This window comes from Thamnophis elegans, chromosome 4 (assembly GCF_009769535.1).
Source record: "Thamnophis elegans isolate rThaEle1 chromosome 4, rThaEle1.pri, whole genome shotgun sequence".
NCBI lineage: Eukaryota > Metazoa > Chordata > Lepidosauria > Squamata > Colubridae > Thamnophis > Thamnophis elegans.
The window spans coordinates 91,878,012-91,979,496 of NC_045544.1; the positions used below are offsets into that span (position 1 = coordinate 91,878,012).

Genomic DNA, 101,485 nt, shown 5'->3' on the forward strand with positions numbered 1-101,485 from the left:
TTTACCTGATTACCTTATAGGTACAATAGAGTACCAATGTTAATCAATGTTTAATCTAAAATACATAAGCAATTTAATTGAATAATACTCCTGCAGTAATACGAGAGGAGAAATGGAAAACAAATATAACAAAACTTGTGCAGAAATGCAATTAACACAGGGATTGTATAGCCTAACCCTAGTATACTCTTGTTAAGCGAAAAATTCAGCAGAGGTAGAGGAACTTGTCTCATTTTCTTAATGTTTTTTATTAGGAGTATAAGAAACTTTGTTTCATGTGCAAAAGAAATATCAGCATTTGGGACAGATTGTATCTTCTTTCTATGTAGATAGTTACTGACCTAAACCTTTATAGAAATCAAATGAATCAGAGAATCAAATGAATAGAATAGCAGTTGGAAAGGACCTTGGAGGTCTTTTAGCCCAACCCCTGCTCAGGCAGGAAACCCTTACAAAGTCAATCATGCCACGTGATGTATCATTAGCTCTTGCCTTTGCAGAGCTGGGGTGGCCATGGCTTGTGTGTGGCACATTTGGCCCGCAGGCCACCAGTTTGACACTCCTGCCCTATACCATTTCAGACAAATGGTTGTCTAATCTTTCCTTAAAAGCTTCCAGTGTTGGAGCATTTACAATTTCTGGAGGCAAGCTATTCCACTAATTGTTTTCTATCCATTGCTTCTTGTCCTGCATTCAGGTGCTTTGAAGAATAGCTTGACTCCCTCTTCTTTGTGGCAACCCCTGGGATATTGGAACCCTTAGTCCTTCTTTTCATTAAACTAGACATACACAGTTCCTGCAACCGTTCTTCATATATTTTATGCTCCAGTTCCCTAATCATCTTTAGGAACAGCCTGCAGAGCTCTAAGTTGAAAAATGCTTCTTGCAGCAACACAGATATAAATTTCAGAGGGATAACTTGTGTTAAGACCACTTGTAACAAATACAAGGTCCTCTAATATCTGCAAATCTAATAGACTGCGGCTCAAGTGAATCTAAAGAAAGCACATGTAGTACATTCATTAGCTTAAGTAGACAAATATACATACCAAATACTTAGAAGGAAAAATTATTGAAAACATCAAAATATGCTAATCAGAAATAATTGTAGCAATTATGTAAGAGCAGAGCATGAATGAATACATACTCTCAGCACATCCTTGCAGATGGTTAATATGGATATGATCCAAATTAGCAGTCACTAGTCAGTACATATAGGAAGATATTTAAAACAATGTGTTAAAAGATAAAATTACTTTCTGTAGTGAGCCAATGACTGAGTGACCTTGGGAATTGCTGATTTATTTATTTATTTACTTTATTTATTTGCCACCCATCTCACCTTTGTAAGTGACTCTAGCAGGCTTACAGAGTAGAAAAAGATCCCCCTTTTTCACTAGGACTAGACATTTATTTAGCTATAACATACCTGATTACTTCATATGTCAAGAAAATATTGACGAGAAATACATTATCACTTGATATGAAATTACACTATTTTTTTGTAGATAGTTTTAATAACCTATATATTCCTAATGTGATGAACATGGCAACATATGTCAATTTTAGGAACTTGACTGTGCTATGAAAAGGTAAATGCTCAATACAAAACAATCATCGAGCCAAAAGTTTAGCTTTCACCACTTCTTTGAATTGCTTCCGAATTCAAGTGTCAGATTTCCTCCAGGAGTGCGCAGTAGGTTTTTTGTCCCTCCTGCTTATTATCTGCTTCATTGCAAAAGAAGAAAAAGAGCTGCAATGTTAAGAAAAATGTACTTTATAAGAAAATATTTTTACACCAATACAATGGGAAACTGGGATGTATAAAATAAAGGCATTTCCTTTAGTATAAGGTAGATCAAGTAAAACATTCTTGAATGGATTCCTTTTCTGTTTTGCCTTATGTACTAATTTAGCAATTAAAAGTACATTCAAATAGGTAAAAGTATTTTCAAAAAAGGTTTGAAAAAATATTTTCTGCAATTTACCATAAAAGAAATAAATGCAAATCTTAAATCAAAGGGATTGGCTGTTTCATTCATTGAGCCTGTTTCTCCATTTAATTAGTGCCCTAACTAATTAAATGCAAGACAGTAAATAGAAAAAAATTAGAAACAGGAAGTATTCGTTTTAATTAAAATGCATGGGTATCTTTTTTGTGGATAAAACTAAATCCATCTGGATTAATAAAATACATGTTTCAGCATTAAGGTACACTCAAAACATAGTTCTTTAGTTTTTTTGTGACTTTCGCTCGAAGTATGTACAAATCTTCCTCATTGTTATTGTAGTCATAATCTGTAAGATTAAAAACAAAAAAATCTAGTCAAATATAATTATCAGCATAAAAGTTTCATCTTTACAGTTTTGTCCTTTCCAGGGTCATTCTAATCAATTTCTCTACATTAGCAGCTAACTAATTATCATACATGAATTCTTATGTAGCCAGAAAGTTAATAAGCAGTTGTAGTCCAGTAGGGTACTCTAAATCAGTCTAAGAAGGTTTACACAATAGATTTCACAATTGAAGACAACTTCCTATTTAGTGCAGAAATTAAAGCAATACACTGATGGCTGTTTGTACATATCTAGTAACAAGATGTGAAAGTGGTAAACAGTATCACTATCAGATCTATCCATTATCAAAAAGAGACAGACAGAAACCAATCATCTTGGCCAAAAGAAATAATCATCTAGCAAACATAAAACCACACTAGCATATTTTTTTGCTTGGAGTGGGGGGGCGCAGGATTTAAAAAATGAACAGTACATTTATTAAATCTTTAGTAGCCTTACATCTTGAAAAAGAAAAACATCATCTCTATACCATTATAGATTTATGCTATACAGTCTTACCATTAGTTTTAGAACATAGAACAAAAGACAGCAAGTATAAAATTCATCCAAACTCTGTAGTTAAAGATTACAAACTCCATATTTATACATGTACAAACATGTGCTGTATAAAAACTTGCCTGCAGACCAAATTGGGCTATGTAAGGGGCAGAAGTTCTATTCATACTTTAGTTTCAGTTTTGGAAATTAAGAAAGTCAATTTCTGACAATTGAGTATCCATAGTTCATAGTCAGTATTAGAGATTCTTCAAACTATTTGTGTGCTCCCAAGCATGGGACACTTCCCCATCTTTGCCTATTATGCACAAGAGTGATGATTTTTGGCTAAACAATACTGACTTAATTTGATATTAGTTTAGCCCTCCATTTTTATAGCAAAGAGACTATTTTGCTACTTATTAGCATGGATGTTGCTTCTACTATAATATGTAATACTTGTAAAAAGAATTTTGACCAAATTAACAAAGCTGGTTTAGCAATCATGTGTAATTTACTTACAGGGCCTGGTGATGTAGCTCCTGTTCTAGCTTCCACTCGTTTTGTGCTTGGATTCCGTAATGATGAGGATGACCCACTAGAGTTATTCATCTTGTTAGTTCGGAGTTTATTTCCCAAATCAGACAGCCAGGTTCTTCTATCAGTAGAACCATTCTCCTTGTCAACCATCTTCTCACAAGATGTTTCGATAAGATGTGGATAATTTAGACAAGTGGCAGAAGAACAAGGACTACTAGGAGAAAAGGGCTCTTTCAAGTTTTGAATATTCTGTACTTCTCCATTAAGAGTAAGGCAGTCTCCTCTCCAAGGCTTTGAACTTGCTGCCAAAGTGAACTGTTCTTGTCTGGATTTCTTAGACTCTGGGTGATGTTCAGTCATACAGTTACAGCTTTTGAGACACATATTTTCTTCCCTACTTGATTCTAACCTTCTCTTGGCACGTGTTTCTGACCTCAGATGTGGTGAGGTGGAAGCAAAGGCAGTGTCAGGAATATCTGCTGCAGCTATTTGTGGAGAAGCTATCTTTGTTTCCCTTACAGGTGGAGATGAATTTGGAGTCTTTGTAACCCAGTGTTGAATGGACGTAGTTGAAGGAAGTACTAGTTTTGATAAGGTGCTTGAAGTAACTTTTTGCTTTGCAGGAGTGAAGGTGCAAATTGAGATGCTTGGTGTCGTGGCAGAAGATGATGTTGGTGTGTTGGTAGGAAGCGGAAGATCTCCCGTATAAGTTGGAGCACAAGCAGCTGGTTGTGGTGAAGAAATAAGAGGGCTGCCTGTTGGAAGAACTTTAGGTGGAGTACCATGCCTGCTGCTAAGAACTTCTAAAAGGAAAACAAAGCAGCTTTAGTGAAGATAAAGTAACACGAGGGAAAAATACAGCAATGTTGCACAGCTAACATATTTAAATATTTAGAATCTGAATGACTCAGATTTGAAGCGTTTTTTTCTGTGTTTTCTTAGTAAGCAACCTGAGAATTGCTACTTAGGAAAATGTGTATAAAGTCATTTGGAAATACATTACTTCTAGGAAAATTCAATGCATCTTGGGAGAGGGTTTTTGTGGTAAAAGACAAGATACAAAATGATAAAGTCTGAAGAGATCAGGCAGTTCCATAAAGAACAAAGGCCCTGCTCAAGGAATTCTTTTTGCTTGCAGAATTTGCCTCTACATTCTCAAACATAAAAATAAATGGTAAACATCTGTGTATCTTTTTCAAATATTATATTAAATCTTGGAAAGCCTGTCAGCAAAGTCTGTGCATACATAATTCATAGGTAGCCACAGTACTACTGTCTTTGCCAGTGAATGGGAGGGGGGAGTACGTACAAACAGCTTGCATGCTTTTATCTAGGCAGCCCTGAAATAGAACTGGGGTTAAGACAATATGAATCAGTGCAAATAACTATTTAGCATTTGCTTTGTATTCAACAAGCCAAGGTCTCAAAAGGAAGCCTGCTTATGTTTGCTGAGTTCATGGACTTCCTTTCCCATTTCTAAGCTGTTTCAGGAGAAAGTGAAGGAGAATAAGGAGATGAGACATTTTATATAACACTACTGCCAACTTTATAAAGATGCAGCATGCACATCACTTGCAGTTTTCAAACCAAAGGATTAAACAGCACTCTTCTTCATCTATGGGAATAGGAAGTGATTCTTTTAAATTTTCCTAAGAGAACAATGATGTATATGTGCACGTGAGATTCTCACAGCATGAAAGAGAACTGGCACATACCCTCCTATTGTTCGGCAAGTTTCCTGCATAGGAATTTTATGTTTACAGAACAATTTACAGCCATTCCTACAGCTAGAAATATGCCATTTGCAACGCTCACTCAAAGATACCACCATAATTCATTTTTTGGGAACTTCCTTGTAAATGAGAGATAAGAGAGATCTATCACATATGATTGTGCTGTGAGTTGCAGTCAATAAATATAAGTGAAGCACTCTTGTAACACTAAGTTTAAAGACTAATGTCTAACAACGCACTCTTTACTCTGTAAGTTTACCCCTCTTTGTACGTTAGAGTTAAGAATGAATTCTTATGCAATGCACGTAAGGTCAAAAGAAATATCCCTGCCACAACTGTTCAATGCTATTCATGCACCAATTGCAATATTGTTATTATATTATTATTACTAATAAGAATATAATAACAGGAATTCAGCTTATCTATTTCTGTCCTTTGTGGGAGTAGAGGGTGATGCAAATGGTAAAGAAGTCTAGTTTAAGACCATCAATGCAATGCCCTATAATTATAATGCAACATTTGGACAAACTCTAAATAATTAAAATAATTTTATTATTATAAGAATGTGGTCTGAACCAGGAAACCATATTTGACAGCTAAATTTTTATATTGTCCTTGATATGCAATACATAAATAAATATTTCTCACCAAATATAACATGATTAGTTAAGAATTAATTAACAATAACCATGTACAGAATACAGATTTTGCTATTATGACATCATAGGTACCTGGAATTCTATGATATAAAATATATGAAACTCTGGGAGCTCTTTGAAATAAATAAGAATTCCACAAACTTAAACAGGGACTATATTTTCTACAAGGCATATATCTAATTTATCACTGTATTTCTCCCTTGTCATTTAAATATAAGAGAATACTTAATTCTTGGAGAAATAGTACCTTCCTTCAACATAGAGGGGTGTTGATATCCCCAAAATCTTTGGGGGTAGGGTGTATTTTAAAAAAAATCACACTCTAAGTATGATTATTTAGTAAAAAAAAATACTGGAGAAATATCATCTTATTTGTTGCATGACAGATATTGAAGAAATTAATGCATTTGCTTAGATAGAACCATGTGTTAACTTTTATATTTAGGCTATTGGAAACAACCTATAACTGGGATGGCGAACCTATGGCACCTTTGTCAGGGCACGCGAGGCCTTTTTTGAAGCCATTTTTCACCCTGCCCAGGCTCCAGAGGCTTTATAGGAGTCTGGGGAAGGCGAAAACAGCCTCTCCCCGTCCCACCGGAGGCCCTCTGAAGGTTCAGGCGCTTCCCTGAAGCCTCCGGAGCGCAAAAAAACTGGCCCTACGGGCAAACCAGAAGTTCAGGAACTGACTTCTGGTTTCCTCGTAGGGCCGGTTTAAGCCCTCCGGAGCCTTCAGGGGCCTTCCGGAGGCTTCCCTGAAGGCTCCGGAAGACAAAAAAGGACCCTACGAGCAAACCGGAAGTCACTTCTGGTTTGCTCGTAGGGCCGGTTTAAGTCCTCCGGATCCTTCAGGGAAGCTTCCTGAAGGTCCCTAAACGCTACAGAGAACTTAACCTGACCCTACGAGCAAACCAGAAGTGACTTCTGGTTTGCTCGTAGGGTCCTTTTTCATCCTCCGGAGCCTTTAGGGAAGACTCCTGAAGGTCCCTGAAGGCTCCGGAGGACTAAAACTAGCCCTATGAGCAAACCGGAAGTCTGTTCCTGAACTTCTGATTTGCCTGTAGGACTGGTTTTTGATCTCCCGAGGCTTCAGGGAAGCTCCTGAAGCTTCTGGAGGACCTCTGGTGGGGGGATGCTGTTTTCGCCCTCCCCAGGCTCCTATAAAGCCTCTGGAGCCTGGGGAGGGCGAAAAAAGCATGCAAAAAATGGGGGGAGTGCCTGTCATGCGTGCATGCGCGCTGGGGGTGTGGCACATTGCATAATGGGTTTGGCACACCTGCGCATGACCCCCTGCTCTTCCCCTGCTTTTGGCATGAGAGCCAAAAAAGGTTTGCCATCACTGACCTATAACATGTTCAGCAACAAATAGATTTAGAATTTGAAATATTGTATTGAACTTTAAACTAACCTTTTTTTAATAGAGTTGGAAGGGACCTTGGAGGTCTTTTAGTCCAACCCCCTACTTAGGCAGGAAAACCTACAAAACTTCAGACAAATGGTTATCCAATATTGTCTTAAAAACTTCCAGTGTTGGAACATTCACAACTTTTGGAGGCAAGCTGTTCCACTGATTAATTTTTAGCAAAACTACTTCAGAAATCTCTTTGATTGATATTGGTTTTATTTCCTGGAATATTTTACTTTAAAACCCAATTTTGTATATTTTTTTGATTTCTACTGCCATCTTTTCGGTTTTGTGTATTTTTAATTTTGGCAAATGCATGCAATAAATTTGTTATGTATGAGAATTGCAGTAGGGCTTATGCTCTTCCCATTATTAGTATACACTGCACCATAAAAGTGATGTTCTTTATGATTCATACAGATTATTGTATGATTCATACATGCTAAATTTAGAGAAAATTAGGAATAAATTATGTTTTGTAATTTATTTTGTAAATAACATATTAGAGAAAAGCATTCATTAATTCAGAAGGCCTTACCTATTTTGTTTTGTTCTACTACTGTCTTTTGATCAGTCCAACCAACCAAGCTGGTTTTGTCTGTCCAGGTCTTTTCTTTGGTGCTTTGCCTTAAGCGCCAAATCTTGATAGTGTTGTCATCTGAACAGGTGGAAATCTGCAAAATGGCATGACAAATATTGCAGATTGAAATACGGAATATAGAAGATTAGAGTGGGCAAATTATTGGCTGTATATGGCTCTTATTATCCAATTTACAGTACCCACACTGGATGAAACTGGTATCACTTCTAAGGAACACTCCCTAGTCATCAGTATCACCCATTAATGAAATTAATAGAATCAATATTGCTAAATAATTTTTTTCTTAGGTTTGTCCATATTTGCAGGATGCCTCATGTATCTTATATACAGAGGGAATGCAGGCCTCAGCCTAGGAAAAAAGTAATCAGCCATGCTGCATTTACTTAGGAAGCCCTATCAAACTCAGTGGTCTTACTTCTGATCAGAAAACCATTTTATTACATTATATTTTACAATACAGCAAGAACTGATTTCTATATACGTTTAACCCGCATGATAAAAAGGAGTAGGAGAAGTCATTTGAGAACCAAAGATTTCTAGGGAAAACATGAAGATATGTGTAAAGAAATAGAAAGAAAAAATGTTTGGAATAAAGAACCTTTAAAAATAGCCATCCATGTTTTAAAAACAAGAGAAAATAGTCACCTTTACTTTTGCAAAAAGGGAAAAATGGAATAGAACTAAAAGAAATGACAAAACAGCAGGAACAAACCTTAGTGAAATCAGATGGGCACCAGGCAACCGAAGTGACCTCTTGCAGGTGGCCATGAAGTACCATTGGAGGAAATTGTGATTCAGATACCTACATAGAAACAAGAATTTAAAAAAAAATATCAGGAAAGATTATTGCTTATTTATGACTAGCATAAGGGACACAATTCAAAGGTAGGACACTAGAGCTTCTAGACATCTAGCCATCAATTTCACCCAGTGGAGAATTCTCATTACTCTCTGGCTTTTCACTACAGAAACCATCCCTAGCAGATACCCAAATTGGCTGGATCCCTCCAGTCATTCTTAGCTGTAAACTATAGTGCAATATATCTAGACAATTCAGGTTAGAGAGCAGATGCAAGTTATCAAAGCAGAGCTTCTATCATGTATTGTTTGTTAAAGGACAAAAGGAAATAGAGAAACCAAACACATCCTGAAGAAATGTATAAACATTGTAGCTACATCTGTAAGCTAAATTCTATATTTAAAATATGCAAAAGCTAAGCCTAGATTATGGGTAAAAGTAAGATTAATGCTCTAAAGTCCACATTTTGAACATTTTTTTCATCCAGTGTTAATAATTTTCCCTATTCTTCATTGTAAGGTAAGTTGATGAAGTATGCAGCTGAACCTCTACTTCCAGTCATTAGTATTAGGGTTCAAATATTCTGATTCGTAAATTTGTGATTCATTTTTTCAAATTCTCAGCATAATTTGGTAGAACAAATGAGTTCTATACCGGGCTCAACAGTATTGCTTATGAGAGGGATCTAGATGTCATCCTGGACCGCTGCTTAAGTATGGTCAGCAGTGTGCTGTAACTGCCAAGAGGTCAATACAGTCCTAAGCAGCATCAACACAGGGATAGCATCAAGATCATGGGAACTGATAGTATTACTCTTTACTGCAGTAGTGAGGCTGCACTTCGAATACTGCTTTCTTCCGCCAAGATCTGACAGCCTCTACCGTTCTATCCTTCCACTTAAAATCTAGCTCCCCCTCCACCTGGGATAGGGTGAAGTCAGGACTGGACAAGAATGTGAAAGCACCAGAGGTATGGCCATGATTTTCCTGTTTTTAGTTTTATTGCTGTTAGTTTTACAATATATATTTTTATTGGTTGCAAGTTATCCAGAGCTGTTTTTTAAAATAGGCAGATATATAAATGTTTTAAGTAAACAAATTGCATAACTCAAAAATTATGTAGATGTTAGCATGAAACAGTTCATGCTTCATATTTTGCCCTGAATGTTTATACTTTTGAGAATTCTACCCTTTTCAGGAAAATGTTTTAAAGAGGCAACTTTGTGGTAAGAAGGAATATGCAAACATTGGTAACTAGGTGGTAATGAAACAATCCTAGAGCCATTTAAATTTTAATATTTGATGTTAATAATGATCTTAATATTCAAGATGCCTACGAATCAGAAATGTTGAGAGAGCAATTTGTCAGGTTATTACAAAATGTTTAAGGAACAGTCAGCTAGGCTTCCTGACTACTAAGTCAACAGAATCAAATGCAAAACAAAAGGAGGTTGCTCTAAAATTAAAGAACATACCCACTCCTTGTTTAAATGAGTTTTGTCATATTGGATTATTTAACAATCTAATTTTATATAAACCATTTAATTTTGGTTATTTTATACTAGATGGGTTAACCTGAAATACCCTAATGTGTGTCACTGATGAGGAAATTACACTGAAACATATGCATCTCTCCGCAGAAAGTTTGGCATGGAAACTAAGTTTCTGAGCTGCCAGCTGATACTGGCAAATGTTACTAAAAATTCCGACTATCATAATAAAATCTTAACTTCTGAAAATCAAGGATCATGGTGATAGGGGATGTGAAAGTAACCTAATTGTGACACACTTTATAAACCTTGGGAAATTATTAGCTTAAAAAAATTAAAACAATTATGACTATTAAACTTTGGTTAATGTATAGACTCTTGTTAAATATAAAGCAAGAACTTTCAGTTTGTTGTAGTTGCTGAAAAACAGATCTGAAAAGAGATTTTAAAAAGCTTATTAAAACCAGATTAAGATCAGCAACTAGAAATACAGAGAAGGTAGAGGCAGGAACCTAGCTCTGCTTTATATCTGGACTTGTATTCAGGTTTGACAGCTGTGTACTTTAGTATACTGGAAACATGGCTCAATGAATCTAATTATCTTCCCTCTGTGCCTACATATTCATCTTTCTTGCATAAAGTGGACATAGAAATAACATAGCAATGTTGTAGTCAGAGTCAACACTGCTTACCTTCCAGATATAGGCACATTGGTCACTTGAACCACTGATTAAGAACTGGTTATCTGGGCTAATGCTGGATTTGACATAGAAACTGGAATTTTGATGTCCACTGAAAACTGACACTGCAATTGAACAAAAAAACAAAGAAAAACAATCATATACAACTGAGAGCTGAATTTGTGGATAAATCCTTTACATCACATAATATTTTATATAGAGAAGGCTCTAAACCATTTAGTACCATTTCTCTCACAAGCAGAATAATCAAGGTTTCATTGCCAATAACTATTTGTATACATTGCATAATTACCAAAAAGATAATAATTAAGAGACTTTTTCAACTCAGGCAATTTTCTTAAACTGCTAGGATCAGAAGCTAAGATATTTGCAAGAACAAACATTGAATACTTACCATCAAAGGAAAAGGAGCAGGGAAGGCAAATTTTACTTAGTGCAGCAAAATAAAACCTGCCACTAGAGATGTGCAAAATGTTTCAAGTATCAATTGTATGAAACTATTTTAAGTTTGAATTTAGTGTTCAATCTTGAAATGACCACTTTTGTGCTAGAACACATCTGTAAACAGTATCACTGTACCCTTGCTCCTGAATATAACAAATATTCAATGAGTTCCTGTGTGGAATCCTGTGCTAACTTCTAAAATGTTGCCAAAAAAGGACCCATTAGGCATTAAAGATTTTCAGAGCACTTAAAAAAAACATTCTCACTTATTTCTTTCTTCAGGGAATATAAGTTTTGAACTGTTTATCTCTAAAGTTAATGGGAATGGTGGATTGTTTACAACTTTTACATTTGGCGTTTTTGAGGTAGACACTAAAGTTTTGGTATCCAGTGGGGAAATTGCTGCTTTTCTCATTTCCTGAAACCGGCATCTTATTTCTTAAGAAGGATGTGCAGTGACATAGAGATATGGGTTACTTGGCTATTTTTAAACAACTTTAAACAGCTTTAAAACTAAAGCCCCAAAGAACACTGAGTTGTCACTAGCAAAGGGAGTTGTGTGCAATGGACACTCTGTAATGGAGAGTGGGATGTCAGATTCCTACACTCGTATTGAAAAGAAAATCTGTTATGGTATTCAGATGTAGATGGATGGATGGATAGATGCTTATGGATGTAAATATTCTTCAACATTGTGCTGTCTAAACATGGCTTCAAACCATGTTATTTCAAGTCTGCATCAGAATTGCTACCAGTAATGAAAACTAAGAATTGATACAATAGCTCTGGAGATTAATTGACCACTAATTCTACCATTTTCTCAGCACACAAATTCAGCAGAATATTTTCCTATTGTTTTATAGCACCGAGAATTGCCCATTTGTCTTTTCTAAAGGAACCATAAGAAATATGTTTGATCTGCCTTCTTGTTGTCATCTGTCAGAGCAATTAGCATGTTGCTTTGTTCTGTTTCAGGTTGAGCACACAGAGTAGGATAAGGAAGTATTTTCAAGTTTGCAAACATTTTCAGGCTTTAGCAGGCAGAGTGTTGGCATGTGCAATTGCTCACACACCTTAGCAGTGCTAAACAGGAAATCAAAGCCTTGCCTGTAAGAGTCCAAAGTCAAATCAGAGCATGGGTAAAGTATAAGTCCAGAAGCAGTTGAAAGGTCTAGGCATCAGCCAATTCTGGAACCAAAAAATTGAGATTTGGGTGGCACAGGGGATTTAAAGTCATGAAAATATAGAACATTTTAAGCAGTTGCTTCCTCTGGAAAAACCAACTGCTGACAGTTGTAGTAATATAGGCTCAATTAAGGCTATTGCTAGTTTGTTTCTCAATGAGTTGATCAGAATTCTTCTGAGAGCATGCCATTCTTAGTTCTCTAGAGTTTGTAACATGTGCTCAGGGATAGCACTGCTTGGAATTGGCACCTCTGTCAATTGAGTCATACTGATTCTCCCAAATGATTATTGGCAAGGTTGTCCGCAGGTAGTTAATTGCTCTCCAATTCTTCAGGCTGACATTTATCAAGTCAAGGCTCTTCTGTGTTTAATCCCCTGACTTGAAAGAGATCATGACAGTCAGGATAGGTAGATCCAAGTTAATTTTTGTCTCTCTTGTGTCTGGGTCTTGTAATCCAAAACAATCTTCTTCTAGTAGGAGCAGAACCAAGAAATGAACTTGACCATTTAGAGCAGCTTTCTTTATTCTGGTATCTGCTAGGTGTATCAAGGCTAAATTACAACATAAGCATTAGAAATCTTTATAGATGCTAGCAAAAATTAAAACCAGTTTTTCAATACTGCATGAATTTATTTTCTTTCTGTTTGGTAGCCTTCCATTACAAACACTCAAATAAATAAAAACGGATATAAATATCTTCCTTATGTGATTTTTCCCATTTTCTCAAAATCTAAGTCCTTATCAGTGATACTTCCATAGCAGAAAAAAGAAAAAAAATCCTACATTTTCAAAATATTTTAATTGTGGAAATGCAGCAATTAAAATTTTGTAGATTTTATTGATCTATCCTTCAAAAAAACCAATTTATCAAAATTGACTGAACCTTCCAACTCTTGCAGAATTACAGAATATAGCATAAAGGTAGATGGTTGGAACATAGACAATTTTTCATGGACAGTTCATTTTAGTTCCATTTCTTCCCAAAAAGGAGGAAAGAGCAACGAACACTTAATAACACCCACTATTCCAAACATATTTAAGTCAGTCTTTCAATATTTGCTGTTTTCTTGTGGCCTGAGAGGTAAGTTTGCAGACTCTGAAGATGATAAATAAATAATGCTTGCTTGAGATAAGCACAATTAACATAGGAATTCACTGACATATGATATAATGGTTCCACTCTGGATTAATGTAAAAGGCCACTAATGATAATAAGAATACAGAGAAAAGATATACAGGTAGTCCTCAGACAACTGAGCTTGTTTGTCTAAAGGAAAAGAGAGAATGGAAACATCTGTAAGGGTTATAAACTTTCATACTGCAATTAATTGAAGCTGTCCTGATAGATATGTATATAAAGTATAATTCACTACATACTGCAATTCTATGGACACTCAGCTGGCAATAGCCATATCAAATATATGGGACTACCTTTCCTAGAAATGCCAGAGATATAGTAAGTGCATCAGCCATAGTTTTCTAAACCTATTAAGATAACCTGTATCACAAAATATTAGTTCTTACCCGGATTATTCTTCAGACCTGGCATACAGAACATGTATATATTATCATCAGTGCAATTAGCAAATAGGTTGGTACCAGTGGAATCCAAAATAAGACTGGAATATCCTAGAATACAAAAGATTCTGTTGTCAGACTTCCCTCCTTAAAGGCTGGATAAGAAACAGCTAATCCCAGCAGCAGAAATCTGATTATTAGTATTTTTTGGAAGATTAAACATAAAAATTCCAGCAAGTGCTTTCAAATGACATTAAGGTACAAACAGTGTATGGTGGTGAAACTCATCTACGTTTTAAGTTCTTTCAATACAAAGAGGAGGCTTGTCTTTTTTGTTAAGGTGGAATAGCATGAATTTTTTCATTATTTTGATAAAGATGAGTCTTTTTATAACTAGGGAAACTGACCTCTTATGCTTATTTAGTTAGTCTGTGGGTTTTGATAAAAGGAATAAAGATATTTTTAAAAATATTTTAGCACATCCCATATTGCAGCGTAAAAACATTTCTATAATGTGGAAATCAAATTCTATTTTTCTTCCATTCAATTGAGATTGTTTTTCAGAGACTGCCTGAGCAAATCCCTGTAATTTTCTTGGCAAAGTTTTTTAGAAGTAGTTTGCCATTGCCTACTTCCTAGGGCTGAGAGAGTGACTAGCTTAAGGTCATCCAGCTGGCTGTGTCTAAGATGGACTAGAACTATCAATCTCCCAGTTTCTAGTCTGCCGCCTTAAACCACTACACCACACTGGCTCCATGTAAATAAGATAGAAAATATAAAAAAAATAGGAAGAAGTATCTAAAAAGTGCTTCAAACCACTTCTTAAAAATTAAAACCCCAGGGAAATGGAAAACTTTGCTTCGCATCAGGGGGAAAAGCTATCTGAAAAGCATTCCCTAAGAGAAAATTGCAAAATCCTCTCCTCAGTTCTGCCTACATCACGTCAGAGGAAGAAGCAGAGCACCGAGAAGACCTACACATACAGGCAGGCTCTTATTATTCAGTCCTGATTAACATCATAGCAAGTCATATTTACAATATTTTATATAATGGTTTTGACTATGACATTAGGTCACTCACCAACAGAATTTCTGCTTTTTTTTGTTTGAAATTCAGTCCAGCTGCATTCATCTAGTTCCTTAGTAATGCTGACACTAATCTAGCATGGCAACTGCTACCATTAAATTAGCTGTAAAAGAGCTGGGGACTTTCCCCCCGCATTAAAGGCGGCGGTGGTGAGAACCCTCCTGAAGAAACCATCTTTGGATCCAGCCGTCCTAAACAACTATCGTCCAGTCTCCAAGCTCACCTTTGTGGGGAAGGTTGTTGAGAAGGTGGTGGCCTTTCAGCTCCAGCGGTCCTTGGAGGAAACCAATTATCTAGATCCCTTCCAGTCGGGCTTCAGGCCTGGCTACAGCACGGAAACCGCTTTGGTTGCATTGATCGATGATCTCTGGAGAGCCAGGGATGGAGGTCATGCCTCCATCCTAGTACTCCTTGACCTCTCTGCGGCTTTCGATACCATCGACCATGGTATCCTTCTGCGACGACTGCGGGAGGTGGGGGTGGGAGGCACTGTCTTACAGTGGTTCTCCTCTTACCTCTCGGACAGGTTGCAGTCGGTGTTAGTCGGAGGGCAGAGATCGACCCCTAGGCCCCTAACGTATGGGGTGCCGCAGGGTTCGGTCCTGTCCCCCCTCCTCTTTAATATCTACATGAAACCGCTGGATGAGATCATTCGACGGCACGGGATAAAATACCACCAGTATCTGTCCGCCCCGTGCCAACTCAATGAAGCGATGGACGTGATGAGCCAGGGCCTCGAGGCTGTTAGGGACTGGATGGGGGTTAACAAGCTTGTACTCAATCCAGATAAGACCGAGTGGCTGCTGTGCTTCCCTCCTACTAATTGGCCAAGTGTTCCATCTCTCAGGCTGGGGGGTCAAATAGTACGCCCCTCAGATAGGGTCCGCAACTTGGGAGTCCTCCTGGACCCACAGCTGACTTTTGAACACCATTTGTCAGCTGTGACCAGGGGGGCATTTGCCCAGGTTCGCCTGGTGCACCAGTTGCGTCCCTACCTGAACCGGGAGGCTCTCACAACAGTCACTCGTGCCCTTGTGACCTCTAGGCTGGAGTACTGCAATGTGCTCTACATGGGGCTGCCCTTGAAGAGTATTCGGCGACTTCAGCTTGTCCAGAATGCAGCCGCGCAAGCGATCGTGAGTGCGCCTCAATTCACCCACGTAACACCTATCCTCCGCGAGCTGCACTGGCTGCCTGTTGATCTCCGGGTACGCTTCAAGGTGCTAGTCGTTACCTACAAAGCCCTTCATGGTATTGGATCTGGGTACTTGAGAGACCGCCTACTACCAATTACCTCCACTAGACCAATAAGATCCCACAGACTAGGCCTCCTCCGAATTTCATCAGCCGGCCAGTGTCGACTGGCGACTACCTGGAGGAGGGCCTTCTCTGTGGCTGCTCCGACCCTCTGGAACGAACTCCCCGTGGAGATTCGTACCCTCACCACCCTCCAGGCCTTCCGCATAGCCCTTAAAACCTGGCTGTTCCGACAGACCTGGGGCTAAAGACTTGCAGCCCCACTTCGAATGGTATGATTGTTGTGCTTTTTAATTGTGTATGGTTTTTATGTTTTGTAACTTGTCTGTTTTTCCCCTCCCTTGAGTTGTGAGCCGCCCTGAGTCCCTTTCAGGGAAAAGGGCGGCATACAAATAAAGCAAAATGAAATGAATGAAATGAAATGAATGTCAGTGTGTCGTTTAACTCCTAATAACCTGCCTGAGAGACATCATGGAACATTGAAACTCACAAGGGGCAGAAAATAAAGTGTACGGTCTCTTATAGCATAAGTGACCAACACAGTATTCTCTCCAAAAACAAAAATACCTTTTTAAAATCATCTTCCAGGATCACGGAAACAGTCTTAAGCTCCAGTTTACACAGACCATCCCAAAGAGTAATGTGGCAGCACTGAAGACTATTAACACCTAGAGAATTACCCTGCCCATCCTCTCAAAACAGGTAACCAAATAGGGCCATTAATTCCCTTATTTTATTAAAGCTAGTCCTGAAATCAGGCTAAGCTAGATCTTGGTAACTGACCTCAGCACAAAGTGTAATTCTAATGTATGAATACAAAACACAGCAAAAGCAAAGAAAAAATCTGCTTTGTTTTGGAATGACCCTGATTGCCTTCCTTCTTGAATATTCAGTTATGCCATACCAAGTTTACGGGTACTGTTCCCAGGGTAGCTGAAAACTCTGGAGGGCACTGGTTCCTGCCGGTATGCAGTATAGTTCTTGCGCAGATCCCATATCTTGATCACACTAAAATTAAGAAAACAAAATTCTTCAGAATTCCATACCATGATCAAGCCTTCCTCATTTTGATCTCCAAATATATCTGACATGAATTCAGTGAATCATAGTCCCAAAACATGGGAAGGAAGCTTGCTATACTCAGAGCAAGAATAAAACACTAATTGACGGATAGGAGATACCTTTATCTACACATTTGTTCAGATAGCAGGGGAACAACATAAATTGAAAAAGATAATAGTAGCAAACATACTATGAATATCTACTTATTTAATTTATTTAAGTTATAGTTAGCCCAAATCAAAAGATTATGGATGGGTTACAAGATATTTTAAAAAAATAAGCCAACCTTCTCCAAAGACAAACATCACTAACACTTTGCTAGGTTCAACAACTCAGTGAAATAAATTTTTAATAATAAAATATTGAATTATTTTCAGTAATTTTCTAAATGCCATGAAGGAGAGAAATATGTGAACCAAGGGGAATAGGTCAAGTGCGGGGGCTGCCCACAGAGGCCTGTTGACTTTTTCATGCTCCCCTAACTTCAAAAGTAGAATTCTTAACCGTACTTCCCAAGATGTTCTTCTCAAATGGGCAGCTTCAAGTCTGATTAGGCAGTGTCTGATGCAACCCTGTACTACATTACATATTGCTGTTATAGGCAGTATTTTGCATTGAGCCCAGAGGTTTAGTGATAGTCAGTGCCGCAACAGGAGAGTTGTTACCTTGCAAGAAACTGATCTATCAATAACTGTGGTTCTATCTCAACAATTAATATAACAATTGTGTATAAAGAATGCTTATACATTGTAGACAAATTGTAGCTTCTGGGTCATTTACAACCCCCCCCCTTCCTATTGAGTGCAATACAGTACTCCTGGCAGGTAATCAGCAAAGTATCAATTATCAAGGCCAGTGTATCCTCATCTAAGGAGGGCTACAACTTGTGCATCAGATAAAGCTAGGCAAAGGTGCCACAATAATGGCCTTCACTTGCTATTTATAAACAGCTGTAAATCGAAGAATATCCCCAAGGCACATGTCACATTTTATGGGGCAATGTGACCCTGTCTAATGGCCTATGTTACTACAATGACATCTGCTGATATACAGCAACGCAACCTTGGAGGGATTTAATCAATTATAAATATAATACAAATATATTAAATATTATGTTACTACTATCCGGATATCAGTACCCAAAGATTGAGAAATTATCTTCTTAATTTATTTAATTTCTAAGAGAGACAGCAGCTACATCATGCCTTTAAAGCCTAGACAATGCGTGTGTGTGTTTCACCATGTTCTGCTATAATTCAGCTATAGGATGGATACTTATTTGACAAATGGCTTGCTTATAACAACATAGCTAAATAAGAAAATATGCTGTGGTCCTCCCCCCCAAGAGAGTCCTTGTTCCTTAGGTAAGAGGCATTCTATGCAATTTCAATGAAATTTCATTACATGTTCACATGAGCATACAATCCAAAATGAGAAATCCATAATGCTTCTCAAAAGAATTTTTAAAAATTGTTGGAAATAGAAATATTGACTATTACCCATCAACAGCCCCAGCTGAGATTAAGGTATGTTCATCTTGAAGTAGTACCACTGTTACACTCTGCTGGAAATCCTAAGAAGAGAAATGGGAAAAGAGGTCATTTCTCAACAAGCTAATACTATAACAAAGTTAATTTCAACTGATTTGTACATTTCCTATAAACAGCTTCCCATTTGACCCAGTTGGTAATTATTTATTGATGTTTCAAAAACTGTGGCTCTATCTCAATAGCTGACTCCCTAGATATTAGTAGAGGGTCACATAAAACAGGGGTGTCAAACTCGCGTTGTCACAGCAGCATCACGTGACGTATTGGGATTTCTCCCCCTTCATGAAACTGGGTGTGGGCAGTGCCTGACTTATCCAGCCTGCGGGCCATGAGTTTGACAGCCCTGACATAAATCAATATAATTAATTCAGTTGTTTTCCTTAATTGCTACCATCCCCCTAATAATTTCAAGCTAGTACAGCTGCCAAGACAGAACATGACAAAATCCAGCCTTAAAATTCCAGATTCTTACCACTGAGGGTGCAAGTCCTTTCACATTCTGTTTTTTCTTCCTCAGTTTGGATGGTGTTTTATCTATGATGTTGTGGGCACCACTTATTTGTTTGACTTGCCTGTAAAATCCATCTGTAAAACAGGTTCAGGAAACATTTTTTAAAAGACCTTCCCTTCTGGCTTTTCATATATGGTAAATGACCCACAATCATACTGTAAATTCATTCAACTTTATGAAAATTGAATATTTTACCTAGTATTAATATGTATTATGTAATGGAAAGCACTGGAATGAAGATAAGGAAAGCCAAGTCCATATCCACAAAACTCAGGGGTAAATCTAGTGGTCACTGCCATCTCATAATACCATTGCAATGAGTCAAGAGAATAAACAGACACATCATACCTTTCTTACTGCATCGAGTGTCCCAGATCATGATATTTCCATCCCTTCCTCCAGTACAGAACACAGCTATAAAATACAAAATTAGAGCACGTCACTAAAAAAATATAGATCATGTTGATTAGACCTAAATCAGTAATTCCTCAAATGCATTCCTTGGCCTAATAATAGTCCATAGACATTAACTTCAGCCTTTGTATGCTCACAGGCCAGAACCCCTTTGCCACCTTAACCTTACTTCGTGGAAGGCACTCACACTCCAGTCATAGTCTATCTATTCAGCCCTTGACTTCTTGCATCCCCTGATAACTGTGTCCTCATTTTACTGACCTCAGAAGGATGGAAGGCTGAGTCAACCTTGAGCAAGTGAGGATCAAGCCTCTGGCAGTGAGCGGAGTCAGCCTGAAATACTGCATTGTAACCACTGTGCCACCAAGGCTCTTAATTTTTCTTTAAAAGTAGGGGAGGGGTAATTGTTAGGTGGTTGCCTCTTTTTCTTAATAGTTCTTTGTTGACCACAGTTGAAAAACGTAGATAAACCATGTTCTAACTTTATCTCTTTTCTGAAATACTATTTCCAGCACTAAACCTATTTTATATTTATAAACACAGATGTTCTGTTGTATACTTCACAGTAGTTTAAACTTTGCAGTTTTTGAGGGATTTTTCAATTTTATCTTGAGCTTTTCAAAAGATCATTCTTGAAAAATAATTGCTTTTGTAAACGTAAAGATGGAGTATTAGACTGGGATTTCTACCTTAATTATCCTAGCTAGTTCATCTAAGAACATATGATAGCAGCATAGCTTTTTCACAATTTATGATCTATGAACATTGGCATATCCATGGCCACTGTAATTGTATTATTTTGCATATAATAAGTCCAGTTGTGAGTTCTAGCAGCCGCTACTGCTGGTTTGCTCAGGGATGTGCTGCGCGCTTGCACAAAACAATGAAAATTGCTCTGCGCATGTGCAGAAGCCAAAAACTACGCCGCCGCCAGGAGAACCAGTTCAGGGATGTGGCAGGCCTGGGTCACTGCTGGTTCCAGTAGTCCATGCCGCCAAGCTACTATGGGTTCGGCCGAACCGGTCCAGACCAGTAGGAACCCACCACTGAAGAAGCCCCAAATTCCTATGCTCCATAGTTTCTACGGTAATTCCCCCCAATTCATTAAAGAACAGAATATTAAAGTTTACCTTTTTCAAATTTAGAAAAAGCAACTGATTTGAGACTGCACTGATGTCCTTTGCATACTCCCAAGAGTTCACCAGTTTTAATATCCCACACTTTTGCAGTTTGATCCCCTGAAGCAGTAACCTTAGAGAAAACAAATGCAACAGTTTACCACTGGAAGCAAAAAAATTATTGTACCTTTAACATAAGCTTATGAAACAAAAGCATTTTTTCAATAGATATATGAAATGACATGTTAGTTCAATATTATGTATATTTTCTCAAAAATAAACTCCAGCAAGTTCAGGGGAACTTAGTCCCTACATAAAGTACATACAATTCCTGTTTTGGAAGGTATCAGGTACATAGATGGTTAAAGACATCTAAGTATAAGACATGTACATTTACTAAGTATAAGACATGTAAGAGATGTACAAGTGGTCCTCAATTTACGACCACAATTGAGCCCAAAATTTCTATTGCTAAATGAGGCATGTTAACTAAGATTTGCCCCACCTTTCTTGCTAGTTAAATGAATCACTGCAGTTCTTAAGTTAATATCACAGTTGTTAAGTGAATGTGGCTTCCCCATTGACTTTGCTTTGTCAAAAGTTTGCAAAAGGTGACCATATGACCCTGGGGCACAGCAACCATCATAAATGAGTCAGTTGCCAAGCATCCGAATTTTGATCACATTACCATGGGGATGCTACAATAGTTGTAAGTGTGGAAAACAGTCATAGGTCACTGAAAAACAGTGCTATGGAAGTTTGAATGGTCACTAAATGAACTGTTAAGTCGAGGACTACCTGTAGATTAAAATATAAATAATGCTTCCTAACAACAGATGTGCCAAACACAAATAGATTAAAAAATCAAATTCAGAAGGATCATATTGCTGAATCCCATTTCTAAAACAGATGCTAGAATGCAAGGTCCAACTGCAACACTGCAGATTATAAGGCAGTTCATAGCCATAGCTTCTCTTGTTAAAGTGAGAGAAAATTGATAAACTCTCAATGAAGTCTAATTCACTGCTATACTGAATGAATTGCTAGTTTTAATTCTACTTTTTGCATCAAAACCAATAAACATCTAGTTTAAATTCACACTGTAATATTGTATGAAGCCAGGGAGGCAGTGGTGAATGGATACCTCGGCAGAAACTCCAAATTTAAAAGTTGTTTTAAAAAATTGTCTTAACTTTTTTCAGCATGGAACATCCATTTACCTACTTTTATGAACCTCCGTAACAAGTAAGCAAACTAGCAGCTAGTTTGAAGTTTGCAGTGGTTTCCTATTAGGTTTTGCTGTGTCGAACTAAGAAAACACAAGCTATTTCATGTTTTGTTCCACTGGAACCAGAGAACATAGATATTTCAATATAAAGTTTGTCCTGAGCTAAAACTAAACCCTTCTGTATTTCATGATACATGATCTAGACCCGTGGTGGCACGTGGAGGCCTCTTGGCCGGCACGCAAACCGCCACCCAGCTGAGCTCCACCAAGCATGCCCACGGACCTCCCACCAGCCAGCTAATTTTCAGGTCTCTGCAAAATACTATACATGCCATCAAAAATATAACTATATACATCCAACAGGAACAGGAAGTGCCTCACAGGAGCAGATAGAGGTAAATCCTAGACAGGCAGGAAATGCATCACTGAACAATGGAGATGAATGTTAGAGCCAAGGTGGCGCAGTGGTTAAATGCAGCACTGCAGGCTACTGCTAGATCAGCAGGTCAGCGGTTCAAATCTCACCGGCTCAGGGTTGACTCAGCCTTCCATCCTTCCGAGGTGGGTAAAATGAGGACCCAGATTGTTGGGGGCAATATGCTGACTCTCTGTAAACCGCTTAGAGAGGCCTGAAAGGCCTATGAAGCGGTATATAAGTCTACTGCTATTGCTATTGCTATATAGAGAGGAATAAAGCTACATACAAGGTCAACGTAACATCTGTAACAGTGTAGGCATGCGGGGTATGTGTGCATGCTCCCCACGCTCCTTTTTTGGTGCCGGGTTGCTTTAGGGAGGTCCACTAGGCCCAAAACAGTGTATGGTGGGGGATGTCGTGCATGCATTGTATTATTGGTGTGGGCATGCATATGTGTACTGTTATGTGTGCATGCGCTTTTGCCACATGAGGACAAAAAGGTTAGCAATCACTGGCCTAGACTCTGGTCATATCATTTATCTTCTAAGCTGTACTATATTACTAAGCCCACTAATGATCTTGCTAGAATATTAAGAGCCAGAAAAAGCATAATAATGAATTGCAAATAACAGAAATAAGTAGAGGGAATAGCATAACCCAAGATTGAGTGGTATCCATAGTAATAAAACAAACAGTGATGATTTACAGTACTCACAATTTTGTGTTCATAGGGCATCCATGCAAGATCAAACACAGCATTTAAATGAGCTTGCCATTCTGAAGTGAAAGTAAAATATATTAGATCTAAATAAACCAAATTCTTTGCAATAAAACATCCACATATGAAAAATGAAGACTATTATTTTCATCAAATTTACAAAGAACAGTACCACAAATACAGTATTAAAAAAACTACAGGCTACTGCTTTTATCAAATAATCCAATTCATGTGGTCCAAATATAAGGCTTTCTTTTTACCTTTAACAATTTTCTTGTTGTTCAGTTGTGTGTGGGTATCATACAGCCTAACAAATCCCTCTTCATTGGCAACACCAAGAACATGTTGCACATCTGAAGCTGAAAAATAATGTAGTAAATATTTGTATTTTAAAACTTTTAAAAGCTGTATGCTTATTAGTAGTACATAACTTTTTCTGCATCAGAAAATTACTGTCATATATTCTAAGTGTTAACCATATAAAACACAAAATACATTCTTGTAAATATCAACTTTTCCCATTCTTATTATCATAAGAATAGACAAACATCACCTATTTTAAAAGATTAACTTAATAACAAGTTACTTTGAAAGACTGGCAGATACTGTAATTAGGCAAGGGGAATTCATGTAACGAACATAAACAAGTTCTCTTTCCCTATATCCTTTTGATAGCTGTTTTCAAAAGAGGAATGGATAATCAATTTCTTTAGGCATTAATTTTCCAACCTTTGCTGAATTTGGAAAATGGCTACCAAGCAAAAACAAATTTGATGGCGGATAGTGTGTGTTTTCTTCATTTTGTCATGGAAATACTTATATATGGATGGCTGTAGCCTAACTGAAAAATAAAAAGCATCCCAGAAAAATGTAATGGCAAACCACTGGAAAGAAAAGTATAGGATGTTTTCCACCCAAAAAGTAATTGACTCTACATGATTTACTACTCATCCTAAACTCCCTAATGCATGACAGTAACTAGCCTTCACATTGATTAGGCCCAATGATCTGAATGTTACTAAAAGTTGCCCAGCATGTTGTTTCATCCTTATGGCTAAGAAACCTTTCACAATCTAGTATATGCCAGTTTGTTTGGACTACAAATCAGATTTTTACTTTTCCATTGACAATGATGACTTTGTATTATAGTACAAAAAAAAAAATTAAAAATCACCACATCAGAAAAGTCTACCTTTAAAGCAACATAATGACAACTCTTACAGATGAGGCACCACTTTACCTGTTGAAAAGCTACAGCCAAAAGGAGGAACTGGAATTCCCATGTCTCCATAGGAAGGATGGTCATCTTCCTTAATACACTGATACTGCCCTAATAAATGGAGTAGGGAAAATCTTGGTGCCAAACCTACCACAAAAAAAGACAGGTACGTTTATTTTATTTTTAATTTTTTTTACTGACAGTAATAAAACAATGAAACACCAACAAAGAACTTCCCCAAACACAACACACCCACATGTAGAAATAAATGCAGAGCTTTCCTGAACTTCAACTTCATATAACCCCAAGACTTGCAGGAATAGCCAGGTATTTACATATTTACATCTTTGGGAAGGTTGGGATAGTAGGGCCTGTCAGATGCCTTGAAGTGTATTCCAAAGGGCATTTTTAAAGCGATATGTGAAAAACTGACAAGAATTCTGCAAGCAGATTTAAAAGATTTCTTCATGTATCACCATTAAACACTGCTTGACATTATATTCTCCCTCAATATGTCTCCTAAACCAGTGTTTTTCAACCTTTTTTGTGCAAAGGCACACTTTTTTCATGAAAAAAATCATGAGGCACACCACCATTAGAAAATGTTTAAAAAAATTAACTCTGTGCCTATATTGACTATATATAAAGTAATTCTCCCACGGCACACCTTACACTATGTCACGGCACACTAGTGTGCCGCGGCACAGTGGTTGAAAAACACTGTCCTAAACCACCTATGCCTTCAAAGTATATTGGCTACCTAGTTTCCTCATCCTCAGTCTCCACTGATCATATCCTATGGGAATGCTGTCAAACATGGGTTTGCTGAATAGCATGTTTCTCTGATCCACCTCCCCCCCCCTCCAAGTACTGTATTTTTTAAAAATGCTTTACAAGGTCTACAATATACCGCACCTGGATTGAGACATCAACATAAGTCTGGCTACTATTTATCTTTATTTCAATGGGGCAGGTTGGGGCTTGTGAGCTGGGCCATTTAGTTGTGTTGTCCTGACTACCCAGAGTCAGTTTTGGTGAAAAGAGCAGCTATACAAATTTAATTGACAATTTAATTGACAATTAGAATTATTTGTCAGTGCGCAACATATGTACAATGAGATTGGTTGAGCTCCCTCAAGCACCCCAAAACAATACAACTCACAGTGAAGGCAGAAAATCCCTAACCCAATAAATCATATTAACAAACACTCAGTCCTATTGCACCAGTGTGAACATGTTACACGTTCATCAGATTTATCTGATTCATTTATCCTTTAGCAGATAAAGGGTTTTCTGTTTAAGCCAGAATGACCACAAAGGGAAAGGGAGAACAGAGAAGAGCAGGGATGCCTTCCTCACTCCCTCAAGGACACATGGTCTTAAAAGGAGAGGAGAGCTGGTCTTAAAAGACCAGTGGAGGAGCAATGGGGATTGTTATTATATTTTGACCCCGGTCTTCTTCTAACTCGAGGCAGAGAGCATACCCTGATATCCCTTCCTATTTTCTCCCCAACAATCCTATGAGGTGGGTTGGGCTGAGTCAGTGCCCGAGCCAAATTTATCCAGCCGGTTTCCAGCCTAAGGGAGGCTTGGAGTTCAGAGTCTCCTGGTTTACAAACCGCTTATATCAAACAGGCTCTTTTCAGGAACCAGGGGCTTCCTAACACTTACCCTGCGGTCCATCCTGGCAGCGGCGGACTAACGAACGACACAACATCACAACAACGGCAGCAGCTGGAAGCTCTATTATCACCGCGCGCCAAGCCCGCGGGAAAAAGAATAGCTTATTTCACTAGATCTCCCGCCAACCCGAAGTCCGCGCCAAAGACACTTTTCTACAGCTATTGGCTGCCCTGGCGGCAAGAAGCCACGCCTCCTTCTTTCCATTGGCTTTTCCTATCCCACCGCAAGATGATGCCACGCCCTTATACCGAGGCATTAGTTGATAAACCAACCGGTCTTTTTTAAAATTGCGCATGCGTAACAACTTCCCCGCCTCCTACTCATGCGATCTTCCGGAAAGAGTAATAATCCGCGTGCTGGCAGGAGCGCGACTGCGCAGGTGCCTAAACCTGGGGGTTCTGCACAAGCGCAGATAATTACTGTTTGAAACGGAAAAGAGATACCCTTACTTAAGGCTTTCCTTTCCTGTCTGTGTAAAACAAAAGTAATAAAGCGTCATTCTACGATTCCTTTCAGAAACTCCTTATATAACGGGGAATGGCTTCCGTTTCCAAATCCTTCCTCGCTGATGCCGGCTATGGGGAGCAGGAATTGGATGCCAATTCCGCACTCATGGAACTGGATAAAGGTAAGGGGGGGGAAACGACCCGTGGCAACATGTGCGCATGCGTGGATAACGTACTAACCTAGCACTCAAAAAGGAAGTCCCTCCTAGTGTTCCTTTGAGTGTAATCGACGTGTTGGGGCAGCTTTGCAGAAGGATGAAGTTGGTTTAGATTGGAGTGAAAGCCTTGTGGTTTCTTAATATTGCTGGTTTTATTGTGTATTTTAAGATGCCACGGGCTTCTCTGTCAACTCCCATACCTTAGCGTTCTCCATCGCTGCAATTCCCATCATTCCAAGGCAATTCCCAGTTTTTCCAAACTGATTGATCGTCCCCAGTTATCTAATTATCTCAGCCAACGGCTATCCTGTGTGGTGCAAATGACATTAAGTCACGTGTTTTACTAAAGAGCAGCCTGAGCCTATTGAGTCAAGGCCCCCCCCCCCCCTGCAGTGAAAAAAATTAGATTACCGGTAAATGCCAGACAGTTGTGCATTGGGCCTCTGCTTGAATACATAACTTGAAATACATAATCTACCGTATTTTTCGGAGTATAAGATGCACTAAGGTTTTGAAGAGGCATTTTTTTAAAAAAAGTAAGTAGGTAGATAGAGGGATAGAGAGGGGGAGAGAGAGAAATACAGTAGGTAGGTAGGTAGGTAGATAGAGGGAGGGAGAGAGAGCAATACAGCAGGTAGGGAGAGAGAGAGTAGGGAGGGAGTGATACAGGGTAGGTAGCAATATTCCCTCTTTTTTTTTCAGTGTGAGCAGAAAAGTATAGTATTTGAAGCGGCATATTTTCATGCCTGAGCACCTGAATTTTTTTCACAGATGTCACCTAAGACAACGACGAAATCAGTATTATTTGAAACTCAAAGTTATGTTTATTCAAGGTACCCGCTTAATTAAAAGTGTTATATAATATCAGTATCACTTAACAACGGTCCTGCTTAGCAACCAAAATGTTGGCTCAGAAACTCTGGCATTGAAGCATGCAAGTCTTAAAGCTGTCAAGTTACAAGACCTTTGCACCCCTAACCCTTTAGGAAAAAAAAACCCAGGGGTCTTCAAACCTGACAGCTTTAAGCCTTGTGGACTTCAACTCCCAGAATTCCTCCTCCAGTCATGTTGGCTCAGGAACTCTGGCATTGAAGCATGCAAGTCTTAAAGCTGTCAAGTTACAAGACCTTTGCACACCCTTTAGGAAAAAAAAACGCAGGGGTCTTCAAACCTGACAGCTTTAAGCCTTGTGGACTTCAACTCCCAGAATTCCTCCTCCAGTCATGTTGCAGCAACGTCATCTGCGTGGATCTGCTCCATCTTCGTTTTTTTTCACAGGGGGCAGGGCTGCCGCTGAAGATGCCAACGAGCCCCCACCACCACTAGAATAGCTGCTGCCGCCTCCTCCTCCAACAGCACCAACATATTTGCTGCCCAGCGCTGCAGCCGAGGTGAAGCCTCCAAAGCTCCCGCAGGCGCCCCTGCCCATGGCAGTGGCGGCGGTGCCTCCCCCTCCGCTCGGAGCACCTCAGCTGGGCTCTGGGTTACCCCTGCTGCCGCTTCCACCTCCGCCGTGCTTTTGAGAAGCCATGAGGCCTTTTTTCCTGCTCCCGCCCCCTCCGCCGCCTTCCTACTAGCTCCCGCGGCCAAATGGCTCCTCAAAAGCACGGCGGAGGAGGAAGGGGAAGGGATAACGCGGGGACGCCTGCGGGAGCTTTGGAGGCTTCACCTCAGCTGCAGCATTGGCGGCAAATCCGGCAGTGCTGTTGGAGGAGGAGGAGGCGGCAGCAGATATTCCCCTCAGCTTCTGGAGCCTGTGACAGAAATCACTGCGCGCAGTTAGAAACGGCTGCATGGTGTTTTCTTGCCACGTGCGCGGCCGCGCGGCCGCGCACCTTAGAGGGAACAGTGGTAGGTAGGTAGGGAGATAGGGAGAGAGAAATACAGTAAGTAGGTAGGGGGAGAGAGTAGGTAGGTAGGTAGATGGAGAGAGAGAGAGAGAAATACAGTAGGTAGGGAGAGAGGGTAGGTAGATGGATAGGGAGAGAGAAAGAAATACAGTAAGTAGGTAGGGAGAGAGAGTAGGTAGATGTTTCCAGGTGTATTTATCCATGTGCTGGAGAAGGAAATCACTGACAACCTGCAGCACATAAGACTTGTTTCTGCTGGCACAGCACTTGATCAATGTAATTCTCATCAATCACTCTAATTATAGAGCTTTCCAAAAGGGGGGGAAAAGTTTTTGCACTCTGCAAACCTCCCCAAAACGGCCAGTTTTTCCCAAAAATGGGCCCATTTTTTTTCAAATAAAAAGCATGAATAGCCTTGGGGGGGCTTGCAGAGAGCTCGTGGGGGTGGGCAAAAACAAGCAAAAAACAGCCTGTTTTTGCAAAAATGGGCCTGCTTTTTGTTTAAAAAATTGCATGCATAGCCTTATGAAAGCTTATAGAGTGCTGCTGCGAGCTGGGGGGGCAAAAACGGCCCATTTTTTTGCTCATTTCTGCCCTCCCCAGCCCCCCCGGAGCTCTCTGAAAGCCTCCATAAGGGTATGCACAGCCATTTTTGTGAAGGGGGTGGGGCTACGGGAGGCAAAAAAATGCTGCATTTGATGTATAAGATGCACCCAGATTTTCAGCCTCTTTTTTGAGGAAAAAAGGTGTGTCTTATACTTCGAAAAATATGGTATGCTTGGATAAAATTAAGCAAGAAGGGAGGACTTTACAAATGTTTTACAGAAAATAAATTTGGATGCAATGGTTAATTTATCATACCATTTCTTGCCAGCTTTACTTTGGTTACATGAATAACAAAGATTTAATATATTTTTGACTTTTGAGCTAAAGGCCAGAAATTTGAATGTAGCATTATACAAAGAGTTAAGGATTTTTTGAGCATGGAGAGTAAAAGATCACTGCTCAATGATTATTTGAATCACTTCAAATTTATATAACCAAATTATGGATTCATATTCTTTTTTCTGTTTATGAGCTGCTTCTTTAAAAGTATAACATCACTCTTAAAATTCTTAAGCCCCAAGCTTTAAAATAAACCAGAATATAAACAGGATAGTTTGCTTTTTAAAATAATAATTTTATTAAACATTACATTAAAAAATTAATACAAATTAGGGAAAAGAAAAATAGGAAGTGCAGAAAAAAAGGAAAGAAAAAATAATATAGGAAAGAAAAAATGTATAAGTAAATGATTTCCCCCATCATCACAAGTATAAACAATAAAAAGGACAGTTTTCGGATATCTAGCCCAGGTTTCCATGTGTGGTCAGTGCTTATAAGTATAAGTATAATCTTTATTGTCATTGTACTTAAATACAACAAAATTGGTTTTAACCTCACTGTGCAAAATTATAACAGAAACGAAAAAAGAAAGAAAAAGAAAAAACCTAGCGTGTGCATGGAGTAATTGTGGTTGTATTTAAAAGTCTCACAGCCCAAGAATAGAAACTATCTTTAAGCCTGTTTGTTCGGCTGGCTATATTTTGATGTCTTCTGCCTGATGGTAGAAGTGCAAAGAGACACTGACTAGGGTGTGTGAATCATCTCTGAGTATCTTCCTTACTCTGCTAAAGCAGTGAGATCTGGCGATGTCATCCAGTGGTGTCAGAGGGCAACCAATGGTTTCTTGTGCCGAATTGATCACTCTCTGTAGTGCCTTCCTGTCCACAGCTGTTAAACCAGCATATCATACTGTAATACAATATGTGAGGACACTTTCTATGGTGGATCAATAGAAAGAGGTCATCAGCTGTTGTTCCACTTCATTTTTTTGCAGGACTCTAAGGAAATGAAGTCTCTGTTGGGCCTTTCCAATCACCAGAGACGTGTTGTTTTTCCAGGTTTTTCCAACTACTATCAGAAATCATTTTATTAGGAACATTTAATTCTAATTTTCTCTTTCTTGTTTCTTTCTCTCTTTCTTTTTCTCTCCCTCTCTCTCTCATTCTCATTCCCAGAATGTAATGGAGCAACAACATAAGCTGAGGGAAGGACTGTGTGTCAGAAAGGTGCCAGGCATGGCATTGTGATTGTTCCATCCCTTTTGATATGCAGTGATTAGTATTTATGTAGGTCTTGACCTTCAGATCTTCATTCTACCTGTAGATGCTCTTGTGCTGTACTAAAATCCAGAGCCAATATTAATACACTGGCACTATTAGTAAATATTAATACACTAGCAAGATAAAGAGTAAACCAAACAACTATATACATGTGCACCAACTAGAATAAAGTGATCACAACGATACAGCTACACAGTGGTTTAAGAGGCAACTGTTGTTTGAATTCTTTCTGCATCATGACAGTAATCCAGTTGGCAACAGTTGGAGAAACATCAGATTTCTATTTCTAGTCCTCTCTAGGAGGCGTGGTGGAAGGGTCTTTCTGATATATTATCATATTTTTCGGACTATAAGACGCACCAGAGTATAAGACGCACCAAGATTTTGAAGAGGTACATTTAAAAAAAAAGTTTTTGCCCTTCCCAGCTCCCAGGAGCATTCTGCAGGCCTCCCAAACTCTCTATAAAATGAGGCATGCAGAGAGTTTGGGAGGTTTGCAAAGTGCTTCTGGGGGCTGAGGAAGGCAAAAACATGAGGTGTGGGTGCTTGATCTTCCTAAAGGGTAAGGTTTTTATCAATCTCAAATCTGCTTTTCTTTACCCTTCCCTACGGCAGGGCAGGACTAAACATACCTCTCCACACTTTATTTTTTTCTCTCTGACCAGCGACCACGCAGTGCCACTTGGCCCAAGGAGTGGCCCAAAGAGTGGCAGTCAGCTCGCTTCTTCTTTTCAGCAAGGACAGAAAGACATGTGGGGGCTGCTGAATGGCCGCCACTGTGCTCAACCGGGAACGGCCCATTGGGCGAGGAGGGGTGGGGATCCCTGCCATTTGGATTAAAGGTTCCTCGTGGTGGTACCTGAGCAACAAAAGGGAAGCCCAAAGAAGACGACCCGGCAAGACTGCCTCCTTGAAAAACCGGGCTTGTCACAGCCCTCTTCCCAACCCCACTATGCTTTTCGGGCGGCGGTTTTCGGCAGGTTCCAAGCGTGGCTTTCTTTCCCAGTTACTCAGAGGCTTTTGCATATGCCGCCCTCCTCCTGCTGCTGCAAATGAGAGGTGCCTCAAAGACACTAGATTTCTCAGGACACTAGATTGGGGAGTTAAAAACCTGGAATGGGGTACAATCAGGCTTGATTCAAAGGCTTTGGCTCGCTGTGCTGCCACCCAAAAATGCTTTTACAGCGATCTCTGCAGATCCCACTTCACCTGCCCCTTCTCGGGCAGTTCCAGGCAGCAGAGGTCACAGTAACAGCGTTTTTGGGTGGCAGGCGGCAAAGCGATCTCAGAAGCTTGATTGTATCCCATTCCAGGTTTTTAACTTCCCAATGTAGTGTCCTGAGAAAAGCCATTTTTGCAATCAGAAAGGAAAAAAAAGCATTTCAGGTGACAGGCATTTCCAAGCTGCAGGGATCGCAGAGCAGCCTGGAACCGCCCGCCACCTGAAACGCTCTTTTTCCTCCCCGATTGCAAAAATGGGCATGCATTCCTCCTACCTAGATCCATCTCGTGGGCCAGGAGCTGAGCTGGCAAGCCCACAGTCAGCCAGCTGCCTCTGATCTGCCTGCCCTGTGTCCGCATCCGGCTCCTGCGCCCTCGCACAACCCTGCTGCCCTCTCCCTTTTCTCCCTGCCTCCCCTGGCAGACAGTGCTGGCCAGGAGAAAAGAAAAGGCAAGTCTGCAGAGGAGGAGGGTGCACAGCTCTACAGTTGCACTGGGGAACTGGGAAGGAAAGCATTTTGATGTGGCAGCACGTGCTGGAACCACCTGCCACCTAAAACGTGATACACTTTTTTGGCTTCCGCATGCACATTTTTGAAATCGGGTAGGGGATTATGGTGCTGCCACCAAAAAATGTTTTCATTGAAAAGGCTTTGAATGCAATTCCCTGGGAATTCTTTGGGAACCAGGTTCCATGTGGAAGTGAGGATTCTCCCCCCCCCCCCCCGCAGCTGTAGGGCTTCTACAGTGGAGATAGGGCTGAAAATTGTGCCCTTTGCAGGTTTCTTCAGTGAATGAACTGAATTGTGTGGAGTTTGTAAATTAAATGAACTGAATGTATTGCTTTATAAATGTAGTTCATGCTCAAGTGATATATGTTGATCCCTTAGACCAGTGGTTCCCAAGGTGGGTGGTACCACCCCCTGAGGGGCGGTGGGATGACTTAGGGGGGGGGCGCTAAGAGGTAAGGGGACGGCAGGGGACCGCTAAGAGGCAAGGGGGCAGCAGGGGGATGCTAAGAGGCAAGGGAGGTGGCAGAAAGTGCTGGAGGTGGCCCCCTCATAGGGCACAATTCTGCCTGGGGTTCTGTTGGCCACCAGTCAGCTGAGCACTTCCGGCAGGGGTGAAATTCAGTCTAACGTCCCAAAGACTGGAAGGATTTTTTGCTCACTCGCTCGCTCATTCAGGAGGCATACAAGCATGTTCAGACCGAGGAGGCAAAGGGGGGGACAGAGAAAGAAGAGAAGAGCCTTTTGCCTACATTTCTCCTCTGATACAACACTGCATGTGCTGTGCATGGAGAAGAGATGCGGGACTGAAAGGGGCTGTCCTTGGGCCTGCATTTCAGGGATTGGGAATTGGCACTGCATTATGCAGTGAGTGCGATGTCACTGCACAAGATTGTGCCTCTCACGCTTTTATAAATGGCTTTACTTCTGACTCCCTTTCCGGGGCTGCGCTGCGAGCCGCCTCTGCGAGGATTGCACCATGGTGCGCCTATGCAATGGAGCCTCCTCCAATCCCTCTTGCACCCGCTCCACACGGATGCACCACTCTCGCCTATCTCTACCCTTCCCACCTTAGAAATGCACAGGTAAACATGCAGCGGGGGGGGGGGAGGCTAGCCCCCCTCTGCCTCCTCGCTCCATTCGTAGAGGTGGGCTTAAAAAGCGAGGACTGGGAGGAAGGGCACTTGGGGTGGTTTCTCAAACTTTGAGTTGCAAAGTAATCTCATTGAAGGCTGAAATATAGGGGATGTTGTGGAAAAGAGATAAGCATTTCCAACATATGCTGTTTTTAAAAAAGTAAATAAAAAGTGGTCTAATTACTGTCTAAAGTTGGATATTGTAACATACAGGAAAAAACAAAGCAAAACAAAATTATGATAGAACAACGTCCCATATTAGAAGAAAATGCTGTCTAAATGTTCCAGTATGCCAAACAAGATGTTTTATAACCAAATGGAGTCAAAACATTGCAGTTTTTTTTTAATAAAGTGCCCTTCCTGTCTTGATATTTATGCACAGTGAGACCTTTGTCACAGATAAATCTGGATAATGGCATCACTCTTATGTTGTATGAGTATACATGAGCTGCAAGGCTTGTATTTTGCCATAGTATCGTCTACAGCTCCATAAGTACTACTAGGGTTTTGACCAGCTGCTGGGCACCAATAAATTGAGGAATACGGAAAGACTGATAATGTGGAGCAGTGTAATGAGCATTTCTGAAATGGCAGATACCACAGAACAAAGTCTTCTTCCTTCTCTACCCCCACCCCTCCCTGTTATTTTGAAAAAAACAAAAGGCAGCAGTGTGTGTGAATGATCAAGCATGTACTGTATTACACAGAATTTACTGAACAGTGAAGTGGTTACTAAATTTTACTGAGTTTACTAAGTTACTAGTTACTAAGGTTCTTGATAAATTACTATCAGACTTTGAAAACCTGGTATCGCTGGATCATGTTCAACAATTTTGTTGAATTAACATTAACTAAAAATGTTTTTAAATTGGATTTTGAATAAATGTGCAATTAATTGTTACAGTTTTGAATTTTACTATTACTATCTTCCTTCCATCGTGCAACCCGCCCCATCACATGACCCACCCCCCAGCCACACCCACAGAACTGATAGTAAAAAAATAATAATTTCACCACTGGGTGGGGGGCACTGAGGATCAGTTTGTAGCACTAAGGGGGCGGTGGACTGAAAAGGTTTGGGAACCACTGCCTTAGACAAATATTTTGAACACACTATCATGATTCTTTTGGGGGTTTTGTTGTTGATTCTGTAGGCTGTAACATTGTACTTTGTTATTATTTGTTCATAGGTCTTCGATCTGGGAAGTTGGGAGAACAATGTGAGGCTGTTGTCCGTTTTCCAAGACTCTTTCAGAAATATCCATTCCCAATTTTAATTAATTCAGCATTTTTAAAGCTAGCTGATGTTTTCAGAGTTGGGTGAGTGAATATGTTTTGTTTCTTAATTTTAGTACTCTAGTAACTATTGTTTTTTATTTGACCCATGGCGATCTTTTCTCAGCTGCTTTGGAAGATAGGCTTCTTCATTTTAAGTCTTGTATTCTTTGTAAAATTGAGTGGTGCAGTGGCCTAGAGGTGGAGCTCTTGCCTCACAGTCAGGAGACTGTGAGTTCAATACTAGGTAGCAGTAGATAGTTTCTCTCTCTTTGGGTGCAATGAGAAAATATCTGCAGCGAACTCCACATTGGCGACAGGAAGGGCCTGCCAGATGGTCAGTAAATACTCAGCTCCATTCAGTTGCCCCGACTCCAACCCGATTTAAGGGATTATGGAGTCATTAAAAGACCAAAAAAAATTGTAAAATTATCAGTGGCGGTCCTGTTCTATGGACCTCTGTTATTTTTTGAATAGAACGAGCAAGAAACTGTTTGCAACTGAAGAAAGCCCCCTTTATTATGTGTTATTATGTATTTGTAATTTTGACTATTTTTAAATATATTTAATTCTGAAACTATTTTATTTGATGTACACTCTTTCATTAAGTTTGCTAATACTTTGAAATTGATCATGGAAGGAACAGTACAATTATCAATTAACACATTAAATATATTTTTAAAAACAGTAACAACTTCCTGAGGCTTTGTGTTCTGAAAGTGACCCAGCAAAGTGAGAAGCACTTGGAAAAGATCCTCAACGTGGATGAATTTGTGAAAAGAATTTTCTCAGTTATTCATAGCAATGATCCAGTTGCTCGAGCAATCACATTAAGGTATGCCTGTTTATCAAGGAAGGCTGCCCAGATGCTGCCTATTCATTCATTCATTCATTCATTCATTCATTCATTCATTCATTCATTCATTCATTCTAAACTACCCATCTCCCTCAAAGAGGTGCTCTGGCCAGTGTGCAATGTATATAATTGATAAATAAAACAAAATCTAAAAATCAACGTTAAAATTAAGATAGGATTAAGAAAAATACTTTTCCACAGTATCGCTTATTGTTATGAATGTTTTATACTGAATTCTTCTGTTTTATTCTCCAGGATGCTAGGCAGTATGGCTTCCATTATCCCTGAGAGGAAGAATGCACATCACAGTATTCGCCAAAGCCTTGATTCGCATGACAACGTTGAAGTTGAAGCTGCCATTTTTGCTGCAGCCAATTTTTCTGCCCAATCCAAGTAAGAACAACACCTGAGATGTGTTCCTTGTTCCCAAGATAGCAAGCAATTAATCAATAATCTAAATAGACTTTTACTTACATTATTTTCTTATTCATTTTCTTTTCATTTTGTCTGAGGGAGATGGGTGGTTTAGAGATATGAAATATAAACAATAAAATAAAATAAAGTTTGGCAACTTTTGCAAAAATGTTAGTACAAGTAACTCTAGGCTTACAACAGTTCATTTAATGACCATTCAATTTTACGGCGCTGAAAAAAGTGACATGACAGTTTTTCACAGCTATGACCATTGCAGCATCCCCACAGTCACATGATCAAAATTCAGATGCTTGGTAACTGACTCATATTTATGACAGTTGCTGTTTCCCGGGGTCATATGATCACCTTTTACAACCTGCTAAGAAGCAAAGTCAATGGGGAAGCCAGTATTGATCTTTCACTGCTGCGTTCCGTGTAATTTAGAGGAGTGGCAAGGGGAGATTAAAAGAATGAAGCTCAACAGTACTTTGTTTTTAGATTGTTTTGTAATTAAAATACAGTATTATATGTTACACTGCTAATTAAGATTGAGTCACGTATAGGAAATGAACAAGATATAAACCAATAATTTTGTGGTTTTGACTGAAATAGTATTCTTATTTAGAACTAAAGCCCACAAAATTTCATGAAACATATTTCAAATGTTAGGAATAGAAATATTTTATTAATTTCTTATCTGTTGCCCAACACTAGTTCATACTAACGTTTAGAGATGAGTATAGTTCATAGTAGTTTGTACTGTACAACTATAAAGTTGTAGTTTTTTGAACACTGAAAACCACTAATGCCAACAGTCATTTAACTCTGCTGTAGTAGCAGCAGTACAAATCTTGAAATATAGTATAGCATTCTTGGGAGCTTGGTAATCTCTCACTATCTTTACAAGCAGAAAGGGAGAGAGAGGGAGGTGGAACGAATAATGTAACTAAATAGTCAACTACTTTATTTTTTAAGGCTTAATGTAGGAAAACTACATGCAAAGTCCAGTTCATGCAACAATTTGGTATGGTTGACTTACCATTTTCTTTGGTGTTCTTGATGTATTCATTGTTTTACACACACTGATTTTGTTTGTAAAGAAACATACAAACTTTAATAATATCAGCTCTAATAGTATGCTGCAAAAGAAAATATGACCCTGCCAGAGTTTTCAGAGTTTATTCTGATTTTGATTCATTATATTTTTCCTTCTTCACAGAGATTTTGCAGGAGGAATATGTAACAAAATAAGTGAAATGATTCAAGGTATATGCCCTTTGAATTTTCTCCTTGTATATTTATATCTGTGCCTTTGAGAGAATTTTTAAAAAGTGGTAATTCTGTTATTTAAAATATTTCCATTTTGAACTAAAATTTTGGAAATGCTAGTTTAATGAAAGGGGTGAAGGTTTGCTGGATAAGGGTTTTGTCCACTTTAATCATATTTCTGGATTGCTTACTGATAGTTCTGAAGGGTTCACAAACCTTCTCATCACCTAGTTGGATATATAGTATCGTAGAAATGCTTTTAGAACTGTTATTTATTAATGCTTCAAAAGTTAGTTTCAGGACCTAGAGAAAGAAGAAAATTCCAGTATGATTCAGATGTCACAAGTAATTTACAATGGAAATTAACTTCCACATACTCAGAATGGCTATGAGGAAAAAAATGCCCATTTTTGATTAAGCAAGCTTCTTAACTTCATCTGAGCAAACAGGAATCCATTTTAAACTTCAAAGCATTGTTTATGAAGCTGGCTTCTTTCAATAAATTACAGATAAAATTACCTGTTTCTAACACCACATGAGAGAATAGTAAATTGTGTGGATATTATGTTTATTTGAAGGCTTGTGTCTTAACTTGCTTATCAGTAAAATAATTATTGAATAGTCTTACAGTGGGAATGTGGTAATTTCAGCTTGCATCTAAATACGAACACAACCTGAGGGCATCCAAGGAGGAAATTTGAATTTCTTGGGCGCATAGAAGGTAGAATATTTAGTTTTAACCTTAACATATTTCTTTCTGAGTAACTGACTCTGCCAACTCATTTTAGAATAGGTGTTTATATTACCCATTATTATTGTTTTATATATATCTCAAAATGTGTATACATTGTGCACTGTTGACACAAGCAACAGTGTAGGCTGTGTCCTTGAATACCTATTGTTTCACCCCTACAGTCCTAATTTTAGTGGAAGCAGTGGGCTGAAAAATTGAACTGCATAGTCATTGCCCTGTAGCTGCAATCCTGTAATAATAGCACTATGCACATTTCTAATATCCTGGCATGTCCTATAACACCTCTATAGGCACCTTCCCCCAATTTGATTATGGTTTATACAGAAAGCTATTTTATTTTAAACAGGTTTAGTGACTCCTGTAGACTTGAAATTGAAGCTGATCCCCATTCTGCAGCATATGCACCATGATGCCAGCCTGGCTTCCAGTGCACGACAACTGCTCCAACAATTGGTGACATCCTATCCATCTACTAAGATGGTCATTGTGACTTTGCACACATTTACCTTGCTTGCTGCCTCTTCTCTGGTTGATATCCCTAAGCAGGTAATCCCATTTTTTTTTTGCTGATTTGTTTTTTCTTTTGAAAGCATGTACTTTTTAGATGCACAAAATAAGTGAACATTCTAGATAAGTTGAAGAAATTTTAGGGTTCTGGACGGCATACAGTTTAATCACCACATTAGTACATTGGTACTCAACTGCTGTAAAACTCATTCAATTTGGTACTCAATGCATTTTGATGTGAAAATTTTGTCCTCATACAGCATTTTTTGGGGTACTTGATGGGCAAACTAGAACGTGTCACTGTTGGTTGTCTTGTGACTCACTACTCTTTCCACCTGAAACAAACAGTCATTTATTAAGTCATATGGTTTGTTTGGTACTCATCATTTTTAGTACTTATCACGTCTCCCGGAACCAATTAACAAGTACCACTGTAAAATAAAACATTAAAAACCAAATAATTTCACATTAAAAAAAGTGAAACATTATAAAATTCCAAAAAATATTTTAAAAAATGGAGAGTTCCAAAAAGGGGAGACTTGCTTGTATTTGCCATTATCTTAAGAAATCCAATGAAATGAAATTTCATTTTAAAGTCTTCTTTTTTTTACAGATAGAACTCTTACTGCAGTATATGAAGAATGATCGAAGAGAGGCTGTAAAGAGGCTTGCTATCCAAGATTTAAAGCTGCTTGCAAAAAAGACACCACATACTTGGAACAACGAGAACATTGAGGTATATAAACAGCACCATGTTTTGTAACGGTATGTGGGGATGACCTCGGGAGACAGGGCAAAGAGATGTAACCAAGGGAATGATCAGATAAAAGGCAGCTGAACCCATTGCAAGAATGTGGGAGGGCAGGAGGCTCAGAAGAGACCCTCCCTAGTTTTCTGGCTGTAAAGGGGTTGAGGTAGCAGGAAAGTTACTTTCAAGTCTGCAAATTGTAAAATGTAGTTTTACAATAAAATAGAATTAGCTCATCTGATTGTAATTTTTTATCTGGTCCATCTAGTTAGGCTGAAATGCTTGCTTTGGGATTGACGATTAAAAGCTGCATTCCTAAGTCCTTGCATTGGACAGGAAATGATTTGATTTACATATAAATAAATATGCATAGAATTGTGTTTATGAATGTTTGCTTAATATATCAAGTCAATATAAATTTTGAAACAACAGTGAATTTTTTCAACATACAGTGTTTTGGTTTGCCTGCTATACAAACATATTCTACATGTGTTATTTCTTTGCTCATGTTTGATGTAGGTCTTCTCTTAAAAAAAGAGATTTTTAATTTTTTATTTATTTATGCTGATCTGCAGCTATTGTTTTCTTATTGTTGAATTAAAATTCTGTGGTCCTGCATTGTACAACTTCAGCACTGTGATGCCATATAGTAACAAAAGTGGCACAGAATCTTTTTTTGGGGGGGGAAGGATAAATAAATACAGTTTAAAATATTGCTGACTTCATCAAAAATGGTAGCTTTAATACATGAGCTCACCCAGTAGCCTCATATCGATGTTGAATGGGAGTGGAGACAGCACTGAATCCTCAGCAGTCCACATAGTTGGGGCTGAGGATCTTTTCTCCACTTACCCCACCAACTGGTATTGGCGCCAGAGAAAAGAGGCAAGCCACCAGCACGCTCCCATTCCTCTAAGCCAATCCGAAAGGTTATCATGGCCAATGGTATTGAAAGCCACAGAGCCCAAGTAGGGCAGGATGGATGCACAGCTGCCATCTTGCCCTCATCAGAGATCATCCAAAAGTGTGATCAGTGCTATTTCTATCTCATACCCAAGTCTGAATCCTGACTGAAAGGGATCCAGACTATTTTTTCTTAATCATTTTTTGTAATGTAATGTAAAGTATTAAACATAGGAGAGATACTATAATCTGTGCCCTATTTACTCACAGAACCAGTTGTTTATAAATATTACAATTTCATTTAGTATCAATGTGGATATAAGTTTTTTCTATTAAAAGTTTCAGAATCCATGCTTATTTAAAGAGTGTTAGTTTACTGTTCCCACAATGAATACCAATGTATTTTTCTATTTTACATGTATATCCATCCTGTTCTTTTCCTTTCTTCCTTTTTTGTCTTAACTGTCCCTCTCCTATTTCATTCCCTCTATCTCTTTCCAGGCTCTCTTAGCTTTCAATCCTATTTTGCTTATAAGTAATCACCATTTAGTCACTGCTACATTTAGTGACTATTTGCAGATATTGCAGTGATGGAAAAGTAACTTTGTGTTCGATTCTTGCATTTATAACTTTTACGGATCTGTAAAGCAAAGAAAAGCTTAAATAAGACCATATTGCGAACACAGTCACGGGTTCACTTAGCAACCACTTTGCTTAATGATGGAATTATTGGTCCAGTTGTGGCTGTTAAGCGAGGGTTACCTGTAGAAGGACGTATCTATTTATTCTCTAAGCTCTGAAACTATTATGTACAGTAGTTATTTGATGGCTCCTTTCCTCTCAGTTGAAATATTACATGCTCTGAAGTTACTTGATTTTCACCTGTTGTACTCTTAAGTGTGGAATGTGCTTTTAATATTTCCCGAGCTCAAACTGTAAGAACTGCAAGAAAAAAAGTTATTTTCAGTACACTAGATTAGAGAATCATAATCAGAAGATGGGAGTGGAAATTCCCAGTTTTGCAGAACTATAAAAAGCTATAGAGAAAACCTTTGAAGAGGTACATTCGAGTTAAAACATCTAAAGAATGATCTCAGGAGTACAGAAAATTCCTGCTGGGGCGTAGCAGGAACAGGAATAGAATGTAATGGAGAATGCATTACAGAGGGCGCAAATGGTGTTCAGTTAAAACATTGAAAAGGAACACTTTGTTATGCAGATTCTAATGTGTAATTTATAAATTCTCTATGCAAATGAGAATTAATTCCAGTAATAAGAGTTATTAGGAAGAGATAACATGCTGTTCTTAAAACCCCTGGATTGAATTTGGCAACTGACTGAATTAGTTCGTGGCTTATTTTTAATCTTATAAGACACTACACTCTTCAGGTGACCTTGTGTCATTGATGTGGCACTTGAACGTTTTAAGTGTCTGGATAGACTAGGGATTCTGAGAAGGATTGTTTTGTTTATATTTGCCACTAACGTCTGCTTAAACTTCCTGTGCAGGCTGAACACAGTTTCTGTAGTATATTTAAGTAGTGCATTTGAAATTGAAAAATATATAACGTAACCTTTCTCAATACAGGACATTTAAGTGTTGCAAATTACTAAAAATATTATGACTGGTCTACTAAATAGACATACACTATATTGCCAAAAGTATTCGCTCACCCATCCAAATAATCAGAATAAATTGTGAGCAAATACTTTTGGCAATATAGGGTGTATAACCTGCTTTTTTTGAAAGTTTTGCTTAAGATTGCATTTCAACTAGGTTTCATAGTCTTGTTCTTCCATAAATAAGTGGCTGTAGCGAACAGATCTTAGAAGTAAAGTGCAAGGTTTCCTTCCATGCTTTACTGCCTTTCATTGTTCTCCTTTATAAGTCAATTATTTAAAATAATATTTCCCACTATTTATTCATAGGAGATCCAAGAAGGTCACATTATTTCTGGAATTTGTTCCTTAGCCAGTATCATTTAGTTGTGGTTGTTTTTAAAAGAACTTTTTGCCACTCTGTTGTGTTAAGTTTCCAAATAGGAAAATTTTGTCAGGAAAGGATTACAAATTAGTTTACAATTTTTAAAGCAAGGATGCTTAGAACAAAGCTGATGACTGATTTGTCATGACAATAAATAATGAAGAGGAACATAAGGTTATCACTATGTAGATCAGAATCAGTTTTATAAAAAACACATCCATCTGGTACCGTCTTCATTTTGTTCACTTCAGTAACTCATCTCAGTAATTGCGTCTTTTGGTCATTATATTGAAGATTTATTAAGTATTTATAGCTTTCTAGTAAAGTATCTGTAATGTGGTTTCCTTATATAAAAGCAAAAGGAAGGGAAGGGAAGATATAAAATAAGTGAAAACCTTGAAACTTCCCATGAGATTTATTTTGGCTGCAGAGGTGAATGCTGCTGCAAAAATGAAAAATATCCAGCTGATCGTTAAAACATATTATAAGGCTGTACTTCTGAAGTTCCTGGAAAATCTATAAGACACTTTAGGTTGTATTGGCTTATTTCCCATTCCAAGATTGCAGAAGTTGTGATCTTGAAATTAGGAATCCAGTGTTGGAACTCTTCTCTTAACCTTCTGAGACCAGTTCTTTCCATTGTTGGAAAAATCCACTACCTGAATGGACCAGTTGTGCGTGGTGAGAAAGAAAATCTTACTTTATATAAAATTCTTCTTTTGGTAAACCCTAGAAATTGGGTAATAATTAGTAATGCCCAATAAAATGTAGTATTTAAGATGAGGATGTTAGAGTTTATGTTGTGGCATTTGGATCAGCAGAATATAAAAAAGCACCAGAATTTTACAAAAATGTAGAGATTTATAAACCTAAAAAAATCCTAATTGGGGTATTTGTACATTTCAATGAATAAAGTTATAATGCCCCCAATTAGGTTCTTTTAAAATACTGTTTATAAACCAAACTTTTGCACTAAAAAATTCAAATGTTCACCTAAAATACTTCAAAATGCAACAATCAAGGAGAATTTATTTGTGGCTTGCTTTCATCCTTTATGTGTGTTGGTACAGTTTCATATAGCAGTGATAGTTAACCTTTTCGGGACTGAGTGCCGAAACTGGAGCGCACACCTGAGCGCCAGAACCCGGAAGAGAGCAGCTGGCCGGTACGCATGTTGACAGCCAGTTGCTCTTCAAGGTTCTGTCATGCGCATGCGTGGCGACCAACTGACCTTTATGCGAATCCAAAAATCCAAAAGAGAGCAGCTGGCCAGTGCGCATACGTGTCGGACAAGCTGTCCTGCATGCATGCATGTGACAGAACCTGGAAGAGCAGTTGGCGATGGCATGAGTGCCCACAGAGGGGGCTCTATGTGCCACCTCTGGCACACGTGCCACAGGTTCATCATCACGGATGTATAGGCTTTGTGCCTCTGCACTGCTCAGATTTGAAAATGGAGGGTTTTTCTAAAATCTCTGTGCCCTGCATGCCAGTTTTTTCCAATATAGCTTGGAATAGTAATTGTAATCCAACACTTTGGAGAAAACCAGGATGGAGAAGGACTTTATGCCTAACAGAGAAACCCATATTGTCTTGCTCTGTTCACTTTTGCTTGTCATCGCAATATTGCCTTGTGTACAGGGTAACTGTTACAGTACCCAATTATAATGTGCAGGTGGGCTTTGATCGCTCAGTTGTTATGTGACCTCAAAGTATTGTTTAAGGTGGCCAATAAAATGCTTGTCAATAGAGGTAGTTCACTGACTTAGCTATGAATTGTCAGGTAGTAAATAGGTATATGTAAATTGTCTGAGAGTTGATGTAAGATTTGTTTTCTTTAAAATTATTTTTTCTCTTGTCTGTCTTTTAGACCCTGTGTGAATGTGCTCTTCAAACTCCTTATGACAGCTTGAAACTAGGCATGCTATCTGTACTTTCTACCCTGTCAGATACAATAGCCATCAAACAGTACTTCAGCATTGCTCCAGGTATGAATAGATTACATCAGCCTAATCCTGGGGTACTTTTCTTATTTATGTGTTTATTTATGGCATTAATATAAAAAATACTGTTAGTGAGTAGTCCTTTTTCTTGAAAAGTGTCCAGTTTATTTTAATCATACTGCAGGGTTTCAGCCACATTTGTGACTGAAATTTTCAACTGCATTTCTGGTTGTTATTAGAAATTGCTACAGTCAACAAACCTTAGGAAAAGCTATGGATGTATTGAAATATCTCCTTTGGACAGATCAATTTCCTTGCATTTCTTGTATCTAATCAGGCAGAATTTCACCAAACCTCCATTCTTTATAAGCTGTTCCCCGTAGGTGGTTTATGAGAACAAACAAACAAAAATTAACATCCTCCCCATTGCCATGCTTAAAATAAGACTTATTCCACATATTCCCATCACTTATACAGCCAATCCATAAGCAAGCCAAATGCATATTTTAATATTTCTCCAGTTGCACCATCCATAGTTGCTCTATTAGCATTTTCATAAATTCTCAAAACATGATTTTCTTTGTATCTATTTTTTTTAACATTAATAATTATAGCATTATTTTCATTATTCAAGGTTCAGTGTGGTCCCCAAACAAATCTTTAAAATACTTTTTCCAGCTCCATTTTCCCAATTCAGCCTCATGTCAGTAATCTAGAGTAGGTTACCAGCCTTAATTGTACCCATTGCTAAGTATACTGGCCAATTTTGTCAGATTTTGAGTGGCATGCCCAAATACAAGCAATATCCACTTTTTCTCCAAGTAACTTCATGCTATCCCAATTAAGCTAGGACTTTTAATCTAGAGATTATCCTGCCAGCCACTATATTGTTATCTACCTTTCACCACTTACGTGTAGATTCAGTATACTGACACACATAGGATGTGCGTGTATCTGTCTCTTATATGTGTATAATTATTGGCATGCCAGTAATGTTCAGGCTTATCAGTGTGCAGAGCTCAAAGCTTAGATAGTTGAGATATAGGATATATCCAGAAAACGTGATGATGAGTGACCGAGACATTGAATAAGTATATTTCAATAATACAGTTGTTATTATTGTTGTCAATTAAATTTATCTTGAAAAAAGTTTGTACCATTATACAGGGATACTAATCAGCATTATTTTTTATTCATTCTGGATCTTCCCAGAAAATTCTCTGTGCAAACTGCTTGTAGTCTTTTGAAATTGTGATACTGCTCTTACTTCTTTGTTGACAAGAGACTCTTATAGTTTGGATGCTTTCATCTACTCTTCCCTAGAGATTTGCCATTACTATTAATATGACCAACCTCTTAATTTCCCCTTTCCTCTGAAAACTGCAGAAAAAAACCTGTTTCATTTAATAAATGGTACCATACTGCTTAAAAACGACCCTTTCTCACCTAGGAACAAAGTCTACTACAGCAAGGTCATCTAATCTTGTCAAGCTTGCCCAGGAAAGCTGTTATCATAATAATCAGAATATTGCAGCACATGGAGTACGTGTTCTGACAAATATAGCTGCTTCTTGTCAAGAAAAAGGTAATTCCAAAAGGTGTGGAAGGAGCATGGTTTGCAGAACAGTTTGTGACACTCAGCATAGCATGTCATGTTCTCATTTGAGAGTGCAGTGTAAATGTTCCTAAGTTCCATTGTTTTCTATTGCTTCTTCCTCTTTGCTAATTTGATGAAAAAGAAACTATAAACAATAATGTTGCTTTCCAGTTCCTAATCAAATCTTATAGCCTTTTTCATAACACTTTGGCTGGGTGCCAGGCAAGAAAACACAGACTAAATTGTTTGTGTTTTGCTGGAAACACATGCCAATAAGTCTGGAAAGATTAGAATATATTTGTTTTTGGAGTGATTTTGGCTATGCTCTGTTGCTGTGATAAAAGTTCTATACTCCAGGGCAGAGCCTTAATATAAATAATTGTAAATGTAATTTTCCATAGTCCTGTGTATAATAGTGACTAGGGTGATTAGTATATAAAGAATAAAGAATAATAATCTAGTTTAAAGAAAAGAAAGACTAAGGGTGACATGATAGTATTTGGGGGGTTGCCACAAAGAAGAGGTGGTCAACTTATTTTCTAAAGCACCAGAAGGCAAGACAAAAAACAATGGATACAAATTAATCAAGGAGAGAAGCAACCTGGAATTAAGGAAAAACTTCTTAACAGTGAGGACAATTAACCAGTGGAACTCTTGCATTCAGAATTTGTAGGTGCTTCGTCACTGGAGGTTTTTAAGAAAAGACTGGACAGCCAAATATTGGAAATAGTATAGAGTCTCCTGCCTGAGCAGGGGGGATTGGCCTAGAAGACCTCCAGGGTCCCTTCCAGCTCTATTCTGATTGATTGAAGATAATCTATCTTTTCCCTAGAACTTTTGCCATTGGAACAAGATGCAGTCTTTGGCCTTGAATCTCTTCTTGTTCTTTGTAGCCAAGAACCAAGTTCATCTCCCGAAGCAACCTTAAAGGTAAATTGTAAGTTTTTTTAAAAATATTGTCTCTCATACTAATTGATGTAAGAGGATTTTCCTGAATATTTGTTTTATTATAATTATTTGTTACTTTGATTGTTATTTGTTATTTTAGACAACTTTGTGGTTTGTTGCTACACTATTTGGTATTTGCAGCTGTCCTAGATAACACAAAATGGAACAAGCAAGGACACTATTATTTGAAAGAAAATTTAGTAATTGCATTTATTTCCAATCTGCTTCCAGATTAAAAAAACCAGTTAATGCTTTTTGAGTCCTTTATATTAGAATGTGTTCTTTCCATTATACAGACTGAAGCAGTCATCAGGATTTTCAAAGGAAATTCTTTTTTAGGTTTTGTTAAGGGGGAATAGCATGTTTTGCAGAGCATATGAGAGAACTTAGTTAGTGATGTTGCTCTGCCTGGTGCCAATATTGGTTTTATTTTGATGCCAAGATGTGTCCTGGCTCTTCATCCAAATTTTGGGATTATGTAGTTTGACATTGTCAGGTAGACAGATAAATGAGAGGACCATAATGTCAAATAATATTTTTTTAAATTAGATGAGAAACATGGCTTGTGCACACCCAAGGAAGTGTCTGCAGAGGCACTCCTACCTACTATTAATATCTACAGAGACATTGCTATTATACTAACTATTAAATGTGGAGTCTTCTAATTGCCTTTTGATTAGCCAGAGGCGAAAAAGAGGGGAATAGCAACTTATAACTATCAACGTAACACCAAACTTTGGCTTAAAATTAAATCCAAATTGATACATTGATTCCCAAATACTAACTATGTAGGAATTAATACGCAGTTTGCTTCAGATTATTTTGTGTTATAAAAACGGTGATAGTAGTCCTCAACTTAAAACCATTCATTTAATGACTGTTCAAGTTACAATGGCACTGAAAAAAGTGGCATGACCATTTTTCACACTTACGACCATTGCTTGGCAACTGGTTCATATTTATGATGGTTGTCATCTCCCAGAGTCATGTGATCGCATTTTGCGAATTTCTGACAAGCAAAGTCAATGGGGAAACTAGAGTCACTTAACAACTATGTTACTAACTTGTCAGCTTCAGTATACACTGAACAACTGTGACAAGAAAGGTCATAAAATGGTGCAAAAAGGACTTAACAAAAGTTTCACATAGCAGCTTAAATTTTGGGCTCAATTGTGGTTGTAATGAGGACTACCCACAGTAGATATTATCTTTAAAACAAACAGCTAGGGTATCATGAAAGCTGAAAAAGTGTCATTTTGTTTTCATGCAGATAGTACTCACTTGTATGGTGAAGCTGGCCAAGAGCCACCCCCATCTGAGCCAATCCATCGTGGAGTCCTTGTTGACCCAGCTGCCTCGTGCTCAGGATGCTGCTAGAATTCTCATATGCCATTGTTTGGCAGCCATTGCCATGCAGCTACCTGTCTTAGGAGATGGAATGCTGGGAGACCTAATGAATCTCTATAAAGTGATTGGCTGTTCTGCTGCCAATAAACAGCAAGAGCTTTTGGTAAGAAACTCAGATTAAGAATATTTCTTCTCGGTAACAAATGAATCTGAATATAGATAGAATAAACGTTTGATGAACATTCTGTAGAACTAGTTGCTATCTGATAATGTATTCAATACTTAAATCAGGGGTGGCAACTTTTAGACTTGTGAACTCTCTCAGAATTCCCCAGCCAGAGTTGAAGTCCAAGTTGCCAAGGTTGGATATCCCTGACTTAAATTGTTATAGCAATAGCAATAGCAGTTAGACTTATATACCGCTTCATAGGGCTTTCAGCCCTCTCTAAGCGGTTTACAGAGTCAGCATATCGCCCCCAACAACAATCCGGGTCCTCATTTTACCCACCTCGGAAGGATGGAAGGCTGAGTCAACCCTGAGCCTGGTGGGATTTGAACAGCCGAACTGCAGAACTGCAGTCAGCTGAAGTAGCCTGCAGTGTTGCATTTAACCACTGCGCCACCTTGGCTCTTCTACTTTATATTGATAAATGGAATGGAAAGCATGACACCCTTATAAAATTGCTGTCTTTGACCACACCTTTTCTATGATTAGGTTGTTTTTATTCCCCAGCTCTTCCAGGAGAAAATTGACAGATCTTTGCTAATAAAAACCCCTAGAGATGCCACGAAGATTGGTAAATTATTCCTACACACCTTGAGCTTCAAAAGGACAACCTGTTCCCAAACCTGATAGGCATGAGGAATCTAGGGCTTTTCAAATGCTTTATTCCTATTCAGGGAAACGGAAGGATATAAGGAGTTTTAATTTAGGATTGTCGATCCTTACCAATTGAGTTGAGGGATTAACAGCAAAGAATTGCACTCACCAGCTAGTTTTGTGCTGAACTTTCCAAAAGTCATTCCAGTAAACAAAACATCAGAGAGTACTTAAATTAATGAATGATATCACTGGATGTTTTGAAATCCCATAAAGTAAGTAAGATGTCTAAAAAACAATATTATTTGCATAGTGACTACAGACTAGACATTTTGTGTTGGAAGCAAAGCAAAACAATTGAAGCCAAAAGGCCCTACTTGAAGAGGCCCATAATTCAGAAAGATGCAGCATAGAAAGAAAGAGAATAATGAAGGAAGAAGCAATGAATGGGGAAAGGGAACATTACCAGGCTGTGCTGGCACGGGTGAGAGTGCAGTATTGCAGGCTACTTCTGCTGCCTGCCAGCTGCCTGCAATATGGCAGTTCAAATCTCACAAGGCTCAAGGTTGTCTCAGCCTTCCATCCTTCCGAGGTGGGTAAAATGAGAACCCAGATTGTTGGGGGCAATATGCTGACTCTGTAAACTGCTTAGAGAGGACTGTAAAGCACTGTAAAGTGTTATATAAGTCAATGTGCTATTGCTATTGCTACCAAGCAATGGCTGATTATAGCCCCTGAGTCTTCTTTTGGGTATGCTGCCTTTGACAATAATTAGTGAAAACTGAAAGCATATTTTCCTTCATTTTAGAGGAGGGAAGCAGATGAAAAATATAATGTAATCCCTAGAAATAAATCACAATTGAAAAACAACTGAGACATACACACCCCAGCCCTGCCAACATATGTCCATTGGATTTGAGTAGCGGATAAATTCAAATGAATAAATAAATATGTGAAATAGCCCCATCCATTTTGAAGTACTCTATCCTCCTCACATATTGAGTAGCCTCAGTCATGGGAAGATTGCCTATGTCTGCAGTAGAGAGCAAAGTGAAGAGCCCAAGAAGAAATCAGCACTGTAAAAAAAATCAGACTGAGAAATGTAAGAGAAGAAAATTATCTTGAGGCTGTGTTGGCAAATGAGAAAGTGTGTAATCAGAAAGATGGTTAAAATAAAATAATATCCTGAAAAGCATTTTAAAATGAAGGTAATAAAGCGACACCCATGTAGAAAATAAGAGTTACGTGAATTTTCTCATTGAGCCAACAATGGAAATGTAAAAGGCCATTTCAATATAACTTTTTATTAAAACAAGCAACAGTATCACTGTTCCCAGTCCTTGTTCTGCCCAGTAGATGGCACTTATTTTACATGGTTGGCCTGGCTGGCCTTAACAAATGTAGTGGAAAATGTGAGAACTTCACACTATTGCTGACTCTTTTAATCACTTCTTAACATGCTATGGAACCTGACTTAAAAATATACGGATATTTGTTAACAAGTATAACTGATTTTCTTCCATAAGTTCTGTGTTCTTTGGAAACTTTTACCTTAGTCATAAATTTGATGTTTAGTATGTGGAAAATGAACATAGGTTGCAAAGAACATTACTGGAGGAATGGATAGCAAATGCTAATTGTGTTATATCAGGGGTCCCCAACCCTTGCAGTTTGGTGGCCCAGCTGGTGGAGGGGAGAGGGGAACCGAGCTGCGCAAATGATGGGCTGGCACCCATCACATGCAGCTCAACTGCAAGTTGACATGCGCACGAATGTGTGCATGCCAGCCTGCCAATCACACGACGGTCCAGTTGTGAATAGGCCACAGCCTGGTAGTGGTCCGCGGCCCAGCGGTCGGGGACCCTTGTGTTACTTTGGATGTAGTCCTTGACTTTTGAATATTTCTTTAATAGTAGTTCAAAGTTACAATGTCCTTAGAAATAGTGACTTAAAATCTGCCCATTACACAACCCTTGTGGTCACATGATTGCAGTTTGGGCGCTTGGCAGTCGGCTTGCATTTACAACCAATTGCACATCCTGTTGTCACATGATTGTGATATGCAACTTTTTAATGAATTTCCAGAAAAAAACATCTAATGGGGAGGCATGATTTGCTTAACAACTGGGATTCACTTAATGACCACCATAAAACTCATCATAAAATTGAGTCCAACTCGATATATGATTGTGGTGACTGCAAGTTCTGGTCCCAATTGTGGTCATAAGTCAAGGAATGCCTGTATATACAAAGTAAATGGGTGCACATTTGTTTCAGTCAGTCCTATCCTGAGATCACAAGAGATTTTTTTTTCAGTTAGAAAATTGCCATAATGTTTGACAGCTGCAAAGAAAGGAAGTTTTATTCTATCATGGGAAAATAGTCCTATACCTCATTATAAGGATTGATTAGAATCATTATAGAAAATGAGAATGTGTTTCTCAGTATGATGATTTTATTCAGATTTGGGTTTGACCACACTTTGAAAATTATACTGGATAGTGTATTCATAGAATACAAAACAACAGAGTTGGAAGGGACCTTAGAGGTCTTCCAGTCCAACCCACTGCTCAAGGAAAATTCCACTTAACCATGTGTTTCATTTAACGACCTCTGTGATTCACCTAACCACAGCTAAGAAGGTTGTAAAATTGGGTGGAAATCCACTTAATGTCTGCTTTACTTGACAATTGATGTTCCAGTCCTAATTGTTGTAAGTCAAGGGCTACCTATAGTCAAATAGTTGATGTTCATCCAATTCAGCATTCCGTCAAGCCCTTACATGGATTACTTTTTATTCAACTTTTTGCTTTTAATTTTTTTTCCTCATTAGGTTTCTCTTGCTACTGTGATATTCGTTGCCAGTCAGAAGACATTATCTTCTGAAGTGAAAGCTGTTATCAAGCAACAGCTTGAAAATGATTCGAATGGATGGACAGCTTATAGGATAGCCAGGCAAGCTTCAAGAATGGTATGTGGTCCATAGTTCTAAATCAGGTTTCTTAATACAGGAATTTATTTGTGTTTTTTTTCTATATGCTTTATAGAAGTTTTGCTTTCAGAGGAAATCATACAGAGCCATGATGGCGAATCTATGGCACGTGTGCCCTCTCTGAGGGCACATGAGCCGTCACCCTAGTTCAGCTCCACCATGCATGCACGTATGCCTCTGCCAATCAGCTTGTTGTCGGGTCTCTACCGTGCGTGGGGCATGGGGTGTGTGTGGAGGGGCCATATATGCATGTGCGGGGGCAGAGGCAGGGTGTATTCGTGCATGCAGGGGGGGGGAGATGCCATGCTTCTAGCACAGGCACTATTACAGCACACAAGAGAAGGCTGCCAACGAGTTTGATTATACTCGAGTTACCTATTGCAAGGCTGCTTCAGATATATGTTTATTGCTATGTCCTATGTTAAGTATCTGCTGCCTTCTTGCAAATTGCATCTGTTTGCATTTACCTTTTGTAGGGCAATCATGGCATGGCCAAAGAGCTTTATCAAAGCCTGCTGACTCAGGTAGCTTCGGAACACTTCTACTTCTGGCTGAACAGTCTGAAGGAGTTCTCCCATGCAGAGCAGTGCTTAACCGGGCTGCAAGAGGACGATTATAGCTCTGCCCTTTCTTGCATTGCTGAGTCACTAAAATCTTATCACAAAGGAATAGCTTCTTTAACGGTCAGTATTTTTTTTTCTTTTGCAGAGCTGTTGGTCAAAGTACAAGTATCCTTGGCTTACAACAATTCATTTAGTCACCGTTCAAAGTTACAATGGCATTGAAAAAAGTGACTTATAACCTTTTTTCACAGTTAGGACCTTTGCCGTATCCCCATGGTCATGTGATCAAAATTCAGATGCTTGGCAACTGATTCACATTTATGACGGTTGCAGTGTCCCAAGGTCGTGCAATCACCATTTGCAACCTTCTGACAAAGCCAACTGGGAAACCAGATTTGATTTAACAGCTGGGTTACTAACTTATCAGCTGCAGTGATTCACTTAACAACTGTGACAAGAAAGGTTGTAAAATGGGGCAACACTCACCTAAAAGTCTCACTTAGCAGCAGAAAATTTGGGCTCAATTGCAGTCGTAAGTCGAGGACTACCTATAACAATCTTTTATTTCTTCTGTTCTGAGCTATAGCCTTCTGTGTCCTTGGAAAACCAATAGAAGCTTTATATCTCATGGTTCAGAAAAAGCTTTGGCTGGAACTGAGATTTCAGCAGTGATTCAGTGTGTTCTTATTTAGGAGCTGGAGATTCCACCATTTCGTAGACCTTTGGTAGGCTCAGGTGCTTCCATAAGCTTCCTCCCTTTCTAAAGAAGAACCACGTACAGTTAATGGGGCATTCCAATGGTGCATGTGAAAATCCTATTTGATATATCCTTTTGTTCGCTTCTCTAGTCTTCCTTTTTATCCATAGTCCAAAGGCTGGCCAAACTGGTAGTCTCCTGGTAGACTGTAATCATTGGATTACATTCTACAATCTATGAATTATTTGAAGGCCAGATACACCTACTGTTTTAAAAAGAACAGGAAAAAAATAACTTGCACCTTTAGCAATAAAATTCTTTATTGTTGCAGAAGCAAACTCAAGGGTGTATCCCTCATTGAACTAGCTGTGGGAAATGTTGGAGGGAGGAGTGTTTAGTCTTTCAATAACTTCATTTATTGTGGAGCTAGTTTACTCCCACAGTAATTTCAGCCACAAAATACTGCTGTGTAAGAGTGTAGGTGTGAGCACATCATGAATTGCATTAACTTTTCATCCAAGAGTGAGTATGGAGGAGGCAGAGTCAGAACACTAACATTTTTTACTGCAATTTGAGCAATCTTTGATTGTTGGTATAATCAGTCAAATGCCAAAGTTCCTTTCTGCAAAGAGAGATCCTTCTCCCCACAAGCTTGTTTTTTTTAATTAATAAAAATGTGACTTTTGCATCAATAGAACTAAGTTCCATATTCCTGAAGCATTTAAAAAAGATTAACTTGCCTGTTGCATATATTCTAACGAGGCAGAAGATTGGCAACCAAATTATACTTTGGCATAAATAATTATTCATCTCAGAAATGCTGGATTTGCCACATAATCTTGAGATCCGTTAGTAAAGCGGATGAGGAAAAGAAAGGTTTGAGGTTTAAAATATCTTTATAAAGCTTCATTCGCAAAGTGACTCATCAACCAATTTGGTGTAAATTAGAACACTAAATTTTGAATTAGAAAACCCTGTGGTCAAATTCTCACTTACCTCTGAGGCTGGGCCTATTATTTGCTTCCCAAGTTTACTCTGATATTCCCATTTTATTGGGCTCTTAAGTTCCATGAAAGAAAAATGAGGTACAGATGTGATGGTTAAATATTGAAATCCATATTATAGATATAAGCATCACAGATAGTCCTCAACTTACAACCATAGTTGGGATCAGAATATAACCTAAGGGATATACTTGTCATCACATGGCTAGGCTCAATGTTATGACCATTTTTACAGCAGTCATTAAGCAAATCATCACCATCTTTAAGTTAATCACACAGTCTTTAAATAAATCATGTGGTCATTAAGTGAATCTGGTTTACCTCATTGACTTTGGTTGTTGAAGGCGGGCTGAGAAGGTCACATATTGCAATTGTGATTACAGGCCATTGCAGCCATTTTTAAAGACAAGCCAGTTGCCAAGCACCCAAATTGCAATCACATGACCATAGGACGGTATGACTGACAAAACCTAAAGGATGAGTTACAAATCATGAAGAGAAAAGAAAAGAATGGGTAACTGGCTTACTTAATTAGGTTAGCTAAATTCCTTCATTCTTGTGTTGTACAATTGACTCCAGAACAAGGCAATTTGTCAACCTCAGCTAAGCAGAAATGAAACAGTTTATATGTTTATAAATACAGTTTGTATTTAATTGCATAATGCTATGAAAATGGAATAATTTGAATAGAAATAATATATGAACATCAAGACTTTTACAAGTGTGAGATTGAGTCTTTATTAACCTTGTAGTAGCTTTTTATTTGATACAAATGTGATCATATAATTTTGGGGTCCCCAACTTTGCTGTGTGAGTGGCGGACAAGTGAAGCTTCATCTGAGTATGTGGGGGATCTAGGTTGTGCATGTGAAACCATCCCTCTGCATCCCCCACTGGTCAGTGGAGCCAGAAAGGTTGGGGATAGCTGATATAATTATTCCTCCCACTGGACAAATGTTTGCTTGGTTATTTGGAGCATTTTTGGGTCTGCCCTTTAAGAGGATATTTAAAAACTGGGCAAATAAAGTGTCGTAGTCAACACAAACAAAATTTTGATAAGATGTTCATCACTGCAAAAAGCATCTGATCTGATGCCTAGATGTTCTTTACAAGTGCCCTCTTGGCATTTTCTCTCTTTGTGTTTCTTTTCTTTTATCTTGCCTCCCTCAGATTGAATTCAAAGGATAATTCAAGATTCAGATTAGGTAATTGGAGTTTAAAAATGTTACAAAACCATAGTATCATAACATATTTCATAACAACAGGACAGTAATCTTGTCTTTGAAATAGTACATTCACTAATTGTTCGTTCCTTGTTGGAGAACAAGTCCTGTTCCCTACCTCCTCTTCTCTTCTGAAGATAATTTAATTGGCTCAGTGAAGTAGGTGAAGAACTACTATACTAGGCCACCATAACCAGAGCATTATGCAAATGATATTGGTTTAGTAATCTATATGTTAAATATAGTCCACCACCCCTAATGAAAATTGCAGCAATCTCAAAACATAAGCAGAAGCTACCATCTGCACAGTCATTTGTGTAAGTGGTTTGCTGCTTTTAATAAATAATCCCTCACTATCTAGACAAGCCCTCCTTTCCTCTTTGGAAAATCATTTCCAACCATTTACTAGATTATTATTTATGAACTTGCTTACTTTGGACTCAGATTATGACTCTCCCAAGTTATGCCTTTACCTGATAGATTTTTTTTTTCCTCCCAGGCTGCCAGCACACCACTTAACCCTTTGAGCTTTCAGTGTGGGTTTGTTAAACTACGAATTGACCTTCTCCAGGCTTTCTCTCAGCTCATTTGCACCTGTAATAGCCTGAAGACTAGTCCCCCACCTGCCATTGCCACAACAATTGCCATGACCTCAGGCAGTGATCTCCAGCGATGTGGTCGTATTTCCAACCAGGCAAGTGACCTGATCTACCTGCACTGTTATTGTGTGAACATACTTCTTTATCATTATTCTCTGTGATTATCCACATGAGTTATACATCTATGCAAAGCCCCTTTGAACCTTCCAGATTCTAGAGAATTGCAGGCAATCCCCGTTTAATGCTTGTTTTTAGTTATAACGGTGATGAAAAAGTAACTTTATGACCAATCCTCACATTTACAACCTTTAAAGTTATGTGGGATGAAGGAAAGCTGAAGTAAGTGCAGGCAGTTTTACATAGCAACCGCTTAACAAGCAAGTTGCCAGTCCCATTTGTAGTTACTAAATGAGGATTACCTGTGTTTGGTGGGAACTTTACCCCCACAAGTATCACATCACTAGACATAGTTCCCACAAAGCCTCTTAAAATATATTTTACACCACAAAAGTGTTACCATGGTTGTTAAAATAAATTGTTCTTGTGTTATTTTTCTCTCAATTCATCTTCAGGTTCCCTGAGTGATTTATAAGGCAAACTAGTCTTCCCACTGCTGTTGCCAGATCTTTAGCAATTAGCAATTTAATGGGTTTACATGCCGCCCAATCCGGGGGGGGGGGACTCAGGGCGGCTTACAAGTACGAATAAAATAAAATAACATACAGGGGGAGAACATAAAACAATGCAAACATTTTAAAAACACAACATACATCCGGTTTAATTGGGGGTTGACCTGATTTGAGTCAGCAACCCCAGGCCTGCCGGAACAGCCAGGTTTTGGTGGCTTTTTGGAAGGCTGCAAGGGTGGGGAGGGTCCGGATCTCTGTTGGTAACTCATTCCACAGAGCCGGAGCAGCAACAGAAAAGGCTCTCCCCCAAGTGGTCGCCAGCCGGCATTGTCTGGTAGATGGCACCGGAGGAGGCCTAACCTGTGAGTTCTTATCGGACGTTGGGAGGTGTGTAGCAGGAGACGGTCTCTCAGATATCCAGGTTCAGTGCCATGTAGGGCTTTAAAGGTAATTACCAGCACTTTGTAGCGCGTCCGGAGATTAATAGGGAGTCAGTGCAGCTCATGGAGGATAGGTGTAACACGGGTGTACCGGGGTACCCCTGATATTGCTCGCGCGGCTGCATTCTGGACCAACTGCAGTCTCCGAACACTCTTCAAGGGCAGCCCCATGTAGAGTGTGTTGCAGTAGTCGAGCCTTGAGGTGACGAGGGCATGAGGGCATCTTTGGCCCTTTGGCTCCAAGAGTCCCTTTCACAAGTAGTAGAATTATAGGAACAAATTTTCTTCCTATAGTGTATGCTAACAGTGTTCTTCTTTGCTGAAAGTACTATACTAACCATTGCTACTTGTTTACTGAAAAGCTTGTCGTAATTGTTTATTTAATTTGTGAGCCACCAGGTTGAAGCAAGCCTTAATCAAAGCAGAATCAAAACTGTTATAACTTCCTTATCTTTCTCCAAGCTTCCTATCATGCCTGTTAGGTAAGCTCCCCATTGGGAGAGCGAGTACGTTCAGCGAAGCGTTGTGAGAGTTGTGTTGGAGAATACACACACCAGCATACAGAGACACTGCAGTCTAAATAGGCTTTTACTTTCGTGGAAATAAAGGTATCAGAGTCCACCAAACAGTTCAAGTCATACACGGATAAGACAGTCAGTTATCAATGTCTTTCAGTTAAGGGATAATCCAAATAACATAGTCCAGTATCATATAATCAGTTCAGAACTCAAAGTTTGCTAGCAGTTGCAAAATTTACAATAGCTCATGGCACTCAGATCAGATCAGCCCAGCATCTAACAACAGAGAGAGCTAACAGTCATTCTGGCTCCCTCTTATGGCCGATTGAGGAAAACAGCAACCAATCACATTTTACAGTATGATTAAAGAAACAGGTATAGCATTGTTACATGATTTATATATTGCCAACTCATCTATTAGATTATATTCCTAACAATGCCCTACAAATTATATGGTGGCTTCCATATCTTTTTAAGATATCAATCAGGAGTTACATTTATAAGATGGGTAGCTATATGCACCACTCTAATAATAAATAAATGTTCCACTGCCTACAGAGAGTTGTTAAGTCTCTCTGCTGTCATTATTGGTACTGGGGAAGTGACGCATTAAGGATTCAAGATGTTCTGTGAGGCCTGCTTTGCCTCATTCTAACCAAGGCAAAATGAAAAATAGGGATAAAAGCCTATCACTTTTCCAATCCATCTCTAGCGCCATACGGTCTTTCACACAGTGGCATTCTCCAAATCTGTAACTTCCAGTTTCACCACTCATTGAGCCTGAGTCTTCATCACCTGCTCTTCAGTCGTAGAAATCAATCCTGAAAAAGGGAATCTAAGACAGATGCTTCCTAAGAGTTATAGTAGCTCTGTAATAAAATCCCTGTTGTTTGCAAATTTTAATGTCAACTGAGATCTGCCTTCTTATAACTTATGGTCAATATTCTATACCCAACGCTTTTGAGAGCAAAAAACTGATGGTTGTTTTCTGCGGCACATTTCTTGCAGTGTGTGGACAAGGGCTGTCACATCTTTATTTAGGCATTATTGTTTCAGACTAGATTTTACTTCCATCACCACTTAAACATCTGTTTAATGAAATCCTGCTGGATATTCCCCTTTAAATGGAAATTGGAATGACATCGATAAAAAACATGATCTTGTCAACTACAGGTCTAACATTTGAAGAATTCCCATAAAATATTTCTTCCCCCTTTGTGCATTTTTATGTAGAAGGCAAGTTAATGCTAGCCATTTCAGGATGTCTTTGGCAGTTAATTTCTTAAAACACTCCAAGACTTTATAGTTTTGTCATCTAATTTTGTTTTCAGTTGTGTAATCTAATTTTCTTTAATTGTTTGTTTTGAAATTGCATGGAATCATAAGTTATATATAGAAAATTATTAAACTGTTTTGGAATTTATTGAAAAGTGGTATACTGATATTTTAAATCAATAACTATTTTATGTTCAAAGACATTAGATCCCTGCAATATCCCTAATAATACCATTTTACATATACAGTATATAAACATATCACTGAAACATTAGGGCATTGAAACAGCTGTCCCTTGCAAAGGCTTGGTTGCTCGCGGAGATGCTCCATGTGGTCTCTGGGTCAGCAGCTGCTTCTCTCTGCTGTTGCTCTTCTTGGGACAGAGAGCATCTCTTGTGAAATTTAGCAGCTGTGAGCCGCCCTGTTCCTCTAAGTCTCCCATCCGGAAAGCGCACAGCACAGAGAAGCAGCGTTCAACATGGCTGCTGCTTCTCTGTGCTGTGTGCTTTCCGAATGGGACTTAGAGTAAAGCGGTGTCTCACAGCTGCTAAATTGCACAAGAGATGCGCTCTCTCCTGCAAGAGCAGCAGCGGAGAGAAGCAGCAGCTGCCTGGAGAGCAGAGATGGAGCAGAGCAGGCCCCGAAAGGCTGCTCGGTTGACCCTTACCACATGGCGGAAGCATGAGTGTGCACTCACATTTTCAGTGAACTGGTTGTTAAGTGGGTTGAATCCCACCGCTGGAGACATGTGAAATAGGAAAGCAACATGTGGGATCTGTAGCAAAGAGAATATATATACAAGCTAATAGCAGAACAAAGGGACAAGGCAAATACTACTTTCAGCAAAGTAAGGTACTTTCAGCTACAGGAAGAATGGAATGGAATAGAATTGAATAGAATTCTTTATTGGCCAAATGTGATTGGACACACAAGGAATTTGCCTTTGGTGCATATGCTCAGTGTACATAAAAAGGCAATATACATTGGTCAAGAATCATAAGGTACAACACTTAATGATAGTCATAGGGTACAAATAAGCAATCAGGAAACAATCAATATAAATCGTAAGGATACAAGCAACAAAGTTACAGTCCTGCAGTCATAGTGAATGATTTGACAGGGGTGAGGAAATTATTTGTTTAGCAGAGTGATGGCGTGCGGGGAAAAACTGTTCTTGTGTCTAGTTGTTTTGGTGTGCAGTGTCCTTTAGCATCGTTTTGAGAGTAGGAGTTGAAACAATTTAAGTCCAGGATGTGAGGGGTCTGTAAATATTTTCATGGCCCTCTTTTTGACTCATGCACTCATGCAGTCCTCAATGGAAGGCAGGTTGGCAGTAATATTTTTTCTGCAGTTCTGCTTATCCTCTGAAGTGTGTGTCTGTCTCGGGTCACAAAACCAAACCAGACAGTTATAGAGGTGCAGATGACAGACTCAGTAATTCCTCTGATGAACTGTATCAACAGATCCTTGGACAGTTTGAACTTCCTGAGTTGGTGCAGAAAGAACATTCTTTGTTGTGCTTTTTTGATTATGTTTTTGATGTTAGGTGTCCATTTTAGATCTTGAGATATGATAGAACTTAGAAATTTGAAGGTCTCTACTGTTGATACTGTGTTGTCTAGTATTGTAAGAGGTGGTAGTATGGTAGGGTTTCTCCTAAAGTCTACCACCATTTCTGCGGTTTCAAGTGTGTTCAGTTCCAGATTGTTCCAGTCACACCACAAGGTTAGTTGTTCAATCTTCAATCTGTATGCGGTTTCATCATTGTCTTGAATGAGACCAATCACTGTTGCATCATCTGAAAACTTCAGTAGTTTAACAGATGGATTGTTTGTGATGTAGTCATTGGTATATAGAGAGAAGAGAACTGGAGAGAGCACACAGCCCTTGGGGGGGGGATCCTTGCTAATTGTACAGGTATCTGATGTGATTTTGCCTAGTTTCACCTGCTGCGTCCTGTTAGGAAGCTTGTGATTCACTTACAAGTGTGTTCAGGTACTGCTAGCTGATTTAGTTTAGTTAGAAGAATGTCCAATAGTATTGAATGCTGAAGTAAAGTCTACAAAGAGTCTACAAAGAAGCATGAATTGAGATTTGAGTCTGATCCTGCTGCCAATAATCTCATCTTGCTTCATTTTATAGGGATCTATAAGAGACAACTAGAGCCAAGTGCCAAAAGAATTTTAGGATAGCGTTTAGGAGTCTCTGCAGCAGAAACTCTCCTTTGATCTAAGAATAAGTGGACGGTGTAAGGATGTATGATAATTGAAGTGAAAATAAGCAATAGAAAATGGTCAGGCCAATATAATATAAGCCTCTTAATTGAATTCTGTATGTATTATGTTCAATCATGGCCAGTGCCTTTTTTTGTGCTTCTTTTTCTGTTTTGCCTACACTTTGTACTATTGCAGATGAAACTCTCCATGGAAGAATTCAGAAACCTTGCAGCAAGATACAGCGATCTCTATCAGTCTTCTTTTGATGCAGACTCTGAAACTCTGAGAAATGTGGAACTGTATCCTGCTTCTTATAGTATGAAAAAAAAATTAAATCTTGGAATTTAATACAAGAGCCTCTATTATATTGTTATTTATGAATACTAAAAGAAAAGAACAGAGATACTTGAAAAATGTAGACAGGTATTTGGTGTCTTAACTTCACTATACTTAAAACTTAATCTTCACTGTACCCTGATCAATTTAAAACCTTTATAAACATTTAACCCCTTAAAACCCTACTGTAAGGGCTTGGATTTGCCTTGCCTTATAATGTATTGTATATATGGCAGCCATTCTTGTTTGAATTCGATTATCTTGTTTCTTAAACAACCAGAGCTTGGGTGTTTTCCCCCCAAAGAGGCTCCCTTGAACCTATTATGGGAGCTAGGGAAAAGTAAATTTATGCAGGCAATTCTTAGATACTTACAGTTTGCATATGCCAATTCATTTTTAAAGTTAAAAACAGACCATCATTACGGTTAGTCTGCCAGAATTCATCACTGAAAGTACATCTTTTAATTTAATTTAAAATTTAAGCTCTGTTCCATTTGATATAGCCCATCCCATATTTTCTTACTATTAGTGACTGTATTTGATTATCACAAGTAAGATTGCCAAATCAAGTGTCTTCTTTGCCCCAGAACTAATACTCTGTTTCTGTGAAGATTCTGAGTCATCCAGGTCATGGTTGTCCCAAAAGTTCTTTTTTCAAAAGGCAACTGAACTTTTTGGTTTTTCTTTGAAGATGTTTCGCTTCTCATCCAAGAAGCTTCTTCAGCTCTCCCAAAATATCTTCAAAGAAAAACCAAAAAATCCAGTTCCCTCTTGAAAAAAGTATCTTTGGGACAAAATACTCTGTACTTCAGAGCTGTGTTCTGAGCTGGGAGCAAAACAGGGCATTCCATTCCATATTGTTGTTCTCATTTCTCCAAAGGTTGGAGAGTACAAAAGCCATTAAAACTTGAGACATAAATTCCATTACTGATATTAGAAAGTTAATAGTTTACAGATAGTAATGCCACGCTGCTTTTGCTATTTCTTCTCTGTGAATCATGCTTTCTTTTTGAGATACGTTGCTGGATACAAAAATGTATTTTGTACATGAACTTCAAATAGTGTACATACGGTTTCTTCCAATCGCCAAATATAAAAACCACCATGTTTTCTTCATTTATTTGTTGGGGGTTTTGTTGATGAGTTACCAAGTGAAAAATTGGGCCTTGGGATTACCCATTAACAGAGCTGCTGTTGCTGTGTTGTGGAGCACAGGTTGCTGGCAAATTGCAGTTGTGTTAAGGTGAATCCATTATTGTTGCTTGCTTCATTTCCTGGCTCAGTTGCATGAGGATCTGAAAAAGTTGTCATTGTTTGACTGGATATTTTTTTAAAATGTTGAAGTTATTTTAGAAAGTCACCTTCTAAGTAGTTTTTCCGCGCATAAGTTGATAGACAACATAGCATAGCTACCAGTACTGTTGTAGCCCCAGGACAAAAAGTAAGAAAGCATGAGGGAGCTCCCCATTGTACCTTATTCAAGAATACTCAATAGTGTTTTGAATGTGATTCAGTCAAAACATGGAAGACTCAGAATTGTAATATCTGAAGTAGAACTATTCTGAAGGGTTTTTTTTTCCATTTTGTCTCTACCCTACATCACAAGCCCAGATATTTCTTTCCTAGTTTTGAGATTTGTTTCTTTTTCCTCTAGCTACATGTGCAAATAATTGAGAAGGCAATTTTGTATATGCAAAATATGCTTTCTGTTAACCCAAGAGGAAATAGTGTAAAATTATTTTTGTTAAAGGCAGTATTATATGTTTAATTTTGCTTTGGGAAAGCAGGATTCTCCCATTTCTTCCACTTTGTTATTTAAGACTCGTATTTGCTTCATTTATTCTTTTGGCAATGGGAACTGCTGCTACAAATGAACTTCCAACTGTGCATAGATCTCTTTTTGCTTGCACATATGTCTGCCCTGGGCTGCTAGCCATATCCTGTGAACTGTTCATTCAGACCTTCTATGTCTTGTATCACCAACTGCTAACTTCTTCTGAGGTTTTGTAGCACTGTTAAAAGAGAAAAATGCCCCCAGGTTATAAGAATACTTGTGTCTCATTCAAATAAATAGACTGACTTTTCAATGCTATAGGATACATCATGCATGAGTAACAAATGCCAGTTTCCCATCACTATTCAAATCCTTTTCTACGTAAGATAATATAAAATGTATGTCGTAACTTTTCTTTGTTAATATTCTTTAACATTACTTCAGGCAGCAGCAGAGTTGCTTATTAATATCACATGCAATTGAAGCTCTGATCTTAGATCCTGAATCTGCAAGGTATACCTAATTGCCTTTTGTCTTTCTTTTATTTCCTAATCTTTTCATTAATATTCATGTTCCTGCCATATGTTGGCTGGATATTATGGGAGCTAAAGTCCAGCCTATGTGGAAGAAGCAGGTTGGGGAAAGCTCATCTGAGCAGTTCTGTTATAAAATAAAAGCTATACAAAGTTTCTGTAAAAAAGCATTCAACAGCTGCTTCTTGAACTCTTTATGAAAGCAATGTAGCAATAGCACCTAGACTTTTATATACAGCTACACAGTATTTTACAGCACACTGAGTGGTTAATGAATGTCAGCATATTGTCCCCTACAATCTGGGTCCTCAAGTACACTTATGGAAAACAGCTATCTTACATGAATATTTCTTCTGGGGATGTGCTGTACTTTGATCTAAAGCCGCACAGATGCTTTGGAGTGGACATGGGCCTTATTTTTTCCAAAGTTCATACATATACAAGCAATTTTTCAGTTTGAATCTAAAGAGCAAACTATCTCTAGTTTAGTGTTTCTCAACTTTAGCAACTGGGGAATTCTGGGAACTGAACCCCACATATGTTAAATTTGTCAGGGTTGAGAAACATGGCTCTAAGGTCCTGGTTCAGGAAGTGCTTTTCCCATTATTTCCTGCTAGGAAGCATTTGCGTATTTCCTGTGCAATATTAGAAAAGGTTTTGGAGCGCATTTGAGACATTGCATTCAGCCCTGATTTAGTCCTGTTAGACTTCATCATCAATCAATCCATGTAAATCTAGTGCTCAGCCTAAAATCTGGGTGATTTGAGAGCAGTCACCACTTACTCAATTCATTATTTAAAAGGCTGGACTTGGAGATATACCGCAGATGGTTTGGAGAATTTTAAATGTTCAGGAAAATGAGATGTTAACTGTGAAAAAGAAAACTATTATGAAGATTTAAGCAACATAATGGCTCCAATATTGAAGAGAATACAAGAAACTATCCAGGAATATTACTCTTGGTATATTGTGTTTTCTGTGTTTAATTTTGCATAAGTAATATAATTGATATTCCTTATTCTGTTAACCTTTTCAACTAGATGCTTCAAATATGTGTAAATATAGGTAGTCCTCAACTTACAACCACAATTGAGCTACAATTTCTGTTGTTAAGTGAGACAGGTCTTAAGTGAACTTATCCCCTTGCATGACTTTTCTTGCCACAGCTGTTAAGTGGGTCACTGTGGTTGTTAAGTGAATCTGGCTTCCCCATTGACTGCTTGTCAGAAGGTTGCAAAAAGTGATCACATGACTCTGGGACCCTGCAACAGTCATAAATACCTGCCAGTTGCCAAGCGTCTTTATTTTGATAATGTGACCATGGGGATGCTGCAGTGGTCGTAAGTGTGAAAAATAGTCATAAGTCACTCTGCTGCTGTAACTTTGAACAATTACTAAATGAACTGTTGTAAGTCAAAGTCTGTCTGTACCTAAAGTGCTCTGCAAGAAAGATAAAATAGAGTTTGAATAGCTACCTTTTTAAACAGCTTTCAGGAATATGGTTCTACTGGAGTGGCCCATGCTGCAAGTGAATATGAAAGGAGAATGATGTCTGTGTTTGGCCATGTGTTGGAAGAAGTGGAAGCCCTGAACCAAAAATATGCCCCAGTATCCTACATGGCAAGTATTATCATTTATTATATGGAAAACACTCCAGCTTTTGGCCTCAGATAAAGGAACAGAATCCTCAAACTGAAAAGCTAAATATGGTTTTTATGTGTACTGTATTTACATATATTTAATCAAAATATTCTTCAATAGAAAAGTAAGAGTGAGACTACTACTGTTTTCTGCCTAATTTTATTTCATTTTCCAGAACTTGCATTTTAAAAATATACTTCAAGCTCTCATGCTATGATAGGCATTGTGTAAAAGGTTTAGTTGTAGAGACATGCCAGAGACCTTATATAATTGTTCTATCTTTGCTTTATTCAGTAATACTGATTGGGTTTCAGCACAGCTTTTAACCAGTCTAGTATTTCTTTTATTGGCTAAGTCATCTATGAATACTAGTCCCATTTCTACGTGTTCCAAAAACGAAGTGGCAAATAATCAATGTTGCATTGAGTTTACTCTATTTTCCGTACTTGGAACAAAATCAAGGTTTTAGATGTTCTTCAAGCCATTTTTATGTAATCCCTTGAAAAGACAGCATATATTTTGAGATTTTTTTTTGCCTATTGTGCATATAGATTTGAATTTTTATGTTCATAAAAAAAGCATAGACTTCTAAAGAAAAACTGCAATTACAGTAACACCTGAACAGCTGGAAGGAGGACAATTACCTGAGTATTTGTTTGCATACTTCCTAAAGACCATCAGATTGACCAAACAGGATACTGGATTAGTTAGACTTTTGATCTGACCCAACAAGGTTGGTCTCCGTTCCAGGTCCATATCTTGCTGGCCACTTTTGTTGACTGTAATGCAACCTTTGCTGGCATGCTTCAGACCTCAGTTTCTATAATCTTCCAGCCAAGCAAGGAAATAGTTTAGCTAATTGGAGGATTATTAGAATAAGTCAAGATAAGCACCAAATTGATGCTGACTGTCAACATCAGATATTCTCTTGTATGCCCAGTTCAGTGTCAGAGACAAGGGTGTTCTTAGGATTTGCAAATTTTCTTCCAGATTTCTTCTATCTCCAGTTTCCCATCTCTGGAGCTTTTTGAATCAATAGTATGTTGTGTCTTGGCTTCCTAAGCACCAGGAACTGAAGTATTAATGCCCAGAGTTTGTTCATGATATTTCATATTCCTTTTGTAAAACAAATAATTATGATCGGACTTGCCATTCTTTTGTTCTAGCATACCGCTTGTTTATGCAGTGCAGTCATTGCCTTGCTGAAGGTCCCCTTGTCATTTCAGAGGTATTTTTTTCAGAAGCTACAATCAACTAGCATTAAGGTAAGCTATATTTGCATTTAGTTATAATTGCAGTTTGGGAGAAGAAATGTTATTTATAACTCCTAGACAAGCAGGCTAGCAGAAGTGATTGGAATGAGGTGGGGACAACCAATTGCTGCCTAAGCTCTGATTTACGAAAGATGTTAGATTAGACATTTAATGAAATATTTAAACTAGAATTCATATCTGAAATAAAGTTTTGATTTAAAAAATAATATTAAATCAGTGTGTGTTCTGTTTTGGGTTATGAGATAGTTTTATGAAGATCCTCAGTTACAATTCATTGTTGCCTTGTGGCTTAATAGACATAGACATTTTCTAGCAAATAAAGATATTTCTTTTAAAACAAGTAGTGCTTTTTTAATGTATTGATGTTGGGGATGTTTTTGTTTTGCTGCTTCCGTTAGCTGGCTAATGCATTTTATCGTATTTTTTTATTTGAAAAACTATATATGGCAAAATAAAACAAGATAAAACTATCTTACATAAATAGAGTAATGTAGCACTTTGCAATTTGGTTTCTTTAGCTTGAATGAGTATCTCAGGTCTAGGTCACCTCTCTGATTTGTTTTTTGTTTTTTAAGTGGAGGGGTTGCCCTACTTTTTTTTTTAACCTCTGGTAATAATGAGAAAGACTGAATGAAGCCTATGTAAAATATACTATTCACACATATAATATTCACAGAATAAGTAGTAGTTTTTAACAGAAAACAATTTCAGAAGGCTAATCAGTCTCACTGCCGAACAGAGAGAAAGTGAGACATTAGTAGGGTTGTGCTTCTGCTTCCTCCAAACTGGAAAATTATATTGGTTTTATCTGGGTTTTTGTCATCCCAAGCTGATGATGGCAGGAAAACTATGGTGAAGGAAGGAGATGGAGTAGAAAGTAGACCCACAGAAAAAATGATGGAACATAGTAGTGACTGCTGTATAATTAAGAATCACAGAATTAATATTGGATGTTGGATCATGTCCTTCCTTCTTTCCTTCCTTCCTTCCTTCCTTCCCTCCCTCCCTCCTTCCTTCCTTCCTTCCTTCCTTCCCCTTGAGCACCCAGTTTCTGGCACAATGATTTTGATTTCTGTTTGCAAGCTTGACGGTTTCCAATAGTTTGTGTTGATCTTTTAAATTCTTGTGGTCTCTTTTACTGCTTTATTTTGCTGCTTCATGGTTGCTTTATTGATTATCCATTTGGTATAAGATGGCGTCAGATGCCTCTAGTCTATTAACCATATATCCTGCTTATAAAATAATCATGCTATTAGACAAATATGTTCTCTATAAATGGATCATACATTAAAGGCAATCATTCATTAATGGAGAGCGCCTGGATACAATATAGCCAAAATTGTTTTCCAATTACTGTCTAATGTCAATGCATGCTTGTTTTCCACGTTCGGTAGAGACCTTAGTCACCTTGTATTACGTCACAGAGAGAGCATATCTTTCCCTATGAAAAATGTTTGATGTAGACATGCAAAAGAAATATTTATGTATTAATTTTTTTCCTCAATCCAACATGAGATTGCATAGAAAGTATCTGGGTTTAGAGCTCTGTCTGTCAACCAAATACCTCTTCGAAAATTGAACCAAAGAGGGCCAAATGGGTATGGGAGAGAAGCTGGCAAAAGCATGATTGATACTGTAAATGGGGCCAGATCAGGCCAGGGGCTGCAAGGAAAAAATGTTGAAAAATTCCCACAGTGCAGTCTTGTGGAAGGAACAGTTGGCTAGCAATGTGGAATCTTGGCAGCTGCTCTGTTTTAAGCAGCATCTCCTCTATTTGGATCATATGATCCAGAGCACAGCGTATGCAGTATGCAGCCCTTGCCTCCCGGGGCACACATAAAACACAAACATGGTCACCGTGACAAAGGTTTGGAAAGAATTCCTGAAGTCATGCTCTGCTTACTTTCCATGCTGTATTTTATCAAGATTATACAGTGAAATAGTGCTCTGTGATATGATTTTTGTATATTATTTCTATTGAGAAATAGTGCAATCTTTCTCCTAAATAAAAGGTCTGCTAGTAAATAAGTAAATGCTAACATCCAGTTTAAATGCTACACTTCAGTTCTCTTTCTAGATATTGTGGTACCTCTGATGCTTGCATATGTAGAGAGAAAAATGTGTCAAGGTACAGGTCTCATTAGAATGGCTGCACTGGCTACCTGTTGGTCTCCGGGTGCGCTTCAGGGTACTGATGACCACCTTTAAAGCACTCCATGGTAGTGGATCTGAGTACTTGAGAGACCGCCTGCTGCCGATTACTTCCCTAAATCGACCAATTAGATCGCACAGACTGGGCCTCCTCCGAATCCCATCTGCCAGTCAATGCCGACTGGCGACCACACGGAGGAGAGCCTTTTCTGTTGCTGCTCCGACCCTGTGGAACGAGCTCCCCATGGAGATCCGTACCCTCACCACTATCCAGACCTTCCGCGCAGCCCTCAAGATCTGGCTCTCCCAGCAGGCCTGGGGATAGGCTTCCAATTCACCCGCCCGAGTGTTTGATTGTTGAATGAAAGTTGTGTTTTACTATCTTTCTTTGTTCACATATTGTTTTGTTTTTGACCTTGCACCCCCCTCCCCCCCCCCCTGTGGTTGTAAGCCGCCCTGAGTCCCCTCAGGGAAAAGGGCGGCATATAAATCCCAATAAACTGAAACTGAAACTGGTTAAGGAAAATGAGCAGCCAGCAGACCCAAGAGCAAGACTATTTGCCTTCCCAAAGAAATATTTCATGTTGTGCTCTGCTACAGTTTCAATAAATAGGTCATGGGCATATGGATTGGTGTGCACAGAGGATGAGACTTTAGGAATGTTTTAGTGATGTTTTTAAAAGCAACTGTCCATGAATTCAAAATTTTTCACAACAAGCAGATCTAAGAAATATCTTTCATGCCCATAAAAGTATGTGTAAACAATTGGTGTAGTGTTTGGTTTTGGAATACTTGCAATACATTTTACATACTGCTTTAATTTATGCAGTAGATAAACTCAGTAGTAAATGGCAAAATGTAGAAGGTTCTAGGCTAACTTCCTGGCTCATAGCAGATGGTGCATAAAACATCTGCATACTTCTGTTAATCAAAGTGGAGAATAAGGTTGGGTGGTCAATTATTTTGGGAGGCAAAAGACATATTCTCTTATGTTTGTATTTATTTGAAGGTTACAAAAAAGTTGAATGCATTGAGTGAGTTACTTGGAAATATATATGGTAAAATAGAGATAAGGTCAAGAATGTGAGGAATGAATATAACTGGAATATAAAAGCAAGTGACCAATATGAAAATAGCAAATTGATTTGCTATGGTTATATAGAGAGAATGAACAAGATCAATTTACAAAGGAATTAACATGAAGGAAAATTGTATGGTTTAAGAGAAAAAGGAGGATTAAGAAAGTTGGATAGAATTGATGAGATTTATGAAACAGTTTATGGATGTGGTAGAAATAATGAGGATTTGCAATAATAGAAAATAATAGAGTGGTATAGTGAGTAGTATTTATGTGCTCTAATTTTAGTCATGTTTCCATTTCTTTTTCTTTATCCCTTTATTTATTTATTGGTTTTGACTTCCTATTCATTTTATGTGTTTGCATTATGTTGCTTTCCCTGAAAGGCAATAGCATGATAGTTAGGCATAAATATTTCAGTACTGTAAAAAGAACCAAAATTAAAATAAATCAATGCATAAGCGGAAAAGATTATGCAAAACAAATTAATTCAGTAGTGTGCTCAAAAATTCAGAATTTTCCTTAAATCGATTCCCTCAAATGGATAGCTCTTCCCACCCTGCTGCATCTTGCTCAAAGGTTTAGCTGATAAATCTCTCATGAAAATAATTCCAGAGCACAGTTGCAAGCACAAAAGTTACTGTTTGCAGAAAGTAAGGAAATCTTGAGGTCTCTTTCAGGTAATTTGTTGATTATGTCAATAACAGTTAAGTTCATGTCTGTTTAAATTTGCTTGGAGTGTGTCTACTTAAGATTATCAGAATCAAAACCTAAGGGCTTTTGACAACTGAGGAAACTTACTTAAAACTGTGTACAATGCTGTAAGAGTCATGTTTAAGAGCATAGGTATTTCCTTCAGTTGAGATCTTTGAGGTACTTTTTATAGTAAGTAGTATAGCATAGTAGTAGTAGACTGGAGGCCTCCCTGCTTTATTCCTTGATGCTGCACTTAATATTTAAAGCTTCAAATATGTACAGGTCACACACATGAAGGCCTATTCGATGCAGATTAGGTGACAAGAGGTCCATCAGTTGACCATCTTTGTAGTGCTGGGCTTTTAAATGATTCAACACTAATATACAATGGAAAGAATCTATTCACATGCGATTTCCATGTCAATGTCATAAAGCATTGCTAAATTTTTAAAGGGAACTTGAAATTGAAGAAGGCAATTGATTTACTTCATTCTGTTTTGCTCATTGCACAGAAATGGACAGGTTTGTGTTGCTTATCTGTCTTAAGATTATATGTTCTCTTCCTCAAAAAAGGGGAGAGTAGTAATCAAGATGGAGTAATGGTGAAGTCATGAATTCTAGATGTTCCTTAGGTATGAAAGATGGCTGAGTGATTTTGGCCTGGTCACTGTTGTCTCAGTCCAACCCATCTTATAGGGTTGTTTTTGTGGTAAAAAGAGAAGGCCAGAACATTAGGTATGCTTCTTTGAGCTGTAAAAAATTTAGGCAAGATATAAGTAAATTCTCACTTTCTACAAAAATATTTTTTAAATTGGCAAAATCAGGGTGGGGAGAATGTTAAATTTAATTGAAGGGTCCTTCTCTTCCCTATCTCACCTAAGCTGAATGTCCTAGATACTTTTCTATTTCATATGGGAGTCCATTTTCTATATAAACAATGGTTCCGAATAGACGTACAACAAAATATTCATGAAATAGATTATATAATTTTGGAAGCTGTGATGTGAAATATTGCAATCTCTACAACTCAGCACTCTCAGCCATGCTAGATTACAGATCTCATTATTTCCCATATCCGTGTGGGCTGAGATAATATTCAGAGAAATAGAGAGATTTATTGAAATTCTGGTTAAATGTCAGACCTGTTCCAGCTAGGGCATTTAGGAAAGAACTCCATTTGTAGTGAAAGGTATAATTTTACTAATGCCAAGTGGTTACAGCCAAAGCAAAGTCAGATCTGATATTTCCTGCATAAACCTGATATTTTTCCCTTCTCCCAGGCCCTCCCACCTGGTCGTCATGTTGGTGTCCACTGAGGTTCAAATTAGTTCTTTTGGTAACAGTTCTAAAGTTTGGTGCCTCTTTGATGGACTTTTGCATTCTGTTTTCATGCTTGTGTCCTTGGATCATTCAACCATTATCTCTGGTTGGCACTTCTGGTTCCTGTCATTTGCCCCCTGCCCCCCATCCCTCTACCCTTCCTCCCCATAGTTTATCGCTGGCTGTCATCAAAGTGAAGCAGAGCTGAAGTTATGTAATGGCAGATCTGACACTAATGAAAATTTGGGTGAGGTTTTTACAAATTGGAATCTCCTGCTTCTTTTAAATAGGGCATTACTCACATAGTAAATGCACTGATAATAGAATGGGTCCCTAATGTCCTTCTCTTGACCAATACTTTTTGCAGTACTGTGCTTACTTTCTTCTCTTCCACTTGTATCTTGTTCTAATTAATTTATGGTAGTATTATATGTTTTCTTTTCTTTTGAAAAACACCAATTAATAAATAATAAACATTGTCTATTTCAGCTTGCCCTGTCACCCTCTCCACGTAACCCTGCTGAGCCCATTGTGGTTCAAAATAACCAGCAACTGGCATTAAAAATAGAGGGAGTAGTCCAGCATGGTTCCAAACCAGGTCTTTTTCGAAAGATTCAATCCATCTGTCTAAATGTGTCATCAACCCTGCAGAGCAAACCTGGACAAGAATACAAGGTAAAAAAAAAGAGCATGACAGCATGAACTGTCAACATTTCTGCTTCCTGAAACCCATGCACAATTAGAACAGAATTTCACTCCACTAGACAGCAAGAAATTTTTACGCTTCAAATATGTTCTTGTCTTTTAACATGAGTGCAAGTTTCTGTGATGATTCGGCTTCCTTTGAAAATGAGACACTTGAATAAGATGCTGATCGTGGTGCTAAATTCATATCCCCATGATGAGCATCACATCCCTGGGAAGATAATCCTTGTCTTCACTTGCTCCATTGACAGGAACACCAATCGATAATAGTTGCTACTATTCCAACAAGCTTAAAAATGTGCAGCTGTCTGACAACAAGAAACAAATCTAGTCAAGTGAAAGAGGACTATTCCTCAGGGGTGGGAAAGAAGACGTAGGAATAGCTCAGTGAGTGATTTGAAATACTGTAACTTAGAAAATATAGACAAATAACTTCATATATTTTATTTAGATATGCTAAATGAATATAGGGAGCATTTGTTGCTTATTTGAGTCATTTCTGGTTAATAGTGTTTTCCAAAAACATAGTCTCTATTTGTAACTAAATGAAATTCTCAACTGTTCTTTAAATACTTGGTTGCCTAGTGCTTGTTTTCTTCTACAGATACCCATTGACAACCTAACTAATGAGATGGAACAAATGGTGGAGCCTCACAATGATTACTTCAGCACACAATTTCTCTTGAACTTCATTGTTGTTGGCACCCATAGTATCACAGTGGAGTCCTCAGTTCGAGATCTCAATGGCATTATATGGAAGACAGGGCCAAAAACCACACTATTGATTAAATCTCTTGAAGATCCATACTCCCAGCAGATTCGGCTTCAGCAACAGCAGGGGCAGCAGCTGTCTCAACAACCACAGCAGCTGCAACCACAGCCACGGACAGCATACTCCCGTTTTTAGCTCTCATATATCAGTCAAGGCCCTATGTCAAAGGCATTACAGTTTGTTTGGAAATTTTTCCTTTCCCCAGGGTTCACATTTCTTCCTCTATAACAGCAGCAGTCTTGATTCTTCTTTGTTTCCTTAAGCGCAATTTGTATCTTTGAAATGCTATGGGATTGCTAATATGACAGTAGATTAAGGCAATTCATGTAGCAAACCGGTTATGTAAAGTGGTTCTGCTTGAAGTTCCAGTTATCATCTTCATCTCACTTCATTACAATTTTGCCCTTGTGATGTAGTACAAATCTTAGTTGATCTTTAAAAAAATCCCCAGTTTCATGTCTTTCATATACAGAGTTGTCAGTCACTAAAAGAACGGAATGGACTGAAGTTATCTAAAAGCTTCTTACGATAGCTTTCTGCTAGAGCAGCTCATTTAACCAAGATTCAGTGCATGTGATGAATTGGAGTGTAGTTGCATTACATAACACAGCCAGTCACATTAGTCTAGTTTCATTTCTCCTTTCTTCAGCTATGTTCTACTTAAGGAATATATTATCTGAATTATGTCTTTATGAAGATCATTATGGAGCCTGAGATAAGAATAGTTTTGACTGGTATCCCAATTCATCCATCTTCATTTGCACTGCCTATGAGAAATCCTTCTTGGTGAGTGAGCAAGTAGATCTATAAGAATTTTTTTATTACAATCATAATAGCTCTTTGAATCATCCAATTCCCATTTCCTGCTGTATATGATTTTGCTTATTACACTATGATTTTGATTTTATACTTGGGAAGTATTCCCCTTCCCCCTCAAAATAATGCTATCTGGATTTAAAGTAAATATATAATATAATGCATCTAAAAATGAGAGAATTTTGATACAATCATCCACATTGAGAAGGTGGCAGTACTCCTTAAAAAGAGAATACATTCTAAAGTAGAACGGACAATGCATGACCGCTAACCTGTAATCTGAAGGTGATGCATTTTGCCTGCTATTATTAGTTCCTTCCTTATACAGGCTTAATAGGTATCCTGTTGAGAAGATTCTTGCGTTACCTACTTCATGAATAAAAACTAGCTGATATAAAAAGAAGTGAGTGGCTCTGAACACTGATGGGCACATAACATGAATGGTAGTAACAAAAAAGGAATTGCCCTTTGCAATGGGTCTAAGCCTCTTTTTAACTGATAATTATTTGTTCGGTTATGGAGAGTTACAGTCATGTTGGAGATTCTCACTGTCTTATTCAGTTAAAGTGAGTTAGGGAGTGTGGGTGGGTGGATGGGGTACCATATTTTTTGGAGTATAAGACGTACCTTTTTCTCTCAAAAAAGAGGGTGAAAATCTGGGTGCATCTTATACACTGAATACAGCATTTTTTGCCTCCCGAAACCCTGCCCCCTTCACCAAAATGGCCATGCATAGCTGTTAGAAGGCTTCCAGAATGCTCCTGGGGGTTGGGGAGGGCAGAAATGAGCGAAAAACGGACCATTTTTTGCTCATTTTTGCCCGCCCAGCCCCCAGGAGCACTCTGGAAGCCTCCTAAAGGCTGAGCATGCTCCTTTTTTGAGAAAAAACAGGCCTGTTTTCACGAAAAACGGCCCATTTTTGGGAGGTCTGCAGAGTGCAAAAACTTTTTTTTTTATTTGCCTCTTCAAAATCTTGGTGCGTCTTATACTCCAAAAAATACGGTAATTGTTTTTTGTGTGTGTGTGTTTTTTTTTTGTTTTTTTTTTTAGTGAGAGGGGCCTTTTATACTGATGGTAGGGAAATTACTTAAAAAGGTTTTTATTAATTAAATTGTTATGTGGCCTTTTTCTTGTGTACATGCCAGTTTAATAAATTGTTTTCAGTTTTCATTTGGGTATTAAAAATGGTATTATTTGTGAAGAAAAAAGGCATTATACCTTATCCCTATACATGTACTCATTATCCAATCAACAGACCTGCACATCAGAGGTGAGTTGCTACATTTTCGCACCAGTTCGGGCGAACCGGTAGTGGAAATTGCAACTGGGTCGCTGAACTGGTAGGGATGGCAGTCTGGCCAGACCTCCGAACCAGTTCCCTGGTCACCCATGTTGTTGCCAGCATGTTTTTAAAGTCATTTTTTAATGTTCTGTGCATGCGCAGAACAATTTATAGGCAAATGCGCATGCACGCAAAGCGTGCGCACAGCAAACCAACAGTAACACCGGCAGCAACCCACCCCTGCTGAACACACACCTTAATAATGAAATAAATACCACATCCCAATGCATATTGCAGCTCTAAGAACTCTTGAATCTGGACAGAACCAGTACAGTCCTAATTTTCATATCTTCAGAAAAAGTCTGCTTTGGTATGATTATTTTGAAATACAGTATTTATTTATTTATTCAATTTATATCCTGTCTTTCATTCAGCAGCTCACAGCATATAGATAGATACTTTCCCCACAATAACACTCCTATGATGTAGAATGAATTGAAGGGGACTGACTGGCCAAAAGTCAATAAGATTCTGTGGAGGAGGGTGACTAGAAATGGAGTCACCCCGTTCAAGTCCAACCATTCAAGTCCTTATCCATTATACCATGTTGCTTCACACTATTAGATCCAATAGTTACTTTGCTTCTTGTCTCTAGCCCATTTCTCCCTCCCCCCGCTGAGGTGTGGATATTAGTATTTAGTATTTTTAGTATTTTATTAGGATTTATAGGCCGCCCTTTTCCCTAAGGGGACTCAGGGCGGCTTACAATCATTAGGGAGGGGGTGCAATTCAAAATAAACAATATGTGAGCAAAATAAAATAATAAAAACACAACTTGCATTCAACATTCAACACTCGGGTGGGGCAAATTAGAGGCTTATCCCCAGGCCTGTTGGGATAGCCAGCCATTAGTTTATGATAAAGCATTGTCATAATTATTCATGGTTCATAAAATAAGAGATGTTAGACCGATTTCCATTCTATGTTTTAAGAAGACGTTTAGACCTCCTTTTCCACAAATTCAGCAAGAGAAGAATTTTTTGCAACTTAAAACAAACAATGGAAGTAATTCCCCCAAGGTGTCTTCTTTTGGGGAGTGAACTGAAGAGTGGGAAAGGAGGCTGTAGGCCTTTGGAGAGATTAATGTAAACAAAAGGAAGAACATACATGCACCCTTTAGCTGTGTTGTAATTAAATAAGGGCATGAACACCACACTCTGCCCATGATTTTCAGTAAAATTCTGAAAATTTCCAAAATTGAAATTTTACAGTTGCTAATTTAATACATTATTAGTAAGCAACTTTCAGTGGCTTTATAGCAGAATAGTACATGTTGTTTGTGAGGGAATTTGAGTTAGATCACCTGTTTGTTGCTGACAACCAGGTCTGATTTCCTGATACTAGGGGGCGGGGGGAACCACCAAAAATGGTTATTGTGTACCTAAATATTTGCTTGAATGCAGTGCTGGACTAGATGAACTTCAGCAAATTGAAAGTGAAGGCATGGTCCAATTTTTAAAAAACCCTTCTTATCAGGAAGAGCCGTTTGACAGTAGAAATGATTATTTTCAGATTGTTAATTGGTGGCATCACACAGGCAAGCCACTGCAGTAAGCTTCCATGTCCCATGAAACACCAAGCCCTAAAAATAATGTATTTTAGTGTCTTAAAAGTGATTGTTTTCATGTTGATCTTCCTCGGCTATCAACTTTCCTCATTCCTGTATGCATTTGATGGCACACATGTACACAGAGGTGGGGCTTCAGCCGCACTGTCATGCTTGGCTTCCTGACCTTTTTGACTTCTCCTTTAGAAGACCCAGATCTATTACTATAGTGTTGATCCATATAAATTCCAAGCTGTCATCTGACCAGCTTACAACCATTAATAATCTTGTCTGTGATACATATGTCTCTTTATTTTTCATGTCTTGATTTCTCAACATGATGATTCATTGTCAAATGTAGAAATTGCCTCAACAGAAGCACATGTTGTAAGTGTCACTGGAAACTTCTGTCTAATGTGCTATCTCACAATGGTATAAATTGATCCAGACTTCTCCATCTCTGTTCCGATGTTCTCATCCCATGTCTTGAATGACTAATTTTTTGAAATCTCTGTTCTCCATGTGACTCTTATTTGGACCTAATACTATAGAAATTATAGTCTAGAGTTCAACAAGATTGTTCTAGATCATCTGGCCAAAAGTCAATAAGATTATCTAGAAGTAGAAGTCTTTCCTGAGACAAATTTATCCTGGCAATTATCTTATTAATCATTAGTCAAGGGCAGGGGGCTTTAAATCTAGCGCAGATGTAAAGACGTATTTAATGTTTCTTTTCAAGCTCACTGAAGGATTGTTTTATGAATATACATACCACGGCTACCAAATTTTACAATTATTACTTTTATTGTGTAATATGTTCAAAGTCTCCTTTTCCCAACATTAGAAGCATGTTATTTATTATAGGAAATTTGCAAAAAAGGTTTAAACATTTTTTAACCCTTAACCACAAATGTACTATTTTGGCTATACTACTACAGATATGAGGTCATAATGACCGCTCATACAATTTTCTTAATCTATGAAAATAATAGGTGGGATATGTTGTTAAATTTACTTTGTATAGTTACAATTTTCATTTCTTGATCAAATTAACAGATTTTATAAATCCTATTCGCAACTGAAATGGTCCATTTCTAAAAATAGAGGTGTTCCGAACATTTTGGAAAACTGTTGGGGTCAGTGTAACCTAAGGTCTGTAGTTAAGGGTTAAAGAAACCCTTCAAAATAATGATGCTGACTGTCCAAAAGATAAACTCTGAATGAGAACATTTAGCCTCTTTGCATACATTTCTTTTGTACAAAGGGGAAAAAAATATTAGAGAGAGTGATAGCCTGAGCACATATAATAAGTGTGTGTCAATATAATGTATATACATCCTAATAAGTTGAATGGCAACACAAAGTTGGTTTACAAGGCATTCTTGGATTAAAAATACTGAGAGTAAGTTTTGGTGTAAAATTACTGTATTGATTAAACGGTATTGATTAAACTGGGGAAAACTTACCAATACAAAATGAATCCCCTTTTTTATCCGAAGTACACTAATTACTGAGGGGTTGGGAGAGAAAAGCACCAGTGAAATGGGAAAAAATGATTTAATGAAGTCTGAATCATATTTAGGTATCAGTGAGTACATATTTTACTTCAGTGTAAAAGCAGAGAACTCGAATAGAGAATGGAATGGATCATGCTTGGGAACGACCGTGATTGGCTGAGTGGAATATTCAACACGATTACTCAACAACATGCTCAAACATGCTTGTAAGCCTCGAACATGAAACTCATGTTCTGTCCTAGATTGATTTGTTCTAGTTAATTCTATCTATGTATAGCAGGACAAGAAATCATTAGTGGCATGACCTAGATTGACTTTCCCTAGTTGGGAGTGGCCTCCAAAAGTTATTCCCACTGCTTAAGACTACAGCTTCCTGCAAAATTCCTTTCTTCATTTTCGGACATATTGCACCTATACCACATGATTTAATATTTTTTCACCTTTGGGGAAGTTGCAAAGTCATTACTTGCCATAATCAGCTGAAAAAGATCTTAAGTGGTGGGACTACCCTTTATTTAAAAATGTGAATGAGCATGTTCATTTGGAATAGACCAGTGTTGGCGAACCTTTTCGGCACCGAGTGCCAAAACAGGAACATGCACACAGCACGTGCCAGAAACCGTTAGAGCACACACACAACCCGGGTGCATGTGTGTGCCGGGAAGATGACCTTCCAGTTTCCAGTGCGTGCATATGCACTGGCCAGTCTTCGTGCATTCATGCGCACACTGGAAGCCCGGTGCGCACAGCTACTTTTCCAGTTTCCGGTGCTCCCGCGTGCATGAAGACCAGCTGACCAGTGTGCCGGAACCTGGAAAAGGAACAGGATGGCTCGCATGCCTGGAGAAATGGCTCTGTGTGCCACAGGTTTGGCATCACAGGAATAGTCCATTGTGCTAATACCGTGCAACTTTAAATGCTCATCATCTTTCCAATTTTTCCACTATCCAGCTTGCCTTGGTGATAAGAGTTTCACTAGTGCTAGATACCTGAAACACAGAGCACCTAAAATTAGAAATTTACTTTCTTCCGAAAGGAAGAGTCAAGAATTTTTGCACATGAGTTTCATGTAGTTTGAGCCACATTTTAGCTGTGTGCTAAGATGGGGCAGGAGATATAAATCTTTCAAATTGAGCAAGATTTAAGTTACGTAAATAAATAAGATGTCTTCTCACTGCATATAATGAAGATTTCCCAACCAAGCTACTGCCATTATCTCTTGTTGATGCCAACCCTCATTCTAAATTTGATGTGCTTTGAGTACTTGTGATTGTTAGTATATTTGCAAGATGTACTCTCTAAGCAGAAGCTGTGCTGAACCACCTCTTAGTAGTACAAAGTGATTATCTACAGCTTGGAATGCTCTTTTAAGTCAGATTTTAGATGATGTTAACTCATTTAATATCCATTTTCGTGTCGCAATGTTTACATAATAAATAAAATCCTTTGGTGACTGAGCAATGTTAGCATCACACACCTCAATGATATCAGCCTACTACACTTAATCCAGCAGACAGCATGCTGATGTCACCATTAGTCAAGAGTTTCAACTGCTGAAATCTAGGGTCACCTTTTCTGCCATGGACCCCGCTTTTTGGAATATCTTGCTGCCTAAAATGAGGTATGCTCCCCGCTTTGGCCCTCTGGAGAGGCATTAAAACCAGGCTCTTCTGGTTGGGTTGGAGTCCTGATGGGGACACATGTTGGAGATGGCTGGTGGACTAAAAGAGAAGATGCCCCCATTGAACTGAACTTGTCTCTACTTCTAATGTTTTTATTGTTTTTGATGTTTATGATTTTAATTGTAAGTTGCCCAAGTGGCTTTACCGGGCATTTAATAAATAAATACAAGTAAATAAACATGTTTAAATTTAATAAATAAGTAAAATAAAATAAACATGTTAGTGTGCCGCTTATACCAAATTCTATTAAGCAAAATATCTATGGGTATTCTCAATCATCCAGATCATGATTTTCCAACGGCAACTGGACTTTCTTGATTTTTTCCTTTGAAAATTTTCACTTCTTATCCAAGATGTTTCTTCAGTTCTGAGCTGATGAAGCTTCTTGGAGGAGAACCAAAATATTTTCAAAGAAAAAACCCAGGAACATCCAGTTGCCTTTTGGGGAAAAAAGCACCTATAGGACATTAGGCAAACTAGGTTTATTTGGCATTGGTCCAATATGTACCAATGTAATTAGGATTGTTCAAGCAATTATTTTTATCTACCGCCCTCTGTAGATATGAACTTTGGATAATCATGTATTATTTTCCAGAGCTCTTGCATTCCTGCCCTGTGGTGAGATTTATATCATAAAGAACTCTGACTTCCTACAATTGCTGTTGCTGGCGCAAGGCAATGTTGCACAAAGACAACTCATATGGTTTTGTTTATGTTTTAGTGTGAACTCAGGACATTGAATGAACTATGCCATGGGTTGTGCAAATAGTCTAGCCTAGAGCAGCCTTCTCTGTGATGGGACTACAATTCCCAGAATTCCTGTCAAATATGACCAAACATTTACAAGAATAATATACACTGGTAGTAGGTTTGATCACTGTATAGATCTGAGCTATATGATTACTCTCAGACTCTTATTCATTCTTGAATAATGAGTTGAATAAGTTAGTAATTAATTTACCTCATTTCGTAGGAGCAGTTCAGAAGACCCAGCCTAGACAGGTCTGTTTGACTGCATAATTAATCTCAAACTCTTATGTGCAAAGGGAGGGCATATTGTACATGAAACACTCATTTGAAGCCTGAGGCAATACTATCGGTACCACATATATATTTATGCATTTATCTCTTTCATGGTGAAGATTTCAAATTATTTAGCATTTGCTTTGGCCTTCAGCCATCAATACAGAACATGTTTCTAAAATTGGCATCCATTCAAGATATTAATTCAAGAGCTTTATCTCTATGGGAAAAAAAATCCAGCTTTTGGTTAACCCTTTTTATGTTCTTATTTCTAAATATTTACTAGTAGAATAATAATTTTGGAAAGAGCAAGTGAATCCCTAATTCCCGTCAGTGGAAGTGTTCAAAAACATGCTCATCAGTTGTCTGTCTGGTCTTTGCCTGCACAAATCCAGTGAAGGAAAGCTCTTTAAATGGTTGAACTGAACAGTTGAACTGCTCTGATTGGAAGTTTCATGCATATACATATTACAGATAGTCCTCAATTCACAACCATTCATTTAGCAATCATTCAAAGTTTTAACTGCATTGAAAAAAGTGACTTATGACTGGTCCTCACACTTATGACCATTGCAATATTCCCCATAGTCTCCTGATCAAAAGTGGGATGTTTGGCAATAGGCATATATTGAAGATGGCAGCATCCTAGGGACATATGGTTGCCATTTGCGACAAAGTCGATGAAGAAACAGGATTCTTTTAACAACAACCATATGATTCACTTAACAACTTCTCTCCCTCATAGGCAATATGAAGGTTTTGAACTATATTTTTGAAAGATTCAAAAGTTGAGCAATGGGAAAATGCAGAGGTGGGTTGCTGCTGGTTCGGCCCAGATCAGCCAAACTAGTTGTAGTGGCAGTGGAAGGCTCCGCCCACCCGCCTGGATTCTTCTGCGCATGCGCAGAACCATCGCGTGCCGTGCCCCAACCTGTAGTAAAAAAATTAGCAACCCATCTCTGCTCAAATGGTGTAGGCACATACATATTATTAAATCCTCAGGTTGCCCAAGACAATGGAACCAGAATAAGTAAATAAGTTGGAAGTGTATTCATCAGAGACTTGCTGAACAGGATAAACATTTTTGCAGTTTGTTTTCTTACAAAAATAAAATGAAAAAATGAGTGTTGAATGGCAACACATATTTGCTTGTTTTAGTAATTCTTCTGACTCATTTCCTTTAACCTTCTCTCTTACAACCACTATCGGGTGCCAATGGAAAGTCTCTAATATACCTTTTCATGTGTAATTGTTACAAAATGTTCCTTTGTGAAACACTGGTCTAAATGTTGTGATGATAGCTTGTTTTGTGTTTAACTGGTAGTCAAACTTCAGAACAGGTAGCACTGGTCATTTTCTTCAGACAAATCTCTGCTTATTGAACATGGCAAAATATTCAATTGCCAGCTGAATATAAGCAAATAAAATGTGTGGTGATGCACCTCTACCTTAACCCCATGGTTGGTGATCAGGGTTGTCCTATGCTCAACAAGCCAGTTTGTCCCTGCATCTTTTCTGCAACTATATTTTGTTCATATAACAATATATAACAATATATAACTAACTAGGAGGAAGGTCACACTTCCACTCTCTGTCTTCGGCTCGTCACAAGAGACCAGACAGAAACCCAATATTTTTTTACTGTTGCCTTTTTGTTACATTTGTTATATTTATGCTGATAAATAAATGAAGGGAGACTAGTATAGATCTATTTCAAGCTATTTAGCTCTCATCAGCTAGCCATACCCCATGTTGGGAATCGAACCTGTGCTCTGTTGCCTCTTAGGCAGATGTGTTAACCATTGAGCTACAGAACTCGACTCCTTATCAGCCAGCCAGGGTGAGAGGTATATATTTAAAGTCACAACCCCTGGTATGCCCAAATATGGGAGGAAGGTCACACTTCCACTCTCTGTCTTCGGCTCGTCACAAGAGACCATCCAGACAGAAACCCAATTTTTTTTTTTACTGTTGCCTTTTTGTTACATTTGTTATATTTATGCTGATAAATAAATGAAGGGAGACTAGTATAGATCTATTTCAAGCTATTTAGCTCTCATCAGCTAGCCATACCCCATGTTGGGAATCGAACCTGTGCTCTGTTGCCTCTTAGGCAGATGTGTTAACCATTGAGCTACAGAACTCGACTCCTTATCAGCCAGCCAGGGTGAGAGGTATATATTTAAAGTCACAACCCCTGGTATGCCCAAATATGGGAGGAAGGTCACACTTCCACTCTCTGTCTTCGGCTCGTCACAAGAGACCAGACAGAAACCCAATATTTTTTTTTACTGTTGCCTTTTTGTTACATTTGTTATATTTATGCTGATAAATAAATGAAGGGAGACTAGTATAGATCTATTTCAAGCTATTTAGCTCTCATCAGCTAGCCATACCCCATGTTGGGAATCGAACCTGTGCTCTGTTGCCTCTTAGGCAGATGTGTTAACCATTGAGCTGCACAGCTCGACTCCTTATCAGCCAGCCAGGGTGAGAGGTATATATTTAAAGTCACAACCCCTGGTATGCCCAAATATGGGAGGAAGGTCACACTTCCACTCTCTGTCTTCGGCTCGTCACAAGAGACCATCCAGACAGAAACCCAATATTTTTTTACTGTTGCCTTTTTGTTACATTTGTTATATTTATGCTGATAAATAAATGAAGGGAGACTAGTATAGATCTATTTCAAGCTATTTAGCTCTCATCAGCTAGCCATACCCCATGTTGGGAATCGAACCTGTGCTCTGTTGCCTCTCAGGCAGATGTGTTAACCATTGAGCTACAGAACTCGACTCCTTATCAGCCAGCCAGGGTGAGAGGTATATATTTAAAGTCACAACCCCTGGTATGCCCAAATATGGGAGGAAGGTCACACTTCCACTCTCTGTCTTCGGCTCGTCACAAGAGACCATCCAGACAGAAACCCAATATTTTTTACTGTTGCCTTTTTCTTACATTTGTTATATTTATGCTGATAAATAAATAAAGGGAGACTAGTATAGATCTATTTCAAGCTATTTAGCTCTCATCAGCTAGCCACACCCTTGTTGGGAATCGAACCTGTGCTCTATTGCCTCTTAGGCAGATGTGTTAACCATTGAGCTGCACAGCTCGACTCCTTATCAGCCAGCCAGGGTGAGAGGTATATATTTAAAGTCACAACCCCTGGTATGCCCAAATATGGGAGGAAGGTCACACTTCCACTCTCTGTCTTCGGCTCGTCACAAGAGACCATCCAGACAGAAACCCAATATTTTTTACTGTTGCCTTTTTCTTACATTTGTTATATTTATGCTGATAAATAAATAAAGGGAGACTAGTATAGATCTATTTCAAGCTATTTAGCTCTCATCAGCTAGCCACACCCTTGTTGGGAATCGAACCTGTGCTCTATTGCCTCTTAGGCAGATGTGTTAACCATTGAGCTGCACAGCTCGACTCCTTATCAGCCAGCCAGGGTGAGAGGTATATATTTAAAGTCACAACCCCTGGTATGCCCAAATATGGGAGGAAGGTCACACTTCCACTCTCTGTCTTCGGCTCGTCACAAGAGACCATCCAGACAGAAACCCAATATTTTTTACTGTTGCCTTTTTCTTACATTTGTTATATTTATGCTGATAAATAAATAAAGGGAGACTAGTATAGATCTATTTCAATATATATATATATATATATATATATATATATATATATATATATATATATATATATATACATATACATATATATACACACACACACACACATATATACATAATATTTTGATTTCCATCAATAATAATTGTGTTGGACAAGTTTTTCTGTGTGGATTTTTTAAAACTTATGAATAATGCCACTTATGAATGTAAAAATAGTTAAAATATTTTTTAAAAGTTTGTATTCCATTCTTATCTGGTTCTGATCTAATCCTTATTAAGCCCTTTTGCCTTAACATCAATGGTAGTTGAAATGTAAATAGGAGCCTCAGAGAAGTAATTTTTGTTAAACCATGGCAGTGAGAGAGAAGGACGGGCTTTGCACACTGGTAAGTCAAGATTTAATCATATTATTACTAGCTATTCCTAAATGCAATTTAGATTTGGATTTTTAGATGTAGTAGAAACTGATCATTTTGAGGATTATCATCCAGCTTTACCTCAGTTGCAGCTGATTACTAGAGGATGTGTACTGTAAAGGTTAATTTAGAAGCTGATAAAGATTCAGGAGACAGTTTTGTGAACAGCCACCTGCAAACTCCTCTATTGTCAGTGAAAAGAACTCTCTCTTTTTTTTCCATTCACAAAATCCATTCCTACAGAAAGAAACTAAAAAGGGTTTTGTCCTAATGCATTGGAGAATATTTTATTTTCTAAATTAGAAGTAATTCGGTTGATGAAATTCTTGTAATCCCATTTCTTTCCTCTCAATAAATCCTGTTAAAGAAGGCTCTGTAAATGCCTTGCTTGTAAGAATTACTTTTATTTCTGCCAAGAGCCTGACAATAAATCTATCTGGTTTACTTAGCCAAGCAGCAAGGTCAAGTACATATTGCTGATGTGTACATTGTTTAAATTTGTATAAGAACCCCTTCTTGATGATGGAGACAAGTTGTCTGTAAAATTCACCATTTGGGGAGAAAAATATTCCAGTGAACACTAACACACTTCATTTTATTTCCAGAATATTCTCATTTGTTCCTTCTAACTATGATTACATTGTTTTCTGGAAATAATCTTCCAAAATAAGAAGCTTGCTATATACTGGTTGTAGTCCATCTTGAAACAGCGCACTTGGGATCCAAACAAAATTGTGTGATCCATTCAGATACACTATATTGCCAAAAGTATTCTCTCACCCATCCACATAATCAGAATCAGTTGTGAGCAAATACTTTTGGTAATATAGTGTAGCTACTATAGTTGTGTCGAGAGCACCGAAGCACTTCCAGGTTGATACAGCAGTGACATCACCTTTGCTTGGAAAGTGTCCAATTGGGGGCTCCTTTCATACTACCATTAAGTTGCCAGCCAAAAGTGCTACCATTTATCTACTCACAGCCGCCTGCTTTCAAACTGTTGGGTCTGCAGGAGCTTGAACATGTGACAGGAGTTCACACTGTCTCATGGCAGCAACTGGGTCTCAATCGCCAGCCTAGTGTCCTCACCATATGAGCCACTGTGCTCTTATCAGACCTGACAATATCATTCTAAACACTGTAAATGACTTTCTGTTCTGAAAGATTTACTTCCAGAAAAAAATTGATCAGCATCCAGAATGGCTGGAGTGGTATGTTCTGGAATAAACATTAATTGCAGTGTTCTCCAAAAAAAATTTGGTTCTGGGATGTACATTTATAGCACAGACCATTGCAATTTGTGTGTGGCATTAGGACTACAACAATAATTTCTGTCTAATTAATTTGGAATAATAGCTGACAGAGTAGATGTGCAGATGTCCACGGTTCATAGTTAGGTGAGGTGGAAAAAATTACCTCAGTGATAATTTAATATTTTGTACAATACAATTCAATCCTTACATCATCTTTAAAATTTTATGCATCTCTTTTAGATATCCTACCAGAGGTCCATAGTATCTTATGTGTGTCAAGAAATGTCTAATGTTTTATAATAGAAAATCAAGTACACTAGCTTCTCCTTGGATAAAATTCTCAAACAAGAAGACAAAAGGCTTTTACTTATGAATGCAAAAAACTATGCAAGGTCATAGGTTAGTACTGGAGAGCTTTCTCTTTAAATAATTCCAATGGCATATTTCTCTTGCATAACAAAACAAAAAAAATCATGTCTTTCTGTGTGGAAAATCTGAATCACACCCAACAATATATTTATTAGCATATAAGAGTGGGAAGGAATTGTTAGCATTTGAAATAGGTATTGAGCCAAGGTGGCGCAGTGGTTAAATGCAGCACTACAGGCTACTTCAGCTGACTGCAGTTCTGCAGTTCGGCTGTTCAAATCTCACCGGCTCAGGGTTGACTCAGCCTTCCATCCTTCCGAGGTGGGTAAAATGAGGACCCGGATTGTTGGGGGCAATATGCTGACTCTGTAAACCGCTTAGAGAGGGCTGAAAGCCCTATGAAGCGGTATATAAGTCTAACTGCTATTGCTATTGCTATTGCTCTCCGTGAGCCTTGTGATTGATGTAGAATTGCAGTACCTCATGTTAATTTGTAATATCTTTAACAAATTAGAAATCAGGTCCCTTTGGTACTATTATATATAACATATATTTTATATCTATTGGAGTACTCTCATACTGTGTGTGTAAGACTCCATAAAACATTTGGTTCTCTAAAAGAAGCAATTCTGGCTCAAGGCCAGAGAATTACACTGTTTGTTTACAATGACTTACTAAATATCCTAGAATATGCTGAATACAACCTAGGTAAGGCATTGCAAATTATAGTGTCTGGGTTCACACAATACACCAGAGCAGGGGTGTCAAACTGGCGGTCCATGGGCCAGATGCGTCACGCACAAACCATGCCCACCCCAGCTTTGCTAATGAGAAAAATGTCACGAAATGTCACATGGCAATGTAACACCATTAGTTTGACACCTGTGCACCAGAGCACAACAAAACTAAATTCATTCTCTCTCCCTCTCATACTTTTTTTTGGCAATAGTTTACATCCATTACCCTAAAAAAATACCTCCAACCAAATCACTTTATAGTATAGCATAAAATATTGTATAATAACTTTTGTTATACTATATAATGAATTGTGCTTAGTATGTTTCATGATATGCTATGATTTTACTAAAATAAGGGAAGCTGGCTTAGAAGAACATAAATGTGTTTTAAAATTGGAGAAAAAAGCACAAATAAATTGTGCTATGTAATGATAGCTGACGCGGTGGATCAGTGGCTAAGACCCTGAGCTTGTCGATCAGAAGGTCAACGCTTCAGCAGTTTGAGTCTCTAGCACCGTGTAACGGAGTGAGTTCCCGTTATTTGTCCCAGCTTCTGCCAACCTAGCAGTTCGAAAGCACGTAAAAAATGCGTAGAAAAAGTAAAAAAATAGGGACCACTTTGGTGGGAAGGTAACAGTGTTCTGTGCTCCTTTCTCATTTAGACTTCCCATCCACATGGCCACAGAAAACGTCTTCAGACAGTTCTGGCTCTTTGGCTTAGAAACAGAGATGAGCACTGCCCCTAGAGCTGGAAATGACTAGCACGCATGTGCGGGGGAACCTTTACCTTATGATAGCTGAAAACACAAACTATCTGCAAACTCTAGTTATAAAAATCAAGGAGTACAGTGAAATAATGGGATTAAAATTAAAGAATACCAACTAATAACAATAGATTGACCAACCGGTCTGAGAATTGACAATGACAATACTGAACTAGTAGATAATTTCTTCCTTTGAATAGTAAAGAAACAAACAGTTAAGATATACAATACATCATAGACTAACAGTATTCTGATGGGAATGCAATTTTATTTCCTGTGACACTGTATGGAAATGAAAACTGGATTTTGAAGGAGCAGGAGTACTATTTTGGTATTGACTATTGACTATTTTGAACTTTGGTGTTGGAAAAGACTCATGACAATACCATGGAGAGCCAAGAAAACAACAGAACAGTACAGAACAACAAAGTTGGAAGGGACATTGGAGGTCTTTTAGTCCAACCATCTGCTCGTGCAGGAGACCCTACATCCGTGATGGCGAACCTATGGCATGCGTGCCAGAGGTGGCATGTGGAGCCATTTGTCAAGGCACATGAGGCATGCCCTGTCAGCTGGCCAATGCGCCGACGCACACTGACCAGCTGACTTCAGCCTTCTTTTGAGACTATTTTTTGCCCTCAGAAGGCTTCCCTGAAGGCTCTGGAGGGCAAAAAATGACACTATGAGGTTGCTTGTAGAGTCATTTTTTGCCCTCTGGAGCCTTCAGGGAAGCCTCCTGAAGGCCCCTGAACGCTCCGGAGTGACTTCCGGTTTGCTCATAGGGTCATTTTTTTTCCTCTCTGGAGCCTTCAGGGAAGCCCCCTGAAGCCTCTGGAGGGCTAAAACTGGCCCTACGAGCAAACCGGAAGTCTGTTCCCGAATTTCTGGTTTGCCCTTAGGGCCATTTTTTCATGCTCCAGAGGCTTCAGGGAAGCTCCTGAAGCATCCAGAGGGCCTCCGGTGGGGAGGCTGTTTTCGCCCTCCCCAGATTCTGGAGCTGGGGAGGGCGAAAAAAGCAAGCCAAATATAGGGGGATTTCATGTGTGCATGTGCACTGTGGTCATGCGCATAACATTATGGGTGTGGCATGTCCATGCACGACCTCCTGTGTTCCCCCCGCTTTTGGCACATGAGCCAAAAAAGGTTCACCATCACTGCCCTATTCTTTATAGATTTTAGCCTCCAGTCTTCTAATCATCTTCTCCCCTCTTCTCTGCCCTTTTCTGGAGTCTCAACATCTTTTTTATATCATTGTGACCAAAACTGGATGCAATATTCCAACTGTGTTCATACCAAAACATTATAAAGTGATATTAACCATGTTATCTTGATTCTATCCCTCTGCTAAAACAGCCTAAGGATGTCTGTTTTTTGGCAGCTGCAGCACACTGCTGGCTCATAATAAGAGATTATCACCAGGACTCCAAGATTCTCAGTTACTACCATACTGTTGAGCCAGGTACCACTGATTCTATACCTGCACATTTGGTTTTTCTTGCCTAAATGTAGAACCTATATTTTCTCATTATTGAATTTCATTTTATTAGATAGACAGTGTTCAAGTCTGTGGAGATCGCTCTATATCTTGAGCCTATCTTCTAAAGTGTTGATTATTCCTGCCAGCTTGGTGTCATCTGCAAAATTGATGAGTTCCTCTTCTATCCCTTTTTCTAAACCATTTATGAAAATATTGAAGAGTACAGGGCCTAAGATATTGAGGTACTTCACTGTATGCTTCCATCCATGTAGATGCAGTTCCATTAAGAACTATATATTGAGTGCAGTTGGTCAGCCAGTTATGAATCCATTTGTCAGCACATTTGCTTGTGCTTTGCTGTTATGTGGTGACAGACTGCCATGAACTGTGGGGAGGGGAAGGAGGAAGGAAGAGAATGCTTTGGGAAAAGAAAGTAAGTGTTGTAGCTCCTTGGGATACTGCTTCAAGGTCAAATAGCTGGAAGGAGGGGCTGCATATCAAACTACACTTGGATTGACTGTTAGGAAAACATCTTGCCTGAGCCTAATTGATTACACTGGGGTGGTCAATGAGACATTGTTAAAGGAGGGCAAAGTAGAACTCAGAGATTTTGGCATACAATTTTCCGTTCCAGCTTTGCACGACTGCAATACACTTGATCTCTAATAAACTATACCTTCCTCAATAAATGGTGCCAATAATTTGGTTTCTACTTAGAGGTTTAGGTTGTGGCAGGTCTGACACCATCTGGTGGTGTTGCTGTCTAACCCACATTTTTCTCTTATCAAGTAGTAAGTTGTGGTCTACATTATCAAATGCCTTACTGAACTCCAACTAAATTATATCCACAGCATTTTGTTGCTCCACTAATTTTGTTAAATTGTCAAAGAATGATTTTTCTGGCATGATCTGTTTTTGACAAACCCATGTTGGCTACTGGTTATGACTTTGTTTGCCTCCAGGTGTTCACAAATTCATTGCTTAATTATTTTTTCCAGAATCTTCTCAGGTATTCATGTCAGGGTGAACTGTGGTATTTTTTTTTCTTTGCAAAGGACCTGTATATATATTTACTAACTATTTCACATTACCAGATTACCTATCAGACACCACAGATGAGAAAACATAAAAGATTTGGGGAAAATGTCTATCTACAAGGAAAAAAATAAATGTTCCTTTATTTGAAATCCTTCGTGGAATTCAAAACAGGGCCCCCTTTGGGAGCAAAAATAGTTTATAAATAAAAACAGTAACTTTGAAATGTTAAAGTATATAATTTGTCAACTCCTGTGATGTTAACATAATAGAAAAGTGATTCAAAAGATTCCAAAACTGGTCACCTTTATTTTATTTCATAATATAAAAAACAAATGCATAATTTATGGTCAAAAGGCAGAATGGGGCTTCAACTCATGATTCATTTGTACCCCTATGCAATATTAAAGCCTTGAAGGGACGTTAGTGACAAGCCTGGTATAGTTTTCAGATACCTGAGATGCCAAACAATGCTACAATTTCTCAATCAGTGGAGTATGAAATCAAAGAAGGAACTCTATACAGTGATCAGATAATAGCAGCACTATCTGAACCTACCATAAACAGAGACTGCTTTGCTGTGTGGTGTTCTTCCACACATCTGATCCATGACTTTGTTTTCAGAAGCAAAATGCTCAGCAGATAGTAATTGCCACTCAAATCAAGCAAAAATATGTTTTGAAGTAGAAAAAGTTTTGTGGCATAGAATGATGATAATGGAAATCCCTGGTGATCATTTACAGTAATTCTTTTATATGCTCTAAGTGGGGTTTCTGAAGAATATGCACAAGGAAATCCCTCTGGTGGCTGTGATAGCAGCTGAACTTGAAATAATGTACATACTCAGACAACTTTTTTCCAGTGGAAGTATTAGACTCCAAAAACTAAGGTAAAGATTAAAAAACCAAATGGATTTAATCAAACATAATGAATACAATTGTTCCCCATGTATTTAATATTTTTTCTTTTTTCCTCATTAAACATTACAATTTAGTAGAATCTTCTGAAAACATTCTGCTTTGGGGAGGGGCTTCAAGTTGTACCTGCATGGTTAGCTACATCATTGCTTGATGAAGGACCTACATGATCATATAACACATTTCATAAACCATAATGGTTGCATTCACATACTTACACTAAGCCGCAACCAAGCTACATTATGGCTTTCTGCAATGTTTGAACATAGTTACTGTAGTCTCCACAGGGATCAGTTCAAAAAATAGATAAGTCTACTTGTCCTACAGATTTTATCAATGGCAAGATAAATACTTTCTTCTTTTAAGCATACTATATTATCTTAGGAATCAGCAAGTAATAGTACCCGGCAGGGGTCGGTTCCTGCCAGTTCTTACCTCTTCTATAGAAGAGGTTCCACAAATCTACCATGCTGTTTAGAACCAGTTCCAGCTCCCTCCCTGCCCGTCCACACCACGCTTGCCCCGCCCGCCACTCATTGATTGGCTGGCTCACCAATTGCCCCACATGCCTCTCCTATCTAAATCTTAAAGTCTTAAAGCTGTCAAGTTTGTACATCACTGGGTTTTTTTCCTAAAGGATTAGGGGTGCAAGGGTCTTGTAACTTGACAGATTTAAGACTTGCGTGCTTCAAATGCCAGAGTTTCTGAGCCAACATTTTGGTTGCTAAGCAATAGCGTTGTTAAGTGAGTTTCACCACATTTTACAAGTTGGCCACGCCCAACCAGTCACATGACTGCCAAACCACTCCCACTCAGTCACATGGCTGGCAAGCCACTCCCACCCAGTCACATGGCTGGCAAGCCACTCCCACAAAGCAGGCCACACGTACAGAAGAGGTTCTAAAAAATTTTGAAACCCACCACTGGTACCCGGTGAGGATAAATTAGGAAAGAAACCCTAATCAGCTTGCAGAGAAGTATTAAACACTCCTTGCCTTTACACAGTTGAAGGGACTCTTTTGTAGCGGTTCTCTTTTTACCTGACTGGGCAGTTTCAGGTTGCAATTATGGAAGAACAGCTATTCAAGACTAGAATTCCTCAGGGACCAATGTTTTTCCCCATGATATTTAAGATGTATATGAAGATGCTGGTGGATGGTGTCTCAATTAGTTTCAGGTTTAGAATTTACTGTCATTTGTGAGATTTCTTACATGATTTGGGGAAGGGTATGCTATTTTTTTACTAATTACCATCAATATATGACCCATTTGCTGAATGAACTTATGAAAAAGGAAAATTCCCGTACAAAGGGTTTGCAGTTTACACTTTGATACTGACCAGAAGAAGGAAGGAAGGAAGATAATCAAAGGCAAAAATGTTGCACATCATATTGACAGTACAATACTGTCTTCAAGTTGTTCTCTAGCTCCTATAACCTGTGATTATATTGGCTGGGAACTAAGAGCATTCAACACATCTGGATGACTTGAGGGTGGTGAGAGCTGGCTGAGAGCTGGCTTAAAGTTGGCCCATGGATATAAACTGATCCCATATGGGAAGCTGATGCCGATCTCTTCTTCCCTTCTAAGGAGAATTTGAGGTTTTCAAAAAGACAGTGGTGAAAGATTGTTTGACATTAGAGTGCTTAAACTTTGCTATGGCCAAAAGGCTTTGATATTGAAGCCAACAATACATAATGAAATAAAAATTAACATAAGTGGCTTTGCAACCAAAATCAATAATGGCAAGATAAAGAATGATGTCCATTAATACAAAACCTACTTTAAGAAAAGCCTTGATGGATCATACCAAAGACTTACCTAATTCAGTTTTCTCTTCCCATCCCTTGCTAGCCAAATGCTTATGAAGGTGACAAGCACTGAAGTATGAGAAGCTCAGCACCTAACATTCAGAGGTGTTAGGTGCAGACCAATCCCATGCAGCTGATGGGAAGCAGTCCTACATTATCAAGATATGACCTTTCTATCTTTTCTTCTTCTTAATCAGCCATCTGAATAGGACTGCTTCCTTAAAATGTTAGGCTATACTGTACCTATCATAAAACTCTGATTATATCCTTACAGTGATAATAAGGCCCAAAAGACCTAAACAATAGCAATAATACTTAGACATATACTGCTTTGCAGTGCTTTTCAGCCCTCTCTAAACTGTTTACAAAGTCAGCACATTGCCCCCAACAATCTGGGTCCTCATTTTACCCACCTTGGAAGGATGGAGGGTTGAGTCAACCTTGAGCCTGAGATTTGAACTGCCCAATTGCAGGCAGCTGGCAAGCAGCAGAAGTAGCCTGCAGTACTGCATTCTAACCACTATGCCACCACGGATTCAGATTTATTCATGTGATTTATCTCTGCACTAATGTGAGGACTCTAGATGGTTTATAGGTAATAAAAAGCACAACACAAAACAAGAACAAATTATAATAATAATAATGATGATAATCTTAATGTAGGCACCCAAGGCTCTGCAACTAATTTTCTAACCCTCAAGAAGAGGAAGGTTTTTGCTAGTTTCTGAAAGACCATAAAAATGAGCCAGGGTGAAGAAGGGGAACTCCCACAGAAACCATTAGCCCCTGGGTTATCACCTGCACATTGTCAGCCCTTCAGTGTAGGCCAGCTCAGAAAATAGATTTCACAAATTTGACTGGAAATATACATTATCTATGTTGGTTATATTGCAGAATCAGAAACTTGAAAGAATGACTGGATTGTTCCCTCCCTCCCTCTTTATATTATAGGGAATTCGGAAGGAATCAACAAGAGAGTCTTTCTCATGTTTGGTTCAAGCCCAGACTTAAAGTATGATTTTTTTCATGTAATTGTCATTGCCCATGCCCAGCTTTCCCAAAGTTATCTCTGTAGCTTTCTACACACCTCCTGGTAGGTGGATATGCTGTAGGAGAATAACAATGGTAATATTTGTTCTATTCACAAATGATGTGTGACAGTGACCAATAACATTTCTCTCACATGGTTCCTTTTTGATTATGAGTCCTATGCTGGGGGGTGGACCCCTAATCTCTTCTTTTTACTGTTTTATGGTATGATTGCAAATAATCAGAGCATTGACAACCTATTGTCAGATTGAAAGGCACAACTGGACTCAAAAAGTCTTTCTACTTTCCCAGTTAACAGCTATCTTTGTACAAAATCAAAGAGTGCATCATTGGATAGATAACAGATTAATATTTTGTTGGATTATGGCTATTTTTAACTCACTACTGTACATCTCTTTTCTTTCACGTTTTTTTAATGTAAACTCTAGTTCCTAATTTCCATATGCTCTGATCCTTCTGAAAAGTCAGCTATATGGTATGGGGAGCTTGCTACAGCTTCAGAACTTGGGCAACTTTTAGAAATGAAATACTCCATTTAGCATTCCAAATATTTGAAGGTTTTTCTCCATGTGTTGAGACACACCTGTGCACAATTCCATGTACAGTTTTAAGCAGGCTTCTCTTTCCTGAGCATCCACCAAATGTAACTTGAAATCCTAGGATTATCAGCAATGATCATGCTGGAGAATTCTGGGATTTAAAGTCCAGACAACTGAAGTATTTAGTAATTGTATTAAGCATTACAGTTGTACAGATAAAAACTAATAAAAACTACCAAAAAAGTTAAAAAGAAAAGTGCGGGGGTGGGGATGGGAGAGAAAAGTTTACAAAAGGTAAGATTAAAAAAAATTAAATATAATAAAGAAAAAGAAAATGTATAAAGAAGTAGCTTTTTCAAATGTCATAAAAAGTATAGACAATTTTAACAACTTATCACCTCTTAAATAGAACAAACATCTCTTATTTATAAACAGATCCTTAAAACCTCCTCATTCAGTCCTGATCTATAATGGAATGGATGAATTATCTTGAGGAAAAAGGGGAAGAGATGCTGCCTCAGACAAGAGAGTCAGAAGCCTGTAAACACTTAGTGGTCAGAGAATGAAACTTAGGAAGTACTCATCCTAATGGATCAAGCAGTTAAAAGTGAAGCTGGGAAGTTTGTGCCTTCACACTTGCAAGATACTCTTAATGTAGCCTTACAATAAAGTAAAATTAGTTCATCTTGTGGTGTTTCCTGTTTGGTTTACCTGAGAGGGCTGATATGATCAAGAAAAGTCCATTAAAGGTTACCAGAAATAACATCTGTTTTAACCTTGTTCAAATAAACCACTTTTATATTCCATTATTTTTAACAATCTTGGTCTTTAATTTCTTCAGGTCGTGTCCTACAATTTGATTTCTTTTCCTTTTTTCTTTGTTCCCTTTTCAATAAAACATTAAAAGCTTAAATAGACCTGTTTTGTAAATCCAATATAAGAAATTTATCCAAGTCATTTTTTTCTCTTTTGTTACTTGTATGTCCCTTTTAATTATTAGGACATCAGGTTTCATTTGTATAGTATATCATTTTTTTCTAGATACTTGTAATTATCATTTTTAATTCCACATTCAAATCAATTTCAGTTTTGTCTGGTACAACTTGTTCCTCTTCCATAATATCATTTACATGTAGACTATGCTCTTAAAATGAACTTCTGAGCCCATTTTTCACAAATAGCCTTCAATATATCTGACATTAAAGTATTTTGTTCCATTCTGTATTAGCAAGTTGAATTTAACTGTAAACTTTAATTGCCATAAAACTTGTTGTTCTGAATGTTCTTAATATTTGAAAAGTAGTAAAAAATTAATTCCAAAGATGATTAAGAAATGAGGCTTGGCTGAACTTTATGTTCATATAGGCTACATTATGACTGTCAACGTAGGTAAAATCAGTCAACTTCCAAGTGTTAAATTCACCATCTGACTGCAAAAATCTTAGTTTCTGCAGTTTACTCATGAGGAGCAACTGCCTAGGAACATGCAGGCAATCCCACAATCTCTCTCTGGAGAGCCTTCAGCAAGCAGGACCTACCCCCTGGATGCCAAACTCTGCCATAATTTTGTCTCTGCTCCTTCAGGGATTTCTAGTTTACCATGTCCACAATGGAAGTTTCCATGATTGTATGTTGAGTGCTACAAAAATCTATCTTCTGTGTATCCAAGCCATGAATAAAAGGAATAAAAGAATAGGAAAAGTGCTAATTGTATGTGAGATGAGAAGCATTATTTCCAAAAAAAATTGAGAATATGTAACCTTAATATATGCTGATTGGGGATGGTTTTTTTTAAAGCAGAAGGAACATGGCTGTGTGAAGTGGGGGAAAAGGTTTCTTAAAATACTATTAAAAAGCTTAAAAGTACTAGAGAAAGGAGTAACATATATCTATAACTGGATAATCATATTCAGATGTATTGACCTAGACAAGAATTTAGATCAAAATCAGTTTGATCTATTGGTTAGAAGTAAGGCACAAATAACAGTCTAGGTCAGTGTTTCTTAACCTGGGCCAGAGGTGGGTTGCTGCCAGTTCGGCCCGGATTGGCTGAACCAGTAGTAGCGGCAGGAGGCTTTGCCCACCCATCTGGATGCCCCGCGTAGTAGTAAAAAAATTGGCAACCCATCTCTAACCTGGGCAACTTTAAGATATGTAGATTTTTAATTCAAATACTTTACATTTTTTTGTAATAAAGTTCTTTTACTGATAGGCACTGACTTTATTGTCATTACAATTATTTGTCATTCCATTTGGCTTAACAGTCTGATTTATACTAAAAGAGGATAAAATCTGAGAAATTTCCCAGCCAGAATTCTGAGAATTGCAGTCCATACACCTTCAAGTTACTAATACTTAGAAATACTAGTGTAGGTCCAGATTTCTGGCTTTGCTTTTTAGGACTGCAGCAAAAAAGCATTCTGGCCTTCCATAATTGGCCTTAGGTGTCACATTCCAGCGTTCACGTTGCATACAAACAAAGATTCAGTTTGTTTGGTGAAAAACCTTTATCTCTATCTAAGAAACTACGTGATAGCCAGCACTAAATTACAATGATACAAAGGTAATCAAATCCAAGTCAGTTCTAACCAAGTTAACACCAACACCCATATATATTATACCATTACCCCACCCAGCTCCACTCACAACTCCACCCTGATGACACCCACCCACCATCACCAATCACCATAACCCACACCCTCAGCCTCACCCCCACTCAGTGTCATCATAGCCTCTTTCCTGGTTAGCCGCATCCAAGCAAAAGAGTTACATCAGAGTAGGCAGTTGCACCCGAGTAGAAGAGCCACATGCAGCTACAGGCTCAATCGACATCAGAGAGGCAACATCAATGTGGCAGCGTTAGTGGCGTGTAAGCATGGCTAAGCGGGCATGGTGATGGACAGGTTCTCCCTGGATGGCAACCTGAGGGCTGACATGCCGCCCCCCCCTACCAGTGGAGAGGATTCTGGAAGACAAAAAGCGCTATTAGCAGTATCCTCTATAGGTTTATCAGGGTATCGACAATGGAACCGGGTGATCAGGCCTGATGCGCGCACCTCAGATGACCTCACCCACGATGCATCTGTAAACGGGTATCCCTTCCAAACTACTAAATACTGTAAAGTGCCATGATGACAACGGGAATCTACTATCTGTTCGATTTCTTAATGGCATTCACCATCAACCTGCACTGGAGACGGTGGTGTGGGAAGATTAGTCAGCCCAGTGGTGGTCACCGGTTTGAGTAAACTGCTGTGAAACACCGGGTGGGTTTTCCCCAACATGGGAGGCAGCTTTAATTCTACTGTGACCAGATTAATTACTCTGACGATTGGGAATGGACCTATGAACTTGGGACCCAACCTACGGCAGGGTACTTTAAGGTGTATATATTTGGTAGATAAAAATACCTTATCCCTGACCCGAAATGTTGGTTGTGGACTGCGTTTCTTGTCGGCGTGTCTCTTGTACGTGTCTGCTGCAACCTGCAATGCTTTTTGGACATTTTCCCACACTGGATACATGTAGTCTATCCATTCCTTTATAGTTCCGTAATCAGCAGTGGCTTGAGGACATTCAGGTATAGCCATGAAATCAAACCCATTCACAATACGGTAGGGGGTATACCCAGTACTACTATGTACTGCATTGTTATGTGCAACTTCAGCAAATGGCAGTAGACACGCCCAGTCAGTTTGTTAGTAATGCACGTAACAACGGAGATACCGTTCCACTGCAGCATTAGTTCTCTCTGCTGTGACGTTGGTAGTCGGATGGAACGCAAAACTCAAACCCTGAGAGGACCCCACCCTCTTCAGGAAACTGCGCCAAAATTGAGCAGTAAACTGTACCCCACAATCTGAAATTATACATTTAGGTACACCATGCAAACGGTAAATATGTACTAGGAATAGTTTGGCCATTTTTTTAGCTGACGGAAGCCCTGGACAGGCAATGAAATGAGCCTGTTTTGAGAATAAATCAACTACAGTCCCGATAACGGTATTCCCCCTACTCTCTGGCAGCTCCACAATTAAATCCATTGCTATTTCTTCCCAAGGCCGAGTGGGCTTTGCTACTTATTGTAACAAGCCAGGTGGCTTTCCTGGCCAGCTTTTCATAGTTGCACAAATGTTACAACCCTGAACATATTCCTCAATATCCCGCTTCATCTTTGGCCACCAAAACTGCCGATTCATCAAATGCAGTGTTTTCAGGAATCCATAATGTCCTGCTACCCATGCATCATGACAACGCTGTAAAACTGCTATCCGTTGTTGTGTTGAAACATATATTTTTGGCCCTTTCCAGGCTAAACCATCTCTTTTGGTTAGAGTCTGCTGATTCACCTGGAACCAAGGGTCTAGTGGAAGTGCATCTCTAATAGACTGTGTGATATCAACTGGAGGTTTTCTGCCCTGATTGCTGGCCGCTAAAGCTATATTCGCTGACTGGGGAAACATAGGATGGAAGGTCTGCTCTCGATCACTATTAAATTGTGGTTTCGGTGACAAAGCGTCTGCCATAAAATTTTGCCCACCAGGAATATATTTCAGTTCGAAGTTAAACCTACGGATGTAGAGCGCCCATCGTACTTGCTTGGGCGACAGCTTCCGGGGAGATTGTAGAGCCTCCAGGTTCTTGTGGTCAGTCCATACCTCAAAGCCCCCTCGAGTAAATGCCTCCATGTAAGCAGCGCCCATTGCACCGCAAAAGCCTCCTTTTCCCATATAGCCCATCGTTGTTCTGTGTCACTTAGTTTGCGGGAGGTATAGGCACATGGCTGCAGCTCTCCTTTTTCATTTAGTTGGAGTAAGACAGCTCCCACTGCTACATTGCTCGTATCTGCCTGCACTATAAATTTCCTGACTGGATCAGGATGTCTCAATATTGGCTCATGTGTGAACAATCCCTTCAATGTTTCAAACACTTATTGACAAACCAGATCCCACTGTAAGGACTGACTTGGACGAGGCTTTCCGGCAAGGTGTCTTGTTTTCAATAGATCGGTAAGGGGTAAAGCCACCTTGGCAACTGATGGTATGAACTGACAGTAGAAGTTGGCAAACCCCAAGAAGCTCTGTAATTGTTTCCAAGTTCTTGGAGCCTGCCAGTCCATTACCACCTGTATCTTTGCCGGATCCATTTCTATTCCTGCCTTGGAAACTCTATAGCCTAAGTAGTCCAAACGGGTCTGGTGGAATTCACATTTAGATACTTGGACATACAATTGGGCTTTTAACAATTTGGTCAGAACGTCCCTTACCAATTTTATGTGCTGATCCATGGTCTTTGTATAAATCAAAATATCATCCAGGTAAATGAATACACCTTTATAGTGATGTTCATGCAGTACCTTGTTTATTAACTGCATGAACACCACCGATACCCCCTGTAACCCAAATGACATCACCCGATATTGGTAGCTCCCCAGGGGACAGTTAAAGGCTGTCTTCTACTCATCCCCTTCTCGGATCCTGACACGATAATAAGCCTCCCTCAGATCTAACTTAGTGAAAATCATTCCCTCAGATAAACGGGTCAGCATATCCTTTATGAGTGGCAGCGGGTACATATGCTCTACGCACACTCCGTTTATACTCTGAAAGTCTACACATAGATGAAGACTGCCATCCTTTTTCTCTCTGAATAACACAGGGGCTGCATTAGGGGATCTTGCTGGCTGTATAAAACCCCGTGCCAAGTTCTTGTCAATATATTTTCTCATCTCCTCTAACTCTTTGGGTGTCATAGAGTACATCCTTGGCTTGGGGAGCTTGGCTCCTGGCACGATTTTGATAGCACAGTCAGTAGAACGGTGTGGAGGGAGGACGTTGCACTCTTTTTCACTAAAAATCTCAGCTAAATCGGTGTATTCCTCTGAGACCCCTACCAATTGGTCTACACCCTTCAACATCTCTACCTCCTGCTGCTGACGATTCCCTGTGACTCAACTTCCTGTGCTTAGCTGTTCATGTGGCGGTGGTTCAGGGCCCACCCCAATGCGTATACACCGACACACACACCCAC

The 101,485-nt window shown here is 38.7% G+C and overlaps 2 protein-coding genes across 3 annotated transcripts; one reads left to right on the forward strand and one right to left on the reverse strand.

The window, feature by feature from the left end:
* Positions 1 to 816: 816 nt before the first annotated feature.
* On the reverse strand, positions 817 to 26,285 carry DTL (denticleless E3 ubiquitin protein ligase homolog). Its single transcript, XM_032216383.1, has 15 exons — positions 26,160 to 26,285; positions 24,510 to 24,635; positions 23,530 to 23,628; positions 23,267 to 23,328; positions 20,918 to 21,038; positions 19,722 to 19,787; positions 19,335 to 19,447; positions 18,812 to 18,885; positions 17,155 to 17,258; positions 13,914 to 14,018; positions 10,751 to 10,863; positions 8,483 to 8,572; positions 7,708 to 7,843; positions 3,355 to 4,175; positions 817 to 2,298 (listed from the first exon to the last, which is right to left on the reverse strand). The coding sequence occupies exons 1-15, from the start codon at positions 26,203 to 26,205 to the stop codon at positions 2,233 to 2,235; spliced, it is 2,142 nt and encodes a 713-aa protein (XP_032072274.1). The 5' UTR covers positions 26,206 to 26,285; the 3' UTR covers positions 817 to 2,232.
* Positions 26,286 to 26,476: 191 nt separating this feature from the next.
* Positions 26,477 to 74,987, forward strand: INTS7 (integrator complex subunit 7). 2 transcript variants are annotated; one of them, XM_032216336.1, is made up of 21 exons: positions 26,477 to 26,550; positions 26,688 to 26,799; positions 34,907 to 35,036; positions 35,680 to 35,826; positions 36,103 to 36,240; positions 37,481 to 37,527; positions 38,631 to 38,830; positions 39,405 to 39,527; positions 44,297 to 44,414; positions 45,820 to 45,954; positions 46,799 to 46,896; positions 48,185 to 48,424; positions 51,915 to 52,052; positions 52,550 to 52,756; positions 56,060 to 56,254; positions 61,433 to 61,536; positions 63,792 to 63,860; positions 65,368 to 65,500; positions 66,688 to 66,786; positions 72,530 to 72,715; positions 73,350 to 74,987. In XM_032216336.1, the coding sequence occupies exons 2-21, from the start codon at positions 26,709 to 26,711 to the stop codon at positions 73,650 to 73,652; spliced, it is 2,901 nt and encodes a 966-aa protein (XP_032072227.1). In that variant the 5' UTR covers positions 26,477 to 26,550; positions 26,688 to 26,708; the 3' UTR covers positions 73,653 to 74,987. The 2 variants fall into 2 exon arrangements, with proteins under 2 accessions (XP_032072227.1, XP_032072226.1); XM_032216335.1 differs by lacking the exon at positions 26,477 to 26,550 and having other exon boundaries at positions 26,567 to 26,799.
* Positions 74,988 to 101,485: the final 26,498 nt, after the last annotated feature.

Coding starts and splice junctions, on each gene's coding strand:
- DTL (XM_032216383.1), bottom strand. CDS start 26,205: ATGTTGTGTCGTTCGTTAGTCCGCCGCTGCCAGGATGGACCGCAGG. Junction 17,259..18,811: donor TCAGCTGGGGCTGTTGATGG/GTAATAGTCAAT, acceptor TCTTAATTTTAG/TGTGATCAAGATATGGGATC. Junction 7,844..8,482: donor GCCCATCTGATTTCACTAAG/GTTTGTTCCTGC, acceptor GCCATTTTGCAG/ATTTCCACCTGTTCAGATGA.
- INTS7 (XM_032216336.1), top strand. CDS start 26,709: ATGGCTTCCGTTTCCAAATCCTTCCTCGCTGATGCCGGCTATGGGGAG. Junction 56,255..61,432: donor GTGGTCGTATTTCCAACCAG/GCAAGTGACCTG, acceptor GTACTATTGCAG/ATGAAACTCTCCATGGAAGA. Junction 61,537..63,791: donor ACTCTGAGAAATGTGGAACT/GTATCCTGCTTC, acceptor ACATTACTTCAG/GCAGCAGCAGAGTTGCTTAT.